We start from the raw sequence: 121,896 nt of genomic DNA, 5'->3' as shown, positions 1-121,896 counted from the left end.
CAGAGTCATTAATAAATGGAGGGGATCTTTTTTTTTTAATAATAAAAAAAAACTAACTTAAAAAAACAAATATAAATGCATATATATATATATATATAAATTTTATTTTTACTTTTTAAAAAAAGATTTTATTTATTTATTCATGAGAGACACACAGAGAGAGAGAGAGGCGGAGACACAGGCAGAGGGAGAAGCAGGCTCCCTGCAGGGATCCCAATGCAGGACTCGATCCCAGAACTCCAGGATTACACTCCGGGCTGAAGGCAGCACTAAGCTGCTGAGCCTATAAACCGCTGCCCTATATATATATTTGAAAGGTTTTATTTATTTATTTATGAGAGACGCAGAGAGATAGAGAGGCAGAAACACAGAAACACAGGGAGAAGCAGGCTCCCTGCAGGGAGTGTGATGTGGGAATCCATGGGGATCCCGGGATCACGCCCTGAGCCAAAGGTGGTTGCTCAACCGCTAAGCTACCCAGGTGCCCCATAAATACAAGGAAAGCAAGGGGGTCCTGTCTGTCTGAGGCCTGGTGGATGGAAAGCTAGAGGAGCCTCTCGTACCAGCAAGGGGAGAGGGAGATTGTGTCGTGAGTGTGTAGGGGCACTTCCCTGACGAGAGTGCGAGCCAGCCGGCAGGAAGGCCTCCCTCTCAGGCCTGCGTCTCCCGTCTCCCGCTCAGAGGCCAGCCTTCACTGCCTCTTCACCCTACCGGATCTACCGGATCTACCGGGGCCACTCAGCCTCTCCTCACGTCATTTCCCCAGCCAACACCCTGAAAGGGTGGAAGCAGCCCCTCTTGTTTCCAGCATCAGATTCCCAGGGGAGAGGCTCCAGTTGGCCAGCTTGGATTAGGTGTCCACCCCGGGCCCCCTGCTGTGGCCAAGAGGGTCGGGGACCCCAGTCCCCAGTTGTGTGGCGTGGGTGTCATTGGGGTGGAGCGCAGTTCCTTGGATTCTAGAAAGGAGTGAAGACCCTTTGGGAATAAGGAGGGGAGGATGTCTTCACCTGCCTGCAGGAAGGGACTGGAGAGGCTTACAGAGACTTCCCCTGGAGGTAAAACCAGTGGAGAACATTCTGCAGGGCCATCCCGACACCCCTGTGTTGCGTTTCCATTCGCCAAGCTTTGCCTTTGGCCCCCATGACTCTGTCTGTCTGTCTGGAGCTGGAGCTGGAGCTACCTCAGCCCGGCCTTCCTTACAGCTCTTGCCCTCCATGGTGATTTGGGGGGATGGCACAGTGACTCTGCCCACGGATATTAGCTGAGGGCCCGGCAGGAACGAGGCGGTGAGAAGAGCAATGATTGATTTGGCGTGTTCCAGTATTTTTTATAGTATTTCCTACAAATAGGGACAGGCTTTCCCAAAGAGACCAGAGAAATTCTGGTTGGCTTTCTCCTGCCACAAGCTCAAAACTGAGACAGTATTTGGAGAACAGGGCTGCCTCCTGTCCTTTGCAAGAGAGAGAGACTGGACAGACCTGGGTTGACTTTGGGCTTGAGCTCTGAGATTGGGATATTAACACCTAGCAGTGAGGGCTGTTATGTGCATCAAATGACATGTCCAGAAGCGCTTAGAAAAGTCATGGAGCGCCGCAGTTGGAAGGGACCATGGTGTTTATCCTGAGTCCCCGCTACCTCCGTCCCCCATGGACTGCTGTGACACTGCTTCTCGAGGCCTCTGTCCTGGCTTGCCCGACCCTCCTCTGTCCCTCTCCCGTCCCACCCAGCCACCCCCAACTGCCCTCTGAATCTGGTGTCAACCAGACGGCATGGCTCTTCTTGGCTGCAAATATCTTCTGCTGTTTTCATGTGAGATTCTCTCTCCATTAAGTCACAGCATGTCAGAAGTCACAGCGCTGGTGGGGACAGCTTGTCCTCCTCCTCCCTCTGCTCTCTTTCCCTTCTTCCTCACCCTCTCCCACCCTGGCTCGCTGGACCTATGGGGGACATCTTACAGACCTGGAAGCCAAGGGCCACAGGTTGCTTGGGAGCCAGGCCCTGCCTCCAGCATCATCTCCTACCTGCTGGATGCCGCTGACCTCCCTGCAGCAGGGCTGCCCAGACTCAGGTCCCCAGGCCTGAGTTTTGAAAGCCCTACTTCCTTGAAAACAGAGTTCAAAATCTCCAAGTTCAGAATCAGTGGTTCTAAGCTGCATTTTAGAATCCCCTGGGGAACCTTTAAAAAATCTCGGTGCCGGGCAGCTCCCAGACAGATCACATTAAACTCTCTGGGGGTAGGGCTCAGACCCAGTAATTTTTTTTTTTTTTAAACACTGCCCTCACCCCACCTCAGGTGACTCTGATGAGCGGCCAAGGTTGAGGGCTACTGCTAAGATGGTATGATGGCACCAATCACCAATAATTCTGTATGGGACAAGGCAGTTTGCCTAGCCCTAGAGGTTAAAGAGGAAGGCAGGGCCCGTGTGCTAGGGTCACTTTCCAGCTACAAAGAAGAGATCGACCTATGCTAGCATCTGGCTGAGGCTGGAGGGAAGAGAACGGCACAGGGCTGGTTTGTCCGGGTGAAGCTAGAACCTGGAGTGTCATTAGGTAGAGGTTATTCTGGGTAGAAAGGATCATAGGAGCCTTGAACCCGGGCACTTGTCACCAGGCTGACTCTTTACCAGGCTTCTCACAGACCTTTGGTTTTGCCCCAGGACACAGCTGCAGGCATGCAGACCCAGCAGGGCCCAAAGGCCAGGGCCTGGGCTCTAGGTTCAGGGCTGCAGGGATGGGGTGGGCTTGCGGGGACCAGCACCAGAGACGCAGAGCCTGGTTGGCCTTATCTGCAGCCTCCCTAGAGAAGAGACAACCCTGGATGGCAGGAGGAGCCAAGTCTGCACCCACAGAGGCTAGGAGATCAGGGAAGCAAGGGCGGGAGCGAGATGGGACACTGAGATAGGGGAGGCCTGGAGGTGGACACGAGGAGAATCATCTCCCAGGGGGCACTCCTCATGGCCTTGTTAACCACACTATTGGCCTAATCAGCACCAGAAAAAGGTGTTACCCAGGCAGGGGCATGCCTGTTTAGGCTTCTAATCCCCACCCCCTCCCAGGCTGGACATGGGAGCCCGACTGCAGAGTACCCCTGAGCCCATGTGCCCATCCCTGTACCTGGGGTGGCTTTAACCAAACTGTCTGCATTAGTTTCCTGGGACTTTTCCTACAGACTTTGTTGCTTCCAACAACACAGACTTACCGTCTTAGAGTTCTCACTGGGCTCAAGGGTTGGTTCCAGAAGGAGCCTCCTTTGAGAGGCTCTGGGTGGGGCGGGGGGGGGGGGGACTGTCTCCTTGTCTTTTTCAGCTTCTAGAAACCACCCACCTTCCTCTGCTCATGGCTTCTTCCTTCAAATCACTCCTGTTCCCAGCACGCCTACTCCTGACTCTGACCCTCCTGCTTTCCTCTTGTGAGGATCCTTGTGATTATATTGGGTTCACCCGATCCAGAAATTCTCCCCTTCTCAGGAGTCTTAATAATCATGTTTGCAAACTCCCTTTACCACATAGGCCAACAGGGTGCCTGGCTGGCTCAGTCAATAGAACATGCAGCTCTTGATCTTAGGGCCATGAGTTCAAGCCCCATGTTGGGTGTAGAGGTCACTTAAATAAATAAACTTTAAAAAGAAAATCTTTAAAAACCATGTAGGAGAATGTATTCACAGGTCCTGGGGATTAGGACATGGACACCTTTGGTGGTGGGGGCATTATTCATACCTTCACTCTATCTAACCTGTAGCTGGGTAGGGAGTGAGGTATCCTTCTGCCAGAAATACTTCCCCCACCCTACCCTTGGCGTGCTAACGCCAAGCACCCTCCCCCTCATCTTCCTGAGGTGGGTTGGGTGCTTCTCATAAATGCCCCGGCAGTCCCCAATGCTGGCCTGAGGCCAAAGTTGTACTGTGGGCTCCAGGATCATAGAGTTGGGGCCTACTGGGGCATCGGTGAATTTCCCAGTGCCTGGCACAGTGTTAGCATATAGTAGATGCTCTGAATACTGTATGTGCTCCAAGGTACACAATTATCCTTTAGGGAATGGACAAGCCTTATATAAAATATGTTATGGAAGCTCCTTGGATTATTTTGGACCATGAAGAATTATTTAGGGAATGGCTATTAGCCTGAATAGCCTGAGTCGTTGCTGGCATTGTGTGCGGACAGAAATCATCTGATGAAATAAGTTTTGAAAAAGAGGAGGTAAACTGAGTACTGATTTAGAAATCATTCCTGGAGGGTTGGTCTTAAGGTTGCAGGTGTTAGACATTATAAACCAGCTCTCTCTAGATCACTTAAGAGGCAACTGTGTTAAAAATTGCATAAAGAGAAGTGGGGTTGGGCAGAGGGGGGATCTCCCCTAATGTTTCACAAATGGTACTTATAGCCGCAGATAAAATCTCCAGTGGCCACATTATTCTGGGATTTTAAAAGCGCCCTCTTTTTTATTATTATTGTTCTAAATATTTTATTTATTTATTTATTTATTCATGAGAGACACACACACAGAGAGGCAGAGACATGGGCAAGCAATGCGGGACTCGATCCCAGGACCCTGGATCATGACCTGAGCCAAAGGCAGGTGCTCAACCACTGAGCCACCCAAGTGCCCGCCCCCTTAGGCTTTAATTTACCTGAAATCAGAGCCACGGCGGCTTCTCACTCTACAATTTTTGGTCAAATATCAGAAAGGCATCTGATCAAGAGCGCTGCCCGTGCCAGCGGCTTCACGCTGTGCTGGGCCCCATGGGGCCGGAGGAGGAGGACACGTACCTCCTGTCCAGGAGAGGAGAGAGGACAGAAGGTTACATAGAAGCCATCAAAGGCCAACAGAAGGGGTGAGGGACAGTTCTCTCAGCCCCGTGGCTTCGGTCTTTTCAGCTACCGCCACCCCACCAACTGCTTCTCCCTTCCTCGACCCCACAGTCGTAGGGCAGCGGCCAGACCCTCTGCAGGCGTTCGCAGCGGCAGTGCCACGAAGGGCAAAGAGAGGCAAACGGAAACTAAGGAGACATGACAACCAAGTGTAGTATATGGTTCTGGGCTGGACAAAAACAATGCTACACAGGACACGAGTGACAAACTGGCATATGGCTGGGATTGGGGTAAAAGAGCGTGTCAGTGTTAAATCTCATTTGTTCACCGTGCGGTGCTTACGTAAGACAGTGGCCTTCTTCCTTCGCAAGCTCACTGATGGCGCATGATGTAGGCAACCGATGCTCAGATGGTTCAGAAAAAAGTAAGTGACAGTACATGGTTTTGAGAGAAGTCCACAGTGACAGGGAGGAAGAGAATAAGAGTGGGAGAGAGTGAGTGAGAACAGGAGAACTGTGACAGCCAGCACCAGTCTGGGACCCCCTGCCATGTCACAGGCTGTGGGCCAGTCCACGGAGGAGGAGCCCACCCGTGGTGCAGGCAGCTGGCAGGAGGGCAGTGGCATCACGTGGCCCAGCACGCAGCTCCTGAGGTGAGCCTGTCACGTTTCCGGGCTGCCTGGCATCTTCTGAACCCCCTTGCTAGTTGGGGACCTTCCAACCTTTTGAGTGACCTCCGCTTAAGGAGTGTCCTCTCCGGCCTCAGAAGGGGCGAGAGCAGCAGGCAGCACCGGGCATCACTCATTCCTCCTCCCCGAAGCCGGCTTCCAGCCCCTGGGGCCTGCGCATGGTCCCCCGTGACCCTGCGGTGGAGGACCCCCAGCGATGCACATTTCCATGGATCCCAGAGGGGCCATCCCTCTGCTGCGGTGGTGGCACTTCTGTGGCTCTCTCTCAAGGTCCAGTGAGCTGGTGCCGTGCCGAGTCCTCAGAGGGGAGGCGGTGGGAGGAAGGCGGGGTCTGAGGCCAGGGCCTAGGTTCCCAGGCACCATAACCTCTCCCCCTTTCATGCGGACAAAAGCCACCTCCCAGGGTGGTTGACCATCAAGGGAGCGACGACAGGTGTATATACATTGAATAGTCCTAGTGGCTGCCACCTTCATTCCCAGAGATGGGCAGTTAGTGGAGTTGTGCCTCTGGACCCGGGCTGGGTGCCGCCTCCGTCCTAGACGCCGGATTGTGGCCTCAGGTCTGTGCAGGCAGTTCCCGCACTAGGGCCCGGAGACGGCCCCCTGGTCTCTCTCCTGCTGCTACCTCCAGGGCTCTCTGTCCCTCGCGACTGGAAGAGTCTGATAAAAATTCCAAGGACCTGCTGGCAGGGGACAGGGAGCAGGATGCTGTCCCCATGGCGGTCTTCCTGGCCTCCGCAGTCCTAGGATCAGCAGCACGGGGGTGGCCCCACACGCCACTTGTGTGTGAGGCTCCCTGATGATGGGCTGCCATCAAGCCTGGCAGCATGGGCTGGGGGAGGTTTGTTTCCTTGGAAGCTTCCCAAGGCCGAGAAATATTTGCATGGTGATGACATCCGAGCGCCCAGTGGGGGGAGCGAACGCAACAATGAGGACTTTGCTATCGGAAAGGAGTCTGGGTGTTGGTGGCTGAAATTCCATTCATATTTATGCCTGTAGATAAACACTATTAATACTGAGGGGCTGTGTCCCAGAGTGTGCCACGGGTGCCGGAGGTCCCGACTCCAGCCCTTGTTCTGGCACCGTGGATGGGACACAGGGTGTGTGTACGAACAAGGGGTCTGCAGATGGGAACTGGGGGTCAGGAAGCGGCCTGGGTCTCCCCTACTGCCCGGCTCTCCTACATCTGACCAACTGAGGTCAGCTGGCATCAGGAGTAGGAAGGCCTCCCCTCCCTCCCTGCTCTTCTTTGTAGGATGAGCTTTCTAGACCTTTCTCCAGGGCTGGCAGACAAGGGACACCACCTCTGACCTCAGGCAGTCTTTAATTGTCACTGCAAGCTTGGGTCCTGGTGCTGGGGGTGAGGGTGTGAAAGAAGTCATTTGATACTGATGGTTAAATCACTGTGTTTTCCAAAAAGTATCACAGTGAAAGAAGCTGGGCACCCAGCAGCTCCCCAAAAGGCCCTTCCTCTCAGGAGCAGCAGGACCATCCCCTGGGCCGAGGGTGGGTGGAGGAGGCCAGACCTCTGTGAGGCCACCGGAGTGGGGCGTTCTCGTGTAGGCCAGGCCAAGCTCTGGGGGCAGCCTCTAGGGCAGCTCTCCACGGGGGTGGCTGCAGTCCTGGGGGCGCACCCCACGATCCCGTGGGGCACATGAAGAAAACAGAGCTTCTACGCAAACTTCAGTCATCCTTCAAAACTTTGTCGCACGTTTGTGTTACATGTAGTGTGCCGAACGGGTGTGACCTGTTCAGGAGCGTGTTGGTGTGGAGGGCACAGCGCAGGCAGCTGCTGAGGACGCGTGTGGCCGGGATCCTCACCACGCGGCTGTCTCCTGGTGCTTCTCCCCACGGGCTGAAGATGCTCCACCAGCAGCGCCCGCAGGACATGCTCCGTTCAGGTCATGGGTCTGGCCCTGGCCTCCCCCCGCGGGGCACTAGAGGCAGCAGGGGGCTCAGGCCCACCTGAGCTCCAGCAGCCTGCCTGGCCCCTCTGCCTCCGTCCACCCCCACCCAAGCTTCGGGGCCTGCCTGGCCCTCTTGGCTCTCCCCTGCTCCAAGCAGTCTCTTCCTGGGCCCCGACCCCCGTTTGTGTGACCTGCTGGGGTGACTGCTCAGGCCTCTCCTCCTGCAACACTCCCTCCTCACTAGGCATTCAGGGCCCATTCGGGGGTCCCCGTTGGATGGAATGAACACGCTGTATCCCTCTCAAACGTCTCTTTATTCAAGACCTTTATTTCAAACCGCCAGCAAGGTGGCCCAGCCCTCCGAGGCTTCCCCCAGAGGAACGCTGCAAGCCGAAATGCACTTGGGGCCCTGCCTATTACCAACTGACTACCAGTCTTGGGCACCCCGAGGCAAATCAGTAGCATTTGCTCTTCTCATTCAGTTTTATTTTTTTCTCACAGAATTTCAGAATAAAAATAGATCTCTATCATATATATATCTCTATACCTCTATTTATACACACATGGAGACAGAGATCCTTCGGCAGAGCGAGGGATCTGGCGTCCTCTGCAGTGCCGGTCGCCGTGTGGGAGGGCCAGGAGGGGGCAGGCCCTCTCGGGGGGAGGCACCCAGGGGTGTGCAGTGCTGAGCCAGTGTGGCCGGGGCGGGGGATCTCCAGAGGCCACCCACCCACCCACCCCCGCCCCCGAGGAGCAGACTGGGCAATGAGGAGCTAGGGCAGCCCTCGCCCAGTCTTTCCACACACCCTAAGAGGAGACAGCCGTACCAGATGGAGCTTTAAAACTAAAACCCAAAGTGCAGATAGAAAAGGAATTCCCTGATGAGCACTCCCCCCCCAACCCCCAGGGACGGGGAATAACTTCTTGGGGAGTATCCCAGCAGGGCTGGGGGAACCAGCAGGGAAGATACCCACCCACCAGCCCCCGGCCCCCTGCTGACGCTCCGTCCCCTCCTCTGGTGTCCAGTCCCCACTGGACCTCAGGCAGGGGGAACTGAATGGCCTGATGCAGAAACGGGCTGTGGGTGGTGAGAGGTGCTGGGGTCAGCCCTGGAGACACCCATCTCCATATTATTATCCCCAGAGGGTTCTGCATGGTACCCATTGCCCAGAAACATGAGGCCTGAAGGGGTATGTTGATGCAAGGTGTGAGGAAGAACGGGTCCAGCTGCCATGTTCGTACCCTGGGGTCTACGGCCTAGGCCTAAGGAGACCACTTGGGCAGGGGCAGGTTTCCAGAAAGGTGAGCATGGCAGAGATGGGAGAGGAGTTTGGGCCAGGCACCAGAGGCCCAAAAGGCACTTGGCAGCAGAGGGGAAGAGCAGTGGAGCTCCACGGGCAGAGGGGCATCCCCCAATAGCCCAAACCTGGGGGGGGGGGACACCCAGAGATCTCACGCTCTTCCCATTTGCCAGCAGAATCTTCCAGCCCTGATGGCCCTGGGCAAGACCTGAGAGTTATCTGAAACCCTGTCCTGAGGCTGGGGCTGAGACCAGGGCCCTGGGGCTCACCCGCTACAGAGGCGCACGTGGAGGTGAAGTACACTGGGACGCTCCCCCACCCACACCCCCAGGGAACGAGTCTGGTCACCATGACTCGAGGTCACTTGGGGTTCAAGCAGACCGTCTCCCGAGGCACTGGGTTAGGAAGTGGGGAAAACCCTCATGACCTAGTCAGAGGGCAGTTGGTGGGGTTCATCTTTGGTGTGGGAGAACAGGGAGCTGAAGTTCTAGGCTAGCACCTGTGCAGTCACCGGGATCCCAGGGTGGGGGATGTGGAGAGTGGCAGGTGTCGAATGGGGGGTTCTAGACGCTGGGGGGTGGTTACGAGGAGGCACAGACCCTCCGGGGCAGATGTTCCCAGGCTGCTGTGGCTTCCCAGCCTCTTCCTTACTCATAAATGCCACCATGTCTGTCTGAATCCCAGGGAGCAAGGCATTTGCTTTTGATGCAAATCTGCCCCCCCCCCCCCCCCCCCCCCCCCAGCAGCCCCAGGAGGGAAAGCAGGGCTGGAGCGGGGAGGCGAGGAGACCTGGCCCAGAAGTGTTCCCTAGGCGTGTATTTCCCTGAGCCCCGCCCTGGGGGGGTAGCCCGTCCCCCCCAGCCGTCACAGCTCTCTGGGGATGATGGAGAAGGGCAGCACGGGGCTGCTGGCCTCCAGCTCCAGGGCGGTGAGGAAGCAGTCGACGGCGGCCTCGCTCTGGCCCTGGGCCTGCAGCACCTCGCCGAGGCCCTGCCACGCCTCGTGGCACGTGCTCTGCCTCTCCACGGCGTCCCGCAGCACCTTCTGGGCCAGACTCTTGTGGCCCAGCCGGCTCAGCATCAGACCCTGCAGGGAGAGCACGGGCGAGGTCACTGCGGGTGTCCTGGCACCCCCCTTCCCGCCCAGCCTCCCCGTCCCGGCTCCCCCATGGGGAGAGCTCTGTCCCTCCTGGCCCCAAGGACGGGCTGGCAAGTAGCGGATCCCATTACAGCTGGAGGGGGGGGCGCACTCCTGGCAAGTCCCCTCTGGCCTTCACTTTCCTCAGCTGTAAGTGGGAAGGGCCCAGTGCCCACCTGCAGGGCTGTCACGGTTACAGGAGTTAGCATTGGGGAAAGCGCTGGAACAATGCCTGACATGCCTGAGCTCTCAGCGAGACAGTCTGTTACCCAGAGGCCTGGCCACCCTGCCGTGGAGCGGCCCTTGTCCCCAGGGAGGTGGGGGCGGCTCCCTGGCCTGCCTCAGCCACGCTCTTCCTGGGGACATCGGGGTCCTGGCACCCACCGCCCATCCCAGCCTGGCCTGGCTGGCGAGGGTCCCAGGAGGGCGGGTGCTGGGCAGAAGGACGGCCTTGGTAAGAGGGGTCAGGGGTGGCTGGGAAGCCTGGTGCTGCTGTTGGTCTCTAACAGCCCTGCTGGCAGGGAGAGGAGGTGACAGGAATCATCACAAAAGCCTGGGAAGTGAAATTGGGACTGTGTCCCTTCTACATCCTCTTCTACTCGTATTGAGGAGAGTGCAGGGAGGTGGGAGGACAGGGTGGTGAGTGAGGTGGGGGACCAGGACCCCCCCCTTCGGCCTCCCGTCCCAGAAAGGCTGCTTGGCTCCATCCCACTGATCTGTGTTCTGGCCCTGAAAGGAGGCATGGGGTGGCTGCATGGGGGAGGGGGGCCCCTCTCATTCAAAGATTCGAGGTAGAGCCTAACACCACCTTTCTGGACGGGCAGGGGCTGGGGTGCGGGAGAGGAGCCTCCCGGTGCCCGCCCACTGACGGCCCTGTACATTTTTAGCTGGAACATTTTCCTCCTCACCACGCTCCTGGGACTTGGGCCCTCTGTTGCTATGGCGACCCACTGGGGAAGGTGCACATGCCCGCTCATTTCATAAAGTCCTCGGAGAGCCTGGAACACGACCAGCTAGGCGAGGGCGAGAGCTGGCGCTCAGGAAGCGCTAGGAAAAGCCTCACCCTCTCCGGAGGTGGCGGCCAGGGGTCCTGGGTCCGGGCAGGAAAGGAAGGGGGCGCCGTCTTCGGGCGGCCAGGGCCAAGCCATGCAAGGGAGCCGGAGGGGGTGCAGGGCAGGGGAGCGTGGACCCAGGGCTGCCCAGGACCGGGGTGCAGTGTCCAGCCTGGCCAGCAGGGCCCAGGCCACGGGGCTGCCCGCAAGGCCCTGGAGCTGCACCCTGGGCAGCTCCCCATGCACCGGGGCCCACAGGGAGGAGGGAAGGCGGGCGGGACCACAGGCCGCTACACACCAAAGTTAAGCACCAAAAATGGAAGGTTTGGGCTGCGTGAGTGCAGGAGCAGCGGGGGACAGATGGGGAGGCCGGCAGGGTCCCCCGGGGACGGGCGGGGCCCCAGTATGGTTCTGTACGAGCTCCGAGCTCCCCAGGACAGCCTGTTTGCAAAGGGAGCCCCACCACTCAAGCAGTTCGAAAACCCCTGATCTCGAGGAGAGTGTGCGTGTCTGGGAGGGGCCAGATGTGTCCGCAGGCTGAGCGGTGTGTGGTGTGTGTGTGTGTGTGTCTGCTGGTTTTACTCTCAGGAAGCTTTGCAGTAGGCTCCTCTGCATGTTTCACATGGAGAGAAAAGCCAGGGCTCCAGGGCTGGGGGCTCAGGGCTGGGGGCTCCAGGAGACCTTGGCTGGGCTGGAATCCCAGCTTTGCTACTGACGCCGCAGGAACCGTGGGCAAGTGGCCCGTTTTCTCTGAGCTGTGGTTTCCTCATCTGTAAAACAGGGAACGGAATGCTACCTCCTGGGGGGCACTGCTGCAGAGTCTGCAGGGATGACGTGGAATCGTGTAGTCAGGGCACCTGGTGGGCAGACAGCAAAGGGACCGTCCCCAGGATGAGCAGAGGGTCCTGTCGGAGGGAGGAGTGGGAGGAGCTGCCCTCTCCAGAGGGCAAGGCTCCCTCTGTGGGCCAAGACTGGGGCCCGGGGTGGGGTTGGATCATGTCCCCCATACCCTGGGGTGCTGACCTCAGAGCCTGAAAGGAGACACCGGGCTGGGGTCAGGCTGGGGCCCCAAAGCCCGGAGCCTGTAACAGGATCTGCTGCCACCTGCCTGACACACCAGTCTGTTCGTGTTTGGTAGCAACTCGGAGCTGTTTGCTGCCTGACAACTGGGCAGGGCCCGCCTCGGGAAGACGGGAGGTCTCACCTACTCTGCGCCCGCCGGGCGCTCTGCCAAGGGCCTGCCATCACCCCCTCCCCCGGCGCCCCCACCCCAGCGGCCCACAAAATAGGTCTCCAGGGACATGGTGGAAACGCGGTTCCATCCAAACGTCCCTGATGACTCTGCCCTACTCTGGCCATGGGGCACCCTGAGCCAAGAGAAACCAGACCTGCTGGTGACTCAGCCTCTGACCCTCACCTGGGAGATGCCACAGCCATGCTGCCAGCCGCAGCAGCTGGAAAGTGATGTGCAAGTTGCTCATGGCAGTTGAGCAATGCACCTTTGAGAGGGGGCGAGGTTACCGCCACTCAGGGAGGGCAGGGCTGTGGCGGAAGGCCCCAGAAGTTCCCAACTTCATCCATCCCTCCTTCCCTCCCTTCCTGGATCTTGGGGAGGGGAGAGCATCTGGTCTCATCTCAACGACCCAGGACCTGCTCCCCACCCAGGAAGCCCCCCAGGATCGCACCTCCCGGCTACACCATCCCCTTGAGGTTGTGCTCCCTTACTGTGGGCTCTGGTGTGCGATCCCTGTCCTGTCCCTTCCCGGGCTGAGAGGGACAGGGTCTTCGGCTCCTGCCTGCTTTGCTATTCCCCACGGGAGTCAGCTCTACAGAGCTGGGGAGGGGGGGCGGGGGGGTCCTGGGTCCCAAGCCAGGCACACAGACACGTGCACGCTTACCAACCGGCTTAGGGCCACAGGACACGCAGCCTGAGGGGGACCCTCCCTGTTGGAAGACGTGGCTCTCTGCGGCCTGGGATGGGGAGGAAGGAGAAGGCCCCCTGCCTTCCTTTTTCAGAACCGCTACTGTACACCATGTCACCTCATGAATTCAGTGCCCAACACCGTCCCCCAGAGGGAAGCAGCAGTGGGAAGGTGTTGGCTGCGTCTGTCTTGTCTTCTTCTGGGGGCAGGCCTGCCCTGGGAAGCAGCCCCTTGCTGTAGGCCAGCTGCAGGCCAGCCGACAGCTCCCTCCCTATCCCTACTCTCAAGTATTTATAGAAGTTATTTTGGGGCACATTCCTGGGATTCTGTAACAGCCTTTCCAGCTGGGAAGCAGGGAATCAGCTGGAGGCTGCTGGAGCCTCCTGGTCCCAGGAGCCCTCAGCGTGGGGACCCTGGGGCTGCAGGGAGGAGCCTGGGGTGGGGCCCCCTCTGAGATCCTCACCCACCCCGGGGGCTGACACACCCTGCGGGGGAGGCCCACATTCCAGCCCAAGCTCAGGAGCTCAGGCCCTCTCTGGATGCCAGGTTCTCCCAGGTGTGTCAGCCTCAACCTGTCCAACCTGACTGGGAATGAGGCGTCTTCTCCAGGCTGAGAACAGAGCCCACAGATCACCACCTCCCTCGTGGAGCAGGGCGCAAATCCTCCTAGACCCCGCCCAACACCTGGTTGACCAGCTCTCCTAGGCTTTCACAGGAAGAGCCCCTGCTGCCAGAGCCCACACACTCACCTGGAGCCCAGCTAGGTGGGGGGCTTCTGGGGCAACAGAGGTGGCTGTGCCCATGCCTCCCTTCCTCCTGCCCCTTCTCCCCCAACCAGTGGGCCTCTTGGCTGTGGTGGGGGTTGTCTGTCCTTGGGGGGCCATGGCCAGGCTCAAAGATAAACACTGGTTTGAGAAGGAAGCACATCACCTCCTGGGGGGCTCCCTTGCCAGCTCCCATGCTGGGCTGGTTTCAGGTTCTGGGCCTCCAGAGGCTCTGCTCACTCTGGAGCACAGGTAGGCCCTCAGGGCTAGGTCAGGAGCCTGGACTTGGGGTGCTCAAAGTGAACACCCTGTGATGGGCAGTGAGAGGGGGCGCCATGGCAGCAGCTCTCCTCTCTGGGCAGAAGGCAGAGCTGAGGGGAGGGGGTGCTGGCCCACTGGGCAAGGGGAAGGCTGGACTCCGCTGCACCTTCCAGACATGGGGAGTCTTTCAGACCAATGATTTTGGAGCTAAATTAAGCGAACGGTGCTGCACTATTGTTCTGATCCGAGTCTATGACAGGCTGACAGGAGGCTTCCCTTCCACATCAGGGAGCTGAGGCCTTCAGGAACCCACAGGTAAGCCCGAGGCTTTCCAAAAGTCCTGAGCCAGAGCCCAGGGAGCCCGCCCTTCACCTTCTCGCAGGTGTCTGAGCCTGAGGGCAGGTGGTGTGAGCTGGGGCTGTGCCAGCCCAGGAAGGAGGCCGGTGGACTAGGGGTACCCCACACAGTGAGCCTGCAGAGCTCCCTCCTCCCTCCCACTCCGCTCTCCCACCAGGGAGTGCAGACCTCAGGCAGAACTGGGCAGGGATGAGGGAGCGAAGGCAGGATAAAACCCACAGCACTAGGTCGTCAAATGGCCAACAAGACGTTCTTGCCAAACAGAGTGAGGCTCCCCGTCTACAGGAGCTGGTGGGGCGGCGCGACTGTGGAGCGGGCTGTGTGCGTGTGCCTGTGTGTGTGTGCGTGTGCGTGTGAACTCAGGGTCCCTGCGCAGACAGTACAACACAGCACAAGACTTCTGGGCTTCCTGTGGCTTCCGGCCACCTGCACCCCCTAGGCCACCGGCCATAGCGCGGGAAGGCGACAGGAGGGAGCAGGTGCGGAGCCCGAGACCCTGGCACGTTGGGCCCCGGGAACCAGAAGCCCTGCTGCAACGTGTGCTCGCAGGGAAGCTTCTGAGGGTTTCACTCTTCAGCTGCTCAGGACACCTTTCGTCCTTAACGTCAGGAAGCAGAGCTGAACCAGCCTGGCCTGACAGAGGCCAGAGTGGAAGGCCATGTGGGGCCTCCCCAGAACCTGGCCTTCCCTCCTCTTCCCCAGCAGCCTCAGATCCCCAGCAGGGCCCTTTGGCTGAAGAGACCAGCCGTGAAATGGCTCTGGCTCTCACCTCAGACTCCAGCCTCCTGAACAGGCTTCCCCTGCACCCAGCTCAGGTTGGCCTGGCCTTGCCCTGGGGATGCTCTTGTCCCAGCGACAGGGTGCTTGGGGCCGGTGTCCAGCACATCTCTGCCTTGGCCGGAGTCGCCTGATGGGCTCGGTGAGGACCGGGAGGCTCTGCTGTACTGAATCTCTGGGGATTGGCTCTGGGCCTCTGCCTCCTTCTGCAAACCAAGAGCATCCAAGCCTGGCCTGGGAGCTCAGCTTCCAAATGGAAAAGTAAAACTAACCCCAACTACTGGCCGTTAACTTACAGAATTGGTTAACCTCATTTTAACCCGAGATCTAGGGCTTGGCATGGTGACTACCATTTTCCAGATGAGGACGCTGAGGTACCAAGAGGTTGAGGGGTTTGGTCAAGGTGGAGCAGTGAGTATAGGCAAAGCAGGGTTCAGGTCCAGCTCAGTTAGAACCAAAGGCTGTGACACAACCTCCAGACACAAGCTGGCTCTGATACTGGGGCTCAAAAACCATCCCAGCCAACCAGCCCCAGAGGCAACCTATAGGCAGCCCTGCGGCCCCTGGTCCCTGCCCAGCACTCTTTCCCTCCCTCCCTCCTTAGTACCCTGCTGGCACCCTGGACCACCAGGCAGCCTAGGGAAATTTGGGCCAGTGACCCCTGCCCCACAGCATGAGCAGCCTGGCCAAAGGTGGGGCTCAGGTTTAGGCCACGTGCCACCACGTCTTCCACATGAATGCTGACAAAAATGCCGGGTGTTGATTTATCTTTTCAGAGCGCTGAGATCATCTGAGCACTAAAATCCTCCCCTTGAGGTCACAAGGGCCGAAATTATTATGCCCATTAGACAGAAGTGAAAACTGAGCCAGTGAAGGGAAGTAATCTCTAAGAACCCTGGGAACACTCAGGCTGGCAGGGCTGGCAGTCCCAGTCCTGCCCTCCAGGGTGGGGGGATGGGGCCTGTCAGGGGAGGGGGACTGCGGGAGCTCCCTGCCACCAGAGTTGACTTGTTTGGCCTTAGAGAGCAGAGCCTGCGGTTAGATTCCTGGAGCACCTGCAAAAGGCCCAACCTCAGAGCCTTGGTCCTGGCTGACTCGGGCCCCACCTTGGGGAGAGGCAGGGATGGTGATGGGGAGCTGGTGGGACGTGGGGGATGCCGTGGCAAGCCCCAGCCTGGGGAAAGAGGGACCAGAGGTTCTGGGGACAATTTGGGCTGGCCACATGCTATGGCTGTGCCCCCGAAACCCCAAACCTACTTGAGGGACGAGACAGCAAACTCCACGCAGGGAGTGAAAGGGAATGAATGCAGGGAACTCATTCATTGCCATTCTGTCACCAGGACTATGGATGACAGAAACACACTGTCTTCCTGTCCTTCCCGGAGCATCTGGAGAAAGAAGAGGCGAGGTCACAAGGCCAGGACTGCCTCAGACATTACAACCCCAGAAATTACATCACAGGAGTCAAAGTTCATTTAGGGCAGTTTCCCTCTTCTGCTGGGGTGCCATGGAGAGGGTTCTGGGGGGACAGGGCAATAGAAGCCTGGAACTCTGTCCCAAGAAGGAAGCATGACCACAGGCAGGGGCCAGTGAGGACCAGGAAAGCCTGGCCAGAGGGGTGCCAGGAAACCCAAGAGTCCGTCTTGGGAGAGCAGGGTGGGGTACTGCCCACAAACGCAGGTGGCAGGGAGGCAGCGTGCCTGTCCACTCATGGCTCAGCCAAAGGATGGGCGGAAGGAACGAGTCTGTCCATGGCTAGGGCTAGGGGCCCTCCTACCATTAAAGTCAGGTGACCTCACAGCCTTCCTGGGTTCCTGCCTTCCCCAGGCACCCCTGTTCCCTCGGAGATGCAGAGAGCCTCCTGGAGGGTGGCGGGGCAGAGACAGGCTCAGAGAGAGATGGGGGTGCAGGCTGCCTCTGACTCCTCTCCACCAAGCCCATGGAGCCCTCTCTGACAAAGTGTCACCTGGGGGCTGATTCCTCTGCTGATCTCGGGAAGGGCCCTGCTTCCTTTCTCTTGTTTCCTCAGGGGAGGCAAGTAGAGTTCAGGGTCCCCCTCTTAACGAGATTCTTTAGCGCATAGATTAAGTGCTGAGCACCCAGGCTGAGTGCACAGGGTTTCTGGCCACTGGAAGGGAGGCCAAGACCGAGCTGGCAAAGACGGTCAGGACCTGCTCCTGAGATTTCACTGGGAATTTCCAACTGCAGAGAGCATGGCCTTTTCTTTCTGCACCTGGCCGTCTCCTGAAGCAAGCTGGCCGTCCCTGAGCCTAGCAGAGGGGGCAGCCGCCCGGCCAGGGCTTGATGGCACGGACTCCTCTGGGGGCACTGCGGTGGCACAGTGGAGAGACTCTTCCCTGGCAGAGCACGGCTAAGCTGGTGTCTCCTGCCTGCCTGCTGGGTGGAAAAGCCTGAGCTGAGCCCAGAATGGAGTCTGAAGCATGGAAACGGCTCCCCTCACAGCCAGGGCAGGGAGGACGGTGAGACGGGGAGAGGAGAGAACCTGCTTCTGGGCCAGAGTTCATTTTCTTAGAAATGCCTGAACACAGCCTCCTAAAAGCAGTAGCTTTTCACTCCCAGCGGCTTTCTCTGGCCTCCCCCTAAATCTCCCATCCCATGCACACAGTTCCTGGCCTTCTGGTGTTTGATGATCCTGCCCTAAGGATTGTAAGGCTGATCTTGGCACCCACACAGCTCCCTGAGGGATCCATAGCTCTCCTAGCACAGGCTGGGTGGCCGTGCTCTCAGGGGAGGGGTACCTCTTCTCTCCTGGCACCTATCAGAGGCCAATGTCTTCACAGAACTGCAGTGGTGTGGCATGGCCAGGATGTCCTTCTTGGGAACCTGCCTTGGCAATGACCACATGGCAGGGGTGGGGACGGATACGCCACGTTCCTTTCTCTGGATAACTCTCCAAGGATGCACCAACTTCCAGAGTTGACAAAGGCTGAGACAACTAATGTATCTCATTCTTTACCATTTTTACAATGAATCCCTTACATAAATGCCAGGTCGTGGCTCCCCTCATGTTGTGCCATCGTGGAAAAGAGCCCAAGGTCACAGAGGCACTCAGTGAGAAGTGCTCCGATTGATTAGCAATGTCTGTCATGGGTGAGGGCCTGGAGAGTAGGGCGTATATGCTGTTTTGCCTTCTCTCATGTTGCACTGCAGACCTCTAGAAGCACCTTCACGTGCATCACCTCATTTGATTAGAACTGGTCTAGGAATGATGAAGATTATTATTCATCTACCGAAGGAGATGTCAGGAACGTGGAAGTTATGCGTGCCTTTTCCTAAATCACCTGAGTGAATTAGAGCCAGAGCCAGGATGAGATCCCAGATGTCCTGAGCCTAAAGCCAGCCCAGGGAAGGCACTTACATTAGGGAATACTGGAGAACAACATGCCAAAGTGTTCCTGTGTCTTTGGGAGAAGAGTGCTTCGTAAATCTTCTCCAGACTTGAAATTTGCTATTCCTCATGCATATGTGTGGGATGCTGGCAGGAACAGAGCATGTGGAAAGCGAACCGGCTGCCCACGCCAGAGCAGACTGCCCCTCTGCTGGCCTGTAACTTTAACAGTGGGCAGGCCTGGCTCTGACTCGCTCTCATTCCATCACATCGGCAGGGCACCCCAGGGAAGAGAAAAGGGACCATTTCAGAAACATCTGTAGGGAGCCACTCTGGGCCGCTCTTCGGTTACCATGGAAACCCACCCTTGGAACTGGCTTCAATTTCGGGAAAAGAGCTACAAACAATAACGAGCGTAAATGAAAAATGGTACACTGTGACTTCAAAGTTGTACCTGTTATTGGACTTCATCGGGTTTTAGGGACTGAGACAGCAGACCCCGAGCCCCGAGCGCAGAAGGCAGACATCTCTGCCTGGCTGCAGGCCTAACGACACAGCCCACTTCCTCCCTCCCAGCCACCCTAATCAAGTTTCTGGATGTGACCTCCAGGGAGGCATTTATCACAGGAGCTAATGTCTGAATTGCGGGAGGAAGGAGGATGTGCCTTGCAAAAAACAAACATTTGCTGAGCAGACTGCAAGGCAACACAGAGCCATGTGGAGGGGAACGTGGGCCAGGGTGTGACGTCACCGCGTGGGCTGTCTTCAGCTGGCGCAGAATATTCACATGGTCCCAAGGGAGAAATCCTTTTAGGGATCGGGCAGCAGGAATAATAGCTGGGAGGCTCTCATTTGTTTTGGGGGGCTCTCGGGAGGACCTTATAAAGATGACCTGGTCCAGCTCCTCCCCCAAGTAGTGTTTCCATTCTCTTGGCAGCGTCCTCACCAGACGACTCCTGGGTTTGTACTATTCTGAGAGCTATACAGTTTTTCCTGACACTGAGCAGAAATCGAACTCCCGGTGGCTTCTCCTTATGAAGGAATCAGACCCCTTTTGGCAATGATAACCCCCCAGCCATCTGGAGTCATTCTGATCCCTCTGGGTTCTACATGTGGCAGATGTCAGTGACGCCCTCATGGCCACTCCCCTCAAAGAACTCTCAAAGGGGGAAGTCTGAGGTGGAACCTGCACCCTGACAGGGGAAGACCGTGTTGCTGTTGGTGTGCTAAATTATACTTCAAAACCCACTGTGCCTATGCAGGCCTGTACACTTTCAGATCATTACATTTCTCCTGATGACTTGCTCTCTGAAAGTAGCTAGGGAAAAAAATAAAAAAGTAAAAGTAGCTAAGGAAGGAAGGGAAAAAATGGTTATCCCTACAGGTCTACTATGCCAGCTGTCAGAGCAGGTACTCAATAAATGTTTCCTGCACCAGAGGATCCCCATTGCACAGATAAGTAAAACCGAGGTTCAGAGAAAAGCACCGACTTGCGCACGATCGCCCAGAAAGAGAATGGCAAGGCCAAGCCAAGAATACCAGCATCCTGCTCCCAGCCTCCAGACCTTCCCATAGAAAGCTGCCGAGCCCTGGGCACCTAAGTCCTGAGTGCCATGTTCCTGGACTGGGGGCTGCCGGGCCCTCTTACCCCCCACCGCCCCCAGGGGCCATTTTCCATGTGTGCTCGAGTCAGGCCTGACATGACAGCCCAGCTCCAGACATCCCCAGAATGCCACCAAAGAGGCATGGAGCTCCTCCGAAGTGGGCGAGGTAGCCCAGTGATCACGGAGGGCCTGGGGACTCCCAGAAAGCAGAGCATTTTGCCTAGAGTGTCCAGGGCGAGGATCTGATGAGGAATCCCTTTGGGGTTATACTGCTTTATAGAAGCTTAGAGCAAAAAGGAAGTCACAAAGAATTATCAACTCATCCTAGATTTTTTCATCAACTCAGGCAGGCTCTGATTGAAGGGGAGTGGCCTGCCTCCAAGAGCCAGTTGTGTCTCCCAACAGAGCAGGGAGGAAACCACCTCCCCCCCAAACACCAGGGGACGCAGACAGTGGAGGGGGAGAGGGGAGGAGGGCCCTGAGGCCTTTTTCAAGGGTGGGGGACTGACTCACCAGGCTGTGCATGATGCGTACACTGTCAGGGTTCACTGTGAGCGCCTCCTTGTACAGCTGCTTGGCCTCCTCCAGACTGCCCTTCATCTCGGCCAGCCGGCCCCGCATGTAGAGTACCGAGTGCGAGGTGGGAAAGAGGCCTGCCGCCTCCTGGATGCAGAAACCTGCTTCCTTGAGGTGTTGCTGCTCCATGAACAGCTCAGCTGCGAAACCAGAAGGACAGCAGGAGGTGACAATGGCAGGAAAAGTCAAAGGCAGAGGTCCCGTCCCCGTATCTGACCATCAGCCCCCAGAGTTCGAGGGTCTCAGGTGATGGGCCGGGCTGGCCCTGGGCCATGGGGGCAACAGCAGGGAATGGTTTCTGAGCACTCACCCGGGTCAGGCACCGTGCTACCCGCCCCACACAGACCGCCTCTGCCGACACTCACTAAAGCCTATAGAACAAGCACTTTTATTACCCCCCTTCAGGAAGGACGACACTGGGCACAGAGAGGGTAGGGAAGTTGCCTAAGGCCATGGGGAGAAGTCAGTTGTGGAGTGGGGGTGCGCATCTGGCTGTCTGACTTCCAAGCCTGGCAGTGGGGGCACGGGCGGTGTCCGGAAAGGTCAGGTGGCTTTGTGCAGTGTCTCTCCACCAGAAGACCACGAGTCTGGGGGCGCGGGTGGAGGCTGATCAGGGTGAGGCAGGTGTGCGCTCCCGCACGGCGCACACTCCTGGGGACTGACCGTGGGCCAAGGCCTGCTTCTGCCAAGTGTCTTCTCTTACTTACTCCTCCCAGCAGGTGCTCTCATGCGCACTGCTGCTAACAGACCAGTCCCTCCGTGGCAAGGGGCAAGGCAGCGCTGGGCTCCTAGCAGCTCTGGTCTCCCTCTGAAGCCCAGGGCATTTGCTGCACTGAGAGAACAGGGGAAGCCCACGCCTTTCACCAACAAGCTGGAAAGATCTGTCCCACAACCAGTTTGCCTTCTCCCCCAGATCAGTGGAAAACGGGGCCATCTCCGATCCCAGGCCAGTCCACATAAAGGCACATTTCAGGGCAGCCCGGGGGCTCAGTGGTTAGGCCCCTGCCCTCAGCCCAGGGCCTGATCCTGGAGACCTGGGATCAAGTCCCACATCAGGCTCCCTGCATGGAGCCTGCTTCTCCCTCTGCCTAGGTCTCTGCCTCTCTCTCTCTCTCTCATGAATAAATAAATAAAATCTTAAAAAAAAAAAAGGCACATTTCAGATCCACGACGCACGGGTACACACCCCCAGCAAGTACTTTTAGAAGTAGGTTGGCTGGGCTCAAGGCTCAGCCCCATGGCCCCCTCAGCCTCCCGCTCCTGGCAGCCCCGGGCTCGGCTGCCCCTCCCTGGTGCCCGCACACAGATGGGAGCACAGAAGGGCACGCAGAGCCTGGCTTGTGACTCTGCCAAGAGCTGTTCCTAGCACAGGCCAAGGGCTGAGGTTACACTAATTCAGGTTAGGTCTAGGGCGGGGTGGATGACAGACATCCCAAAAGAAGCTCCCAGAAAGAGATGGAAAACCCGGACCCAGGCATCACGTCTTCGTCTTCCTGTTCCAACAGGCAGCAGGAAGGAAGCCCAAGGCCTTGCCTGCAGCACTCGGCGCCTGGGGTAGTCAGCATGAATGTTGCCTAAGGTTCATTGTGTAATCAAGTAGCTTGCCACATCCTTTTAATACTACCGAGGCCTTTTAGAGCAAGGGAACTCTTTTTCTCTGGAGGAGACCAGAATTTGAAAGAATTAAGTAAACAGAGGAGCCAGGCCCCCATGATAGGCTACAGAGAAGTGCAGGCACTTGTCCCATAGACAGCCTGAACGGCACAGTCCCAAGGCAGAAAGCTCGGGAAGGTGAGGCCAGGAAGGGCGGGCTTGGAGCCAGGGTCTTGCAGGGAGGGCTGGCCCGAGCTCAGGGGTTTGTCTAGCTTGGCCTAGGCTCTTCTCTGCTCTGCTGTTGTGTTCCCTTCTGGAACTGCTGCCAGGGGCTCTGAGCAGGCTGCCTTCATAACTGAGCATCCGGTGTGCAACGACTGAGTACTGACCATGTGCCTGGCCCTCCCAGGAGGAGAAAGAGCGGAGGTGGGGGAAAGAAGGGGGATCTGGGACAGCTGAGCAACCAAACTGCTGGAGAGTGCCAAGGCAATGGAGGGACAGGTGCTAATTCTGAAAGCTCGGGGCACTTAGAAGGGGTCGGGTCAGCTGTGCTGGTGTGGTCAGGGAAGACTTCCTGGAGGAGGCAACATTTGAGCCGGGGCCTGAAGGTGCAGGGATGGCTGGACTGACAGAGAAGGGACGCTGTGGCGACCTGGAAGGCTGGACTCCACTGAGATCCAACTCCCCAGGGTCACCGGAGGTGAGGGGAGAAGCAGAAGGAAGTGTGTGGTGTGAGTGCTGGGGGCCCGGCAGGGCTGCTTCCTCTACTACATTCGAGCACAGGCCCTTCACTCCCGGGCCCTGCCCAGCAGGCCTGCCCCAGGCCTGGCCCACCGGCCTGCCTGCTCCTGCCGTGGCTCATTAAGCTGTTTACAGCTTGTGGTCCTGTCTTCTGAGTCCCTGTCTCTGGAGGCTGATTCTGGTCTCTCCCTTGGGGACTCCTCCCAGTGCTTTCATATCAACAGATTTCAATTACAAGGATCCCCACCTCTCTCTTGCCTTGGGGCCCTGGGCCCTGTCGGGCTGGCCACACACCAGAGAACATGCCCTGAAAAATAGGTAGGGCTGCTTTGGTCCGATGGACTTCATTACCAGTTAGGCAGGAAACCAGATGACACAGAACAGAGCCAGAGAAGTGAGGTCCCCTGAGGGCTCCTGGCCGCCTCGCACACAGTCCCTGGCATGCTCGGCCTCCAGGGTGGGGCCTTTGACCCGCAGACCGGCCCACAGGTCTGGGGGCTGCAGGACACCCCTTCTTCCCAGCCTCGGCGTCCCTGGGCAACTGTTTTACCAAACATGGTGCTCCCCAGCCGGCCAGCCTCGGCTGCTGCAGGAGCTGCCGGTGGCACCATGCCCGTCCACTGCCCTGATTTCTCGACCTCCTGGCCTTGACTGCCAGGGCCCTGAGGTACCCACCCATCCCGGCCTCCCCGGCCTCCCCTGGCCTCCCTGGAGGAACACTCACTGTTACTGGTCTTTGCCTCGATTCTCACTCCGGGCCACCACCCCAGCAAACAACTTGCTGTCCCGATTGTCGAGGGCCCCTCTACCATCCCCTCACCTCTGTTTCTCCCTCTCTCTCCTCATTTCCCCACTTGTCTCATCTTCCTCTCTGCCTACCCCTGACCTCCCCTCCTGCCTCCCTATCTCAGCTTTTCTCCCTCTTCCGTCCATCTCTCTCCACCCGCCCCCCTCTGCGCTTCTCTCGGCAGGCTCCAAATGGAAAACATCTGTTCCCTGGAGCTTTGCAACAGTCCCTTTTATTATTTTTTTCTGAGGCATCCTGATCTAACCCTGCACCCAGAGCTGGTTCCAGTCTCTCTGCTGGAGCCAAGCCCCAGCCGCCCCCAGGTTGGGGGATGAACTCACTCTTCGCGGGCTATTTGCACACCCTCTTTGCAGGGAGGGCCTGGTCCCGGGGCTCCTCCTGAGTTGAGGAACAGGGTGAGGGTGGCGCAGGGTTGAGTCTAAGGCCTTTCAGGGGCCTCCCCACATGAGAGGTCCTTCCCAGAGACTCACTGTGAGACCAAGGAAAGGAGGGCCACCCAGGCTAAAGGCAGAGATGCCTCGAGGAGCAGCTCAGGAAAGAAGCTAAGGTTAGGCCCTTAGCTAGCCTTGAACCCCAGAGGGGATCACCAAAGCTGCCCTAAAGGAAACCAGCGTCCTCCCCATGGAGCAGGCCTTCAGGACCTATGGACACCCAGGATAAAGGGGAAGGGAGGGAGGCAGACAAGGGAGGGGTGAGAGAGCCAGCCAAGGAACCCAGAGAGTAATGAAAGGAATCCAAAGGTCTAATGGCGTTGTGCAGGTGGTCTGAGACCCTCCACCCCAGGGACCTGGCACGAGTCAGGGAGGGCATGGCTACAGGGCCTGAGCTCCCACTTCCTGTCCCTGAGTGCTCAGCAGGGAGGAGGGGGTGTCGGCACAGGAGGGAAGAAGAAAAAGCCAGAGCAAGGGAAGAGGGGACGTGGGAAGAAGGCACAGAAGGCAGGAGGGAGAACAGTGGGGAGCTGGGAAGAGGGGAGCATGAGAGAAGATAAAGAAAGAAAGGGATGAGAAATGAGGGAGCCGAAGCAGAAGAGAAACATGCGGGACCACCAGTAGGGCAGAGCTTCCCCTTTGACTGACATTTTGGGGAGGGGGGAGCAGAGGGAGACAGAGAACCCTAAGCAGGCTCCACGCCCAGCACCGAGCCCATAGGGGCTCGATCTCAAGACCCTGAGATCAGGACCCGATCAAGAGTCAGATGCTTTAACTCACTGAGTCACACAGGCGCCCCTCCCTTGACTGTAACTTTATAATGAAGATGATCTTCAGACAGAGCCCTGGCCACCTTGCCCCAGCTCCGGTCTGCCCAGCTCACAGCTGGGGTAGCTTGTACCTCTAGGTGCCCAGGGCCTCCTGAGGACGGTCCCCCTGCTGAGAAGCCTTGGGCAAGTTCTGCTCTGCCCATTGCACCAGGGGCTCTGGGCATAGATTCGGCCTGGACCAGTGGGGGCACTGGCTCTTGCTTGATGCATCCATCCGTCTAGCAGCTGGAGCTCCGTGCCCAGTACCCAGACACTGTGAATCTGCTGTTTGGGAGCTGAGACTCGGGCCAACTTTCCCTGACGGAGGGAAAGCCCATGGCCACCTGTGAGTCCCCGGCAGGAGAACTGTCCCCTACATCCATGTCCCTCTCTCTAGCACAACATTAGCTCCCAGAGACAGGAGCTGCAGTGAGGGAGGGAGGTGGGCCATCCTGTTCTTCCGAAAGGCACCTCCCGACATGCATGCAGGATCCAGGAGCATCTGTGAGGCCCCGTGCCTCTCCCACTGTCACACGGACCCGCTGCCCAAGAGGCCACATTCCTGTAACTCATCTCTCAAGTGGAAGCTACCCTCCCCCTCCGATACTTGTCACATCTGACTGAAATGGGACGGAGGCCTGAAGAGGGCAGGGAGGAGGACAAGAGTTGGGAGGGGAAGGATACCATCCCCTAACCAAAGAGGGGGGTGTTGATGGAGCCTTACTGCCCCAACAGCCTGGGATGCAGTTTATCCTGAACGAACGCAGGGGGATGAGCTCCTTCCAAAATAATAAAAGACGACGTTCTTCCCTCCCTGCACATTTGCTGCAGCTGCTGGCATCGTCAGGCGGGGTGGGGTGGGTGAGGGTGGGGATGCCGGTGACGATACTCTCAGCCCGACCCCGTCAGGTCAGGGGTGAGGTCAGGGAGACGTTTTTTGCCTCGGTGATTTGGTCCCAGCAGCCCTTTATTCGGTAAGTGCTCGGCACATGCCTGCTGGTGATGCCGAGGGCTTACAGAGGGCAGACTGCTCCAGAATCCTCCCCTGCTCAGAAGGGAAAACCTGGGACACTCTTACGTCCCTTTCTGGCTGTGGCAGCTGTCGCCCACTCTCTTCTCCTTTTCTGTGATAACGACAGAGCCCCTGATTTTTAATGGGGCATACGGACAACCAGGACAGGGACATTTCCCAGGGTCCTTTGCAGCTAGGTGTGGCCATGTGCCTACGTTCTGGCCAATGGATCATGAGGGGGACTGATGTATGCAAATTTCAAAAATATGTCCCTAGAGGGAGGGGCTGCCCCCTTCTCCCACTCTTCCTGGTTATGCCCTGGAAGGTGAACGTGATGAAGAGCTGTCATGGATCACAGGGGTGAGTGTGACAACCCTATGGAGAGCAGGGCCCTCAGAATGGAAGGAACCTGGGTCCCTGGGCCAGGAGAGCAGAGCTGTCATCCCGGTCAAGGGCGCCATCTCTGAACTGTTACAGAAGGACAACAAAGCGTCTATCTTGCAGAAGTCACTGCCACTTTGGATTGGTCACATACACCCAAACCTGTCTCCTAAAGCCACCCCACCCCACCCTTACCTGGCACCCCATTCAAAGCATTCACAATTTGTTCTCAGAGTTCTCTGGGGGCTGAGTATCTAGGATAATGTCCAGAGAAGAAAGGCCAATGTGCAAATTACTGAAAGGCATGTATTTATACTCATAATTCCCAAGCCTGATTACAAGCTTCAGGAAGGCCATGATTTAAGTTTTCCTGGAGTAAGTTACCAGAACATACCAGCACCCTGAGCGTAAAGCAGCATACCTGAGCAACGGAAAGCAGGCTTGTGAAATGCAAACATGTGTTCATTTGCTGATGGAGTAGACAACGTGTCATTACAATAAAGGCCTTGGTTGAGCAACGCCCAACCCCTGGATCTGATGGATCACTGCATTACTGCTACACTCCTTGAGGCTGGTGGAGGCCCAGGGTGGGTGCGGCCTTCTCCCCCAGGCAGGTGGAGGGGCGGGGGGTCCAGTGCACCCTTCAGGAGCCATGCTCCCTCTGTTCTTAGAAGGAGATGGGGGTGGGGGGTGCAGCCCGGGTGGCTCAGTGGTTTAGTGCCTGCCTTCAGCCCAGGGTGTGATCCTGGAGACCTGGGATCGGGTCCCATATCGGGCTCCCTGCATGGAGCCTCCTTCTCCCTCTGCCTGGGTCTCTGCCTCTCTCTCTCTCTCTCTCTGTGTATTCTCATGAAAAAAAAAAAAAAAATCTTAAAAAAAAAAAAAAAAGAAGAAGAAGACAGGGGCCCCTGGCCTCAGGGGAGGCTTGTTTAATATTCTTCTTCCTACTTAGGATGCAACGAGCTGGCCGGGGAGCCCAGCCCTCAAATCCCCAGCATCCTGAGGGGCCCTGAAATGCTAACTGTAGCAACGTTTGCATTATTAAAACGCTTCCCTGTTTAGCCTAGGATCCTGGTCCAATTTCTTCCCCCCAGATTCAGAACCTATGGGAGAGAGGGGAAGGGAGTACTGCATGCTAATGGGGCCCTCTGTGAAATCCAGACAGTGGGAAGCTTTGGATTCCCAGGTAACCACATTCTGCCTCTGACTTGCACCGTCCGCTCGCTCATCTCAGGAGCTCTCTGCCTCCTCAACAGTAACTGACTCCCAAACTCCATGGTGGCAACAGGGCCAGCTGCCCAGCAAGAGGGACCGTCACCTGAATGGCCACCTCAGTGTTACCAGCCCTCTGCCATCACTGAACTACACCACCAGATTTCACTTCTGCTCTAGCTATGTTCTGAGCTCTGAGGTTTGAGCTAGTTTTACTAGGAGAAGGGGAGCAGAGCAAGAAGGAGGGATGGGGCCTGCTTTTGGGACTGAGAAGGCCAAGCATCTGTGTGGTCTTTCCTCAAAGCTTCTTACATTAGTCTTTGCTGCCAGAGCCTTCCCCCAGGTAGGCAGGCAGGCCCTGTCCCCATTTGATGGAGAAGGAAACCCATAGCCAAACAGATTGAACGACTTTTCTTGGGCCAAGCAAAGAATAGCTGGAATTAGAGCTCCAGGTTCCTGATCCCCAGGCCTTTCCACGAGTACTGCAGTCTACACAGCCCTTGTCAGGGGTCTTCACACCCCCACACCCCCTCCTCGAGGGCAGGATATGGCTCTGCAGATGGGTGGGTGTCACTGGGCCCAGGGACACTCACCAGCCTGGAGCCAGATCTGTTCCAGTGTGGTCCACAGCTGCATGGGGCCTTGTTTCAGTACTGAGCTGGGCACAGTGAGCTCTGACATGGCCTCCTCCAGCCGGGAGGCCGCAATGGATGATGCTCGTCGAGAGCCTGCAGAGCAAGAGGGAAGGGTGCTGAGCAGGACAGCTCCAGCGGTGAAACAGCTCACAGATGCCCTAGGAAGGGCCCTCCTCGTACCCTCACCCACGCTGGGATGAGGAGCTTGGGAGGGGCAACCGGGCAGCCAGCCCACTTCTAGGAACCTATCACTAAAGAGGACAGTCCTAAACATTGGCAAAGGTGCCTGTAATCCTGAAAACAGAAATGACCCGAATGTCCAACAATAGGGAGTGATTCAAAAGATCCAAAATAAGTGAGTTATCATCGTACAAGACCCTGCAGTTGTCATACTAACGACACAGAACCACGGATATGGATGCAGAAGGATGTTCACGGTATACAGTTAGGTGAACAGAAGCAAGCTGAAAAGGTGTTTGATCACATTTTTCTAAGAAGGAAATACAGGCCTGGAAAAAAGGCCTGAAAGGCCACAATTAAGGTCTGGATGGTGAAACTGGAGGATTTTTCTCTTCTCCATTCTGCGCTCTGTTTTCACAGGTGTCTATTATTATTTCCTCTTTACAAAGGTCCCACTTGAGATTGTGCTGTGACGGATGCTTGGGTGACGGCTCAGGCCAGACCCTGTGCCCTCTGGAGAACCCCCACCCCTCCGTCCATGGCAGTGCTGGTTGACATGGGTCCTTGCTCAGGAAATGTAAGCCACTGACATTTATAACTCACAGGCAGGTGAAACACGAGCACTACCCCCCCCCCCAGGGGCAATAAAGGTGCCAATAAACTCAGGAGACCTACGGGCAAACCACAGATGGTTTCAGTTTAGTGACAACCAAGGTGGAACCTGGTTCACGTCCACAGAAGCGGACAGAAGGAGCCATACCACTAAATACAACTCCCTCACGCTCCATTCCCGTGACTGGTTCTTGTGCCTTTGCCACCATTCCGCTTTAATGAGGTGTTCATCTGAAACAGTCCGCTTTGGGCTTAGAGCTGTAAGGTGAAGCTCAGCTCCTTCCTTTCTACTTGACTCCATCTACTAAGGACGCTTTGGTGGGAGACCCTGGCCTCGGGCTTAGCCTAATGGGAGGCGGTTTGTGGCCTCCACAGCCGGGCTCTCCACCCTGGCTCCTCTCTCGACACCCCTGCCCAAGAGGCAGGGTCCCTCCCTTGCCTGCTCCCGCTGCTCGCTTCCCACCCCAGAGCCAGATGGGCCCAGAAAGATGCCCAACGGCAGCTCCTTAGCTCCTCAGCACCAAGGCTCGGGAGCTGCAGCTGGCTGGCAAGGAGCAGGGTGGGTTTGGCCAGGCGGGCAGGTGCCACCCTCCCCATTCGTGCTCAGGCTGGGGGAGTGAGCTCCAGGCCCACACGGACGGCTGCCCGTGGGCATGTTCTTACCGGAGTCTGCATCATGTGCATCGGGCAAAGTCAGGTGCATTCCGCTCTGCTTCTTCAGTGTGACGCCCTCGCCGAGGCTCCCGTCCTTTTCCAGGCCTCTGAAAGGCAAGGGGAGGCCAGGCCCCAGTGAGGCAGAGGGCTGGCAGGGAGAAGAAGGGGGCCTTGTGCCAGGCAGGCAGGCTCTGGGGCTGAGAGTTTAGGCCTGGGAACTGAGCCAAAGCTGGGACCACCAGGAGGGATGGAGACCCCCAGAGTGGCAGGACAGACCAGGCCTCAGGCTTGGGGTTCTAGAATTCTGGCTTACCCTAGCAGCTACACTGACATGCTGTTAATGTCCAGCACATATGTGCCGTGCACACATACATGCTGCCACCGTGTGCCTGAGGGGTCATCGGTCTCCCCGCTATTCCTTATTGCCACCACATTTTGTTCCCACAGCTAATATTTGCTCTTGCTGCTGCCACCAATATCGTTCCTGCTGTTCTTTTGGTCCAGCCAGACCCTCTATCCTTTAGAACTCAGCCGAGTGCCCTTCATCCATCCAGAAAGCCTCCCATGGCCCCTGTGCCCTTCATCGCTGCCTCCTCCCTTGCCCTCCATCAGCATGGATCCAGCAGTATGTGGGTTAGAAACTCTCCCTCCTCTGACGTGCATGATGCTAGAAGCTTCCCCAGGCCAACATGAGGTCTTTGCTACCTTTTGCTGCCCTCACTATGTCTAGCAGAGTGCCAGGCACATAGTAGGCACCAAGGTCTGGCTTCCAAGGAAAGCTTGGTCTTCACGGGCCACCAGAAATGCTCCCAGCCCACTCCCCAGGGAAGGAAGCCCCAGAAGAGCCAGAAGGTGGTGGGGGGGGCTGTTAAACAAATATGGTCATCTCCCCTGCCCCGATTCCCCAGGTCCCTGTGACTCCCACACTGCTGGGGAGGTTCCTCTTTTCTCAGAGTGCGAGGTGGAGGAGCTACCAGCCCAGAAAGGCAGCACAGCCTGTTATGCCCATCTTGGGGCACACACACCCCCAGACAGCCCTGCCTACTTCTGGGTTGCCCTTGAACCTGCTGACTTGAGGAAGCTTAGAGGAAGGCCAAAGTGGAAATGGCAGGAGAGAAGGCAAGCCCAGCCTGGGGCCAGAGGCTTCTTCCCTTCACAAGGGTGCCAAGACAATGGTCCTACCAAGAAGGCCAGGGCCCAGTCCTTTCCATTTGAACTTAGGCTCACACTGGCCTGAGCTTGGGCATGTGGGTGCATGGCCATCATGTAGACATTTATAGGATGCCATCCACAAAACAGTGGGTCCAGGTTGGTGCTTTTCCTCCCCATCCTCTTCTACTCCTGGGGGGCACCTGAGTGTGGTGCGCCGAAGAGCCAGAGGCATGGGCCACCCCTCCTCAGCTGTGTGACCCTCAGCAAAGTTCCTTAGTCATTCTTAGTTTTCTCATCTTGAAATGAGCATGCTTATTGTGTGCAGTGATAAGCAGGAGAGGTCGATCTCACGAGGTTTCTGTGAGGAGTACAGGAGGCAACATGGGCAGGCACAAGCAGCGTCTTGTCCTACCTCCCCTCCCAGCCCGATGGGGACATTCTTAGGGCTCCAGAAACAGCCCATCTCAGGAACCTTCTGCCACTTGGGTCTGGGCCAGCACATAGCACGGCTCCTGCCCTGAAGAAACTGGTGGCCAGGTGGGGAGGAGAGTCCACGATGGGCGCTTAGACCTAGTTCAAGAGGGCTGAGCTGAAGCACCAGTGGCTGGGTGACACTAGGCTCCATAAAGGATGGCATCTGCATGGGTGGGTGTGGGCTGGCCCAGGTGGAGCAGAGGAAGGGGGGTGCCTGGGTGGGGCCAGTAGGCCCGACCTTCAGGCTGTGGATTCTGGCCCCTGTCCTTAGCTGCCCCAAACCAGATTTCACAAGTCCTAGTTTCTGCTCTGTGGCTCCAGGTTCAGAAGGAATGCCCCCTCTTCTGGGGAAAAGCTAGGTGGGTATTGGATCCCGCCCTCTGGTCCTAGCAATTTGACTCCAGATAGCCGGCCTGGCTGAGCCCTACCCTGGGTGGGGAGCTATGGGAGGCTCCCCAAGAGAGGTACCTACGGAACCCAGGAGGAGCCCCACTGGGCCCCCGTATCAGAGATGAGTGTGTGGGTGGTGACTTAAAACAACCCCAGCGTGAACCTACAGCTCCAGCCCCTTCGAAAACATGGGGAAGCCCCATAGATCTGGTGCCTGGAGGGGAGGCACAGGGCTGCAGCCCAGGGGGGCCCTGGCAAGACCATCTGAATGAGCAGGCAACCAGCCATCCAGCAAGAGGAAGTCCCTGCCACCTCCAAGGACAGCTCCTCTCTGGAAGGGGAGCCAGACTGTGTACCTGGCCCAAGTGGCTGCAGCCAGTGAGTGGCAAGGGGCATCTCGGTGCAGGTCCCCCTCACACAGTCTGCCTGGTTCTCATCCACATACATCCAGCTGCCAGACAGCTTCCCATTCCCTTTCTGAAAAGTCCTTCACCTCAGAGCCTCCTTCGGGCAGTTTCTGCTCACTGGGTCCTGCTCTGCCCTGGAACCTCCCAGGTCTTTCAAAGGCCTTCAAAGAGAGGCAACCTCTACTTTGCCCAAGGGTTTTAACCCCATTTTACCCTGGGGCCCTCTCTGTAAATTCTGCCATTAGAGAGACATGCCTCTGGAGACCCTGAAAGCCTTCTGGGCTCCTAGAGTCCTGATGAAAATGCGAACACATCTACCAGGGTGGGGTCCCCTAAGGCCAATAATTTCAGGGAAGGGGAGGGAATGAGCACCAGAGGACCAGGAAGACGTGGTGCACCTGCCTGGCACAAGGCACTCTTCTGCTTTGGGCTACACAGTGTCAACGGGATTTGAGCAAAGACTTTCAGCAGCTCTAACTTGGACCAGAGGGCCTACTCTGGCCTAGGCAAAACCTGGAGCCCAGGCTGGGGACCGTGGTAGGAGACAGGTTGTGTGGAGATGGTGGGTGAGAGAATTCAGCTTCTTTCCCCCTCTTCTAGCTTCCAAATGGAGCTAGGAAGAAGCAACAGGCTCAGGAGGGCTGGGACTCAGGGGACAGAGGTTCAAGTCCCAGCACTAGCATTTACCAGGTGAGCGACTCTGGCAAATTCTGTAAAGTCTCAGAGTCTTAGTTTCCTTTCTGGACTGAGAATAAAATCTGACAGTGTTTGAGATATAAGCAGCAATCCCCATGCCTGGCCCAGATGCTCAATAATGACTTCCTTTTGTACTCCTCTGAACTTCTGCTTCCTAAGCAGGTCCTTTGTGTCCTCACAGAGGATGGTCAAAGGTGAAAATGAGCCTGCCTATGTAAAAGGCCCCGGGAGCAGTAAGTAGCACAGTGGGACTCAAATACTGTCACCACCCCCAGGCCTCACGGCCACTGGCCACTCGGAGGTGGGCTGCTGTCTTGGCAACCACCACCCACCAGTGCTGCCAGGCCACCCCCTGGGGACGATGACAAGCACTCACCCCAGCTGGGAGAAGCTGTACAGGGTCTGCCACAGTCGCAGCATCTGCCTGCAGGTCACCAGGGCTTCCTCCGGGCCTTTCAGGACCTGTTCCAGCTTTACCTTGCTGAACATGAGGCTGCAGGGAAGGATGGTAGCGGTCAGAGTGCCCCTGCAGAGGGCCCCCCTGCCCCTGGCTTTCCTCCCAGGCTAGCATTCGGCCCCACCATTCAGCAGGTTCGCCTCGGCCACTTGGCCCCTCTCGTGGACCCTGTCTCACCCGCCGAAGCACGGTCAAAGTGTGGCTACTGCCCTTGCTTTGTTCACCCCTCCTACCCACGCCCACAGTACGCTCCGTCCCCAACGAACACATGGCTTTATGTGCCCCACATGCCCCACAGGCCCCCAGTGGGCCTTGTATACGAAAAGCAGACCCAGAAAGCAACTCTTAGTCAAGGAATGAAGCTAAGCCAGGAACTGGCAAAGAAAGGTCCCCTAAAGGGCAGAGTTCTGCTTTCGACCTTGCCGGCACACAATAGATGCTCAATTAACATCTCCTAAATTGAACTGCAAACCGTTTCCTGACCCTGGATACACGAGGACAGTCATCAGTCACGTGTTACTTTATCAAAGAAGTCTTCCCTGGGTTTCCTAAAATAGCCAGCTCCCCTTATATGTGCAATAGGATTTAAGTGCCACCAGGTCCTATCCGGTCACCATTTAGAACAGTCACTTTGTAAAGGGAGAGAGCAACCTCAGAATCTCTTTCAACCTGAAAACTGGAGTCCTCTGAGGTCAGGATGGTGTGGGATGTGGGGATGTGGCCCTGATGGGGGCTGAAGGAGAGGAAACGGGCTGGTCCCACCACGAGGCAGGACGACAGGAGGGGGCCGACTGCTTTCTCCCCCTGCCCTGGACACAGCAGAGACCATCAGAACACTGCTCATCAGATCCAGGGCGGGTGTCCTGCCATCCCAGATGTTGGCCCTTCAGTTTTTGGGGAGTACTGGGGTCCTAGGGAGGGTCACGGCAGCTGGGGACACTTAGGAAATTCAAGGCAGTGGCAATTTACTAGCAGCTACTGAAGTACTGCATTCTTTACACGGTGGTACTGCCAGCCGCACTGATGCACACCAGCTGCCCCGGCAGCATGTGAACTTGGCTGAGCCACTGAGGCCCAAACAAGGCTGTGACTCCGGTTCTCACTGGGTGGTGAGCAGTGAGGCCCTTTTAATCCTGGCATCGCCGTTGGACAAACCCACATGACAGTCAGGCCCTGTACTTGATCTCTGCCCAGTGGTTCTGCTGGCCCATCCGGGGTTGGCACACGGGCCCTCACAGAGGCGGAGTCCTGCAGCGAGGCAGGGTGCATCCTGTGATCTGAGGCAGCAGGCACCGTTCGAGGAGGCCAGCGTTCCCCTCTGACCTCCCTCCCTTGGAGCCCTGGCCCCTCACCTAGTATGGAGACTGGGCCTCCCGCTGTCATGAAGGACTTCGAGGGCCTCACTCAGCTCCTTGCTTCTCACACCCTGTTTTTCTTAGACTGTGACTGGCTGCTGGAGAATGAGGGTCAGGGTACAATCTGCCCCAATTCTCTTTTCAGGGGAGGAGGTTTGGGTTCTAGGCAAGTATTCTTTTTTCTTCCTCACTTTTCATCAAAAATGCCATGAGCCTTTTCTGCCCCGGTTCACAGGACAGTACCCTTTTCCTCCATCCAGCCTCACCTCTCCATATTCATCCCCTCTTAAGTCTGACCTTAATTAAATTCCATCTTCCCTGGGTAGCCTTCCCCAGACCCTCAGGTGCCTCGTGCCCTTCTTGGAACATCTGCTAATGAATAATTGCCTGGCTGGCCTACAAGGTCCCTAGAGCAGAAACCATGGTCCCCACAGTGTGGACTGCATAGGCCTCGGCAGAAATGTGGTCTTTGCATCCTGGTGGGCAGCTGCTGGGGGAAACTGGCTCTGCCAGTCTCACTCTGCCTTCCTGGATTCCTGAAGGGTCCATCACTCTGCAAGTATTAGGAACCTCTGCTTTAGGAATCTGGAGTAGAAGACCCAACTTCCACCTTAGAGGTAACAATTAAGTGCTCAAATGACAAACTACCCAGATAATCAGGTGCTGATTATCAAGTGACAAGTAGATCAGACTCAGTGCAAGGAAGAAAGAGATAAGGGATCCTGCTGGGGCTGGTGTTTGATGAAAAGAAGGGTTGGGGGGCATAGGTGGGAGCTGAGGGAGAGAAGTCAGTGCAGGGAAGGGGGTAACCAGAGGCTGGAGCAGCTGCTGAGAAGTGAAAACCCCTTCCCACAGGCACGGGGAACATCCAGGCTCGAGTCCATCCCAAGGCTGCCCCTCCCCTCAGGCAGCTGGTTCCCAGGACAGTTCCCTGAAGCACTCCCCTGGCACCCCATCTCCTCCCATATGTCACCTCTTCAGCTCCCCTCTGCTGGACCCCTTCCCCACCTCTACCCCCTGTCTGGTTCCCCCCCACCCCCCAGTCCCTGAGCGTCAGGATGAGTGACAGACCCGACCACACCATGTGCCTAGAACAGAAGTGGCTGCAAGCGGAGCTGGCATACGGTGACTTCTACCAACACAGGCTGTTATCCTCGCGGCTGCTGACATTCCATTAGCGTGAGTGACCCAGCGCGGAATTTCTCAACCAAACCACATCCTTTCTGGGCTGGGGCAAGCACTCCAGCAGTCACCCTCTGGTAGGATCCTCCACTCCCAGATCTTGGATCCTGGGAGGCTCTAGATTACCTCCTGAGATTTCCTGTCTCACGGCAGAGCACTGCCAAGAGGGATCTTCCTCAGCAAAGAACTCTGCCCGGACTGTCTGTGACATCAACTCAAATGGCTTTGTGCAGCGACCTTCTATTCCTGCCACGCCTCCCCACGCCCTTGGGTGCCCCAAGTGCTGCTCATATGGGTATTATTGGCAACCTGAACTGGGGGACAGACTCTTGGACTCATCTGTGCCCTGCTGCATGTCATCACCCTTGCTGGGACGCACCCTTCTCCTCGAACATCAGTCCAACTCCTAACCAGATGTCACCCTCTGACTTCCTGTGTGTCCTCATGGGGGCTGTATTCCCCTCCAGGATACCCTTCACTATGTTGGACTTGTTCATTCACACACCTGCTGGCAGGCCTCTGGTGCACTGCTGAGCCCCCTCCCCTCCTTCCCTCTCTTCTGTCGCAGCATAAGGCCTCTCTCTATCCCGAGTGCCAGGATGGATGGCCTGGTTCTTCCCACAACAGCATGAGAAGGCTGGCTGAGCGCTGGCATGCCACTGCAGCTGGTGGGCGACACTTCCCAGCCCGTGCAACAGGCCGGAGCCTCAACGGAACACGGTGCTTCCGGGTAGGGCTTTGGGGAACCTGCTGGGCGTGAGGGCTGGGGGATGCAGGGGGCAAGCCTGGCCTCCCCACCCCTTCAACCAGCTCAGTCCCTGGCATGCCTGTTTTATATACTGAAAGAATTCTATTTTACTATTTTAATTTAGTGGTTTTAGTCCTCGGAGAAGCCCCAGCATGACCACCCCTGCCCTTCTCTAAGTATTCAGTAGTTTTTGCTTAGCATTTAATTACATAATCTATATCTCTAGATATTATCCATCTATAAATCTATATATTTATATACTTATCTTTTTGTCACATAGGCTTACGAGTTTAATAATGAACATAAATTCATATCAAGCATTTTTAAATTCAAATAATTTACAAACACCTCGTGGCCGGTCCTACCTACAGGTGGTAAAGACACCATCTACCTCGTCCTGTGTCCTGTCATGCATCCCCACCTGGATGGCAAGTACTTGTTGGCCAGGACCCTGTTTCCCACCACGTCCGGGTCCTCCTCGCCTCTCCAGAGCCCAGCACAAGCTGAGCACACAGTGCCTGCTCAGTTCTGCGGATATATGTGTTTTTACAACCATCTGGCCACACTCAGGGTCTCGCAATCCGCATTAAATCAGAACTGATTTCTGACACCATCACTTCCCCTGCTGGGTCCCAGTTAGGACGGAGGGGAGGAATCTGCTCATGTGATGCTTCATAACTGCAGGGTGGGTTATGGTGCCACACAGCAAGCAAAGTGCTGGCCGAGTCCACTTGGAGCTGCCTGGAAGCAAGTTTTACAGGGCCTGGGGAGGAGCAGGGGGTGTTCTGGGCAGGACATGACAGCGTCTGGCTCCTTACGATTTGGGGGTCTTCATCCCAGAGGACAGTCACCCAGGCAGAGCCAGAAGTACAACCATGGAGTGTCCCTGAGGCAGCGGCCCTCCCGGGAGCAGAACGGCCACACCGCTGACCCTGTACTGTGAAGTTGTTTCAGAATGGACAGACGCTGGCCCAGGAGGGAGAAACCTGAGCCAAAGTCCCAGCTCCATTGTCACCCAGCAGGTCATGTCACAGGCTCCAGTGCAACAGGAGTGACGTCTCCCACCAGATGAACTGCCATGACCTATATGCAGCCACTGAGAAACGCACAGCTGCACTTAGTCCTCCGGCGCAGGCCTGCCCCGCGGCTGGGGGGAGGGAGTCCTGCTCCCAAACTGTAGGCCTAGTGGACCCAGCAATGCAGTCTCTAGGCCTTGTGCCTCTGAGGGCTCTCAGAAAGCCCTCGACCTCCGTGGCCTGTCTGGGAAGGCAGGCGGTCCTCCTTGTAGCTCCTGGGGCTTAAAGAAGGGTGGAGGAAAGGAAGGGGATAGGAGGGGGTGGATGGAGGCCCAGCCCGTTAGGTCCAGGTGAAGCAACCATGGCCATAACCACCTCTTGTAAGCACTTTCCTATTTGTTCCGCTGTGGAAGCTCATGTGGAATAAACACTGAGGTCTTACGAGACTGAATGCCCTTCCCACGCCTTGCATCTGAAGACAGATGTGAAAGTGAGTGTTCTCTCTGGGGAAGAGGAAGGAGCAAGAGTCCACGTAAACACACCATGAGCTCTGTCCCACACCAGGGGTGAGGCTGCCTGGGTTACGGGAAGGAGTCCTGGGTCCTGGACTCCACACTCCGGTCCAACCCAAGTGGCATGTGTGCCCTGGTCCTTGTAGGCCACCTCATGCCCAGGCTTGGTGATCCCTCAGCCACCATCCTCACCATGCGCTCCTCTACTGCCATGCTCTGGTCAAGGCCTCCCATGTCACCCGCACAGTCCAGCACCCCAGGGACACACGGGGACACACACACACACACACACACACACACACACACACAGCCAGTGCTTGGCCAATAAACAGGCCCAGCCTCTGCTGGGCCATGAAACACTTCAGCCTTGTGTGAGTCTGCATCTGGGCCAGCCCTCTTTCCTGGGGGTGTGGGAAGATGCAGATTAGCGAGGCCAGCATCTCTGGGTGTACCCACCGCGCACCTTTGCCCATCTGCCCAGCTGCTCAGGCTGGGGGGTGGTGGAGGAAGTTCCTGAGGGATGTGCAGTCAGCCTGGCATCTGCCTCCTTCTCCTCCCCCCTCTCTTCCTGGGCCCTGCCTGGCCCATGTTCCCGGGGCAGGATCAGCCTACTAATTATTTGTCAAAAGGATTAAGATTTGGAGCTGTTCCCATCTGAGGCAAAGACAACTCATTTTTCCCCACTGCCAGAAAGAGGAGATATCTTAGGGTGAGCTTCCCTAGAACTGGGTGAACATGAATCCTTCCAAAAAAAATGTTTTCTTAGGAAAAAAATATTTAGTAAATAGGGGATATTTTTGTAAAGATGGCTCGAGCTAAGCAAGCACTGTCCTGGGGTCAGAGGTCATCTTGTCCACTCTCCCTTCTCTGGAGCTTCGGATCATTCTCTCCTGTGTCCCCTCCCCGGCCTCTCCCTGCAGCACCCCGCTCCGGGTGGTAGAGGAGTAGGTGCAGAGCAGAGGCAGCTGCAGGAAAGGACATGGGCTGTGTAGGGCACGAGCACCAGGAGTCCACTTCCCTTTCCTGTTCCTGAAAACGGCTCCCTATAAAATCAGCACATGCAATCAACGCCTGAGTGTGCCCACTGCTGCCTACCTGAAGGGGCCATCTTGGGCCCGTGGCTGCCCCCCAGTTAAACAGGAGCACATCGTGCTCCAACAGCCGCCCACCCCATCGCTGCCAGTCTTCCCTAGCAGACCCTGTGCCCAGCAGGGACCACGGCTTTCCTATCTGTACCCCCAGTGACTGACCTAACGTCGCTCAACAGATCTTTGTGGAATAACAGGAGTCTGAGCCACAAGGACTCACCGAGGCCCCGGAGAGCTGTGGGCGGTTCTCGGGATGACAGACGTCCAAGGAAGGGGGCTGCTGTGTCCTGCACAACGGTCCACTCTCCCTAGTCCCACCGGCCCCATCCCTCCGTCTCCTGGCCCTCGTGGGAGCCCTGCCACGGTGGGGGAGGGGGTGGTGGCAGGTGTGGCAAATGCACAGAAGGGGGAATTATCTCTTTAAAGGACAGTAATTAGTAATTCCGGCTGATGGCTGTGCCGTGCTGTTTTAATGAAGAGTTCTATTTTTACAGAAAACACATAATTGAGTGAAAAAGCAGGCTATTCTTTGAGTCAGGCGGCCACGCCTCTGGAAAGTCTAACTCCTGGGCCAGGAGGCCAGAGCCTGCCCCCTGCGCAGTTACACAGGAAGAGGGCCCCATCCCACGTGCCCGAGGCCCGACTCAGTGCTGAGAAGCAGCTCCTCATCTGATGACCCAAGTTCAAACCCCAGCTTCCCTTTCTTCCAGCCATGTGACCTCTGGGGCAAGTCATTTTAAATTCTCAGAACTTGGGACGCCTGGGTGGCTCAGCAGTTAAGCGTCTACCTTCGGCCCAGGGCCTGATCCTGGAGACCGGAATCGAGTCTCACATCAGGCTCCCTGCATGGAGCCTGCTTCTCCCTCTGCCTGTGTCTCTGCCTCTCTCTCATGAATAAATAAATAAATAAAATCTTAAAAAAATACCAAACAAAACTCAGAACTGGAGTTTTGTGTTCGTAAAATGGGAATGATGGTATCTATACCGCCGGGGTGGGGAAGGGGGACTATTATATATAGAAAAATCTGTACAGAAAAGCCTAGCAGGCCTCTAGGAAATACAAGAATGGCTAGCAAGGAAAGGCTGGCTCATGTTTCTTTCCCACAGGGAGGCCCGCGGCACCCCGTGGAAAATTGGCCAAGGTCTCTCCCCTTGTCTTCCAGTACTCCCGGTTTACCTTCTCGTCCTACTGCTCATTGCTTTATACCTCCTCGACCTCCGAGTTTCAGTCCATTTCTTGCTATGCCTATTGCTTTTGCTCCACCCCCAATATTTGGTCCTCCGCTGCCTTCTTATTTTGCCAATTTTCCTTCTTGGGGTATGCCTGCTCCTGCGCCCTCAAACAGAGAGAACAACTGAGGACAATAAATGGAGGGGGAAAAAGGGTTGGGGGGAAAAGGTGAAAATTACTCATTTACGTTTTTATATTTGAAATCCCCTACCCTCTTAAACTTTGTTTAGCACTAATGTGCCTTACATGATTGAAGATTCAAGAAAAATTCTAAAGTTTGAAAAAAAAAAGAAAGAAAGAAAAGAAAAGCCTAGCAGGGGGCTCGCACTTCCTAAAGCACTTGATCCAGGCTTGCCCTACCCATCGTCACCCAACCCTGGTACACCTTGCTTATCCCCTCACTGGTAAAGTGGGAGTAACAGCGGTTGCTGTACAGGTCCCCAAGGAGATCAGGGACTTAACGAAGCGCTCGGAGCAGCGCCTGGCACAGAGCAAGCACTGGGTACGCTGCTATTTTACTATTACTGACGCTCATGGGGTTCAAGCATCTCAGGGCTGTTCAGCCTGCCACCTGGCTTGGGTTCTAGCCCCTGCTCTGCCCTGTACCAGCTGTCTGACCCTGAGATATCCTCTAGCTTTCCCATTAGTTGTTTCAAGTAGGAAGGCTATAAGGAGCGAAAAATAAACACATCCAAATAAAACAACAGGGTAAGTGGAATGAGGGTTGTAGGATGCCAACATCCCTGTGGGTTCCATCCTTCCCTCCTGGGCAATGAACAAAACAACTCCCCCAGTCTGCCCATCGGAGGGTCTACTGGGGCGTGCTGGGTGTCCAGCCATGGGTCCCCCACAGTGAGGAGGCGGAGCAGGCCTCTAGGAAATACAGGGCACAGGCCGCTCAGTCTCTGCTCCAAAGGTGCTTCCACCCATGAGGGGAAGTTCAAACAAACCAGAGGAGAATCCAGTACTCAATCGAGTAGTTCACTTTTCAGTTTTGACCAATAGAGGTGAGGGATGGGGGGCTTCCAGGCCCAGTGGTGTGGGCAGGGTGGCCCAGCAAGGATGACAAAGACCCAAAGGTGGGGCGGGAGACCCAGCTGACCAGGCAGAGGCCCCACCCCTAGAACAGGATGGGGGGCAGGGGAAGGGAAGGAACAGGCCCTCTGGTAGGAGTCAGCCCACCTCTTCACTCCCATTCAGGTTGGAGTCACCTGGCTCCAACACCTGGCTCTAACCTGTGGCCTAGGGTGCAGGGCAACACGTGTTGCACACACTCCTCCAAATTCCATGCCTCTGGGAGACTCCACCAGGGAAACTAACTGGTTAAACTCACACACATGCTGTTTGAGGGTATTATTTTGAAATAACTCTAACAGGGAGTGACTTCCCCCTAAGGTGGAGGGTCAGAGTGAAGCCCAGCTTTCTTACCTTCCTCTAGACTAACCCCTAACAGGAAAGGGATCCTGTTAGCAGCTCTTAGCCCTAAAAACCAGTAACTTTCCCTTGGGTCTGGAGCATTAACTGACCCACATATCCTCATTTTTTGAGGCTCACACTGACCCACACCGCCTCTTACCAAATTCATTCAAAATGAAGTGACCTTGAAGTATTAAAAATCTACAGCCAACAAACTTCTGCTTCTTGAAATGAGTCCCTCTTTGCTTCAAGGGCCCTGTCCTGAGAACAGCCTCGGGGCCTTTCTGAGAGCAACCGGCACCTAAGCAGGCCTGTGGCTAGCTGGATGGCAAGGCCTTCTTATCTATGCTGACCCACAGGCCTCAGGCCCTGCTTCCCTTAGCTGCTGGCTACCTCCTGTTGTCTCCAGATGAAGCTCCAAACACAAACACGTGATCTTGACAGATAAGAACACAAACCAAGCAGAGCCTTTCTATGACCAGTCAGGAGTGAAAGAACTTCCAGAAAAAAAGGTCCCTAGGTGGAACAAAGGGAGGGTACAAGACACCAAGAAGCTAACACCTTGGTCTTGGTCTCTAATCTCTGCTCAGTGAGAAGACCCTTGGGACCCGAAGACCACCCACTGTAGAGGGGAGGCCAGCCCTGCCTCATGGGCAAGAATGCCCGCTCTCCTAGGGGCAGACAGGCTCGGTCTTGGGGCTGGGCCACAATGCTTGCATCCAGCAAAAGTTGTCAGCTAGAAGCTCGGGGAGTGAGGATCAGCAAACCAAGGGCTCGAATCACTTTTGCAAAAAAAAAAAAAAAAAAAGACAAACAAGAAAACCCTGCAAAGGATACCTTCCTTCGCTTCCTCTCTACCCCAAACAAACCAAACAACCTGGGTCATGGACCCTCCTGTGGAGCACAAGCAGACTGGAGTGGGGAGACCGAGTCCCCTGACTGCAGCGTCACATGGAGCAAGATCATAGGAGGCTCCACAGAATAACCAGCAAGGGGAAATGCTGAATGTCAAACCAGCTTAGCTGATGAGGAACTGACCTTTGGGGAAGAAAGTGCTGGTGCCAGTGATTATGCCTGGCTTAACACTTCCCTCAGCCACATGGCCTGCAAGTTTAACCCCTGGCTCTTTCCTCCCCGGGGGCTGTGCTAGCCAGAGATGTTTAATGAATCCAGCAAAGTGACAAACTATGTTTGTGCTAATACCTTTGATCCCAGCCCCCTCACTGGAGTGTTGGTATTTTAAGTGTCTTTTTGATCTACTATGAGACCTTAATAAGAGCCGTCCAATACACACACCGGGGTTAAGTCAGAAATGGTAACGCAGGCCCTGGACTCCGATCCCTCTGCCCGAGTGGAATGCACCAAGGGAAATAACCTGAGAAAAAGGTGAGGCGGGCCAGGTAGATCAGAGAGGTGCCCTTGAGGCCACAGTCAGCCTCAACCAGAACCAGCCAAGGTCTGGCCCCAGCTCATGCCTAGTTATCAGCTCAAACATTTTCCAAAACAGCCTAGGTTTCCTGGGGGAGATGGCTGTGCCGCTAGTTTGTTTACACACGGCAAGCTCCGGCTTGCTGAGAGGGCCGTATCATTCCCGCACTGGGGGAGTGCCCCCCAGGATCTTCCAGGTCCCCCTGGGGGCCTGGGCCGGGCCAGGCAGAACCTCCCCGAAGGGCCTAGCGCCCCCACAGGGTGGGGTGGGAGGAGGTGGTCTTGTCAGTCGCCATCCACCCACGGTCTGGGTTTGCAAAACCAGTCTGGCGGGCTGCCAGGTCTGGGTGGGGGCCGTGACTGACAGGCTGGTTATTGGAAAGCTCCCATCATCAAGCCTAGGAATTTTGTTTGGTTGCCATGGTGACTTTCACTACAAGCGCCCTGACTAAAGCACAAGGAATCTGTTACCTAAAACCAGTGCCCTGGAGCCCCAGCCTCAGGAACTGTGCTTATCGGTGGCCTGTTCCCCTTGACCCCATATTCCGTCCCTCCCCAGCTGAGCCTCCCAGCTGCCTCCCCCGGGGCCAGGCGAGCACAGGCAGCTCCGAGCTCACCAGGACCCGACCACTCACATCCCCCGGCCCGGTGTACGGAGGGAGTCTGCTGCCCCCCTGAGGCCCCTGCAGGCTGGCCGGGGCACAGGTGTCAGGGCTTAGTCGGGAGCCCTCAGGACTTCAGGAAGCTGCTGGGGTGTCTGGTTGCCCCGGGGGCCAGGTTCACACTGTCCCCGCGGGGCCATCGGTCTCCGCCTCATCACATTTCTGCCTTTTAAACCCGAGCCCCGTTAACTAAAGGTCAGCCCACAGCTCAGCAATCAAGGTTCTCTGCTTTCTTTCTAACCCCTGAATTTGGGGGTGGATTTCCAGAAGTTCAGCTCCACAAGAGCTGGGTTTTTCCCCAGGAGTCCTGAGCCTTGTCTGTAGGAATGGGGGCCTCCTGGGCCACTGAGGAGCTTCCACACCTCTCCCAGGGCCTCTGCCCTCTGCCTACACCTCCGGGCGCCCTCCTCTCGCTCTGCACCCACCGCGCACCCCACCCTCAGGTCCCACCTGCTGTCTCACTGTCGGAGCTGCCTGCCGGGCCCCTTCACACTGCTGCCCTGAACACGCTTCTAAACTGACTGCAAGACCTTCTTTTATCGGAGTCCTCCAACAGGCCTTAGGAGGCAGCGGGAGGCAGGGCAGGTGGCAGTGTCTGGCACGTGAGCAAGCTGCTGGGAGCGGTGCAGGTAAGAGACGCACGACCTGGTGAGGGCGGGAGCCTCCCTGTGACCCTCACGTGGGGCTAAGCTCCTGTGGAGAGGGCTGCGTCCCACCCACTGGCCTGCCCCCCTGTGCCAGGCCTGCTCCACCCTCCACACCGGCCTGTCAGCCGCTGCTTCACTAAGACAGCCTTTGGGAGCCGATGCATGGGCAGGTTCTGCAGAAAAGAGGAGCCTCTGAAAAGCCTCAGCCCCTCAGAGCAGCCTTCGGGGGGCTCTCGGTGGCATACAGACCTCCGGTCCTTAAGTGCCCTCAAATGGAGACCTCGCTGGGGATGCGGAGGCCAGGGTGAAGGAGGTTTGACTTTTTTTGTTTTGTTTTGTTTTGCTGCAATGGTATTTACTGGACCGGCTGTTGAATTATCTGCCGTGGCAACAGCTGGAGCCACGCGCAGCTTGTTACCGGTGCAGGGAGCAGCTGGAGAAGCAGGGTGCAGTCTCAGTTGAAGAGCAATGACATTTTTCAGTGATCCCTGGCCGGTAATGGGCTCAATGACATTTCCTGCTAATCCATGGGTTTCTGTACTCTGCTGTTCCATCTGTGGGGAAGAGTGTTGCCTCATTCGCAAAAAGCCATGGTCATGCTCTATGGTCACTCCAGAGCTGTGTGGTAGGTGAATTTTCCACAACCCCTCCCAACCTCCTATCATATGTGTTTTTTTAAGAGTTGATTTTTTTCTCTTCTCTCTCTCTTTTTTTTTAAGGTAACAGAAATGTATTGTCTCAATAGTTCAGGACTCCATATATGCTCTATATTTTTTTTTCAGTTAGTTTTGCAGCCTTTTAGGGCTGGCTCCAATCAAGATGGAGGTCCTCATGGTCTTGGAGGGGAGGGACTCACAGTGGCTTAGAGATGAAGAATCTGCTACTGGTCCTTGGATGGGCAGGCTTTGTAGAATGAGGCATCATAGAGAATGGGATGCTCTGGTCCCCAGGCCTCTCTACTGTGACCCAAAAGAGAAGAACCCTAGGGATGGGACTCAAACACTTTATCTCCTTAGGCTCAGACCCCAGAGAGGTCTCCCTGCTGTCAGCCCCATGGCCCGAGCTCCTGACACCCCAGCAGGATGGGGCAGCTGTATTCTCATGCACAACCTGCCCCTTCAGAAGGCTCCTGCTTACAGAGGAAGGGACACAGTTGACAGAGGGGCACTATTATGCTACAAATTAACCAAGAACACAGTCTGCACTAGGGAGAGGCTTGTCACTTTTTCTGGGTCCCATAGAGGATATGCTGAAAGCCATCTCCCTGGATACACGCACATAGGCACAAATGTTATGGTTCAGATCTAGGCATTCTTGGAGGCCCAGAAGCCCATCCATGGGCCTCACAAGGAGGAGTCACCAACCACGCCAAGGACCACCTCTCCCCTACCCCCCATGAAGACACTTGCAGTGAGTGAAGCATTCCCTGATGAAGGAGTCAGCACCTGAGTGAGGTGAGGACGGTGGGGGGGCGGGGAGCACCCTTGGGGGAAGGGCACACATGCTACCAACAAGAGGGGAGGTACTGGGGATAAGGGGGCTTCCTCACCCAGCCCAGGAGCCACCTCCCCTGAGGCGGGTCGGAGGTTAAGGGAGAGCCAGAGTGCTGCCTTCCAAACCCAACACCAACCCCTCATGCCATGGGCTTTCAGCAGATTTTCTAAAAATGCCATTAGCCTCTCCACATGAGGCCAGGGGACAAGATTTTACCAGCAGAAAGCATTCAGCCCAAAAGTTAGGAGGAGACACTGCAGTAAGATGTCAGACCCTGGAATGGGAGGCTCCCTGCTGGGACACAGAGCCCGTGGAAGGGCCAGGTGGCAGCACGAGAATCCCTTGCCCTGTTTCCATCAGGACAGCTCTGTTCCCCTTGCTCCCAGAGAGTCTCCAATGCATGTAAGATTTCATTCAGGAAAAGGACTTGCTGGTCAAACAATGTCTGATGCCAGGCCCAGCCTCTCTTTCTTGTGCCACACACTCTGACCTGGGGGCAGGGCGAGGAGACCTCCCCACTCTAGGATTCTAAGGTTTCCTTAAGGACAGTTTTTGTTTCCATCAAAGCCTAACTGACCACAGAGTAAACAGACACACACAGACGCACACACAGACACACACACGGCTAGCAGCAGACAGTGGGTCAGACTGCCTGATAATCGTGAGAATGGAGCTTGAAACAAGCGAGGTAAACAGGTATTGGAAGAGGAGGACCTTTGTCCTTAGTGTATTTTCACTAAAAGTAAAAAATAAATTCTACACGTAGGTAGGCCTTGCTGTATTATGCTTGGGATTAATGAGACAAGGTAACTAATCTCTTGTCCACACACGCTATTTTATCTGTGTTTTAGTATTCCCTAAGCTACCTGCCTTTTCAAGTGAACGGATTTCAATTTTAGTAACCTCTCAAATGCAGGGTTGAGGCCAAGAGTCAGGGCCATCCCTGAACACAAAGAATGGGCTATGTCAAGTTCATGCATCATCTCTACCTACACCTGGCTACAGGCGGCTGAGACCCACCTGAAACAGGAAAGGTCAGGAGTCAGGGTGCTGTGGGCAGGGAGTCAGGGTGGCCTAGGAAAAGGAGGGCTTACCTGTGGGGTGAACTCCCACCCTTGGCTTTATTCGCTGGGGCTTGCTCTTCAGTGGGGCACACTGGAAAGCTTACCCTAAAGGCACTCTGCTGCTCCCAAAACACCTTTCTTAAGCCTTGGTGAGGACAAAGCCATCTCGCAAAAATCACATGCAAAGCTACCCATGGCATCCTCTGAAGGAGGCCAAAGGTTCAGGAAAGCCAGCTCTGTCCCTCTTTGGCTAGGGATGGACAGAGGCAGATGCCCAGGCTCCTCACACAAAGGGAGACTCGGACTGGGACAATTGCAGCTTCCCTTTATCACTTAACACAGCGGTGGCACCCACCAATTTCACCTAATTCTTTGTGTATCTGTTTTCATTGCCAGTGTGAGTCACCCCTCAAGGTAGCCAAGACCATGCTTCTTCCTGCTGTCTGAAGCGGACAGCCCCTGGCTGGTCCTTAATAGCCCTCCTTCAGACCTGAAGGTGTAATATGATAGGAATGGGGGTGTTCAGGGACCCCTTATCCTGGGTTCACGGGATTCAGAGAAAACGATCTATTATACCCAGTGTCACAGGCCTTGGGGGAGGCGGGCAGAAATAAAAGATGACCGACTTCTTTGTTCCCTCCTGCAGAGCAACACACCCTACTGCCTCAGCTGGCCCAGCATGGCTCTTGTTCCCGTGCCCTGGTTGGGTGGCAGTGGGTCCTCTGTGTATAGGTGGGGGCAGAAAAGTCTAGTTCTGCCACACCCACCATGGCCTAGGCCAAATGCAGCATAAATCTTATTTCAAAGAGGGGAATCTAGGCAGTGTGGCACACGGGGGGTGAGGAGTTGTCAAGGATGGAGGGAGAGGCCAGGACTGCTCTGGAAGGAGAGAACCCATTCCCCCCAATACCTGTGGCTTGCCTAGAGGCGGGAGATGGCTCACGTGGCCTCCCCAGTCCAGGTCCAGTCAGTGTTAGAATCTCATCCTTGGCTGGCTATGCCAGGGTTATGATTAAGTTACACGAGTCAGTGTCCCATGAGGCTCCAATGCAGAGCCCGGGGTGGGGTGGAAGCAGTTTGAGCACGTGCATTTGAACACAGTCTCCTCTGTGACCCACGTAGTCCCCGTGAGCCTGCAGCTGCTGCACAGAGCTTGCCACTCCCCACCTGACACCTCCTGGCATGGAACGCCAGAACTATTCTCTGACCCTACAGGCCCTCGCCCCACCTTGCCCCTCCAGCCAGCGGGTGTGCATGCAGCAGGCACTTAATCAGTGTGTGCTGGCTGACTACGTGGCAGGGTAGAGGTGTGAACAGGCACCTGTGTCTGAGGCAGGCCAGCCCCCAGGCCCTGGCAGTGTTGACAGGAAACTCACCTGAAGTTCTCAGGATACTCTGTGATGGCCATGTTGATGACGTCCAGGGCATGCTGGTAGTGCTTCTGGGCAGAGAAGAGGAGCGCCAGCAGGTGGAGGGCGTTGGCATCATCCCTGCACACTTTCAGGGCCTCCTGCAGCTGCTCGATGGCACTGGATATCTGCCAGAGAAAAGTGCCAGCTTAGCAACCTTCTCCAAGGCCCGCCTCCCCCAGGACTCTGGTGCCAGAGCCGGCCAATGAAGGCACAGCAGACTTGAGCGAGACCCTGGGCCCTGGGGGGCGGGGTGGGTGCTCTGATGAGAAAACCCATCCCTAAATACCATGGCGAGAGGGACTCACTGTCCCAAGTCAGGCTCGGGAAGCCACTGCTGCTTGGGGGTAAAGAGGAGCAGGTTTATGGCGTAGCATAGAGGTTCTAGGTGAATGTAGGGGACCAAGGAGGTCCCTGGGTGCAGACCCAGAGGTGGCCTCTCCTCTGCACCTGTTCATGCAGTGACGGAGGCCTCATCTTGCTCAGGAGCCCACAGTGGCAAGAGCTTCAGCTCTAGGGTCAGGTGGAGGCACGGATGCCAGCCCTGCCACTTCCCAGCTGGAGCCTTCAGGCGACCTCTCTGAGCTGCAGTTCTTAGCTACAAAGTGAGGGTGATGGTCATGACTGTGCCGGTGGCTGAGAGGGTCAGACAATGTAAGGGAATGTCCTGCACCGTACCACATGTGTAAGATGTGCCCTTCCCTCCCCAAGCCCCCAGACCCCAGGCAGCTACCAAGCAGGTAAGATGTCTCCTTCTCATCCTGACGGTTGTGTTCTCTCACGCCCTTGGGGCTGGTGACTACATTGACTCTTGCGCCTCTGTCCATATCAGAGCCCTATTCTCCCAGGAACCTTGGGAGTCTTTTCTAGAAAGTCTTGCTCCTTACCAAACCTTAGACAGGAGACTCCCATGCTCCCCAAGGGGGTCTATGGTGCAGCCAGCTGGGGCGTTCGGTTCCCTGGTGTACCTGGCCCCAGCCGGGTCTCCACCCAACCTCTGTGCACGCACACACACCCTGAGTGTTAGTGCCAGGCCCAGACTCCTTCCACGGGAACTTGCTTTTATGGGAAGTTCAAAGAAAGTGAAGGAGGCTAGGTTACTGTGGTCACCTTTCAGTTTGTGCCTCCCCAAGGCCATTCCTCCCTGCTGATTCCCCAGGGTGAAGCCCATTATCCTGGGCTGAGTATCCAAATCCACAGCTGTCATTGCTCATGCAGCCACATGTGTTCTGAGCAGGATGGGCTGCAAGGTATCAGAGACCCAGGTGGGCCAGGTCTAGCCTAGAGTCCATGCAAGAGTCCTCAACTCCCTTAAGCTCCCCAAGATCTGAGGTCCCCAAGGGAGCTGGGTGCCAGGCTCCAACCATTCTCTCTGGGTAGACAGACCCCATTCATCAGAGGTGGCTGAATAATTAAAGATCATGAACTTGACTGGCAAGACAAGCACTGGTGCCTTGACAGAGGACTAAAAATAAAGTGGCTTCAGGTATTTCCAACTGTGTTCCTTAGAACGCCATAGCAGAGTGACGTTTCTTGGTGAACAGTTGCAAAGAGGTACCAAGTGCTTCGCCCAGGACCTGGAAGTCAGGAGCCCCGTGGAGAAAGCCTGGTGGAAGGTGAGGACAGAAATCCTTCCTGTGGTCACTCAGCAAGTTCTCAGGAGACCGGACTGTTCAAGGGGGTGTGAGGGCAGAGAACAATCCCTTCCTCTGTGCCCACCATGTGCTTTACCACATTTTCTGACTTAATCCTTACTAGGTCCCTCGGAGGTGGGGGTACAAAGGTGCTCACGTAATAGACAACAGAGACTCAGACAGGTCACGTGACTCGCAAAGGGCCACACGGCTGGTAAAAGCAGTGGTACCAGTAGCAGATCAGCAGCACTTAGGGACCTGGGAGTTAGGAAATGTGACAACCCACCTGGCGGACGAGGGCCAGCTGCAGGGAGACATAGAGGATGACCTGGGGGTCACCAGGCGCCAGCTGCTGGGCTCTGTGTGGGGAAAGGCAGTGACAGGTCAGTTAGCAAGGACTGAGCACCCAGTGTGTGACGACAGCCTCCAGCAGGCCAGCCCTGTGCTGGGTGCCGCAGGGCAAGAGGTCGGACATTCTCAGGGGGTGCCCGATGGGAGATGATGGCAGTGGCAGCCCACGGGCAAGCAAGCTCCAAGAGGGGACCATCCGAGAGGGGAGGACTGGGGAGTGGGGAATGCTCCTCGCCTCTAGGCAACTGTTGGCCTGGCTGAGGCCCTGTGGTGGCCTTGTATAGAGCCTGGAGCCTGACCTCTCCACCACAGGACAGAAAGGAACGCTCCTGTATGTGGAGGGACTGGGAATGGCTTCGCTGGGAGAGAAGCCTTGGGAATGAAGAGCTGACCCTGGTAGCTCCATGGGGATTGGCTGGAATGGAACTCTTTCACCTTGAGGGGCTAGATGTCCTATGTGTTCCCACAAAGATGGCATAAGGAGTCTAGGGCAGGCCCCAAGCCAGCAGCTTCCACAGCAGTACTTAGGGGGAGTACTCCACAGGGGAGGGGCTTCTCTGGCATCCCCCTCCCTCCTTCTCTCCAGGATCTTGGCTACAAGGACATCTCTGTGAGGAAGGCTTGGGGGGTTGGGAGGGTCCTCACAGCCCTCAAGTTGAAGAGGGGCTGGAAGGAGGCAAACACCAATTTGAGCCCTTGCTACACCTAAGGCACATATGCAAGGTGCTCTTCTAACTTCATTTCACATAATTATCCCAACAGTCATGGGCTATGACTCCCATGTTAGAACCCCGAGCCCCAGGTGGTAGGGGCTGAGCCTGAAGGGCATTCCACCATCAAAGGGCTTGGCCTGCCTACCCAACCCCACAGGTCTGTCCCTGCGTCCCCTGGGGGCTCTCAGAGCCTTGGGTTCCTGGTCAATAAAATGGGGATAGAAACCTTTATTCCGTCTATACCTGAGGGTCTACCGAGAGAAAGCACGTGAATGTGCCACCCTGCGTCTCTGCTCTGACGGGGGCCCTCCTCACCTCTGCAGCGTCTGCAGTGCTTTCCGGTGCAATTCATCTTGCTTGGACTTCAGAGTTGCTGCAGGAAGACAGGATGGAGACAGAGCCATGAAGGCTTGCTGCAGGGGTGCCGACCCAGCCCTGCCCCATCCCAGGGCACACGGGCTCTGCAGGGTGGAGCCCGATTAGGGTCCCATCCAGAAAATGCTTACACTCAAGTAGCTGTGGACTGATGCCACCTACCACCCTAGTGACTGGGGGAGGGTGTGGGATGTCCACTTGGCCCAGCTTCCCAGCATGCCACTTGGCATACCAGGTCCTTCCACTCCTTTGCCTTCTTTGCCACATGAGCCTTGAGACAGGCTCCATGGCCTGATGCCTGCCTCCTTGGGCTTCCTTACACATAGGCCTCTTCTTTTATTTTTTAACCATTTTAACAAATTTTGAGTGTTAAATTTTAAAGGCAGGCGTTTGAAGCCTTAGCTGCACACGGAACCACTCAGTAAGCTTTAAAATGACTGGTCATCCAGGTCCTAGCCCAGCCCTGGTCAGATTACTCTTCCAGGTTTAGGCTCATGGGACCCCACTACTCCCCCTCCTGCAAGCAGACAGATGTAGGTGGCTGCCTGACTGATGGGGGGACACGCGACTGAGGTGGCAGGGTTTGGGAGAGAATGCCAGGCTTGAGTGGAATCCATCCTTCAAGTACAAGTATTTATCAAGCACTAACTGTGTATCCAGCACTATGCCATGTGTCAAGGGATGTTTAAAGGCCCCAGAAGGTCACAGCAGGGCTAAGGGTAAGACCAAAACAGAATAAAGACACCGTGGGGTCCGACTGCGAGCCCCACAGAGGTTCCAGGGGCAGGTATCAGCTCTGCTGAGGACCTGGGGCCAGGTCACAAAGGGTGGGAAGCTCCACAAAGAGGGCATGTGTGAGAGTGCTGGAGTCTGGGTCAAAGAGTGGAAATGAGATGGAGGAGTGTGTGTGTGTGTGTGTGTGTGTGTGTGTGTGTCCTCAATGGGGGGCAGGGCACAGGTGGGACAAGATGCCTGGGAGGCTCCGGGCCCCTGGCACTCACCGTCAGTGGCCTGCAGGCTGTATGTGAGGCCCAGTGCCAGGTAGCCCTTGGAAAGGAATTCCCCAGCTTCCTCCCTGAGGTCGATCACCATCATGGCAAAGCGCTCTGCTTCCTCCAGCTGCAGAGAGAAGAGGTACAGGTCACGGGGAGGGGAAGGCTTTCCTGGCCTCAGTACGCAGGCCGCTCCATCACCAGCCTGGGACACTCAGAACAGCAATTCCTCATGTGTGGGCAGCACAACCAGAGGCCAGGTGGCTTGTCTGAGACCACATGACCACTAAGTGGAAGAAAAAGGCTGTTTCCTCTCTCAGCAGTTCCCTGCAACCCACAGGGTCACAGGGCGCTACCTCTCACAGGAGAAACCTTCCCTTTCCCCAGACATCTTAGGTCCCTGAAGCTTACTCTGCCAAGAGCACAGACCCAGGACCAGGCCCGTCTGTGACAGCCCCTTTCATCATCTGGCCTTTGTTCGTCTGTCCCTGCCCTGTGCAGCAAAGAGAGAGAAGCCAGGGCCGGCGGGTGGGGGGTGGGGGGGCAGGCAGGGCTCTAGGACTGGGTCTTGGGGACACTGCCAACCCTGAAGAATGGGCAAGGTGCCACTCTGGCTCTGTCTGTGAGCTCGCTCCCGGACACAGGGAGCTCAAACTTTTCAGAGGAAAAAGGCCTGAGGCTGTTTTTGTCCTGGGAGAAGGAAGAACCATTCCAGTTGGAAAGGGACCAACTGGCGCAGGTCATGTGTGCACATACCACCCACACATGTCATGTGACATGAAGAGGGGCACCCACAGAGGTCAGGTCAGTCAGGGGACAGCTGGGGGGTCTTAGCCATGCCCACTCACGGCCACGGACCTCCTCCTCAGCCCAGGAACATCATCTGTCCCTGTGGCTGGCACACAGTGTGCGAGTGTTAGTGTCAGTGAGAACAAAGATTGGCACCACCCCACAGCTAGGGGGATCACTACCAGCCAGATGTCAAGGCCTCTGAGTGAGGCATCTTGCCCCCAGCAGAGGCCCATAAAGTTAGTCAACCAGGGAGCTAGATTCAAACCCAAGTTGGCTTCTGGCCCTCAGGCCAGTGTTGCTCCTGCTGTTCTTATCCTTGCAACCCCACCCTGGCCGGAGAGGGGGAGCTCTGTGCATCTTGTGAGCTGACCACTGGTCTTGGCCAGAGTGCTGCTGGACCCTCCCTCCCTGGAAGCTGGAGCCGAGACCCTGAGACAGAGGCCATCAGCAGAGGGGAGGTGAGCTCGGTAAGCCTGCCCTTTGTGCACGGCCAGGTAAGCTCTGCGCAGGGAAAGGGCTGAAGGAGCAGAGAGCACATTGTGCGGGGAGAGAAACAACAGAACCAAAACACAAGGAAGCGGAGCATGTGAGCTGACAGCCCAGACAGAGCGGGCAGGAGGGGATGCTGAATCCCTCTGTGGCCTGTCCACCGTCCCCGATGCATGCTGGCCTGGGCAATGCTCCAGCCCCCTCGTGGTGGTGCTCTGGCTGCTGGCCTGGGCTGCCAGCCGGCCACCTCCAGGTTGGTGGGCTGGTCACTGCGAAAGCAGGGAGTCTAAAGACCTAAGCTCTGACACTATCAGGCCCCAGGACTCAAGGTTTGGGGGAGGCTGTAGCTCAGCTCAGGAAAGCCTCAGCCGGCCAGGTGGACCCAAGGCTGCAGCAAGATCGGTGTCCTATAGCACTTGGCCCACGACCTGGGGCAGTGGGGTGGGTGGGTTTTGGGGGGGCCCTAAAGTCAGTCAGGTCACCATCTCAGGGTTGTGAGATCGAGTCCTACATCAGGCTCTGTGCTCAGTATGGAGTCTGCTTGAGATTCTCTCTTCTTCTCCCTCTGCCCCTCCCCCTGCTCAATGCTCTAAGTAAATAAATAAATAAAAATAAATTTTTTTTTTTAAAAAAGTTTCTATTTCACAACCCACTAATAGGTCTCAACTTCTGATGTGAACGCTGCAGCTCTAAGCCAGGGTACACCCATCTTCAGCCACCCCTGTCATCTTTCTCCCAGGGACTACCTTACTTGGCCTTTCTAATCTCCAGACACTTCCTCTGGTGACCTCAGAAGTCAACAGCTGGTGGCTCTGTAGTTTGGGGCTGATGTCTCTGCAAGATTAGCTCAGGTTATAGTGCTGGGCCTTCCTTGCTCATCAAAATACCTCCAAGGTGATGGGTTTTTTAAGTTCTTTTCAACCACTCTCCTTCCAGTGATATACAGCTCTTTAATACCTCCTCTACCTATGGTAGCCCTGTAACTTCACCATGAACCCCTCGTAGAGACTGCACCCACCCCTCTTCTGCTATTCTAGAGCAGTTTAGTGCTGCCCTGATGGCACAGGTGGTAAAGAGCTGAAGGTTCTGGGGCACAGGTTGCTTAGAGAACCTGTCCAAGGCCACCTGGCTGCTGAGCGACAGGACTAAGTATCCAATCTAGGTCTCCTGAGCCTACATCTGGGTCTTTCTGAGCTTCATAATTCATGACTGCCCTCTGCAGTTGTTCACTTTCTTCCTCTCTGACCATATGGGAAAAGGATGCACTGAAGGCTGTAACACTTGGACCCTTTGCTTTGGCTTTCCAGAAGTAAGAGAAGTGTTCCCATGACTTCACAAGCTCCGACGGCTCTCTAGTCTTCCTAATTTGGTCCCCACATCGACAGGCCTCTGGCCTGCACACTTGGCTCTTGCTCGGCTGCCTTCCTCTTCAGGGGCTGCCTCATCCACCCGGCCCTGGGCCAAAGACGTGATACCCCTGGCATTTTACCCTCTTTCTCCCTTCTTGTGAACCGGAGAAAGTTCCTTTCTGAGCCTGCAGAGCCTGTTTCAACAGTGCTTCTGGTTCTCCTTAGGCCCTTCCCTGGGGGGCCCAGGACCTGTTGCGAACTGGTCCATTGAAAATTCACTCTTCCCTTCCTGAGAGAAACAGGACAAAATCTCCTTATTTCCACATCCAGTGGCAGGACTGCTGGCATTCTTTCTTCCCTGCCTCATAAACCCTCAACTTGTCTTCCTGGCTCTAGCCACCCCTGAATCTGAAAAATGAAGGTAAAAATCACAAAAGCACCTCCCTTATGAGAACTCACTATTTTGAAGGGGCTTTCACAGGGATGGTGGCCATTCACCAGGTACCTGCAATGCACTTGCCAGCGATGCTCCTCGGCTCTGGTGTTCAGAGCCTCCTGTAGAGGGCAGATGTGGCTACCTCCGGGGTACAGACGAGGCAGTCTTTACTCCCCTAAAACCACACAGCTACTGGGGGTGGGGTGGGCAGCGATTGAACACTATCCTCTCTGCCTCCAAAGCCTCCACAGTTCCTACCACTTCATTCCGCCCCCACGGGGAGCAGGCCTAGAGACAGCACCACAGACCTTTCCAAAGAGGATCATGGCCTGCTTCCCCTCTTCTGTGTGACACACAGCACACAGGCACCTCCCCATCTCCCATCTTCCTAGGGAACTTTCAACTTTTTAAATTAAATAAATTTTAAATAATTATGTTTGGAGAGATACTAAGAAATATTTACAACTCTTTCCTTCCTCCCCCAAATAGCTGGCTGGGGACCTTGGCAAGACATTGGCTGTGTCAAGGCAGGAAGCTGCCACATGCTGCTGTCACCAGGATGCCTTCCCCTACCTAGGGGAGCTTCGGGCTAAGCCTTGGGCCTGGTGCTCTCCCATCTGACTCCATGCCTGCCCCCAGTTCAATCACCTTGCAGCAAACCCCATGTCAGCCAGCTTGTGACCATGCAGGTCCCTCGGCCTGGTGCCCTCCATCCCCCACCACGCCTGAGGGCCACTTTGCTCTCAGAACCCAGCCTAGGGCGTCCCATGCTGGCTCTGGGCATGAGGACAGGACTTGGGGACAGCAGGTGCTCCACCTCTGGGCACACGGCCACCCAGGCTGGTTTCACCCAGCACAGCTCGTTTTTCAGATGTCCCAGTTTCAGCCTCCCTTCCTGCAACTTAGGCCAAGTTGTCCACCCCCAGATTTCAGTCCCCTGCTCATGGAGCTTGGCAGGGCAATGTCTGGGCCTGCTGGAGCTGCCGTGAGCCTGAAGAGCTACAATGGCAAGAGACAGAGGTGGCATCCCGTGCCTTTCAGGAGCTGTGCTCTGTCCCAAGCACCAGCACACTTCACTCATTGAAGTCAGGCCCATTCTTCCTGCTTATGGCCCTGCAGATAGAGTGCTGGGCCATCTCTCTCCTGGCATCCTTGGAGAACAGGCTGCCCTTAGCTACCCATGGTCTGCTCTCTGCCCAATGCCAACTCAGGAACTTGAGAACTGCTAAACCAGAGGCAGACTTCCTGCACCCATCCCGCCCAGCCAGCTGGGGTGGGAGTCATTCTATTAAGATATGAGTGGACATCTAACCACATGCAGGGTTCTTTGTTGGGGACGGAGGCTCAGGATGCAGACATGGCAAGTAAAGAAGCTCCCCAACTACTTGGGAAGAAAAGCACCATACAAGGCAGAATTTGGTTGTCGAATGATTATGCTCATCGGCAAGTAGCACCGGACTTTAACTCTGGGCTGCAGTTTCATCAAGGGAGAGAGTTTCCGTCCTCAAGAAACACTGGTGATTATAATGTAATGTGCTAGATGTCCAAGGCACGTATAAACAGGGCTTTAGGGAGGTCTGGAGGTTCCAGGTTAGGGATGGCTGCCAAGACCCACCCCCTGTCCCTCCAGCGGGACCTGGATCCAGCCTGGACTCAGTGTTAAACCCTGGCTTAAACCAGCCCCCAAAGCCATGCATGCTTCCTAGCTGAGGTTAAACAGCTTGCCCTCCTCCCCAATTCTGATGACAAGTCTGCATGTTTAAGTTTCCTTTTGGACTTTTCTATTTACGTTGTCATTGATGACTTTGCTCCTAACTCATCTGATTTCAATTTGGACTGATTTGATCCTAATTTTATTACCATGTAATCTGAATGCACGTAATGACTGTAATTATGCCGCCAAGGGAAACAGCTCCTCCACGGCGGGAAGGCCTAAATTTAGGCTTCCTGGCAAGGGTGGCTGCTGGCTGGGTGGACATCCATAGCCACCTCAGGGTTGGCGGCCTTTGAGAGGACAGGGGCCCTCCCCTGCCCCAGCTTGGTGAGGCGGGCACCTGGGGCGCTGGCCAAGTGGAGGACTTGAGGCTCCTCTGAGGATTGCCAGGAGCATGCAGGAGTATGAGCGAGGGGTCGGTGAGCCCACCCTCTCTGCATTCCCTGGCTCACACCACAGCCCTCTGTTGCTGTGTGCAGCCTGGGTGTCTGCTGGCACCCGCATACCGCCCACATCCCCACAGCTCCCCACTTGTAAGATGCAGAGTACCAACAGTTACCCTGGAAAGATCTGTGGAGCAAGGAGTTTCCCCATTAATCATGGGGTACGGAAAGCAAGCAGTGATGGAAGAAGTGACCACTGGCCTGAACCCTCCACAGTCCAAAGGCCTCCTCCTCTGTGAATCTCCTGCCCCGTCCAGCCTTATACATACTTTATGTCATTTACGCCACATCTGACGAACAGACTGTTACTATTTCCACTTTACAAATGAGGAAACAGACGCATGGCACGGGTATGTACCAAGACCACCCAGGGGTGGCAGGGAAACTCTAATCCACCTCATGGTGTAGCCGTTTCCTAATGCTTGGAGCCTATAAGAGATCATTCTACTGGATTTCCTCCTCACTAAAACCATACTCTAAGAGCAAGGGCACCGGCGCCATGCTTCTGTCTCCCTGCACCATTCACAGCGAATGGGGCCACACCGGGCCTTGCAGGCACTCCAGCTAGAAGAATCTGAGAAGCAGGAGACAGAGGGGAAGGTGATCTTTCCCCCCCTGCCCCTCATGCTAGGGAGTCAGTCCTCTCTGCAGCAGAGAGAAGACAAGGCTCACTGGGGCGGCGAGGTAGGGACCCAGGGGAGGGTCAGGCCAGTTTCCAGTCCCTGGGAGACTTGGCAGGAACGGTTAGAACACGGAGTCTCCCTTCCCAGGGCTGGATGCCTAAAGAGGGGGAGTGGCAGTGGGTCAGGCAGGCTGCTAATTCTGAAGCCTGGCCCCTGCCGGCTGGGACAAGCTGGGCCCTCAACCATGGTGAGAGTGGGCTTTGGGGTTGGGAAAACAGGCAGGGGTGGACCGTGTATGAGAGCAGCTCCCTTTAGGGAGACAATGGACCTGGAAGGCAGATAGAGGAACTGGGCTATTTTGCCCAAAGAGAGGAGAAGTGGGTGGAGTAGACAACCAAAGTACAGGAGAGGATGCATTTGTTCTAGGACGGCCCCTCACATCAGGAGGCTTGCGTGGGCTCAAGGAAGCCAGGCCCTGAGGGGAGAGGGTGTATCTGACCATTCAGCCGCAGAGCCCTCGGCAGGCAGCTGAGCAGAGGGCACGGACCCACAGGCTAGAGCCGAAAGGAACAAAGGAGCCAATGGAGGAGGCCACCTTCTAGTCCTGCCCACGCAGAACTGTACGCTGTAGTCATGTGAAGCCTCCATCCAAATGATGGCTGGCCCAGGTGCTCCAAGTCCTGCCCACTACTGCACTGCTGGGCAGGTGGGAGCCCCCCTTTACTTTTGACTCTACATTTTGGTTCTCTAGAGACCACAACTCAAGGCTGAACCATAAACCTGATACTAGCCTGAGTTGGGGGAGCTGCTGTTGCGGACAGAGGCTGGTTTTCTCAGATTTTCCTTCCAGGCCTGTCTGCCTCCCAGCTCCCCATGTCCCCCTCCACCCTCACTCCTTATACACACAGCAAGATGTGCATGCCCTGATCTCATGCCCATTGCCACCCTTCCGAGGTAGCTTCTGGGATCTGGGCCTTGCCCCTGTAGCTCACTCACCCAGTGCAGGGACCCGATGCAGACCTTGGCAGCCATCAGGGGCACAGTGGGGTCCGATGGTCGAAGCTTCATGCACTCCCGCAGCAGTGACACAGCATAGGCCGACTGCAAAAGAAAGGGCAAGTGATACCATCACTGGCAGCCCTGGGTCTTGACAGACTGGGTGCCTCGTGCCTACAGCGGGGGGTATTCCCAAATAGCCAGTCCCTGCTCTTCATCCCTCCCCTCCAAGAGCCAGGAAGAAGGCCCAGCAGGGGAAGAAGCCCAGGTCATGTTGGCAGACAAATCTCTCCCCGGCCTCAGAGTCTCATCTGGAAAATGTAGACTATGACCCTTGCCCGGATGAGGCGCCAACAGCTAAGGTAACAATAGGTGGAAACTCTTCAAAGGAATTCAGATGTGACCCACAGAAATTTTAGAGGCAAAAGGGGGCTCTCTCAAACATCTGAGTTTAACAGCCTTGGTTTATAGGTGACAAGATGAGGCCGAAGCTCCACAGGACTTGGAAGAAGGGCCGTCGTGGAGAGTTCAGGGGAGGCATAAAGGCTGGCAGAGAAGGAGAGAAGCTAAGCGGGCAGAGGCAGAGAGAACCTCCAGGCAGGAGTCTGAGGCCCCTCAAGGCTCCAGGACTGGGCCACAGAGATGGGGACAGAACGGACCTACTGAGGATGGCCAGGAGAGACCATCCACAGGCAGGCAGCAATAGCATTCACAGTAATGAGAAAAAGAACACCAGGTAACACGTATTGTGGTCTTACTAGGCACTACCCGTTGCTATGAATCAGAGCTCAGCAAAACACAGTCCACCAGCCAAATGTGGCCCTCCACCTTCTGCGAATAAAGTTTTATTGGAACCCAGGCACGCCCATTCACGTGTGTACTGCCCATGGCTGTTTTTATGACAGAGTGGAGGAGTTCCCACAGAGGCTGCTCGGCCTGCAAAGTCAAAAACGTCCACTATCTGACCCTGTACAGAAAGTCTGCCGTGTCCTAAGTGCTTTATAAATTTAACTTTCACAACTCTCCTATGAGGGAGATGTGCTATGTCCCTACTTACAGATGAGGAAACTGAAACAGAGAAGTAGCTTGTTCAAAGCCACAGTGCCCATACATGGCTGAGTTGGGGTTTGAACAGCCTGGCTTAAGCCCGTAACCACTGCCCTATGCTCCCTCTGTGGTGACTGCCTTGGCAGAAGAAACAGCCTCAGTCTCCCTGCTACACACACACACACACACACACACACACACACACACACACATGCAACATACTCAGGGCTTCTGACCAATTCCAACACTTTTCCAAGAAAACTCAACAGTGACACCCCTCTGCCCCTCAAATGTGTACACTCCACACTTGTGTGATCCCCGGTAGGCAGGGGCAGGTGTGTAACCAGAGTCTCCATATACTAAGCTCTACTCTGAGCCAAGCTTCCTCACCATTAAGGAGCTTTCATCCATCCCGGCAACTGAGGAAACGGCTCTGAAGGCTTACCTGTCCATAGCTCAGTGTGAGGCACGGACAGAGAGAGAGCTGGACCCCCAGCCTTTCTCTAGCTACTCTTCCTCTCCCACCAGCTAACAAAAAGCTTTTCTCAGCCCAGACATGACAGATGGAGGCCCTGCGCTCAGTAGGCCAGTTCCACGTGTCTCAGCCAAGGGCTAGCTCTGTGCCCAGTACTGCGCTGGGGTTGTGGGGTCACTGCGAGAAGAGGGAAGAGGCCATGGCTCTTGCCTATCAGGTGCCTGTAGAAAGGCCAGAGGGGAGAAGACAAAAGCTACCTTTCCCCACCACTCACTCAGGAAATGGAGGTGTGAGACCCAGCACCGGCGGGTGTCAGCAGATGACCTATTCCGACAGGCTGTGGGGAGGGGGCCAGGCCATCGGCTCTCCTGTGAAGGTCACTCCCAGCTTCCCGGGCCACAGCCCCCTGCCCACACGCCACAGCAACCCTCGGGCTCCCCTCCCCTTCCCTGGCTGCTGACCTCTGCAGGCTTGAAGGGTTCTCTAACACTGAAATAAAGGTCTACAACCCCGACCGTCCGTGTTCACCACACACAGACCACAAAGTGTTGCTATTTCAGAAGCCATGGGAGGACTCCGCAGTCAGGGAAGGCAGCTTTTTTTTTTTGTCATGCTGGTTACCTAGCAACGCAACCAATGTGACTGCTGAAGAGACCAAGAGAAGGAGCGACCTAAATCATGTCATGGACCTCATCTTTTCTTCCCGCAGGCTGCGGTGTCAGATGTGTTTATATCTGCCCGGCCACACCTTTAGCAGAAGTGCAGGTACAGAACCTTACGCTGGGGCAAAGGCCAGCTCTAGCCACTCTGCCGGAGGGCTGCCTGGGCCAACCAGGCACACTGAGCTGGTGTGTAGGGTTCCTGCAGGGGTGGAGAGTACGCTTCCAGAACAATCTCTTGCTGTACCAAATGCAGGCATGGGTATCACCTACTGTCTCCAGCCTGTAGAGCCTCAAGTGTGAGGTACTCACCGATCGCCCCAACTCCCTGCCTGTAAGCCCATTCTCGTGCCCACCTTGCTGGTCTGTAAAGAAGCCAGACTGGGACATCAAACCCCCTGGATCCTGGGTTGTGCTGGACTGCGTGTGGACCTCTCTGAGCCTGGCTCTTCTCAGTAGGGAGGCTGATGACCCCATACCTCCTAGGCTAACACCTTCCCCTGAGAATGGTGGGGGGCCGGGGAGAGTGGTTTCCTGGAGCACCACCAGAGATTAAACCTAAAGCTAACTCCTGAGTGTACTGCATTCTTCTGAGGAGGGGTCCTCAGCTTTCCTTGGCATCTCAAAGGGTCCATGACCCCCAGAAGGGTGAGGACCACTGCCCTGGCCCTGGGCCTCTCCTCCTGCTCTGTGCTCACTATTCCAAGACTAGAGGTTCTTTGTTTCCCAGAAGCAGGAAGAAGCTGTCACATGCCACTGTGAGTTGTCTGCCCAGGCTCCGTGGAAGCTCCAGCCCCACCTCCTCCCCTCCCTCAGGACTCATCTATCTGTGGCCTGAATGCTCCCTGAGCCTTGACAAGACCATGCTGAGCACAGAGTGGGGGTGGACCATGTCTGTGCATTCAGGATGCTCTGGGAGGTGGTTAACGTGATGGGAGTGGGGAAGACACATGCCTGGTGGGGGCTGAGGGGGGTGGGAAGCTCCCTACTTGATTCTCACTACACATACTTCCCTGGCTCCTTCCCACCTATGAGGCTGCAGCACCTGCTCCTCTTCCTCTTCCTTGTCTAACCTTTGTGGAGGAGATGCTGGCAAGCCGCGGAGGGCCCTCCTCTGAGCGGAGCTGAAGGCTAGAAATGGCAGGTGGCACAGATGGGCGGAGGAGGGGGCAGGAATCCCCTCAGCCCCACAAAAGGGCTCTGGGTGTTTACAGCTCTTGGAACAATCTGCAAGCTCCTGCCACCTTATTTCCTGCATTTGTAGCATCCTTGGCTCTAACACCCTTAGCACCCAGCCCCGGAAAGGTTTTCCTTTCATGTTACTGCTGAAAATAGAGGCTTATGTAAGTGGAATTCTCATCAGAGGGGAAACCAGGGGGTGCTGGAACAGGGCTTGGTGGGTAGAGAGCGAAGGTGGCCCTAGTGACCCGGAATAAGGACAGTCCCCTCACACTGGGCAGAGTTCCCCTTGCCCCTGTCCTGCCACATCCATGGGCACAATTCTCCCTCCAAACTCCCTTGTGGGTGCCACTTCTCTGCTCCACTCTTCAACCCCTCCCTCCTAAACAGGTCCTTTCAGAGGAAGGTCCTTTCCTGACACCACACTTGATGTGCAGGAAGATGAACATGTCCCTCGCTCAGAACCCTTGTCCCATGCCTGTTTTGTGCAGTTGTACTCATTGAGTCACACATGGAAATTCTGATGCCCCATGTGTGCACATGTACCAGAAGAGCATCCACAAACTCACAGTTGCACACCTGTAGGTCACAGGTGGACACCAGAGTCACACAGGGATCTGTGTATGACACTCTGGCACCCCTCGCTCTCCTAGAGATTAAAACCCGATGCTAGGGGACATTTCTGGATCATCGCCATGCCCTCTGCCTGCCCCTGGAAGAAGCCAGAGGAGAGCAGAGGCCCCAAAGGTGGTGTGCAACCTCCCCCACCCAACACACACCCTGGTCTTACCTTCCCACAAGCCACCATAGAGAGGGCCACTTGGTACCAAAGGTGAAATTCTTCAAACGCAAACTTCATGGCTCGCTCTAGGCACTGAGGAGAGGGTTCTGGTCAGCACTTCTCCCCAAGAGATCCTCCAACCCCCAGCCGATCCTATACCCCCCAGGGTAATCACTACCCAAATCACTTCCTGTAGGAGGCTGCAGAAGGTCCATACTTGGTTCCTGTCAGGAAACCCGGGCATATCCTGGCCCTGGCACTGGACAGGTCATGCTGTGTGATGTTGCCCATGTCTCTGACCCTCTCTGGCCCTTGGTTCCTACCTCTGTAACATGTGAATGTCTCACAGGGCGATGGTGAAAAGTGAATGAGATTGGGTAGGAGCTTTTAAAATGTAAACATCCCATAAAAATGATAACTGTCATTTATTATTATTGTGCATGGTACCACTCTCAGCTTTTTACATGTACTCACTTACTGTCCCCAACAACCCTGGGAGGTGGGTTCTCCATTACCCCATTTCACAGATCTGGAGGCTGAGGTTTGAATGACTTGCCAGAGTCACAGGGCCAGTAAGTGGCAGAGCAGGCCAACTACAAAGTTGCCCAAATGGAAAGACTTTTCTCGGTTCTGCTATTCTCTATGACCAGAGACAACTGACTGCCCCGCTGGCCTGTCCGATCCTGGGCAACCCAAAATCAGGAGTGGCCTGGTGGGGTCCAGCAGACGATACAAGTGCTTCCATTCAATGGAGGCAGCAGCCCGCATGTGAGGCCAGGGTTCACCCTGTGGCCATGGTCAGGCAGGGTGGGGGACAGAGGTGCATTCTGAAACCAGACAGCATGGACTTTAAGAGCTCAATAGCCTGGGTTCACGTCCTGGCTCAAATGCACTCCCTCCACCATCTAGGGCAAGAAGCAACCCCTCTGGTTGCTTCATCGGTAAACTCAAGAGAACATCACTTAAAGATGTTATCTAAAAGCACCTTGCCAGGTGCAAGCAGGGGCTCAGCGGATGTCACCACCTCTCTTCTCAGGAGCCGTCCTAAACACATGGAGAGAATCTACTGCCAAGAGGCCCACTCTTGCACAAGGAGACGAGACACGAGCCCTAGAGCTACCTTTGATCCCAGCCCAGATCTGAAAGCTTAAAAATGTGTGCATGCCATTCGCATCATGGGGGATAGAGAGGGGGCAGCGTGGTGTCCTGGTTCCCCTGCCTCCACCCCAGATGGGTGCCACCCCGGGAGTGTTGCCCACGAGGGTTTGCTCAATAGAATGGAGATGCTCTGTCTAGCTGGAGTGGGAAGGGGTTGCAGGTTCCCAACACACACCAAGCTCAGAGCCCTGCCAGGAGATGGAGTCACAAAATACCAGTGTCATCTACAGCATGAACTGGGGGATGGATTAATTTCCCCTTTGTACTTCTCTTTACGATCCCATGCGTTCTTTCAAAAGAAAATATACAAAAACACTAGTAGAACAACCCAAACCCAAACCACCCCTCCTACCAGTGAAGGGAAGCTCTCCCAGCACTGGAAATGGAACAGCTCCAAGCCTGGTCTCCCCAAGGACTGAGCTGTACCCTGCGGAGGCAGGGAAAGATGGTGGAGGAGGTCAAAGGGTGGCTCCACCCGACTGCCTTGGTGAGCCGCCTGGCTTCAGGGGCGGAGGTGGGAGCCATACCTCGGAGAGCATGATGTACTGGCCCCTCCTGCCCAGCGTGATGCTCAGGAGGTCATAGATGGCCGCAGCATTCCGCAGGCTCACCGCCCGGTCCTCCTCCTGCTCTGGCGCCCGGCTCAGCACCACATCCCGGGTAGCCTGAAGAGGGATGTGGTTTAGGAAAGAATAAGGACATAAAATAAGCAGCTGCCTGCCTCCAAGGCCCAGTGACTGTGACCCTTGTGCTGCTACACCAGGCCATGCTCCCAAAAAGTGCCAGAACCTTTCCCCACCCCCACAATGACTCCCATGTAAGACAGAAAACCTGCACCCTCAGCCTAGGTTGGGGTGAGGCAGTAGTTTGGAGGGCTCCTGGTGTTCAATGGTTCAGACTACGAATCTCAAACCCACAGAAAAGTTGCAAGGATAATGGCACCGCCCACGTCCGCTTTCTCTCTCTCTAGTATACAATAATGACAGAGTCATTGGGGGTAAGATGACCCTTGACTCCTGAGGACCAGAGGACATTCTCTTTACAGCCACACAAGGAATGCCAGTATCTCAGGAAATGTAAAATTGCTACCTGTTCAGTCACAGCTCACCACCTGCCCACTGATGGCCTTACTAGAAGTTGTCTCATCCCAGAACCCAACCCAGGACCATGCCCACATTCAGGGGCCACGTCTGTTCAGTCTCCAATCAGTTCAGAAGGACCCCTCAGCCCCCATCTCTCGGACACTAGCATTTTTGAGGATACAGGCGAGCTGTTTCATGGAAGAGCTGCTTGCGTGCTTGTAGCTTCAAGTTATATCTGAAATTGTCTAGATCAGGTGGGTGGCTCTGCTGCCTCACTCACAGGACGGGAGCTTGGGCTGTGGCCCCTTGGTGCCACAAGTCCCTCTGATAAGGATGCCCCCCTCCGCACCCCCCACTCCTTCCCATCACTCCTGTGTTCAACCCAGACCTGATCCTTGACTCCTTCTGACCATAGAGCTCCTCTCTCTGAGCTCCCTAAGAAACCTCTCCCATAACATGGGGGGCCTGTGTTCCTGTTCTCCAGCACTTATGAATTCAGTAGTTCAGAGTTGCCAGGTGGCTGCTGGGCAAGGGGATTGGGGGATCCTGGGGGGAGCGGGCGGCAGTGGACAATGGGGAAATGTGCTTTAGGAGTAGGCAATTCTGTACAATCTGAAGCAAGAGGCTCTGTATCACCAAGCCTGAAACCTCCCCAATGGGGATTCAGGACCCTCTTGTTCTGTGGCCTATGGTCCCAGGCCCCGCAAACCCATACTCTGGTGACAACACTCAGGCCTGGGAGTAATTCAACAAGAATCATGGAGTCTCCGAGCTGAACAGCAGCAGGGCAGGGACCAGGTTAAGGATGCTCTGGGACCCCGGCATCTCCTACACACACATCTCCTGAGGGCTCTATCTGAGCTGAAGCAAAGCTTGGTTCCAGCCAGATGCTCCTGCTGGGTACTCCCAGTATCCCTCTCCCTCTGAAGTTGGGGCTGAACCCCCTTTTGTGTGTTGGGACTCACCCTCTTCTACTTCCCCACATAGGACCTCAGAACCGAGGATGCTGGGATAAAAGGGAGCTACTGGCCCTTAAAACCAATTTCCCATTGTCAGATCCAGACAATCCTTTGTATTCACAGATGGTCCTCAAAACCTCCCTCTGGGCAAAATTACGAACCCCTTCTCCAGGTTAAGGGCTGAGGCTCCCATGGGTGAGTGGCTATAGAGGGAGAAGGAGCCCAGTGGCCTTATCACTGCAGGCTCTGAATGTGCCCTATTGTGTAGGCCTGAAGTGCGTTCTCAGAGGGTTCTGGAAGCCAAAATGCCTCTAAGACGGAAGGAAGTGACTCACCCAAGGGGGCACTTTAGGAAGACAGGCCAGTAGCCAGGGGTCCTGATGGGTGCCCCTCTGGCCACAATAGGTGAGGACTGTGACCACTCCCATGTACATGACCAGCCCCCAGAGAAGGTGCAGGGATGCCAAGGGATCCCCAGAAAGGATGAGCACTGCTGCCAGCCCAATAAACAAGAGCTGGTCAGGAATGCCTAAGGGTTAAGGGGAGAGGAGTAGAGAGGGAAAGTGCCAGAGAAATCCCCCTCCCTCCCGGTGAAATCCACCCACACAGGCACCATCAGGAAGACAAGAAATTCTCAGAGGCTTGGCAGGAGCTCTTTGACGAAGCAGAGGAGGAGCACAAACCTGGCCATGGACCACCCCTCATCTCCTCTTCTGGCAACTCCCCAGCTCTGGCCCCCGAGAGTGCTCCCCCCACCCTCCAGAGGTGGCCTTGCTAGGCAGCAATGACAAGGGTGGAGGCAATGAGAGGATGTGAGGTACAGTCCTGCCCTCAGAGAGGGGGCCATGGAACCCTCATAGCAGGAGTACTCATGCCCAGTGGAATCTGCCCTAGAAACCCAGTGGGAGGGAGAGGGGCCCTGATGGAAGGGGGCAATGCAGGCAGCCTGCAGCCGGGCGGCTTTGCTGTGGGGCCTGGGGCGAAGCCTGGCTGGGCAAGTGGGCTGTATGTGCAGACCAGTCTCATTCTGGGCATGGTCTGTCCATCCTCAGCTCTGGTCGACCTGTCCTTGAAGAGTAACCCCTGTGGACCCTGACTCCCACCCCCGTCCACGCAGTCCCAGCACAAAGTCAAACTTCCTTTTCTGTGGCTGCCATACAAGGTCACCATGAAGCCCTGTCCACCTGGCAAGTTTCTCCCCCAATCAGCTCCCAGTCCCCCCCTGCCCCCACAGAACTCCCTGCAGCTCCCCCTAAGCATCATGGACTGTCTATGCCCTCCATCAACCTGGATGTCTCCTGGCACCTCAGACCTCAGTGCAGGTACCTGGCCACCTGACTCATCCTGCCAGGCAAGGCCGCCCCCTCTTGTCCTCTCCTGGCATGGGGCACACACCCCAGCACCAGTATGCCCAACAGTTCATTGGTTCTTAGGCCAGGGACATGCCTCGCTGTCTCCACCACCTTCTGTGGTCCATGTCTGTAATCATGAGTGATGTCAAGAAAGACTTCTGGGCCTTTCTTCTCTTGACCTTTAAGACAGAGTGCATGCCTGGGGGGCAAAAGGGGCGGATTTCCAGCACTGGGCTAAGGTTAAGTCAGAGGACCGGGTGGTTCTCAGCCTGGGGCTGGGTCTCCCCAGTAGGCAGACAGCAGGGAAGAGGTCTCAGGGCGCCTGTGTCAAGCGGGAAGCATGGTTCCACAAAGGAAAACCAAAAACAGAAGTTTGCCCTGGTTGCTATGGCTTTAGGGTGGGGCTGCGGTAAAATGCTGTGGTGCTGCTCGCTGGGTGGGGGAGACATGGCAAAAGGAAGGAAGCTGTGGGGGCTGGTAGCAGGGCAGGAACTCTGGGGGCTTCGGAGGTCCTGTTCCCTCCTCGCCTGAGCTCACCGCCCTCAGGCCAGCGATGCTCCGATTCACCCCCAGCAGCCTGCTCTGAACTAGTCCCAGCCACTCTTTCCTCCACTATTCAAGTGGCCTTGCTAGGAAATCCTTCAGATCACAGACACAGATGTGCATGCGCCTACGGCCTATAAAGCAACGTGCAGACAACGAACAGTCTTCTCACCACCATCATCCTTACTCGTCTGGGGCCATGAAGACGATTCTCCCCTTGTTCCTCCCTGCACAAACTCCAAGACCCCACCTCTAGGAGTGCCTTTCCTTTCCTTGCCTGGTCCCCACATTTTGTCCCAGGCAGGGCTCCTGAGCTGTATCTGTTCCTAACCTGTCTCCCCCAGGCAGCCTCCTCCAAATGGAGAACATTCACCCCAGGCCCACCGCAGGTCAAGAGGAAACGCCAAAGCATGCTCCTCCCTACTCCCTATCCTCCAACAGCTCATCATTGCCAGCGTGACCCACATCTTTCGAGAAGGATCCACGAAGCAAATCTAGGGTCTTATGGGAGGGCCAGCAAGGGATCTGCCATGGGCCCAGGCTGGCCAGCCCACGTGAAAGCCAAGGCAGGTAACCCTTCTTCCAACACTGAGTCCCAGAAGGTGAAACCTCCAAAGGCCAGTCCAGGACAGCTTCTGTGGCCTCATGGGCCTCCCCTGTCAGCCCTGGTCCTGACCTTGTGCTAATTGCAGAGCCTCAGACCACACTGACCTTCATTTCCATCCAGCCCTGTTTCTCCTTTCTAATCCTTGACACAAACAGGGTAAGAGAAGGAAAGGGAATTGACTTGTGGGGCACTTTGTAAGTGGCATCTCACAGTGACCTCCTGTACTATTGTCCTATTTCACACATGAGAAGACCGAGGCTCAGGAAAGCTCCCCAAAGCATACAGATAGGTGAGACCCAGATTAGAACATAGGCATTCTGACTTCACCCCCAGAGGCCTCTGAAGAAGTATCCAGTAGCCCGTCCATGCCATCAGAGGCCCCAGGATGGCCCTGCTTATGGAGGAACCGAAGCAAAACACAAGGCTGGGCCTTCCCAATCAGGGATAAAGCCCCTTGGGCAACATGTCCAGGCCCTGCTCCGCCCTGTTCTCAGACACAGCTGCTCCATCCTGGCCACGGACCCAGCCTCAGGGCCCGCTGCTGGCACCCCACAGAAGTACCCTGGAAAGGAGTCTCCCAGCAGCCTCTGTGACTGGCACCTGCCCCTCCCTGGAGGACACTGTCATGTTCCGCTCGTGCTGTCGTCCCCCACCAGCAGACATAATTACCATGGCTCTCAAGCTGCCAGTCCACGGAGCCAAGAAAAGCATGCTCTGTGACGTGTCCCATCTACCCCGAGCCCCGGACCAGGCCCACGCCGGCCCCCACTCTCCTGCCGCATCAGGCTTCTGCGGCAGAAATCACAGCTCCTCCTGCCAGCGAGGGCGAGAGGCTCTCCCACCTCTACTGAACCGCCTGTTCCGAGCTGGCAGCGTTACCAGACCCTTTACCAAGGCAGCCTGCAGCAGAGCGAACCGGGTGCCAAAATCTGTGCTCATCTGCTGAGTCCCAAATGGAATCAAGCCCGAGAAGCACTTTTTTTTTTTTTTTAAACTGAATGGTATCCTCAAACCAATTTTTCTTCCAACTAGATCTGAGCCTAAATGTTTTCTGAAATGACTGAATCAGAACCAAGTATTTATCAGGACAAAACAAACACGTGTCAAACATCTACAATGTACCAGGCACCTGTGTGTTCGCTGTCTTGCCTTTTCTGTGCAAGAAAGGCCTCATTAGGCACATTTTACATATGAGAAAGCTAAGGATCAGGGAAGGAAGAGCCTTGACCAGGCCCCACAGATGGTGAATGGCAAATTCAAGACTGGATTGACACGCGGCGTGGCACAGTGAGTTAACCTGCAGGGTCCCCAGAAGCTTACCCCTCTCCCCAATCTCACTCAAAACCAGGCCTTTGTGACCTTTTAGTTCCCAAGCACCTGATACCAGAAGCAGCTTCTCCACCAGCTGAATGAAACAGGGGCCCACGGATTCAGTCTGCTTTCGTGTATATTTTTATGCCTAGATGAGTATTTTAGAAAGGATCAAGACTTCCATACTTCCTGATTCTCCAACTGTTTGAGAAAAATCAGACTAGTTTTAATATGATTCTTTTAAAAACTAGAATATACACTTGGGGTTCAGGAGACTGGGGTGCTTCCTTCTGATAGGAAGACCAGGATTTCCTCCAGGTCCCTGGTTACATTCTCCCATAGCTGGGAGTACATACAGGACGGAGGCTATGACTAAACTCCCCATCACTGTGTCTGCAGGGCCAAGTATGGCTTGGCATGTTGTAGCTGCTCAAACAAGACTGGATGGATGGATGGACAGATAGATAGAAGGACAGATGAGCAAACCAGTGGGTAGATGGATAGATTTTAAATATCCTTTTGGCCCCAAAGACTCAAAATTAGGTCCAAAACACAAATCTTCTTCAACCAGTTATTACTCGAATACCTTGCATTTCTGTGATGACATCTGTAAGGTTTCTATTTACCTCCTGAAAGACAAGGGGTGGGGTTCCCTATTCATTCTGATCACGCTCGGTTAGCCTGTAACAAAAACCATATCCAAGGTAACAGCGCCACACTCAAGACTGCATGCAGGCTACTCCTCTGAGTTCCAAACCACAAAATAGGGGCTGATGTGCTCAAGAAACCTGCAAACACCCCTTCCCAGAGCAGCTGCTCTGATGATCCTGGAGGTGGAAAGCTTTGATGATTATGTCTCCTGGGTCGCCTGTGCTGGCGTGGCTTTTACCACAGCATAATGAATTCTGCAGGTATTAGTAAAACCGGAGTAACAGCCAAGGCAGCCAGCTACAGTTCTAGAGGCTTCTCCCTGTTATCTGCAGCCAAACCCAGGCAGCATCACAGGGAGATGAGGAAAACCCTGCAGGTACCTGGAGGCCAGGCTGAGCCTCAGGGTTCAGCTAAGGGATCAGAGCCTGGGAGGATGGCACAGTGGTGCCCATACCTGCCTGAGAATGTGACCTGCAGGGAAGGAAAGTATGAAACAGGAGCAAGAGAGAAGTCAGAGCCCAGACCCAGATCCCAAGAGGAAAGCCCTCTGTAGAGGACATGCTAAAGCTCCCCACCAAATTTCTGATTTCTGAACGTGTGACAAGGCTGGGTGTGAGCAAAAGGAAACAAATCAGCAGGCCTTGGAGGAGAGCCTCCTCCCCGCCCAGTGTACAACTTCCTCTGCTGTGCATGCTAGAGGGAATTCCCAGGACCCCGCCTGGCAAGCTGGCCTGCACCCCGGATCTCTTGGGCAGGCCAGCAAGTCACACAGCATCTTGCAAAAGGGCAGGAGCTGCAAAGACGGAAAGCAAGTATTTAGGAAAATTCACCTTGGCTCCAAATGTGGGCCACCTTGTAGTAAAAGGCCATCTTCGAATTTGAGATATAGGGCAGCTTAGGGTTTTGGGGTGGGGTGGGGGGATAACCTCATGGAAAGGGATCTGAACTCCGTCTGGTCCTGGCACACAGATAAGGCAGGGGCCAGAGAATATGGCTGGGGGAGACAGACTCCAGCCTAAGCCCCTGCTGTCTCACACCCACAGGCATGTCCCTGTTGACAAAGTCCTCCCTGAGCCTTGTTTCACTTGATCCTCAAAATTACCCCCTTGGCCTTTTTACAGATGAGGAAACTGAGAATCAGAGTGGCTCATAAGTGGCAGATCAGGACTACAGGCCAGAGCTTGGGCTCCATGGGGCCCAAGCTCTGTGCTTTGGAAGCTATCTAGGCAGGCGGACATGATTTGTATCACGGCTGCGAGGATCATTACTGAGTGACCTTCACCAAGACACACACACCTGCCCTGAACCTTACTTTTGTCATCTGTAAGTTGGAGACATATTCGTTCTAGACTGAAGTACGAAATTGTTATTTTTCATACGGTTCAACATAATGCCTCCCTCTAGGAGATAATCAGTTTGGAATCTGGCAGAGAAAGGGCCTAAGGAACATTCCTGCTTTCACCTTTTTACCTCCCACCTGTAATCCTCAGCACAGGGAGGGGAGTTTCCTGAGACAGGAGACTTTAGTGCAGTCTCATCTGAGGGTGTGGGTGGGGAGATAGCTCAGGTGTGTGTGTGGGGGGAGGGGCAGACAGGGTACCAGTCTATGTCTGCAGTTCCATCATTAGAAACCAGGCTCAGGGGCACCTGGGTGGCTCAGTCGGTTAAGCGTCTACCTTTGGCTCAGGTCGTGATTTCAGGGTCCTGGGACCAAGCTCTGTGTTGGGCTCCCCACTCAGCAGGGAATCTGTTTCTACATCTCCCTCTACCCCTCTCCAACATTTGTGCTTCCTCTTGCCCTCAAATATATAAATAAAATCTTTAAAAAGATAAAAAAGAAATCAAGGTGCAGTCTGTGGTCAGAGTGAGAGCCCATTTTCTTTGAAAAGTGCACTGTTCACCCATGAAAATCAAATCTGTCATTTGGATTTCTATCCCTACCTTGGGCCAACCAGCTAGATGCCCCTCCTTGGAGCAACCACTGACCCGCTCACCAGCATGACCCTGTCAACCTTTCAGGACCATGGCCTAGCCAAGGAAGGATAACCTTATCCTACCCCAGCCCACTGTCCCTCCTCCTGCCTACCTGCTGATGGACCCACTGAGGCAGAGGAAACCCACTGACCAAAGCTCTCTGAACAAGTCTGGCACTCATGGTCCCAGGTATTCAGGGGAACATTAGTTTTCTAGTCTGTTCAGGGACCCAGCTCATGGGGTCTTGGTTTCTTAAACTCCTATTTCCACCCACTGCTCTCAGATGTGCCAATTTAGCAAAGTTAGTTCTCAACCTGGGGGGTGGGGTCCCCAGCTCACAAGCTCAGAGAGGCCCCTCAGTCAGAGGGCTCAGACCCAGCCTTGGACTCCTCCTGAGCACGCATGTGGACGGCATCACCACCCCTGACTTCTGCCCAGTGGAACCTGGACCTCCCTCAGCCCAGTCCAGGCCATCCTTCCCACCATTCCCCAGACCACACCTCTCTCCTTCCCTGGAGCTCCATGCGTGCATGCGTGTGCACATGTATAGACATGTGTGCGTGTTTGGCTCATCTCCCTGCCTGGGGCAGGGGAAACGGCTCTTGTGAAAACAGCCAAAGAGCACTTCATGTGTGCTTTATCCAGCACACTTTATCCCTCCTCTGCTTTATTTTTCCATAGCACTCAGACACCAGTACCCTGGATATTGTAGTAGTTAATTAATTTACTGTCCACCTCTCTCACTAGAATGTAGGCTCCAGGAGGGCAGAGACTTTTCTCCATCTGTTTGCTGCTGTGTTTCTGGCTTCTAGAACAGGGCCAGGCACAAAGATGCTAATAATAAATAGTTGCCTGAACAAGTAAATTCCTGGTACAGGCACACTTACCCCTGTGCACTACCATCATTTTACAGGTGAAGAAACTGAGGCTCAGAGGTACTAGATTTGCCCGTGGCCCTCAGCTAACAGTGGCAGAGCTGGGAGCTGAATCCAGGCCTTGTGCCTTGAGAGTACATGCTCCTTCGACTCCCTCACACCAGTCCCAGCACCAGCACAGGGCTGCTCAGTGCATACTGATGACTCACTGATAGTCATCTCTTATGATCCGAGAAGAGGTACTGGGGACTCATAACTTGGTCCCTACTCAAGCGCCAAATACAGCCTTGTGCACCAGACCCAAACCTGATAAGTGAGCCTTAGCCCCATGTGGGGGGTAGATCCAAGAATCTCACTTCAGGGATGTCTGTGGGAGGCTGAGCTGGATCAGGACCTGAGCCCCGCAGTCTTACCCCACAGGGGCAGAGAAGGAAAGCCTTGGAGCTTACCATGGACTCACTGATGAGGAGCAGCAGGAGGGCTTCCTCAATATTATCCTTCGGGCAGTAGAGGCTGAAAGACACAAACGGCAACCCCGGCTTCAGTAGAAGCCTGTCAAAGCAGCACGGCTGGCCTGTCATGGAGGCCCCTCTGCCCCAGAGTCAACAGCTGCCCTGGTAAGGTGACCCTCTCCTGCATAATTCATAGACACCAGATGCCACCTGAAGCTCGTTCTCAAGCCCCAGATGCCACCTGCAGCTCGTTCTCAAGCCCCAGAGTTATGGAACTGAAAGGCTGGGGTGGGCAGTGGGCCCAGAAATGCTACAGATGCTCTGGGAGAAGAGATGTAGCTTCCAGCACCTGGTGCTGCATTAGGCAGCCAGGGCAAGGAGCAGCGGAGGGCCACTCAGATCCCACCTTCAATAATTAATCAAATGAGAGAGAGGTAGGAAGGCAGGTAACCTCCAAATAATTCAACCTTCGGATGCCTTAAAGAATTCTCCTCCCAATCCCCATCCCCAGACCATCTTCCCTGGTCTATTTGGCTCTTGCAGATACTGAAGAGCCTGCCTGGCAGTGAGCTGGGTGGCTGCTGGAGGAAAGTGCCGGCAGAGAGAGAGGGGACATCGGAGCCCCAGGTGGGGAGCATGAGACCGGCATGGTCTGGGCAGGGCTTACTTGTCTCCTTCATAGAGGTGAGGTTTCCGCAGGGCCTGTGTGATGAAGGAGTTCTCTTCCTTGCTCATGAACTCGGGCAGCGGGTGGGACAGGGGGCTCCAGTAGCACTCCTCACTCAAGGAATGTAGCAGGACCCCTGCCAGATGCTTGGCCGCCATCTGGCAGAAAGGGAGGTACTCAGACCCAGAATGGCCTCCACCCACTCCCCAGCCAAATCCGCCAGCCCTGCTGTATGCTGCCCCCCACCCCTAAGAGGCCCACCACTCCACTCCCAAGGAGACTTTTCTTTTCTCTCTGTTTCCACCCCTTCTGTTGGCCTTTGATGGCTTCTACTTAATCTTCTGTCCTCTCTCCTCTCCTAGACAGGAGGTATGTGTCCTCCTCCTCCAGCCCCATGGGGCCCAGCACAGCTCTGAGGACTCAGCAGGCCCTGGCAGAGCGTGAAGCCGCTAGCACGGGCAGCGCTCTTGATCAGATACCTTTCTGATATTTGACCAAAAATTGTAGAGTGAGAAGCCGCCATGGCTCTGATTTCGGGTAAATTAAAGCCTAAGAAGGTAGGCCTGACTTGGGGTCAGGGAAAGGAGTCTAGGTTATTTATTAAGATCATAAACAATCCCTAAGAGTTAGCACACCATCCCACTAGGAAGGAATGACACTGGGTTTTAACCCTGATCTAACGCTAGAGGCTACGTGTCGTGCTGTGATAAGGATGCTGAGGGTGCTTCCCAGGCTCAGTGGGAGGGAACGCTGGGATGGAGTAACAATGTCTGCCACGAGCACAGACAGGGCGAGTAGAAGCACGCATGTGACATACTGTCATCCCTGATTCAGAGGCTGCCTGCTAGCGTCTGTTGTCTCCCACTGAAAGTGACCCCTGAATAAGCCCAGCCACAGCCAGCACCCAGCCCCAAGGCCCCGCCACGTTACCACTTTGAAGTTCTGAGTTGCTTTGGTCTCCACAGTGCGTAGGACCTCCCGGAGCTCTCTCATCCCTTTCACGATGTTCCTGGGGGAAACAGTAGAAGCAGGGCCATTACCAGCCTAGTTCCCACAGGATTATCATCAAGCCTGCACATTCGAGCAGGAGCCCGCCCATTTGAGTGTTGCTTGAAAACACCCAAATGGAATGAAAGGTCAGAGTTGTAGTACCAGGATCCTAGAAGTCCAGGACATTGTCAATCAAAGAACAGGTGTCCCCCACACCCCCCAGCAACCCTGGCTTCCAGGTCACCACCAGAAGGGGACCAAGATTGAGTACCTCAAACATGATGTCAAGTTACCCCAAAGCCCTGGCTAGTGTCAGACTTCCCCAAATTCTCCATCTTCACCCACCACATCTAGTCAACACTGGGGTCCATCCTCACGTCTCAGTCCCCATCTCCAGGTCCCAGTTCAGCCCAGCTCACTTGGGGTCTGGATAACCACAAGAGCCAGTTTCACCTCGCCCAAGCCCTGCCAGCCCTCTGGACCCTGAAATCATTTGCAAGCTTTTTAAAGCATGACCGAGGGCAAAAAAAATACATTTAAAATTGTAACCCAGGGGCACCTGGGTGGCTCAGTGTTTGAGCCTCTGCCTTTGGCTCAGGTTGTGATCCTGGGGTCCTGGGATTAAGTCCTGCATCAGGCTCCCCACAGGGAGCCTGCTTCTCCCCCTGCCTATGTCTCTGCCTCTCTGTCTCTCATGAATAAATAAAATATTTTTAAAAAATTAAAAAAGAAATAAAATTGCAACCCAGCATGCATGAGACTTTCTTTATATAAAATGGAAGCAAGTTTCTTGATGCACTACTTAGCTCTCTTGTGTGCAGGCCACCCTGATATTTCCAATTTTACGTCTTGCTCTATTCCTCTTTGTTATAATGTTGGCTGCAGCCCACTAAACAGATCTTGCGACCCACTAATGGGTTGTGGCCTGCAGTTTGAAACACTGCCCCCTGGCCCCTGGAGGGGTCTGTATGCCTGACGTACAAACGTCATCTTGTACCCCCTGCCCCCTCCCAAGGCTGGCCCTTTTGTCAGCATCCTCAGGGCTCACTGAATCTTATCTGGGTCTTCACCATGGCATTGGGGGCTGGTGGGTCTGCCTTTCACTTCTTACTATCTCCTGCCACTCATCTCCTCTTTGGACAACTGACCAGATGATCTATGTCAAGTCTCAGCACAGACGCCTCCCACTGCCTTAAACAGCCCTTCCACATTCATTCTCAGAACGCCCTTCCAACATCACTTCCTCCCTGCAGCCTTTCCAGACCCCCACCCACACTTGCCCGTCCTGCCTGCATCCCTCTTGCACCCCATCAATTCCTCTTCTGAAGTGTGACCTCCCATGCTCATTTTCCATTATGGGCTGACCCCTCAGGCACTGTGTGCTCTGAGGGCAGGGCTCCTGTCTCACTCCTGAAGCTCAGCACCAGCACAGCTCCTGGCACACATCAGGTGCTCAGCCAATGTTTGAGCCCTGCCCTTCTCATTTGCTCTGGGGGTGCCCTGGATCACAGCTCACAAGGGAGAAAGCAGAGGCCACCAGGTTGGCAAATTGAGAAATGAAAGGCCACAGAGAGGTGAAAAGCCAACGGTGGCAGCCCAGGAAGGTCATGGGAGCCCGTCTTCCATCTTCCATGCACAGAACAGATTCCTGGGGCCTCTGGGGCCTGGAGCGATAAAAGGCCAAACAGGCAGATCAAGTAAATCCCTGCCTTCTGGGAACCTCTGGTTTCATAGAAGACAGCAAAGATGTACAAACTACCAACATTATAAACACAGACCCTTGTTTGTAGGGCTGAGAGGGAAGATAGAGACCACTGGGATAAAGAGTTAGAGTCATAGTGACCTTTCTAGTCTGTCCAGAGCTTCAGAAGAACCAGGAGGGGCTAATAGGACTGGAAACACATGTGCCCTTAGAAATGATTCAAGTTTGGGGGCTACTTGCTGCCACACAGCCCGCGGAGGGGCTTGCCTCCCTGCGCGGTGCTGTCCCCAACTCTACAAATTAGGACTTCAGCTTGAACAGTGTCTCCCAGTCTTCTGCCATCTGCAGACCACATTCACAATTCTTGCTCCCAGCGACACACCATCCTTTTTTTTTCTTTTTAAATATATGTGATACTTTTCTTTACATCTTTTTTACTTAAGTACATGTGTCTTAATAAAAAATACTCGGAATCCTAGATTTGGTGTGCTATTTTTTTTTGGGGGGTTGTCTGTTTGTTGCCAATAGATATTAAATATAGAAACACTTCCAAGAAGTTAGTCTGTGTATCACTTAAAACCACCTCATATATCACTAGAGGTCCAGTCTGAGAAACAGATTAGACCACAGGTTCTCGAAGTGTGGTCTCTGGAACAGAAGCATCAGCATCCCAGGAACTTATTAACAATGCAAAGTCAGACCCCACTCCAGACCCGCTGAATCAGAAACTCTGGGGTGAGCCCAGCAATCTGGGTTGTATCAAGTTTTCAGGGGGTTCTGATGGACATTCAATGCTGAAAACTACTGGTCTGGATAATCCTCAGTGTCTTCCAGGTCTCCTATGCTAAGAAGCCAAGTTCCAGAAGGGACAACCACGTTTTTAATTTGCTACATTATCTTGCTTGGAAGTTCAGGAGTGAATGAGTAGGGGACAGAGAACAGAAGGACCAGAGGGGATCTTCCAGCTTTGTGTCCCAGCCCTGCCCTCACAGGGGACAGAAAGACAGGATTTTCCTGGTAGGCGAACTACACCCAGGGACAGACAGGGAGTCCTCAAGAGCCCACATAGGAGGGGTCTGCAGCAGAGGCCCTTCATTCCCTGTGGAGGCCTTTGCCTGGAAAGGAATCCAGAATTGGACAGAAGGCCAGAGGTCAGGCCAGCTAAGGAGAGAGCCCAGCACCAGCCATCACCAGGAGAGAGAAAAAAGACAGACCGCATGAGCTCCCAGAAAAGACAAGAAATGGCTGGCTCTGGGGAAGTCTGCAGGAGACCAATGCCCTGGCAGCTGGGCCATAGGCCGGGGCGAGGCTGAACCCAGGCGCTGGATGCTGGGACTGCCCCAGAGCCTTATGGCCCAGAGACAGCCAGTGGCTCCTGAGACCTGTGGGTGATTTTCCACTCTGTGGGCTCCCTGCCAGCTTCCTCCCTGGCAGCCCAGCTCAGGCTGCTACCAGGAGCCCAGAGCCAAGAGGGACTACGGCCTCTTTTTCCCACTCCAGCTCAAGGACTGTCCTCTCTCTGCCCTTAATCTCCACATCATCAACACTAGAAGACGGCTCCCAGACCAGCGGCACTGGCATCGCCTAGCAGATGCAGAGAAACGCAGACTCTCAGGGATCCTGCCCCCCGCCCCCAATACACACACAATTAAGGAAATCAGAGCTGTGTTTTCACAAGATCCCATGGCCCAACAGTTTTGTAATTTTACTATTTTCAAATCTGTAAGTGATTCTAGCATCTAAATAAGTTCCCAGGAATTCTTTAGCAAAGCAAGTCGTCACCCTCAGGCATCTTTTGGGTAAATCCCAATTTTATTTTATTTTATTTTAAAGATTTTATTTATTTATTCATGAGAGACACAGAGAGAGAGAGAGGCAGAGACACAGGCAGAGGGAGAAGCAGGCTCCATGCAGGGAGCCCGACGTGGGACTCGATCCCAGGTCTCCAGGATCACACCCTGAGCTGCAGGTGGCGCTAAACCGCTGAGCCACCTGGGCTGCCACTAAATCCCAATTTTAATTGAATGCACATAAAGAGAGAAACCAACACGGAGGCTCCAGTGGCCAGGGCTGTCTGGGGGAGTTTGGGCTCCCAGCTGGCCCTGACCTGTTCTATCATGTTGGGAACACCCTCTGGCTCAGCTTATCCCTCTGGGAAATGGGAAATCAGATGGGGTTTCTCCCACCAGCCTGAGCTAAAACTGCCTGTGCCAGGTAGAGCTGGGGCTTTTCCCCGGCTCCATGAGAGGGCAGCTTGAAAGATCTCTTTGTTCTAGTCTCTCAAGCTGACCTTTCTGAGCAGAGATGCCACTTTTAACAATATCCAAACAGGGCCTCAAACAAACCCTGGCCCAGAATCAGGCTACGTGTGGAGAAGCCAGGAAGCCACTGATCCCAACTCAAGTAAAGCTTGGCTGGCCAGGAACAGAAAGACAGAGTTGTGCAGGAAGGGATGGATCACTGAGGGAGGGCTCCAGGTGGGACACGCCAGGAGGTGGCAAGTTCCCCAGGGGCCCCTCGTCAGCAGCAGGCAGTAGGCAGATTTTACAAAGTGCTTGGTCAGAGCTTCTGAGGAGGCTGGTAAGGCAGGCTTTGTTCTCACAGCTACCAGCACAACGCTTGGCACATAGGAGGCACTCAAGATATCACTGTGGAATAAATCAACTCCCATTTTGCAAGGGAAAATTAAAGGCTGGTAGATACCTGCATTTCCAGGCCATCGCTTACTGAGGGCGCTTATCACAGGCACCAAAGCTTCAGATTTTACTCCTTTTAAACTAAAAAGATTCCCAAGAAAAACAATGCTTGTCTTTTGACCCAGGATGGTCACACTCTCCTTTCCTGGCTGAGGGATCTCTAGGATTCCTGAAAGTCAGCCCACTGACTAGCCTTTACAAAGTACCTACTGTATACTCAGTGCCTGGTCACCAGCCCTGTTGATGAGAGGCATTCAACAAACCCTGGCGGAATGGACCAAGAGACAGAATGAGTGAATGAGTATCTCATTCGTGGCTCTGCAGGTAAGGAGCTCATGGTCTGTTAAATTAACCACACTCCTGCTTTACCAGAGTTTAGCAAAGTGTTTTGCATAAAGTAGACACTCAACAAATTATTTTTGGTTTTGGTTTGGTTTGATTTGAAACAGAGAATAAGTTGCATGGCATTTATGGTTAAATGGAATCTAAACCAGACGCTGGGTGCACGTGACCCTGACCAGAAGTCCCCATTTCAGGACTGGTACTAATTGCAGAGGAGAGGATTCTAGTCAAAGACCCAGAAGAGCACAGCCAGTTGGCAGATGCCGACAGCTGGAGGGTTGAGTCAGGAGACAAAGTCAGGTGAAGTTCAAATACTTATCAAGCTGTTCACTCCTGCCTTAGACCCATATCATCAGTTTCAAAAGCTAAAGCTCTCCTGGTCACCCCAAGTTCCAGAAAAAAAGCAGCAATGCTTCCCTTGCAGGGCCCTAACGACGTCCAGGCAAAGAGATCTTTCCTCTCTAGGGAGGTTTGGGATGGGTAGTGAGTGGGTACTAACAGTAAATACAAGCTGTGCACTTAGAAGAGTATGATCTCTCCAATGGGCCTCAGAGGTCTCCCTGTGTCCCCCCAAAGAGTGACACAGGTCAATAGGAGGCACCCTGGGGCCTCCCAGTTGGATGATTCTGGCCCCTGAATCCCCCTTAGAGCCATCTGTCTTCTGTGCTCCCCAGTGCTACACATAGCAGCTGGCTACTAAGAATGAGACAAAATCGCTGCTGACTGAACCCACCCATCACGGGGTCACACCACACAGCAGGCCGGGCCTTCTAAGTCACCTCGCCATTGGGCAGAGTCCTCCCCTGCAGCCGTGGGCAGCCCAGGCAGCTTTAGCTGCCTCTCAACTCCCCACCTAGTTGGCAGGGTGAAGCGTATGCAGTTGCACACCCACGCACACTCACAGCCACCCATACCCACACCCCTCAGCAAGGGAGAGTGCTTTTATAAGGCTGAACCATCTGCCAAGCCCCAGGAAACTCCTGCAGAAAGCGCGCGCGCACACACACACACACACACACACACACACACACTCCCATCTATTGTTTGGTTTTGGTTACAGTGAGCACATACTGCTTTAGTAATTAAAAAAAAAAAATAAAATAATAAAAAAAAATTTTTTTTAACATGCACAAAACATACAGCCCACTGGTTCAATACACATGGCTCAAGCTCACTCCCAGCCCAGAGCCAAGAAGCGGCTCTGCAGGTCTAGGCAGAAGAAAGGGGAAAAAAAACCACTCCAAAGAGAACGGCCCTTTGCCCACTCTGGGGGAAGAAGCCTACAGTTCACATTGTTTCCTGTTATTGCATCGCCCTTAGCTCCCTTGCCTCACCCCTGGAGCTGCTTCATGCAAAGGAGAACCAGAGCTAGGACTCGGGGCCCCGCTGCCATGGTCGGCAGCCACAAGAACGTGTCAGAAAGGTGCCCTCTCCTGGCGGCCGGCGCCTGCGGAACTACCAGGGAGGAAGCTCCCATCAGAGTCCACGGCTGCCCCCTGGTGGCCTCGAGGGGAACGAGCTGCAGGGTCTCCGGCCCGCGCTCTCTGGAAGGGCCTCTCAATTCACGACTGTCCTTTCAGGTCAGTACTTTCAGTTCCAGGTCAGTTAGGAACACTGTCATCAGCTACAGGGCAAGTGGCAGGAGTCATCGGTGGGAACTGATTATGGATCCACAGGGCCAGGCCCCTGGGAACAAATGTCCCTCAAACATACTGAGTCTAAAATACTTAGGCCTAGGCTCAACCAACGCCCAGCATAAAAGAAGAGATGTCGAAGGTCTAGCAAACGTTTGCACAGTAGAGAATACCACACTCTTTGGGTTATGTCAAATCCTCACATGGAAGGACAAAGTGGGACCCCGGGAGCAGGTTCTGCTTGTGGCCATCTGTCGTCAAGTACAGAGTACTCCCAGTCTACCCGGGGCCCACATGGGAATGAGCGCCAGTTCTCAAGTTCCACCCAGAAGCAGGTCCTACCATCTCTCCCTGCTCCTTGGGCCCCAAGAGAAGTCTTCTAACACTGAGAAGCTCCCTGGCCCGAGAGCTCACCCTATCCCAGCAGCACCCCCACCTCCTTGCCTCTTCCCTCCCCAGCACAGAGCAATGTGTGACAGCTACATTTGGCTCTGTGACTGTCTGCTCTGTGCTGGGGTGGAAGCTCCCTAAGGAGGGGAGCTCATCCTGTTCCCAGCTTCAACCTCATGAGTAAGGTGGGTGCCCGGTGCGTGGTGTGCTCTCAAAGGCTATCTGTGAAATGAATGCTTGGGCTGTTCTCTGGGGTTTTTTCCTTAGCCCCTCCCCTCTACTGGGCTTTGACCTCTCTTTATGTGGCAAAGGGTTTCACCACCTTCCTAAACACCCCAAGAGTCCCGGGTGAGGAGGGGGAGGATTCAACCAACAGGAAATGGCTCTGGAGACTCTTAAACGACTTTTCGGAGCTGTCCTGGAAGAGAAGACCCAGTATCAGGCATCGAGGTCCCAATCTACGCCTGAACCTATGGTTCTTGCACCTTAAGCTAAGGCAGTGGTTCTTAACTAGAGGTCATTTTGTCCTCCACCATCCAAGACACTTGTCAACATCTAGACACATTTTTGGTTGTCACGTTCGGGGCAGGAAGAGCTATTGGCATCTAGTGGGTGGAGGCCAGGCACGTCGCTAAAGCCTATAAGGTACTGGTATCTGGCTCACAAGGTCAATAGGTCAGTACCTGAGAAACCCTGGGTTAAAGTGATGATTTTTTTTTTAAGTTAATAACAACAAACATATTTTAAAAACCACTGGAACTCTTGATTGGCCTAGGAAGATGTAACTGTGACCTGAAGACCATAATGAGTAATTACAGAAGCTCATACCACCATGGGCAGTGGTAGACAAGGCCAGGGACTGAGCGGGGACAGACTCCCTTCAGTACCAGGCGTGCTGGCTCTATCACCTATTAGCTCTGTGACTTCGGGCAAGTGACCTCTCCTCTTTCTTCAGTAAATGGAGATGTTATCAGTTCTTCATAGGATCCTGCCTGGCATGCACTAGGTATTCAACAAGTATTAGCTACTACTAAAAGAAAAGGGGTAAAGAAACTATTTCAAGTCCAGCCAGGCACATGGGGCCACAGCCCTGCTTTATTTTTTTATTTTATTTTTATTTTTTTATTTTATTTTATTTTTTATTTATGATAGTCACAGAGAGAGAGAGAGAGAGGCAGAGACATAGGCAGAGGGAGAAGCAGGCTCCATGCACCGGAAGCCCGATGTGGGATTCGATCCCGGGTCTCCAGGATTGCACCATGGGCCAAAGGCAGGCGCCAAACCGCTGCGCCACCCAGGGATCCCTATTTTATTTTTATTTTTATTTTTTTTCACAGCCCTGCTTTAAATATCTGTCACATTCCCAGGCCACCTCTGGGCTTGACGTGGCCACAGGAAATGGATGGAGGGGCTGGGCTGTTGCCACATGTCCCAGGGACTGCTGCTCCCACTCAAGTTTTCGAATGTTTGGGCTGTTTGCTTGGAAAGAAATGACTCAGTTTCCATTGCTCTTTATTTGGGAGGCTCGGCGGGGTGGGGGGGGGCGGTGCAGGGGGAGAAGAGTCAGTATCCTGTCTTTCAGGGCTACAATTTGCACTTTAGGAAAAGAGGACAAAGGGTGGAGAGCAGAGCGACAGGAATGGAACAGTAACTGGAATTACTTGGGCTGTCCGGGAGGGATGAGGGTTGGTTACTGCTCTGTCCACTGCTGGCGGCACCACCACCATCCCACCACACACACACACACAGCCAGAGTGTGCGGAACACAGACAAGGAGGAAGAGGCCTGCTCAGGGACGGGTGGGACCAGCTTCAGGAAGAGGAGCCACCCACCGAGAATGGTGACTCAGTATCCCAGAGAGAGTCCTGAGTCAGCAAAGCGAGGATCAGCCCAACTACCACCAGGCCCTGCTTTCTCCCACACCCCTCCAAGCTGGAAGTTACATGGGTTTTGAGGCTACTCAGATCTGAAGCCAGAATCCCAGTAGGTGAGGTTGGGCAAGTTACTCAACCTTGCTGAGGCTCTGCCCCCTGTCGAGTGACCTGGGGTCACCTGACTCCCTTCACAGGACACTGTACGCTGAGCACATGGTCCAGCCCAGCACACAGCAGGTGCTGGATCACCGCCGGCGCTCTCCTGCCTTCCCTCCTGGCTGTCCTTGATGGTCACCTGAACCCGGTCACAAGTGGAGCAAGTGCGGTGTGGGCAAGGGGAACAGGCAGCCCTGAGGGGACTGCAGCAGAGAGGGGGTTCATTGCAACACCCCCTGTGCTCTGAACTCAGTACTCAAGGTGCTTTTCAGTCCTGCCTCTCCTTGGACCCTCACCCATCTAGATGCAGGACAAACAGAAGCCCCCGGTTGGAGGAAGGAAGTGGAGCTGGGGGGAAAGGGGGTGGAAGAGGAACTCGCCTGGGGTTGCTAGGTAGCCTCCCACTCCTGGGCCCCACTTTGGCGACCTCCAGATGGCCAGGGTACCCCACCTCCAACTCTTCAAACCGGAAGCTGAGGCCACACCTACCAAGCTGAGCACACTCAAAGCACACATGCGTGCGAGGCGGGAGCACCTGGGGGCAGCGGCAGGGTCTCATTACTCCTGCTGCGGGCAGGGGAGCCCAACGGGAAGGAGCACCAGGCTCTGCCCGGGGCAGGTCATTTATGTTCTCTGTGCCTCCACCGCCCCCCACATAATGGGGATGCAACAACAGCCCTACCACAGGGCTGCCAGGAGGACCAAATACGCATGAAGCAAAGCACTTAGCAAGTACCTCACACAGACTCAGCACGTATGCAGACAATGAATATTTGTTAAACACAAGAATGAAGGGGACGCTGGAATCACAAAGAGGTGCAGACGAGCACCTCCACCCTTCGTGCCTACAGGAGGCCTTGGGAGGGAGGGCCTCTTAAACACAGCAGGCGTCAGCACATTTTTCTATAAAGGGTCAGAGAGTAAGTATTTTAGGATTTGCTATTTACTCCACTCCGGGTGAGAGACCATAGGTAAACAGTAGGTATGGCTATGTTCCAATAAAACTTTATTTGCAAAAACAGGCAGCAGTAGACCTGTACTGCGAAGGTTCAGCTGAGGAGCATCTCTCCACACCCCCCATTCATCCTGCGGACCGAAGGGGGTCCCAGGGGCGGGGGCAGAGCCAGGGCAGGGGCTGCCTGCAGCTAGGGAGAAGTGGCCAGGTGGCAGCTGCCTGGGCAGCAAAAACAGGAACTGGCCCACCAGGCCACTGTGTCTCCGAAACTGAAGCTCAGCAACCATAAAAGGAAAGAAAAGCCCAGATGGTAGAGGTAGAACAGAGGCAGCATGCTTCCCAGGGTCCCTGTGATGTCCTTCAGCCCGCACCCTGCCAGCCACAGGGTGGTCTGAGGAGCCCAGGGTCTGGGCCAGCTCCACCCTTGGGGGCCAAGCCGCCTTGGCTCTCTGGGCCTCCCGGTCTGCATGTCCCAAATGGCGACACCACCGCCTCCCTGGCCTGGCACTAGGAAAATTTATTTATTTTTTATTTATTTTTTAAAGATTTATTTATTTATTTATGATAGACACACACACAGAGAGAGAGAGAGAGAGAGAGAGAGAGAGAGAGAGAGAGGCAGAGACACAGGCAGAGGGAGAAGCAGGCTCCATACCGCTGAACCACCCAGGGATCCCCAGAAAATTTAAAGAACAGAAACAAAAGGTATGAAGTTCAGGCTTGGGCCAGCACCCTACCCAGCTGGGGCCTGCCACGAAAAATAATACAAATAAACGATAATAATACCTCTGGTTTTCTAAGCAGCTGGGATGGGTCAAGAGCTCTGGCAGGTATTCTCACCTGAGAGCAGGGTGACAGCCTGCCTCCTGGTGGGAACCCTTCCACCCTGTTTTTACCATTCAGAAGACAGGGACTTGAGCAGTATCCCCTTGTCTAATAGTGAGGGTAGAGTGGAGAGAGAGGAGGAGAGCGCAGGCCTCCTGGAGGCCAGGGGTCCAGCTGGGGCACAACTGCCCTCCTCCCCAGTTGTGTGCCTCTGCACAGCTCAGCCTGACAAGATGGGAACACACCAGCCCCCACCGATCCTCTCGAGAGAGCACACACGTACACACACCCAGATCAGAGAGGCCAGACTTAACGCGACCAGCATCAGGAGCACCCACAACCCAGAAAGAAACATCCAGGGCCCACTCAGCTGCCAGCGACCTACCCCTTCTTCAGGTTTGTCACATAAGCACTCTGGAGGGCAGCTTCCAGGAAGTAGGTGAGCTCATAGTCAACCGGGTGAGAGCCTTTCAGATGCCGTGATGTGGTGTTATTTGTGATCTGGGAAGGGGAACACAGAGAGAGCCATGTCTCAGAACTCTGAGTCAGAGGGGCTGGGGCGAGAGTCAGCCCTGGCGGATACAGCAGCCCCATCACGAGCCCACATCCCGAGCCGCCGCAGAGTATTACGTGGTGCCATTCTCAGACTGAACCCCACCTCACTTGCTTGTTTTAAAGACGTCTAAAACATGGGCTTCTCGTTCAAATGCTGGATGCCCACGATGACATGCAAAGCTGGTTTTGTCTGCATTTCACAGATGTGGAAACTGAGGCTCAGAATGTGCCTACGGTCACAAAGCTGACATGCATCTAGGTCTCAAAATTCAGTCTGGCCAGTTACAGGCTCAGGCTGTTTCTACTACTTGTTGGTTCACTCATTCAAAAAACACGTGCCTACAATATACCAGGTACTGTCCCTGTCATATAACCACGGAATGTCAGGACAGCCCAACAGCTAAGACCTCAGATTCTAGGAAAACCTCTCAGGTTATTAACAGAGGTGGCCTCAAGCCTCAGCTCTAAGGGGATCATCCAGCCCCACCGAGACAGGCCTGCCTTTCCTATGCCACCTCCCTTCCCTCACCCAAGAAACACATCAATGAGCCATCCACCTTATCTTTCAGAAATTGAAGTAGATTTAAGAAAGGTTCTTAGTTCCTTGGAGCTTGGGGCTGGGTCTTAGGAGGGACACACAGCATTTCTGAGCATGCACAGTGTTCTGTGGCCTGCCCTTCCCTGACCCGAGATAACCAGCTCCTGGGGCCCATTTGTCCCCCCAACTGCCACAGGGCACTGATTCCAGTCCTGCCCACCATTACAGCCCCTCACCGCAACCCCCTTTAAAAGTCGAAAGCCTAGGGGATCCCTGGGTGGCTCAGCGGTTTGGTGCCTGCCTTCGGTCCAGGGTGTGATCCTGGGGTCCCGGGATTGAGTCCCACATCGGGCTTCCTGTGTGGAGCCTGCTTCTCCCTCTGCCTGTGTCTCTGCCTCTCTCTCTCTCTGTCTGTGTCTCTCATGAATAAATAAAAATATTAAAAAAGAAAGAAAAGAAAAAGTCAAAAGCCTAGGCTTCTGGCTGAATGGGAGACTATCTTTCTCATGAAAGTTTCTCCAAACCACATGCAATTCAAATGTGAAGAGCTCCAAAAATACTGCTGTCTAGCAGTGATCCACGTGACCTCAGCAGAGGTCACCTCAACCACGCCAAGTCTCTGAGTAGGTCTCTGCCAGGGAATGCACTCGAGTCCTGTTTTTGCTAAGTCTCTCAATCACTTCTCCTTTCCTCCTGAAATCTAAATCAAGCAGGAGGACTCTTGGGTAGTGACACTCACCAGGGATGTGATTTTACCCTCCAGGGACATTTGACACATCCGGAGACAGTTTTGGTTGTCACAACATTTTGGTTGAGAGGCAGGGAGCTGTCTGAAGAAGCCAGGGATGCTGCTGAACATTTTATACTACACAGGGCACCCCACACAGCAAAGAATGGTCTGACCCCGGTATCCGTGCTGAGGCTAAGAAACCTCCCTCTGGGAGAACTGGCCTGGCCTGAGGATGACTCCTCTAGCAAGGCTGTCACAAGACAGGTGCTGGGTTGACATTTTGGCACTTGCCAAAGTAGGTGAGGTTCAAGTGCCTCTGGGCTCTAACTCTCAGCTCATGACCACCTACCTCCTCCTTCAGGACACGGATCCAGGTCTCCTGTCACAGCACCTGCCTTCTAACATCTATTAAACATCTACTGAACACAACGTCTAAGCACCACCTCCTAATTCTCCCCCACAAGTGATCAGAGCCACACTCCCAGGGTTCAAATCCTGCCAACACCTGGACAGTGTCTGAACTCCAGGAAGCCACTGAATGCCTCCCCAAACCTGAGTTTCTCACTTAGGAAATAGGAACAACGGGACCTATCCCAAGCCAGTGGGTGTGTGGGTTAAATTCGAAAATGACTGTCAAGTACTCAGAGTACTGCCTGACACAAAAGCAGGAACTCAGTAACCATGAGCAGTATCTTTGCTAAATATAGCTGTCTATCCTTCCCCCCATCACGTCGGGAGCTCCCCAGATGGGAAGAATCGGGGTAACATCACGGGATACTGCTAACACCAGAATTGCTGTCCTGCAAACAGGTCCCCCAGGGGGCAGTGGGGAGAAGGGGAGACCTGAGGCCTTCCAGACCCTGGCTGGCTGGCTTCTGCTAGCCTCTGAAAGGCTTGAACAGTGAGCCCCGAGGTCTGCCCTCCCCGAGGGGATCCAGTAGGGAGCTTCCCAGCCACCTGAGGGCGGGGAAGGGTGCCTAACTGCAAGGATCAGCCAACTGCACGTCTTCCAAAGGGACTGTGGTAAACAAATGGTTTCATCTCTCTAAACCTCACCTAGTAGATGGGAATAAATACAATACCTACGTCACAGAGAGTTGCAGTGAAGATTACACAGGTTTGACGGGTGCAGATAAGGCTGTCACACTTGCTCATCAGAATCGAGCTCACCAGGGAGGCTTTGAGCTCCCCAGTGCAGTCTCGTTTATTAAATCTATTTGCTGGAGGCAAAGGGTCTCATTCTGACAGACTAGATATACTGTGATGAGCTTTCCAACCACTGAGGCAGATTGATACTGGAGGGATAGAGGGTGCCTTTTTCCAATATGCACAAGGGCGATCCACAGGCTTACTGGGGGGCTGTTGTGACAGGTGCTCAACAGAGGCAGCTAGAAGCAGAGTGCCATATTCCCAGCTCACCTTCTCCAACTCCTGCAGGAACACCTGAGCGATCCAGGAGGCCCTCTCAAAGCAGGTGATCACTTCCTCCTCTCTCTCTGTCAGGCGGTGGCGGGAAGCGATGGAGTTGGGCAGGCGTTCCAGGGAGAGTCCTGCGGGAGGAGGACAGCATCTCAGACCTCCCTGCCCTGACCCCTGACCCCCCGGCCCTGCCTATGGGCCTGGGGGTGGGCTCACCCAGGGAAACCCAGACTCAGGAGCAGCCAGTGGGGGTAAGGTCTGCGGTGGGGAAGGAGGAGGCTAAAGCAGTGGTATTGGCAGCGGCCGGGGTCAAGCTGCGGGCTAACGGCAGGCACACCTACGCCTCACACGGGGAACCACACTGTGGCACCCCCATGTCCAACTCCTGCCTACCCTTCTGGGCCAAATCCTACAGGAACCATTCCTGACCCTCCTTCCAGGTCGCTGGACGAAAACACCCACCCTCCTGGCACTCACCCTTTCTATGCTGTGCGGTGGTTACTGACACCCAGCTCTTCTCTCCCGAGTGAGGCAAAATGTAAGCCTTTCTGTACCCCCGCTGCAGTCCCTAAGTATGGGCACGTACAGATACAGGAGCTGGACAGCACCCGACAGGTACCCTTCCACACACTCAGTCTCTCCCTCAGATAAGTTATTCTCGAGCAGATCAACCTGCTGGAAGTAGACAGCTGCTGCCATTGCCCTGAAGGCACCCACTTCTGTTCTCCAGCCCCAGCACCTCACCTTCCCTATAAGCAGCCCTCCTGCAGTCTCTGAGGATCAGGACCCCAGTCCACCACCTGGGCAGACCCATCCACCCGGCCACAGTGACTGGCAAAGGATGAGCACAGGGCCCAGAACTGGGGCTGAGAAGCTGCGAAGAGGTCAGCCTGCAGACGTTAGGGAAAGCCTGCCTTAAAATGAAGCCACACAGCGTGAATATAGTTCACAGGACTGAGCTATACACCTGCCAAAGCTTACAATGGTGATCTTTTTTTTTTTAACCATAATTAAAAATTTTTTATAAAATAAAGTAAAATCATTGCTCTAAAGCAAATATAAAAAACAACAAAACACACCTAAACGAAAATACACTGAAGCAAAGAAATGGTCAGAACCCAAGAAGGGAAAGCACTGTGATGCTTACTAGCAGTGAATGCCATGAAGGAAAACATGTTTGCATCAGTTTGGGTTGGTTTTTTGTTAATTGTTGTGGTTTTGATTTTTTTTTTTTATTGGAGTTCAATTTGCCAACATATAGCATATCACTCAGGGCTCATCCTGTCAAGTGCCCCCCTCAGTGTGTTTTTTTTTTTTTTAAGACAAGAAAAAGACTGAATAAATTCACAGCCATTGTGGGGGGGAAATCTACAGAGTATAGAAGAGACGAGACTGAAGAGGGCAGATTCCTCACGACATCATCTGAGCACACTGCCTGAAGCTCTACCCCCTGAAACTTCCAAGTGTATGACGAGCCCATGACACCCCACCCCGTTTTGGGTCAAGTCAGTTGAAACTGTGTTTCTGTCACATGTGACTAACACATAGACCTGCAGTGGGTGCTGTCCTGGACTGTTGCTTCCTCATGTACAGAATCCAGGTCTCTCTCACCTTCGTGTCCCACGTGGTGCTTTCTATGCAACAGGTGCTTGGGATGAACTTACTGGAGGAGCTATAGGAATAGAACCCCCAACTCTCTCCTGCCCTCCACCCCAACAGCCAACTGAGGACCATGCCCTTAAAACTTCCCCTTTCCTTCTCTGCCTCCCTTGTTTTAGGCTTTACCTCGAGTGGATGATCACATCAGCCTAATTGGCCTCCCTGCCTCCAGTTTTTGTTGTTTTTTAAGATTTTATTTATTTATTTGAGAGACAGAATGAACAGAGAGAGAGAAAGAACAAATGGGAGAAGGAGGAGAGGAGAGGACAAACTGACTCCTCGCTGAGCAGGAAGCCTAACCCAGGGCTTGATCTTAGGACTCCGGGATCATGAGCTGAAGGCAGATACTTAATCAACTGAGCCACGCAGGCACCCTTCTCTGCCTCTGCTCTGGTTCTAATCCATCTTGCACACTGCTCCCAGGGTGAACCTTCCAGAACTCCACTGTTTCAACCCTTCAGGGGTCCCCAATGCTATACAGTGAGGTCCAAACACCGGTGCCCATACCAGGCCCTGCAAGATTCCATCCGCATCACCAGGCCACCCTTGGCGCTCACCACATGCTATAGGCTGAATGTCTGTGCCTCCAGCTCCCAGGTCATATGTTGAAAACCTAGTATCCAAGGCGATGGCAGTGGAGGCAGGGGTCTTTGGGAGGTGATGAATGGGATGCAAAGCCTTATAAAAGAGACCCCAGAGAGCTGCCTCACCCCTTCTGATACGTGATCACAGCAGGAAGTCAGCAGCCTACAACCCATAACCTAACCATCTCTAGCCTCCAGAGCTGTGAGAAATAAGTATGTGTTGTGCATAAGCCACCCAGTCTGTACTTAGTTATAGCAGCCCGAGCTAAGACATCATAGCTGCTGTATCTACACCCAACCTTCTGTTTCCAACTGCTGACTTTATTCAAATTGTTCCTTCTGCCTGGTAAACACTCCTCCTAACCACCCCCCCCCCCGAAGTCTACCCCAAATTACCACTTACCTTCTGGCCTCCTGAGTGCTTCTTTCTCTAGGGAACCCCTACTAAAATACCCTGGTATAACCAGCCATTCCCTCCTGGGGCCCCAGTCCATACTTTACATAACTCCTGCCCCACCTTTTCTTAAGCTTATTTATTCACAAGCTCACCCAAACAGACTGTATGCTTTTAAAGGCATCAACCACATCGTGTTCATCTTTCTACCGACTGGCACACAGTAGGCACTCAGCAAGCACTGGCTGGCTGAAGGAATGGCAAGTCTGATCATGTCTGACAAAGTACAAAGTGCCCTGCAAATTCGAGGTAAAGAATTATTGTTTTTCTTGGCTAGATCCCAACTTATATGGATTTAGTGACCTTGCCCTCTGCCAGGCTGGGGCGTGAACAGGTCCAAAGGTTGGGGTGACTCTGCCTGGGGGAAGGCAGGCACAGAATGTGAAGGCTCTTGCTCAACACAAAGACTCAGTTACCAGGGTCACCGAGTGTCAACGTGCCTCCTGCCAAATGACTCATGACCAGGAGGGAAAAGCTCCTCACTCGAGAGCACTAAACAGGGTGGAGAAATAGTAGGAGTCCTGGAGGAGACACGGAAAGAAGGCAGAAGGCAGGCTCAGTGCTGGGGCTGGCCCTGTCCCTCCTCCCTAGCTGTGTGGCCTGTCCACCCTGCAGGAAGGTGGGATTAACCAACTATTCAGAGGCCTGGCCTGGGAGACCAATTGCAGATGACAGGAGGACACAGATACTCCAGAAGCCCCACGGTAGATCTGTTTCAACACAGCCACCCTGTGGCTCACCTGAGAGACATGCTGCTGGCTGGGATCCTTCCTGCCTCACAGCTGGGCTCAGACCTGAGAGGGATGATGTTAGCCGCGTGCTGGCTCAGGCTGCCAGTCCCAAGCCTCTAGTGGGCTGGCCACTGCAAAGTGGCGAATTCAGTAACATCTGTCTGGGGGGCCACCACTGTCCATTGCTTCATTTGTCCTCTCTGTTCCAGTATGGGCCTCCCCACATGCTCTCTGGAAATTCTAAGTTCCATCCTCCTGGACAACTCACAGCAAAACCACTTCCTCCTGACACCACCTCCTGAAAGCCTTCTTAAGCCTTTTCCTGACCTCAGAACCAGCAGAACATTTCCCCCCACATCTCCTCTGCATATGCCTTTTTCCTGCCCTGTATCCATCCTCTCTGCCCATTCCTGACTGCTCTTGGCACCCAGTAAGAGCAGGGCTTGGTTTCTGGGGAGGGGATGGATACAGAGCTGAATGCACCCATTCACTGACGCTGAGGATAGAGCCCACAGGCTTTTCTCTTGCTCCATTTACAAAATGGCTTTTGCTGAATTTATAAACAAATTGTGGCATAGTTACACAATGGAACACCACTCAGACATCAACAAAAGGACAAACTCTTGATATACATACAATAAGGCTGAATCTCCAAAAAAAATTAGGTTTTGCACAAGAAGCCAGATATCAAAAAAAGTATATGCTATAGGATTTCAGTTACATGACATTCAAGAAAGAGCAAAATTATAATCCATATTAATAGAAACTAACTAATCACCAGTCACTGCTGGGAGTGGGGATGGGGGTGGAGAAAGAACCAACTGGAAAAGGGTCTGCAGGAAACTTTTGGGGTGATGGCAATGTTCTTTGTCTTTACTGGGTTATTGGTTACATAGGTATTTACCCTTGTCCAACTCACCAAATCATACACTTAAGATCGGTGTACCTCACTGTATGAAAATTCATCAGAAATGACGGACACGAAGCCTTTTCTGAAGGAAGCAGTTGTGAAAGCAAAGAAGTAAAAGATCAAAGTAAAAGAGCTACAGTCACTTAGGTGATTCTTTGGGGATAATTTCCAATATACGTTAAGACCAAAAGGCTTCCTGGAGCTGGCAATGGCTTTTCCTAATGAAGGTCATGGTCTAGTCATCCAATTCTGCCCATAAAAAGGGGCTTCTTTACCTTACATTTGCTCTTTGACTCCCATGAAGATCTACTTTCCTGTCTACAAATATGTGACTGGAAATCCACAGGTGACTCCAGCCCTTGGGTCCCTTCACCCTCTGCCCATGAGTGTTTCTGTACAAATGGCCAAACCACAACACTAGATCCAAGATGAGAGGGGGCTGCTCCTGAGCCAGGACCCCAGTCATCACGCAGCCCTGTGAGTGGGCAGAAAGCCAGAGGCTGCCAGGAAGCACAGGGCACTGCATCTCGATTCCCATTGGCAAAGGGGGCTTGTTGTGAAAACACCCAGCTCTACTAGGCAAGGGAGGAGGGACCCTTTAAAAAGTGGGCTTGTTTTTTGATTAAGTCCAAACTTTCGGTTTTGAGGCAAGCTGATCATGGTTAAGCCCTGGGCTCAACACCCAGGCTGGTCCCTGCCTCTTCAGGCTAAGATGACTCATCACATCACAGATGGGCATCTCTCCAAGAAGCCCCACCCTTGGAGCCCTGGGCCCTAGATGCAGAGGTGGAGAGCACAAGGTTTCCTCTGCAATGGGACTTTCCAGTTGGGTGGACCCCTCCCACCCAGTTGGTCCAAGGCACTCGGCACCCACAGAAGGCTAAAGCCGGAGTTAGGTACCCTGGGTTGGAGGGAGAGGAAGAAATGCAAGTCATTGCTTCAGTCCTCAGGGAGGAAGCCTCATGCCACATAGGGAAGAATGCTTATAAATCACACTCGAAAGCAGGCAATTGCAGGAACCTAAAATGGCACAGCTACTATGGCAAAAGTGACAGTTCCTCAAAAAATTACAAACAGAATTATTTATGAACCCAGCAACTCCACTCCTGGTTGTATACACAAAAGAATCAAAAAGAGTGTCTTAAAAAGATAATTTGTACACCCCTGTTCATGGCAGCTTTAGTCACAATAAGCTAAAGGTAGGAACATCCCAAGAATCCATCGATAGATGAATAAAGAAAATGTAATATATGTACACAATGCAATATTATTCAGCTTTTAAAAGGAAGGAAATCCTGTCATATGCCACCTAGATAAACCTTAAGGCCATTATGCTAAGTGAAAACAAGCCAGTCACAAAAAGACAAATTAGTACATGATTCCACTTCTATTAGTAAATGATTCCACAGCCAATTCATAGAGACAGAAAGTAGAACAGCAGTTGCCAGGGGCAGCAGACAGAGGCAAATAGGGAGATGTATAGTGGGTAGAGAGTTGGGGTTTTGCAAGATAGAGTTCTGGAGACTGGCTGCATAACAATGTGAATGTACATAACACTACTGTACTGTATGTACACTTAGAAGTGGCTAAGATAGTCAATTTTATGTGTTTTGACCACAATTAAAAATACCACATCTTCTTGGGCTGCTCCACATCTTGACTATTGTAAATAACGCTGCTATAAACATAAGGGTGCATGTATCCCTTTGAATTAGTGTTTTTGTATTTTCTGGGTAAATACCCAGTAGTGCAATTACTGAATCCTAGGGTAGTTTTGCTTTTTAACTTTCTGAGGAAACCTCCATATTTTTTTCTACAGTGGCTGCACCAATTTGCATCCCCCCTCCCCACCAGTATGAGAGGGTTCCTTCTTCTCCACATCCTTGCCAACACCTGTTGGTTCTTGTGTTGTTGATTTTAGCCATTCTGACAGGTGTGAAGTGATACCTCATCATGGTTTTGATTTGTGTTTTCCTGATGAGGAGTGATGTTGAGCATCTTTTAACGTGTCTGTATATTTCACCAACTTAAAAAAATGAAAAAGAGTGCCTGGGTGGCTCAGTCAGTTAAGCATCTGCCTTTGGTTCGGCCGATTCCCAAGGTCCTGGGATTGAGCCCCATGTCAGGTTCCCTGCTCAGCAAGGAGCCTGCTTCTCCCTATTCCTCTGTCCCTCTGTCCCACTCGTGCTCCCATTCTCTCTCTCAAATAAATAAATAAAATCTTCTAAAATTTTTTTAAATAAAAAAATGAAACAAAAGGGAAAGTAGACAATTTGATTCCTTGTGCCAGTCTCTAAAAAGTGAATACTCTTTGATCCAGTAACTCTACTTCTAGGAATTTATCACTAAAAAAGTTAATGAGATATGTGAAAATTTAGTTTCAAAGATATCTATGGTAGCACTATGTTTGCACTGGCAAAAAGACGAGATTCAACCTTCAGGTCCAGTAACAGGGGACAAGTCTGCTAAATTACAACAGATTCTTACAATGCAATGCTATGAAGCTTGAAACAGTGATACAAACATGTATTGGAAAATGGCAATGATGTGCTCACTTTAGAAAATGTATTATAGGGCAGCCCGGGTGGCTCAGCGGTTTGGCACCTGCCTTCAGCCCAGGGCATGATCCTGGTGACCCGGGATCGAGTCCCATGTCGGGCTCCCTGCATGGAGCCTGCTTCTCCCTCTGCCTGTGTCTCTGCCTCTCTCTCTGTGTGTCTCTCATGAATAAATAAAAAAAATATTAAAAAAAAAGAAAATGTATTATAAAATATGATTGTATGAACTTATTTTTGTTTAAAAAAAAAAACTAAATATAAATCTAAAGGGGAAAAGACTGGAAGTATATAGCCCAAAATGTTTATAGAGATCTAAGTCTCAGTTTCCTGAAACACAAAATGGGATTGCAACCAATGGCCAACTCATGGGGGACCATGAAATTGAAATTAGATGGTATTAGACAGATTAGAAAGCACACTCTCAGAGAATGTTAAGTGAGACCCATGGTGACCTCTCTGGAAGGGGGTCTGGTCCTTCCCTAGAATGACAAATGAAACCTCTAATTCAAGGAGAAGAGATTCCTTCCAACAGCCCATAGAGTCCAAACTAGATCCAGGTCTTCTGGCTTCAACACTGTTTGCTGACTCAGCCCAGTCTCCCTGTGTCTTCCTCTACCTGCTGGGACCCCCAGGGAGTCCCAAATCTCAGACTTTGGGCCAGCCTCTGGTGGCCCACCTTTTCAAATGCAAACCTGATGGCTGAGTTATAGCCGTCCACCCTGCAAGGTGCTGGTGCCTCAAATGCACCCCTCAAAGCCCTGCCTGCATTCCATACTCCCCAGCCCAGGAAGGCACTCAGTGCAGGCCAGGTATGCACACATAAAACATGCCCTGCCTCTTTTAAGAGGCTCTCCATCCATTCCTCTCTCCCTGGAGGCCAGGCCCTCGCTCCGTAGACTGCAGTCTGGGGGCAGGACAGCAGTACCAAGAGTGCTGACCTGCTTCGCCACAAGGCGAGCAACCCACGCCCCTTTGCAAAAGAAGCCAAAATCAACAGCTAATTCCTGCCATACCAAGACTTAAAAAACAAAACAAAAAAAAAAAACCCAAAACCAAATATGCCACTATGCCCTGCCCTAGGAGAAGCCTGGTGTCTTTATTTTCAAAGATTCTAATAAAGCCACAAGTTCTCAGGTACGAGCAGAATAGTGTGGGGTTGCACTAACCGAAAAAGAACAGAAAAACAAAAACTCGACGGGTGAGAAGAGAATTTGTGGATCATAATTCTTAGAGCTGCTGAATGGTTTTTGTTTTGTGTTAACATTTTTATTTTCCATGGCCCCTTCACCATTTAGCACCTAGCTGGGGTATTTTGGGAGAAATGAGGCCATTTTTCTTAACAGTCAGGCCTGTCTTCCACTGGTCAGCCAGCGGGCCTGTCCACAGCATGGACTGCAGCTTCCCTGGTGCTGGGCTGTGAGCCAGAGGGAAAAAGGGCAGGACTCGTAGCTGGAGACATGGGGGGTCATTCCTCTCTCACATGTGACCACGCTGAGCTGGCGCCAGAGAAACGGAAATGACACAACCCCAAGGGGAGAGGCAGCTGTTGGCCGTAAAACAGCCTTCTGAGAGGTGGCTAAAGATACTGTGGCTGGTGGGACTGAGCTGGGTGAGCCTGAGATGTCCATAATGCAGGCCCTAAAGCTCCTGCATGCCCATCAAAGCACGGCTACCTAGGGTGAAAGTTCTAGAACACCAGTAAAGAGACATCTTGAGCTTTATTGCAAGACTCTCAATCCCCCCTTCATTTCCCAGTCAGTCCCACACCTGCCCCCCCTTTTGCTCCAAGAAGGTGTGATCACACCCCACTCTCAACAAGTCACCTCCATGTCTCCTGGGGCTTCACTCTGGGCTTTTCCATCACCTGGAAGGCACCTCATCTGCAGATGATACCTTAAGTTCAGCTTCACTTCCAGGCTAACCTAGAAACGCTCCACAGCTAGCTTAGGGCTCATTCCCCTCCCTCTCTGCTGAAACAAAGTGGTTCAATCTGACTAGTACTTTTTGGGCATCAGGGATGACCCCACACACTGAAGTCAGAGAGAGCCGAGTTCAAATCCTGATTTGGTCACTACCGGTATAACTCGAGGGGAGTCACTGCTGACTAAGTGCTGGGATTCTGTCCTCCGTACTTTCACCTACTTGGTCACAGCACACTGATTTGCCTTCGAGGAACCATTCCTTCAATCCAGTCCCCAAGATTCAGGTGGAGAAACCCCACCCCTGGGACTAACCCAGAAACCTAGATGCTAGTCAGTGTAATTAGTTCTAGGGTAGGCATGAGACCAAGCCAGGTCAATGAGGCCCTCTCTCCTCCTGCGGTTCTAAGTGCTATCCACAGAACCATGTAAATCTGGAGCTACTGAGAAAGACATCAACATAAGGAGCCTCCGGATCCAGCTATGCCTGATGCTACCTACCCCAATGACTTTCTAGTTACATGGGTGCACACGTTCCCAGTGGCTCCCTCCATTTTTTGTTGCTTTTCCAGCTAGCTGGAGCAGCATTTTTGGCATTATAATCCTAAGTCTGATTATATGGAAACTGATCCCCAGAAGCATGATGTCACAGAGGGGACAATTTCTGAAGTGTAAGACTTGGCTGAGTTAATGTCAGATATGAGAGATCTCTCATCTCCCAACTAAGAAACAGGAATTCTACATACGCAGCAGCAGTAGTACCCACTGAAACACAGCCTATTTTGTCTTAAGGTGAAGGCTAGAGTTTTAGGGCATCGGTAAGAACACTTCAGGATATTAGCCTATGCTGGATACTTCTTAGGGTTCACAATAAGGCCTACGAAAAGGGCAAACCTCACTCCTGACAATCCCTCTGGAAAATGCAGCTTTGCTAAGGGACTGTTTTGCTTGCAGGCAACAATCTGAGGTGGCTGAGGGTCAAATGAGATAATCAGGTTGGAAATTCTTTCCTTTTTTAAGTAGGCTCCATGTCCAGCACAGGGCTTGAACTTACAACCCTGAGATCAAGACCTATGCTGTTATAAGAGTCAGACGCTTAATGATTGAGCCACCCTGGCACCCCAGGATTGGAAATTCTCTGCTCCTGCTGAAGGCAGTGCCAATGAAGACAGGAAGACCAGAACTTATCAAGAGCTAAGGTTGGGGCCTGGGAAAGGCCTGATGCCCCAGGATCTCACAAGAACCCTATGCTGTAGCTCTCATGTGCTGCTACGGAGCCAGATGCAGCTTGGGGATAAAGGTGTGAGCACCATCTAGCCCAGTCCGCTGCCTACCGACCAAACTGAGGGCTGGGGGCTGAGAGGGGACCTGAGGCTTCCTGCAGAGACAGAAACTTCTAGAGCCAACTGTTTTGAGTCAATAAAATCTCTGGCACTAGTTTCTTATCCATGGAGTCCAAAGGCTTATTATTAGTAGGTTTGTTCTGGAGAGCATTAGAGCCAGACAGACCCCAAACCTGGAAAACAAGGCCTCATACTGCTCAACTCTTGTGGTGATCCCAGGTTACCCCCATTTGGAAGTGGGCTAAGATGCTACAGCCCTAGTAGGGACTTTGCAAATGTCCCTCTCAGGTGTCAAGGCAGAGCTCCCCACAGAACAGAACTGGGGGCAGCCGCATGGCTGGGGCACCATGGCCAGGCAGGAAGTTCACTGCCCTGCCCCCAGCAGGCCACAGAAATAAGCTACAGACCGGCCACCTCTGGGGTGTTTCCATTTCCCAATTTTTCCAAATGGTAGACTCCACTGACACTATAACCTGTCTGTTCAGAGACTGGACAGAAAAGAGTGGCACCAGGTAGCTTGTGACTCATCACCAATCTGGTCATAGCTACTGCAGGCTTAACTCCTCCTCCAGAGCAGCTGCTTCTCCCAGAGCCACATCACACCAGCAGCAGGCTTTGCTCACCTGACTGCCACTCCCTCAAGGGAAAGGACCCTAACTGTTCATCTTGCCATCGCTGGCAGGTGCTTGCTGAATCAACTGCTAGCAAATTTTACTTTCTCCTGGAAGACACGGACCGGGGACCTGGAGAGGTATAAGGACCAGAGGCCAGATAGATGCCTAGCAGGAAGAACATACTGACTTCTAACTGGGGAGACTGGGTCAAGGTCCAAATGAGCTGGAAGGAGGAAGAGGATGCTATAGGCTGCAGCTATAACCAAAGGAAGGCTCCTGGTGGAGGAAGCACCTGAACTGCACCTGCAGGGAGTGTTAGGGCTATCTCTGTGCATAGTCAATAAAAAAAGGACATGTTGGGCAAGAGCAGTGGCTCAGGAAAAGGCAAAGGGACAGAACTGTAGATCACATTGGATGCCAGGAGCAGACCTCATCCAGCTGGATTGTGAATGGCTCCAGGAAGGGAGAAGAGGGAGAGAAGAGTAGGGGTTCAGAAGAAATGACCTCCTGTTCCCCAGGGGCATCAAGTTCAGTGGGGAGACAGGGCTGGCAGCCATAAGCACACAGAATCAAACATGCAGGCTCTGTAAGGGCTTCAGGAGGGTGGGCGGCACTGCAAACAGACTTTCTGAGAAGGGCCTCGAAACCATATCATTCTTGATTGCTTTTTAATATGAAGTAAATGGGGCAGCCCCAGTGGCGCAGGGGTTTAGTGCCGCCTGCAGCCGGGGGTAGGATCCTGGGGACCTCGGATCGAGTCCCACGTCAGGCTCCCTGCATGGAGCCTGATTCTCCCTCTGCCTGTGTCTCTGCCTCTCTCTCTCTCTCTCAATAAATAAATAAATAAATCTTAAAAAAAAATGAAGTAAATGGAAGATGTTCCCTCACACAAACCATGATGGTAGGGAGGCAACACCATGAAAAATTGGTATCTGGATGGCACTCAACTCATGATTTCACTTCAGGTCTTGATTTCAGGGTCCTGAGATCAAGCCCCGCACTGCGCGCTTCAGGCCTTGATCTCAAGGTCATGAGACTGAGCCCCATGTCAGGGTCCTCACTCAGCATGGAGTCTCCTTGAGTGTCTCTTGCCCCATCCCTCTGCCTCCCCACCATCCCATGCTCACCCTCGTGTGATCATGCTCTCTCTCTCAAATAAATAAATAAATCTTAAAAATAAAACAGGCATCTACTAACTGTACTTGGAACGGGCTGGGAATATTTATTCCCCAAGGCTCTCTCTCCCCTGGTCTGCCATCCTTGGTCAGGGGCGAGGGAAGGGGGCTGCTGGTAGAAGTCACAGAGGAGCCACTGTGGGGTCTGGGGACCAGGGTGGGAGAGCGGCAGAGCTGCCACCACAGACCAAGGAAACTGCTGTTGATGTATAAGAGGAAGTTTTCTGAACACCACTGAAGGGTTGCACTACACTCAGTGGACCCGTGGGACAGTGGTACAGGGCTTCACTGCTGGCTGCAGCTCCTATTCAACCCAAGGTGAACGGAGGCCAGGAGAGGCTAAAGCCCCCTATCTAACCAAGGCCCGGTTAGGTCCCCTTGTGGGCAACCCTCAGGGACAGAAGGACAGAAGGACAGAAGGATGATGCCCATTAAGCATCGTCCCTCCTGGTTGGGGCCTGGTTTCTGCAGTGACTGCCTCCTGTCCTCTTCCCCTTTCTTGGGGCTCCTACACCACCTGCACTCTCCTTTTCTACGTGAACCCATCTTGGTGCTAACTGTAATCTGCTCCTCAGGTGGGGTCCTCTCTCACAGGTAGGACACAAGCTGGAGAGCTAACCACCTGGCCATCAACCTCAGCCCTGCTACGTACAGGTGGCACAGCCTTGGGCAAGCCTCAGTTTCTTCATCCATAGAGTGGGCATAACAACTGCCTCCCACCTTACAGAGTAGGGATAAAGAGGAAACACCTTTCACAAGGTGGAGGGTGGTGTAAGCCCCATGCAGTACACACACATGTGCAAATATCATTTCTGTAGTCCAGGCAAGAGAGACCCAGGACTGCTGCAAGTGCCCCTTCCCTCAAGTTCCTCCTCGGGTGTCTAGGGCCCTCCCTGAGAATCAGAAAGCATCTTCTGGTCTAATCCACATCCCCGTGACTTCAGAGGAAGGCCTAGTCCTTGTAAATGATGCCTTGGAAGGACTCATTGACAGGTCCCTCTGCCCTGACAGGGAAAGTAGGTGAATTGAGTGTATTTTTATGTCTTTTGGGGGCTGGGGAGTAAAGAGACCTCGAGCCTCCTCCCAACTCCCCTAAGAAGAACCAGATCTCCACGCTGTAGATACCCACACACACGTACTCCCACTGAGCTCCCAGGCCTGGCCAGCTCAGGCTCACCCATGACACAAGGCCCTATCCTCCTCCATCCCACCAGGTATGCCCAGGAAACCCTCTGCCCCACTGAATGGTAGCAAGGTGGAACCAGGAAGCACAACCCATTGCAAAATAGTAAACATACTGTATGATGGCCCAGCAGACAGTGCTCAGGAGTAGGCACGGCAAGCTCCTGGGGAGGTCACCTGGAGACAGACAGAGCCTGTAGAGGCTGCCTCTGGTGGAGCATTCTAGTTCAAATCCAAGTTGACTGCCATCCTGGGTAAGTTCCAGTCTTGGCTTCCACATCTGGAACATGAGGGACTCGTCTAAACTGCTTTTATGATTTACCTCAGTCTAGGGTTCAGAGCAGCACTACCATGGGGTGTGATGAGCTCTGGCTGCCCAGGTTCAAATCCCAGCTCTGCCATTTCCAGTGAAATCCAGAGTCCCTTCACCTCATCAACTGTAACTCCTCATTGGGGATGCCTGGGTGGTTCAGTGGTTGAGCATCTGCCTTCAGCCCAGGGCGTGATGCTGGAGACCCGGGATCGAGTCCTAGGTCAGGCTCCCTGCATGGAGCCTGCTTCTCCCTCTGCCTGTATCTCTCCCTCTCTCTCTGTGTGTCTCTCGTGAATAAATAAATAAAATCTTAACTCCTCATCTTATAACAAAGGAATGAAGAGAATACCTACTCAGGGTTATTGTGTAGATTCATTGAGGTCAGGTTGTATCTGGTCCAGAGCAAGGGACTAATAACTATTAATATTCTGTGAATTCCATGGCCTTCACCCACCACCATCCTTTCCATGCACTGAACGTTTGCATCCACCACACCACCACCCCGACTCACATGTGGTACATAGCCCTAACCCTCAATGTCTGGAGACGGTGCCTTCAGGAGGTAATTCGGGTTAGATGAGGTCATGAGGGAGGGGGCTTTGTGATGAGATTGGTGGCTTTATAAGAAAAGGACAGAGAGAGATGGAGGAAAGACACGTGAGGTCACAGCGTGAAGGTGGCCATGTGCAACCCACGAAGAGAGCCCTCACAGACACCGAACCTGCTGGGACCTCAATCCTGGACTTCCCAGGCTCCAGAACTCTGAGAAATAAATCTCTGCTGTTGCGTCGCCCTGTCTTTAGTATTTTGTTATGGCAGCCCAGTAGATTAAGACAACCCCACGACCAGCCATCCCCATCCCCGACTCTCCACATGGGGAGACCCACTGGGTCCCCCCAAACCCAGGAGAATCAACAGAATCAACATCATGCACACCCTGGAGGCCACATGCATGATCTCAAGCACACACAGGGTCAGGTAAAATTCAGCATGCCAAGCAGCAGGGCACCGTCGCTGCAACAGGACAGTGAGGACAAGCAGACAGGAGGCAGGCAAGTGGGAGCCACGAGCAGTCAGTGAGAGGCGGGGAGCTAGCGCAGGCTACGAGCGAGCAGCGCACACCGGCGGCTCTTGGCTCCTTACCTCCCCTGCAGGACCTCTGACCACCGGGACTGTGTTCCCCCAAGCCGGAGGCGTGCTGGAAAGAGTAGAGAGCAGGAGACAGGGAGCAGGAGGTAGAGCCAGGGCTATAGGAGAAAGTGCTGGAAAGGGCCCCAAGGAAGGGTGTTAGGTTTGGGGAGTCCATGGCAGAGTGGCTTTCAAGAGGCCCAAAAGACCCAAAAGCTAAATGAAGAACACCCCTAAAACTGGCCTAGGCTGGGGCACAGAAAAAGGGACCAGAGGGCAAAGGGAGAAGACCCTACATACTGGATCATCCCCAATGGCCACCTCCCTCCCACACGTTGGTGTGGCATCTGTCCAGGGTGACAATCTTGTCAGACTTCCTGGAATGACATGGACAGTCTCTCAAAAGGGAAAGGGACCCAGGGGTGGACAAAGAGCCCTTGAGTAAGAGCCACAGTCAAAGGAGGCCGTGCTCTGTACAGATGTCAGTAAATCCCCTAAGAAGACAGAGTGGAGTTTCCAATCCTGGTTTCACCACAAATCTCTGAGCAACTCTGGGCAAGGCATGTATCCTCTATAGGCCTCAGTTTACCCATATATAGGATGGAAAGAATGTCCCCATCTACAATAGAGAAGGTGACAAACACTCTACCATCTCAGGCACCCAATCCCCATACGGCCATAAGCCTGTCTAGACTTTTCTCTGGGGACTGGCTGGTGCTGGAATAAGGAAATGACCAATCATCTAAGACTCCTGACAAAAATCTGGGCAGAGGTTCTCCTGGGACACCTCACTGCCACCAAGGGCCACTCCTCAGGCTCTATGATCCCAGGGTTCATAGATCTGGGGAAGGAGGAGCCTAAAAGCACAAGGTCTGGGGTCAGGCTTTTACTAACATGTATTCAAGGTCAGCTCAATGGCAGTACATAGTGTCCCAAGGGAGCCACCATCCACAGCCCCGTTATCATGACCCTGTATGCCTGGGGCCTCACCAGAACACCACTCACTCTGGGAACTGGTGCTGACCTGCCCATCACTGGATGCCAGCACTGCCTCCCTGTGCCACCCGCAGGTGCCCACAAATACCTGGGGAGTGACAGGCTGTTCTATCCCAGGAAGCACCCGACTGGTAGCCAACGCCAGTCACCAGCACCAACCTGACAACAGGACGGCAGATTTTTCAAGTCTTTCTCAACCCTGTTACCCAACTGATTCCTCTTGGTTGGGGTAACCCTGTGAGGGCAGCTATTTCAACTCTGTTTCACACATTAAGTCAACTGGGGCCAGGAAAGGTGACGTGGTAACTTGCCCAAGGACATGCAGTTGGGTGACTAGTTACTGACAGAGCCACGGTGAGAACCTGAGTCCTCTGATATCTGGCCTGGTGGCTGCCACTGGTATCTACCTGGTGGGTCAGCACCCTGAGCACTATTAGGGGTTACATATCTGGGACCTTGGCCCTGTAGGCCAACTGTCAACACAGCATCTACTCCCCTACAGTTGCCACCTGTTCCTGGCTCATGGGGGCCAGAGTGGAAGGAGCTGAACACGGTGATGGGGAGCCATGGCTGGTGCCCATACCTACCTTTGATGACAAAGGCCTCCGCCAACAGCCTCATCTGATAGAGTGGCTTGTTCTCCATGGACATATCATCAATCCCAGCCCGAGCGTACATGCTGATGGCATCTCGGTACGAGCCCTCCACATAATGCAGCTTGCCCTGGATTAGCATGGCTTCACACAGGTACTGTGGCTAAAAAGACAAAAAACACATTAGCAGGCTCCTGTTGGATTTTTGGTTGTTGTTGGGTTTTGTGGTTTGTTTTTGCTTTGTTTTGTTTTGTTTTAATGTCCTTACTGGGCAGAATTGGCAGGGTGTTGGCTAAGTGACTAACCTTTCCTAGGTCTGTTTTTTCACCTGGAAAATGTAGATAGCAGTAACTCCCCAGCAGGTTACTGAGAGGACCAATGAGATCTTACAATGCCTGGTACTCGGGCTGGGGGAAGGGGTAGAGCTGATGTTACAGCAAAAGTTTAGAAATGAGCTAGATAGGATCTTTGAGATCATGGGGAGGAGATTCCAAACTGCCCTCAGGATGGGCCTCAGGACCCACCTTGCCCACATCTCCTCCCTATCTCATCAGAGCTACACAGTATACTCGGCACTGCAGCTGGGGCTTCATCTGAGGCCAGGAGAGACCATCCCCCCAGCCACACTCTGGCCTTTGGGGGAAGATAGAGAATCCCACAAACTACTTTTAAAATTTTATTGTGCCTAATCAGCATCAAGTTTTTGGCTTTGGCCTGAATAATCATGACTATCTCAGAGTTATTGGTGCCCATGTAAGGTCTTTTGATTAATAAAACATGGTAAAATGTGTAATTTGTAAATGTCATTTGACATACAAACCGTTTTCATGATAATATATGTGGATGCTATTCAGCCCATGCAAAGAATGAAGTACTGGCATGGGGAGAGCTCCAAGTGAAAGTTCTCATCAAACATGGATCCTCCTACTCTAATGAGAAAAGAAAGCCCTATATGTGTGTTCATTAACGCACACACAAAGGCATGTGGGACACATACCAAATGGTGACCAGCACCCAACTCTGGGGGTGGGGGTGGCAAACAAGAACTTCTATTTATTATTCAAACTACTTGTTCCTTAATGACTTTTTATTTTTTTAATTTTTTTTTTAATTTACTTATGATAGTCACAGAGAGAGAGAGAGAGGCAGAGACACAGGCGGAGGGAGAAGCAGGCTCCATGCACCGGGAGCCCGATGTGGGATTCGATCCCGGGTCTCCAGGATCGCGCCCTGGGCCAAAGGCAAGCGCCAAACTGCTGCGCCACCCAGGGATCCCCTTTAATGACTTTTTAACAATAAGCCTGAGTCGTTTCACTGTAAAAAAAAAATTTTTTTTTTTTAATATTTAATGGAGTCTGGAAAAGAAAGAAAATGAAAAGGGGTTTTGGCAGGAAAAGCTTGGGACCTAATGATCAAGTCTAGCCCTTCTGATTGGCAGATGAGAGACTGGAGGGCCCAAGAGGTCAGGGGACATGCTCCAGGTCAAATGGCTGGTTTAAGGTAACACAAAACCTCTCAGGGCTACAATAATCCCTGTTAAGGAGTCTGAAGGGGATATCCTTAAATTTTCCGTACATTTCCTCCGCAGAAAAAGCCCCACATCTCTTGGTATTTCAGTCCCTGCTTATTGGCCCCAAGGTACCTCTATAACCTAATTTCTCACTATTCCCTTTTGCTCTTGCTGATTGACATACTCTAATGAAAATCTTATAAGAGGAACCATTAAATGATAAACTCCTTCCTTCCTGGAATGTCCTAGCCTATCTCTATATGTCAATTACCCCCCACCTCCTGCCTGGAAAGAATCCAATTCTAGTACTACCAGTACCCTGGGTTGACTCCCCACCTCACCCTAGGGAGTAGCCCCCTGAACTTGCTTCCTCATGTAGACTACTCCTGTGGCAATGGTCACAGTCCACCTAGGACAATTTGCCAATAGGACTTCTTTTCTCAGTAAACCTGCAACCAACTCTCTGGGGGTAGGGTCCAGGAGAGATTTATCTTTAGTGCCCTCGGAGTACAGTGCCTTGGGCATTTGGTCACCACAAATGTTTAAGTCAGTAAATATATTACTTTGGAACATCCCTTGAAAAAAATCACATCCTTAAAAAAAAAAAAAAATCACATCCTCTTTAGGTCTCTGACGATATACCCACACATCTATTATAGCTCAGGATAAAAATCCAGATCAGTCTCAACTTTAATGTGCACATAAATCACTGGAGAGCATCTTAAAATGATGATTCTGATCCAGATTTTACATTCCCCAGAGGATGCCCATACTGCAGGTGGTAGACCACGGTCAGAGTAGCAAAGGTGTGGAGAGAGCTGACTATACTTCCCTCCATATCTCTCCTTGGTGCCTTCTGTACAGTAGGGGCTCAATAAATGCACATAGACTTAAACTAGCTTGCCCTGTTACTGAGCTCTTTTGTCAACTTCACATGTTTGCCTGTTTCCAACTAGACCATGGGCCCACTGTGGTCTTATTTCCCTCAGACTCCCCCAAAGGGCCCAGAACCAAGCACATGCTAGGTCAACCAAGCACTGTCTAAGAGAACTTAAACCACATGTATAATTTACATTTTTTTGGTAAAATTCTCTAGTCACCTTAAAAAAGGCAAAAGTAGATAAAATTAGTGTCGATGTCAATATATATTTTTAAAGATTTATTTATCTGAGAAAGAGAGCGCACACACACAGAGGGAGGGAGGGAGAGGGAGGGGGAGAAGCAGATGCTCCACTGAGCAGGGAGCCCAATGACCTGAGCCCAAGGCAGATGCTTAACCAACTGAGCCACCCACGCGCCCCTAAGATATGTTATTTAACCCAATTTATCCAAAATATTATCATCTTAACACATACTCAATATAAAGAATTACTCATCTTAAACTCCTTCATTTTGTGCTAAGTCGTTGGATTCCAGCGTATGTTTTATTATAGCACATTTCAGGTTGGACTGGCCCCATTTCAAGGGCTCAAGCACCATATGTGGCTGGTGGCTACTGTACTGAAGCCTTAAGAGAGACTTCTGCTCAGATGACCACATGACTCAGGGAAGAACTGATAGCAGGCAGGGAGGAGAGGAGAGAGGAGGCGCCAGGCACAGGGGGCTGACCACTTACAGACAGCCTCCCGTGGTTAAGGATACTACTCAGATGGTTTCTGGCTTCATTCATCTTTGGCTCATTCTTCTCAGGCAAAGGGATGGAGTCTTTTATCTTGGCATGGTTCTCCTTCAAACACTGCTCCAGGAGGGCCTCGGCCAGGAGCAATTTCCCAAAGTCATCTGAAAAACAGGGCAGTGATGATCCAGTGAACGTAGTAGACCCTCTGAAACCGGTACACATGGCCTTGTACTCACCCAGCCACCCCTGCCCCAGCACAGGAGTGGTCCAAGTCTAAGAAAATAAATAGCGACATGGGTCCCATAAAGTTAAACAGCCTTTGGAGAAAAGTCACAGGCATTCTATCATGGTCACAGTATGAATTGCCCCTTTGGTTTTATTTTCTGTAGTTTAGTGGTCGGGGAGGCAAAGCTCTCAAGGCTTGGGACAAATTCCCAGAATTTCAGAATTTAAAATGAGGGACAAAGTCACACCCATGCCCCATTGTGAGTAATGAGTTCTTAGATCAAGAAGGAATTCCCTGCCAAACGACCCAAGAGGAAAAATATAGGAGGTGGCTTAAAGCGTTTTCATGAGCTCCTAATTTCTGTGTATCCATAATTGGTTTTCTCCATTTTGATGGTATTTTTAACAGAACCAGGGATAATGTAGCAACGAAAGCAAAGAGTTAAGGTGGGAAGCAGATGTATTGGTGCAGCAGGGCAAATCCTTGGACGTGTCTAGTCCTGGCATCTTCTGGAGTTCTCTCACCTATGTCAGCCTATCTCCAGACCTCACCACTTGGCAGGGGAACCTGTACTATTTGGTTCTACTTGCCACCTCCCCACATAGCACACAGCACTGAAAACTCCAGGCTTGTGACCACCACATTCCTACTACCTACAGCAGAGGCGACCCAGGGAACGGGTGGGATGTCAGTGCTCAGTGCGTAAGCTTCGAGGTCCAATGTGGTTTCACAACAGCCTTGGGTGGCAGTGCTCAGTGTGACTGGTTTGCTGCCCGTCCCCCGCAATCAGGGTGAGGACCTGGCCCACCACTCTGCTTAGGTGCCCAACAAACAGCTGCCAAGTAAACTGGATCCCCTCCACCACGGGGTGAGGAAGCCAAGAGGCTCAGGGAGTCACGTGCCAACCCAAAATGCCTCCAGGAAAGTCTGCTTGGTCCCAAGTCTTCCCAGAGCCCTTTCTACTGCCAGGGTGGCATTCTTAGACCTACCCAGGAATGCCACTCACTCCTCACTCTCAGGACCACTGCAGTTTGCTCACCACTCAAAGCCATGGACCCAAAATTGTGTGCCTCTGAAGAGTCCCCAGAAAGGGCATTCCTCACAGAGAATACCCTGGAAGCCCAGATCCCAGAAAACAGCCCCCAAAGATTTTCCCTGAGGATGCCACAGCCTGATAGTGATCTTTTGCAGTCTACCTCATGATTTCGAAAATTAACATTCGGAGGAAATGGCTGAAAAAGTACCTTGTTCAAGCTATCATCCACCACTGGTAGAGGAGAGGCTGACGGAAGCTCTAGAAGGGGCAATTTGATGACATACATCAAAATTATTTTTGTGCACCCCCGTTGACTCCGCCATCCCACTGCCACAGAGATCTTGGCACATGTGTAAAATGACTGACGTGTAAGGTCAGTCTGGCAGCATTTTTTATAATAGCAGGAAATTAGAGACAACTTTTATGTCCATCAACAGGAGGCTGATTAAATAAAGCACAGGGCTTCCATAAAAAGGGACACCACGCTGTCATAAAAAAGGAATGAGGAGCTCTGTCTATGCTGTTAAAGAATGAACTCCAAGACACACCAGTAAGAAAGCAGAGTGTACACAGTGGACTCAGACGTGTGTTTATGGATAAACACGAGACAGCATTCATACATATCTGATGGCCTTTCTGGCTTACAGGGAAAGTGGCAGAGACGGAGGGAGGCTTTTCACTCTATCTCTTGGTCCCTTTGGAAGGTTGACCACGTGAATATATTATCTAGTAAAAAAAAAAAAAAAAAAATCTGGGGCGCCTGGGTGGCTCAGTGGCTGAGTGTCTGCCCTTGGCTTGGGCCGTGATCCTGGGGTCCTGGGATCGAGTCCCACATTATGCTCCCCACAGAGGCCCTAACTTCTCCCTCTGGCTATGGGCTCTGCCTCTATCTCTGTGTCTCTCATGAATGAATGAGTAAAATCTTAGAAAAAAAATCTATGTCAACTCAGGAACAAAAGGCAATCTCCATTTCCAGGTGCCAGCTAGGATGAAAGGTGGGCTGCTTAGAGGTGGGGTGCCTAAGCAGCATTCTTGAGCTGTGGGCCACTGGGCACATGGCTCTCTCTCTCTCCAACCTATTTTGCACCTGTTCACCCAGAGGCAGAGTTCAGAACCTGCTCTTTCTGAGGGAACAGCGTCCCTCCCTCCCTAGTCCCTCCTGGACTGGCTTCGGGCAGGGGTGCACCAGCAGCTCCCCACTAGGCTCCGGCTCCACTACCCATCTGCTGCCTTTATTGTTCTTTTCATGCCCAGAGAAGCCAGCTTCCTTCCCAGCAACCCTGAACCTGGAAACACTGCCCAGGGCACACGCCTCTCTTCAAAACAATGGGAGTGTCCTCTGAACTGTGCTGCTCAGAGGATGGTCAGTGGACCAGGGTGGGTCTGTGTCTGCCACCCAATCCCATGGAGATGAGTCAGCTTAGAGTACACATTTAGAAACATTGATGATAACCAGGCAAAATAAATTCGAATCTGTTGAATTGAATGATAAAAAAAAATGGGGGGCAGTGGTTTGTGTATCTTATGAAAGTATCAGAGCACGACAAATTGGGAACTAAAAAAAACCCTCCGAAACATCAAAAGAATCCACCACAGATCACTTGAGCAGCACTGCTCTGAACCATGAGTATCTTTTTACTACAAAAGGCAGGCCAATTTTTGTTGATCCTACAAAGTGCCAAGGGCTTTATTACACAGTATCCTTTAATCTGCATGGTCTAAAAGGTAGATATTACTCCCATTTTATAGACACTAATAAAGATATGCTATGGTCCCAGCCCACAACATCAACAACATAATATCACATTCTGCAACACAGCCACAGGACAGTCTGTCTCCCTGTGTCCCATGCAGAGCAGAGCTTCTGGCAGCTTAGAAATAAAGAAGTCTACAAGGCTGTTAACAGTACGTTCAAAGGTAACAGTAATTCCAAGTAACAGGATTTCCAAACAGGAGTTCCAATTTCAAGGGCAGGGATAAGACTTGTTCCTACTGTCACATACCCTTGAGTGTCAGGCTGTTCTGTAAACTAATGCTTCAGGTTCTTCTCCGGCCTTTTCGCCCCCACCTTTCATTCCCCCTAGGCAGGGTCTGTGTTCGGTAGGTGTGGGGAACTGAACTGACTTTTTCTTCCTGGTCCAACATCTCTTCCCTCTCCACTCTGCCTTCCTTCCCCTTCTTCTGTCCATCCCACCATTCCCATCTGACCAATCTCTGCATAGCACTAAAGAATATTTTAGATTCAAAGTTCTAGATTTCCAGTTGTTTAATAAGAATCCAGGTGGATTCGAGGCTTTCCCATTCTTCCTTCTCTGAAGGTAAAGCATGGCTTTTTATCATCTTGTCTGAAACCTCCACCCTGTGGAGGTTTGGGTCAAGTGTTCCAGCTTCTCCCCTCCCGGAGGCATTAGAAACACCTTCCTGACAGTGAAATCGATTCTGGGAACCTGGGTATGAATTCTGGGAGCCCAGCCCAGCCTCCAGCCCTCCACCCTGGGCAGAGGCCCAGAGGAGGCCCCCACTTAATGGCCCCTCAGACTCCCCATGCCTCTGGCAGCTAACTTCCCCTGTGCTCCCAGCCCTCTCCAGGCCTCTCTCAAGGTGCCAGGTCACAGGGACCCACTTCAAAGATACCTGCCCCTTCCCCCAGGAACCACATTGTCAGGGCGGTGCCCCCTCTCCACAGCCTGCCAATCCACAGTCAGAGACCTGGGTCCAGCCAGGTGCACTCTTCCCCCAAGACGTCAAATGGGGACATAGTGGTCTCTGCAGCTGCTTACCTTACCACACAGGGCCTCAGAGGGCTGGGAACTTCTAACCACAGTGAGAGGAGGAAGAGGCCAAAACTAGTAGGGGGCCACCTGCCTCAAACACACCCTCCCTAACTCCAACTGAAGACATGCTCAGAACAAACTCTAGTGGGGGGGGGTATCATATAGTTAAGGAAAAAAAAGATGGGGATGACTACAGATTAACAGTTTCTAGATGGATGGATAGAGGCGCAGACATGTGATAAGGTAAGTACAGCTTAATTTTGCTGAATGTTTGAAATTTTCATAAAAAAATACTGGGGGAGGAGCACCTGAGTGGCTCAGTGGTTGAGCATCTGCCTTCAGCTCAGGGCGTGATCCTGGGGTCCTGGGATCAAGTCCCCTATCGGGCTCCCCACAGAGCTTCTTCCTCTGCCTATGTCTCTCCCTCTGTGTGTCTTTCATGAATAAATAAATAAGGTCTTAAAAAAAAAAATACTGGGCAGCCCAGGTGGCTCAGCGGTTTAGTGCCACCTTCAGTCCAGGGCTGGATCCTGGAGACCTGGGATTGAGTCCCATGTCAGGCTCCCTGCACGGAGCCTGCTTCTGTCTCTCCCTCTCTTTCTCTCTCTCTCTCTGTCATTCTCTCTGTGTGTCTCTCATGAATAAATAAAATCTTAAAAAAGATATTGGAGGAAAAAATATTGGGGGAGAAAAGAGACACCTAAACTATTAAGCAAATGCAATGTGTAGCCTCACTTGGATCCTGATTGTAGCAAATGACCTGTAAAATTAAATCATTAGATTTGGGGTGTGTGTGTGTGTGTGTGTGTGTGTGTGTGTGATAATGGTATGGTGGTTTTGCTTTTTTCAAAAGAGCTCTTATTTAGCCAAAAATAAAGGATTATACAACTGATTACATGAAAACAGAAAACTGCAAAGAAAGAAAGAAAGAAAGAAAGAAAGAAAGAAAGAAAGAAAAAGAAATTTCAACCCACCATCTAAACTGTCATCCTATCTCACACCAAGTCATCTTGCCCATGACATTCTAAGAGACTTATTGAAATCCTAATTCCTCTTTAGAACTCCTCTGGTATAACAGAACTCTGATCTTAATTTTTTTCAAGGATTCCACACTGGCTCCCAGTGGTCACCACTTCATTATGTATGTGCTCACACACCACTGTAAATAAATCTCTTTGCAACTGCAAGAAAAAGAGTTCTTTTTAATAAGTACCTACTACGGTACTCAGTGTGGGAAGAAAATAGGTTGGGGTGTAGCTCAAACAAGATAATTCATAAGTTCATAATCACTAACGCTGGTTAATGGGTACATGGGATTCATTCTGCTTTTGAGGTTTTGGAAATTTTTCATAATTTCATTTCTTTTTTCTTTAATCACTTGGATGGGTTCTTTGTTTTTACATGAACAAGCTCCATCACAGCGAGCCACACTCTGGGATTCCCCTGCTCCATCCTGACCAAATCTAAACCGGATGTGAGTTTGAAAGAAACCGTACAAATAGTGGCAACCATCTTCCCCCTGGGCAGGTGGTGGGGAGCAGCCTCCCAGATAAGAGGGGGTAGGGGCCTCAGTGCCTGAGCATCTCCTTAACCCTTTATTCTCACCAGACCCCAAGGAGGACTCCCCTCCCCACCTTGGGAGTCCTCCTCTCCTGACCCCTGGACTGAAATAGATGGCCTGGGAGTGGTTTTTAGTTTCTGTAGGAAACTCTAGATACAGCAGGACTCAGGGCCTCAGTTTCTTTTCTTTTTTTAAGATTTTATTCATTTATTCATGAGAGAACACACAGAGAGAAAGAGAGATAGAGAGAGAGACAGAGACAGAGACAGACAGAGACACAGGCAGAGGGAAAAGCAGGCTCCATGCAAGGAGCCCTATGTGGGACTCAATCCCGGGACTCCAGGATCACGCTCTGGGCCAAAGGCAGGCGCCAAACTGCTGAGCCACCCAGGGATCCCCGGGCCTTAGTTTCTAAAATGGGGTTCACCTGGGGCTTGGCTACCCTCTCAATATGATCCTTTCCCCCTCGGTTGAAGGAGAGAACTGTCGAAGCTGCTGGTCACTGACCGTAAGACTCTAATAGGCCAAATGGTACAGTAAGAATCTCCCTCCTGGGTTGAAGGGGCTAAGCGCTATACTGCTCCAAAATAACAGGGCCTCAAATGATCAAGGAACCTTGGAGAGAGAATCAAAATAACAGACCAGGGATCCCTGCGTGGCGCAGCGGTTTGGCGCCTGCCTTTGGCCCAGGGCACGATCCTGAAGACCCAGGATCAAATCCCATGTCGGGCTCCCGGTGCATGGAGCCTGCTTCTCCCTCTGCCTATGTCTCTGCCCCTCTCTCTCTCTCTCTCTCTCTGTGACTATCATAAATAAAAAATAAATTAAAACTTAAAAAAAAAACAAAAAAAAAAACAAAATAACAGACCATCCAAAAAATACTCTATGCATAGGTTTGGGAGTCATTTGTTTTCCTGCCTCGTGTGAGTCCGCATGTGCGCCTGCGTGTGTGTTGGGACAGTGTATCCAGATTTAGCAATGGGAGAAAAATCACTCCCAGAACCAAACCCAAAAGTTGGCAGGAGAGACCCCACTGGTCCCCCTTGTGCCAGGCGGTCCCCACAGTGAAGCCAAGCCAGGCTCCTTGTGCCCTGCCCCCACCTTCACTCAGAGTGGATTCGGTGGCTGGAACTGAGGCTCGCATATAAGCTCTGTCACATACGCATTATGTGACCTCTCTGGGCCTTGGTGTCCCTGTGTCTAGAATGGAGACAATAGCTCCTGCTCGCCCCACCAGGTTGTTTACAAGAATTAAAAAAAAAAAAAAATAGGGAAAGCACTTTATAATCATACCATACCATTTATAAACCACACCATACCAGTGTTTCCCAATAACGCTTCCTAGAATATGGTCAAGGCAGGTTTGAGAAATATGCTATTTATACTCCAACCTTGGTTTGTACATCACAGCAAGTGAACATATTAAAGGCTCTGAAGGGGCAGCTGGGTGGCTCAGTTGGTTAAGCGTCTGCCTTCACCTTGGGTTGTGATCCCCAGGGACCTGGGATCCAGCCCTGCATGGGGCTCCCCACTCCAGGAGTCTGCTTCTCCCTCTCCCTCTGCCCCTTCTTCTGCTCATGCTCTCTCTCTCTCTAATAGATAAATACAATCTTAAAAAATAAACAAATAAAAATAAAGGCTCTTAAAAGTCCTGCAGTTAGAAAAAGTCTGATTAACAATACTGAATCCATTAGGTCCAGTTTCTTTAGTTTTTGGGCTCCCTAAGCTCTTTCTTCTTGGGATACCAATTAACTATGTAACCTCCTTGAGACCTCTAAAAAGCAGTTTAGAAAATACAGACCCATTTGAACTCGAGGGGGTCAGGTTCCTGTTTTGGCTCACAACATTTCGCTGTGAGACCAACATTACTCAGATTCCCATAACTTACCCAGGGCCCAGTGCTCTCTGTGTGGGTCCTTTCCATATCCACCCTCGGAAGCCCCACCCCACTACATCGCCCCACATGGGGGAGAGAGGGCACCTGCAATTTCTCTATCCTGCCCTGGAAGAGGAGGGCTCACCAGCTTCTGCCTTTAGCTCTGGTCACTCCTCCACACTGCCATACTCAGACCCACCTCAAAGTCTCAACTCAATCGTCCTTCTGTCCCTGTCACCTAGCCCGCTCAGTGTCCTTCTCTCCTTCCTCCTCATTGGGCAAACACCCTCTGCCCTTCCCAATACCAGACTGACGCCAGCACACATTCTGCTGCTTCCCCAAAACCCCTTCTCCTCTGACCTCCGCCATCTACCCCACGACTGCCCTCTGGTCACTGCTCTACCTCCCCATCCCTTCTGGCAACTCCTCAGGCTGGGATTTTGTGCTACACGTCATTAAGAGGTAACAGTGCAAGTGGTTAAAAGGACATACGCAGACGCCTGGGCTCAAATCCTGACTCTACCACTACTGACCGGATGATCAAGTTATTTAACTTCTCAGGGCCTCTGTTTCCATATCTGCAAATGGGGCAAACAAAAGTGTCGCCACTTTATGGGGTTGTTGCGAGGAATTAAGGAGTTGGCTCAAGGGCTTGGTAGGACGGTGCCCCCCCCCACATGGTGAGGGCTGGATAAGTGTTAGCTATGGTCACTATCATTATCATTGCAGGCTGCACAGTCTCTAAAATCTGCATTCGTTGACTCCCCGCCTCCTTCCACAAGGCTCTAAACTGGTGGTCCACGGAGAGGGCTCCGGGGGGGCTCCCCAGGCCGAGCTGGGGGCACCGGGAACAGGAGCTGAGGCTGGAGACCGGCTGGGGCGGGGTGTTGCCCCGGCTGCCACATCAGGGAGCTTTCCCGCCCCAGCCCAAGAGCCCAGCCCAGCCAAACCAGCCCTCCTGCCAACGCCGCCCAGTGCCGGGGCCGGATGGGTCCCGAGTCCGACCACAGATGAGGAAACTGAGGCTTACGAGGCCTCTTTCCCTCGTCTCCGGCCCGCCCCGGCGCTCTGGCCGACCCCCACCCCCGTCTGCTGCGGAGGGAGCGCCGCTGTCAACGGGGCGGGGGGCGGGGGGCCGTGCAAGGATCGGCAGCCTTGGCCCGAGCCGATCCGTGCCGATCCCGCGGGTTCCCGGAGACGGACCTGCCCACACGATCCCACAGGGCAGGGGGCCTGGGCCGTTTCTCTCTGCGCCCCCCCCCCCCAGCTCAAACCCGCGTGGGGTCTTTCTCCCGAGTAACCGCCCGGGTGGCTCCCAGGAGCAGCGCCGCGGCAAGAGTAATACCGAAGGCGGCCGGCGGCGGCCGGGGGCAGTCGGGGCCCGCTTCCTGGAGGCGGCGGCGCGCGGGGCGCCCGGGGCCAGCCCCTGCCCTACTCACCGGCGTCCGGAGCGGTGACCGCGGCGCCGGGGCTGGGTCGCCGGCCGCCTCCGCCTCCGCCTCCGCCTCCGCCGCCGGGCCCGAGCAGCGCCTGCAGCTGCCGGACCAGCTCGGGCATGCGGTCCCAGTGGCCCTCGGCGCGGCAGCGCTCCAGCTCGCTCTCCATCTTCAGGTGGGAGCCGTGCGCGCCCTTCGCAGCCATCTTCGCGCGGGCGCTGTCATGGGCGGCGCGGCCGAGAAGTGGAGACCCGGCCGGGGGCGGCGTCCGGGCTGCGGCACACACGCGGCCGGGGGCGGCGGCGGCGCGGGCGGGGGCGCGGGCGCGGGCGGCGGCGGGGGCCCGGGCGGCGGGCGGGCGGCGGCGGCGGCGGCGGCGGCAGCACCCAGAGCACCGCCCGGCGCCTCGGGGCTGGGGCTCCGGCTGCGCGGCCCGGGCGCGTCCAGGAGCAGCCTCCGCCTCTGCAGCAGCAGCTCCTGGCGCTGCCGCCGCCGCCGCCGCTGCAGCTGCTGCCACAGCCCCCGCCCCGGGCCCGGGCGCCGCCAGCCGCCGACCCGCCCCCGCCCCCGCCCCCGCCCCCGCCCCGGGCCGCCGCTCCACCTCCGCGGGGGCGTGGCGCGGCCTCGGCGAGCGGGGCGCGCGGGCGGCCAGCGCGGCCACAGCAGCCAGGCGCGCGACGAGCGCTCGCGGCCCCCCCGCCGGCCGCGCGGGGCCCCCCCGGCCCCCCCGGGCCCCCCGCCGCCCCCCGCCGCCGCCCCCGCCGACTCGGCGCTCACTCTAATGCTGCGCGGGGCCGCGGCGCCCCGGGGCGCCTCGCTGCCCGCCCCCTCCCCATCCCATCGGGGCTCTCGGCCTGCGGGTGGGCGTCCCCCCGCCCCGACGCCCCGGCTTTGTGTGCTGCCCCCGACACGTCACAAATCCGGGGAGAGGCCTGCCCGCGACCCCGGCCCCCCGGAGCCGGCCGCTGGCTCGCGCGGGCCCTGCGCGCCCCCCTCCCCGGGGGCTGGGCGGGTGGGGGGCCCCGACCCCCCGACCCCCCGACCCCTGCACGCCTGCGCGCAGCCCCATTCTCTTTGGTAACCGCGGGGTTCCTCTTTCCAAGCCGACTGCCCCGCAAGAACCGGCCGGCCCGGCCCGCGCGCGCGCGGAAGCCCGTTACCCGGGAGTTCTTTAAAGGTGTTGAGCTGTTTTCCAGCTCGGTCTTTCTTTCCTAATTCTTGGCGTCTGGAGACGGTGAGCAAGACTCACGGAAGGGCTTAGCCTGGCGCTGTGGGGCACCAAGAGGCTCAAGGGATTACAGGGTGGCCTGAAGCAGGAGGGACTGGTTAGGCCCTGGTGCCGGAATCACAGCGACCCCAGAACACCCCCCACCCCCACCCCACCCCCACCCCCGTGTGTAAGTGACATCTTGCACGGGGCAGATGGAAGACTCCAGAACACAGAAGTCAGGGCCGGCTTTGAAGTATAGTATCCAGACACCCAAGACTTAGGTGTCCACCTTCCTCCCGGAGGCTGAGGGCTTTGCCACTGCCTGACATGTGACTGTGGGAGCAGCTTGACCACTTTGAGTGTCAGGACGCTCCACTGCTTCCTGCTTCTGGACGACTGTAACTGTGGCAAGGTTTTTTGTCAGGCAGAGCCCAGGCTGCTGGCGCTTAGTCCCATAGGAGTTATCTATCTGTTGGGGGCTAACCTTCCTGCTCCCCATCCCCACAGCGCCCAGGGTGGATACCCTCCAATCCGGGTTCCAAATGTACCCTCCATTCCTTGCTTGGGGCAGCACTTACTGACCTTAGCTGCTGCTCTGAGCACCCAGGGTCTTTTCCGAACTCCCAGGGACCAGGAAATAGGATGAAAAACAGGGTCATCTCTGGCAGTTGGAATTTAGAATCAGTTTACTCCATTTACACAAACAGGGCGCCTGCTCCCGTCACCTCCTCTAATAGACTGGCATTTGTTAGCCTTTGGCTGCCCTTGCTGGTCACCAGAATCGGCTTGCAGTTGGAGAGAGCTGTGCAAGTCCTTTGGGTGAGGGTGCCCTGAGAATACCCTGTGACCTGCCCCAGAGTCAGCCCTGAGGCAGGCAGGGGACAGCAAAGTTGAGGAGGGGAAGGAGAAGGCAACGCAGATAGAAATTAGGAAACCTCCCCTCCTCCTTTTTTTTCCCCCCTCCGGAATCCTTTGCCAACCCTGCCCCCAGGTTGCAGGACTCCTTGGAACTAACTGAAGAATGCTGCTCATTCCTTTGTCGTGCACCAGGATTTGTGTGGGTCTGGAGCACAGGAGAAAGGAACACAATATTGAGATTAGAACTTATAATGCACGTTCCTGACCCCTTGGTAGTTCTTTTCCAGCAGAGATAAGCCCCCAGCCTGCTAGTGACCAGCATTTTTCAGGGGAGTAAGAGACTGTAGGAGTGAGAGCAAAGAGCAACCATGATTGTATTAGTGACATTTGCTGAAATAAAAGGTGTGTAGAAAGTGTGGTGGTTTTTGTTTTTTAATAACCCGAAATCTCTCAGATGGGGGTTTAGGACAAAATCTGATAAAGATGGTTGTCATTTGCTGGCTGGGAAATGCTATCAAAATTAACTTGCAGATCAGGAGAAGCTGGGTTGATTGCTTACTAGAGTGAGGAAGAGAGCACTGCCTGGCAGTCTTAGCATCTCAGAGAAAGTACTGGAGTTCATGGGAGGTAAACCGGCCTGCTAAGAAAGGTGTACCTTTAGGAAGCAACAAAGATGGTACCGAATGAAGGACCGACCAAGCTCACAGAAGACTCCACTAGCTTAGATGCTCTGCCTTGACGAGACGGGGAGGCTTTTATTGCTGGATCACAAGAGAAGCCATAGGAAGCTGTCTGTCCCAGTTCTTGGGAAGTTAAGGACTTGGAGAGATGTCTCATGGACTTAGAGCTTGAAGGTTTATGATATTTGGTTAGGCCCAGAATGGGAGGGTACCGAAGAGCTAATCTGAACTCAGAAAAAGTCTTTTCATGTTTGGGTTCCTAGAGAAAAGGTTTGGTTAGCAAGGGCTTGGGTAGGTCAAATTAACGACGTGCAGATTTCAGAAAAGTTGAGAATGTACTGCCTTGTAGAGGCCAATGAGACCCTCGAGGATCCTCATAACTGTCTTAGTTATTGGCCAGAAACCCTTTGCACAGCTTGTTGTCTGGAGTAAGGAATTTTCCTCCATAGGATGTCTTGTCTTGGGTAGTTACTTCCTTTGACAAACTGTCAGCTTTTCTGTGGAACCCTTAATGCCGTCTCTGAGCTAAAAGAGTGAGCAGTAGATGACTGAGCCTTAGAACTCACCTCATCTTTGAACAGAACAAAAGATTGTTCACGTATTGACTAAGAGTAGAACTACAGGGCAGTGTAAGGCTCACAAGGCTGAGGACTTGTGAAATGTAGGAGGCCACCTTGGTAAACTGAGGCATATGGTCCAGGTACTATTGTTGAGTTTCCCTGGAGAAGACAAGCAAGTATTAACTTTTTTTTTTTTAAAGATTTTATTTATTTATTCATGAGAGACAGAGAGAGAGAGGCAGGGACATAGGTAGAGGGAGAAGCAGGCTCCATGCTGGAGGCCCGATGTGGGACTCGCTCCTGGGACTCTGGGATCATGCCCTGAGCCAAAGGCAGACGCTCAGCCTCTAAACCACCCAGGAGTCCTGCAAGTATTAACTTTTAATTTAAACAGACACCAAAGAGGGGCACCTGGCAGGCTTAGTCAGTGGAGCATGCAACTCTTAATCTTGGAGTTGTGAGTTCGAGCGCCATGTTAAGTATAGATCTTACTTAAAAATAAGATCTT

The 121,896-nt window shown here is 53.8% G+C and overlaps 1 protein-coding gene across 1 annotated transcript; it reads right to left on the bottom strand.

The window, feature by feature from the left end:
- Positions 1-7,698: 7,698 nt before the first annotated feature.
- Positions 7,699-118,402, bottom strand: TTC7A (tetratricopeptide repeat domain 7A). Its single transcript, XM_055327989.1, has 20 exons — positions 118,084-118,402; positions 109,169-109,332; positions 106,038-106,206; positions 89,885-90,015; positions 87,028-87,143; positions 76,009-76,087; positions 75,079-75,236; positions 74,409-74,472; positions 65,133-65,270; positions 63,457-63,540; positions 59,307-59,411; positions 52,474-52,591; positions 51,413-51,470; positions 50,320-50,392; positions 48,367-48,527; positions 33,067-33,183; positions 29,581-29,678; positions 28,084-28,218; positions 20,441-20,643; positions 7,699-9,790 (listed from the first exon to the last, which is right to left on the bottom strand). The coding sequence occupies exons 1-20, from the start codon at positions 118,283-118,285 to the stop codon at positions 9,569-9,571; spliced, it is 2,595 nt and encodes an 864-aa protein (XP_055183964.1). The 5' UTR covers positions 118,286-118,402; the 3' UTR covers positions 7,699-9,568.
- Positions 118,403-121,896: the final 3,494 nt, after the last annotated feature.

This window comes from Nyctereutes procyonoides, unplaced genomic scaffold (assembly GCF_905146905.1).
Source record: "Nyctereutes procyonoides isolate TBG_1078 unplaced genomic scaffold, NYPRO_anot_genome, whole genome shotgun sequence".
Taxonomy (NCBI): domain Eukaryota; kingdom Metazoa; phylum Chordata; class Mammalia; order Carnivora; family Canidae; genus Nyctereutes; species Nyctereutes procyonoides.
Note: the sequence above shows the minus strand (reverse complement) of the source record. Positions and strands in the feature narration are given on the sequence as shown.

Coding starts and splice junctions, on each gene's coding strand:
- TTC7A (XM_055327989.1), bottom strand. CDS start 118,285: ATGGCTGCGAAGGGCGCGCACGGCTCCCACCTGAAGATGGAGAGCGAG. Junction 106,207..109,168: donor TTAACCACGGGAGGCTGTCT/GTAAGTGGTCAG, acceptor TTGTCTTTTTAG/CCACAGTACCTGTGTGAAGC. Junction 33,184..48,366: donor GAGTATCCTGAGAACTTCAG/GTGAGTTTCCTG, acceptor CCTTCCCTGCAG/CCTCATGTTCAGCAAGGTAA.